At 43.2% G+C, this 122586-nt stretch overlaps 6 protein-coding genes across 8 annotated transcripts; 2 read left to right on the top strand and 4 right to left on the bottom strand.

Annotated features, from left to right (window-relative positions):
* Positions 1–5899: 5899 nt before the first annotated feature.
* On the bottom strand, positions 5900–23439 carry LOC310787188 (myosin heavy chain, skeletal muscle, adult-like; the record flags this gene model as incomplete). The annotated part of the gene is made up of 38 exons (XM_083648553.1): positions 5900–6050; positions 6148–6243; positions 6329–6433; positions 6515–6685; positions 6805–6930; positions 8540–8743; positions 9495–9803; positions 10763–10887; positions 10987–11152; positions 11237–11420; positions 11514–11710; positions 12163–12281; positions 12369–12495; positions 12601–12990; positions 13091–13181; positions 13390–13535; positions 13712–13888; positions 14317–14559; positions 15151–15406; positions 15824–15960; positions 16862–16985; positions 17078–17195; positions 17280–17367; positions 17723–17790; positions 18485–18791; positions 18961–19131; positions 19436–19585; positions 19674–19792; positions 20103–20241; positions 20518–20621; positions 20798–20896; positions 21000–21063; positions 21149–21241; positions 21902–22016; positions 22094–22121; positions 22244–22400; positions 22904–23047; positions 23239–23439. The coding sequence occupies 38 exons, from the start codon at positions 23437–23439 to the stop codon at positions 5907–5909; spliced, it is 5802 nt and encodes a 1933-aa protein (XP_083504679.1). The 3' UTR covers positions 5900–5906.
* Positions 23440–27346: 3907 nt separating this feature from the next.
* On the bottom strand, positions 27347–41052 carry sco1 (synthesis of cytochrome C oxidase 1). 2 transcript variants are annotated; one of them, XM_083649895.1, is made up of 7 exons: positions 41014–41052; positions 39437–39556; positions 34844–34934; positions 30185–30382; positions 29999–30091; positions 29087–29202; positions 27347–28521 (listed from the first exon to the last, which is right to left on the bottom strand). In XM_083649895.1, the coding sequence occupies exons 2-7, from the start codon at positions 39476–39478 to the stop codon at positions 28387–28389; spliced, it is 675 nt and encodes a 224-aa protein (XP_083506021.1). In that variant the 5' UTR covers positions 39479–39556; positions 41014–41052; the 3' UTR covers positions 27347–28386. The 2 variants fall into 2 exon arrangements, with proteins under 2 accessions (XP_083506021.1, XP_083506020.1); XM_083649894.1 differs by lacking the exon at positions 41014–41052 and adding an exon at positions 40716–40895.
* Positions 41053–52253: 11201 nt separating this feature from the next.
* On the bottom strand, positions 52254–59398 carry tmem220 (transmembrane protein 220). The gene is made up of 6 exons (XM_083648924.1): positions 59152–59398; positions 59038–59067; positions 58880–58940; positions 58445–58568; positions 53512–53571; positions 52254–52702 (listed from the first exon to the last, which is right to left on the bottom strand). Exons 1-6 carry the CDS (start codon positions 59257–59259, stop codon positions 52570–52572), a joined length of 516 nt encoding a protein of 171 aa, XP_083505050.1. The 5' UTR covers positions 59260–59398; the 3' UTR covers positions 52254–52569.
* Positions 59399–59930: 532 nt separating this feature from the next.
* Positions 59931–78467, top strand: map2k4a (mitogen-activated protein kinase kinase 4a). Of its 2 annotated transcripts, XM_083649090.1 has the most exons (13): positions 59931–60361; positions 61209–61244; positions 62485–62517; positions 64726–64828; positions 65021–65195; positions 66190–66309; positions 66418–66537; positions 66634–66685; positions 66809–66936; positions 76504–76581; positions 76958–77106; positions 77457–77502; positions 78192–78467. In XM_083649090.1, the coding sequence occupies exons 1-13, from the start codon at positions 60220–60222 to the stop codon at positions 78309–78311; spliced, it is 1302 nt and encodes a 433-aa protein (XP_083505216.1). In that variant the 5' UTR covers positions 59931–60219; the 3' UTR covers positions 78312–78467. The 2 variants fall into 2 exon arrangements, with proteins under 2 accessions (XP_083505216.1, XP_083505217.1); XM_083649091.1 differs by lacking the exon at positions 62485–62517.
* A 1024-nt stretch (positions 78468–79491) lies between these two features.
* Positions 79492–84381, bottom strand: LOC310787230 (uncharacterized protein). Its single transcript, XM_083648596.1, has 2 exons — positions 84137–84381; positions 79492–81337 (listed from the first exon to the last, which is right to left on the bottom strand). The coding sequence occupies exons 1-2, from the start codon at positions 84312–84314 to the stop codon at positions 80265–80267; spliced, it is 1251 nt and encodes a 416-aa protein (XP_083504722.1). The 5' UTR covers positions 84315–84381; the 3' UTR covers positions 79492–80264.
* Positions 84382–84705: 324 nt separating this feature from the next.
* elac2 (elaC ribonuclease Z 2) lies at positions 84706–104003 on the top strand. The gene is made up of 24 exons (XM_083650177.1): positions 84706–85130; positions 85344–85394; positions 85519–85589; positions 86447–86511; positions 86625–86682; positions 86789–86857; positions 86997–87149; positions 88063–88118; positions 88218–88276; positions 90428–90500; positions 90588–90700; positions 91604–91702; positions 93024–93162; positions 94341–94426; positions 95392–95513; positions 95721–95817; positions 96903–97041; positions 97230–97268; positions 97403–97512; positions 97986–98085; positions 99834–99954; positions 102113–102191; positions 102990–103134; positions 103565–104003. Exons 1-24 carry the CDS (start codon positions 84784–84786, stop codon positions 103799–103801), a joined length of 2628 nt encoding a protein of 875 aa, XP_083506303.1. The 5' UTR covers positions 84706–84783; the 3' UTR covers positions 103802–104003.
* Positions 104004–122586: the final 18583 nt, after the last annotated feature.

The following is a 122586-nucleotide window of genomic DNA, read 5'->3' as shown; positions in this document are numbered from 1 at the left end:
ATTCTGTGCAAATCTCAATCAAGTCGCATTATCAATTTTTTTCTCGGCACTGACATACTGTATGGCGCAGGATCTTCAAGTGGTAATAGGAATATGTCACTAAGCAGCAGGTGATGATCCCCAAGCACTATTTTTACATGCCTTCCCTCCTGTCAGGCTCTGTTGTTAATAGCGACATATACAATCAATGCATCTCAATAATAAGCAACACCACATTCTGAACTTGAGTTTCAGCAAATTATCCTTTATGTTTTTGCCTTTAGCACACCTGCATCTGATGTTTAACACAATTGCTTAATCATAGTTATTGGGTTGGCTGTTGTTTTAGAGGGAGAAACGGTCATTGTGTCTATGTATGGGTGTGAACTATTTGATACCACGGTCACCCTCGGTGTCTCCAAGATCCTTCTTGACCTCCATGTTCATCCTGGACTAGAGGACCACCTGCTCGTCCTCCAAGGCACCTTGCTTGAGATTTACTAGCATACATTATAGACAGACAGGCTGCCCGGGTGTCTGCTGCAATGTCAACAATATGTTTTTGTAATGTATGTGGAGAAACCAAACACTTTTGGCAGATGCACAAATCTGATTGGGGAATTCCAAATGAATTGGTTTTTATTTAGCAAAAGTATGTTTTTCAAACATTTTGAAATTTTGTTACTCGGATCAAGTAAAATGCAATTTGTACATCATATAATTGCATTGCCTGAGATAAATAACTAATTAAAAAGCTACAAAAGCAGTGAACTATAACAAAACACTAAAACTTAAAGCAATAAAAATATAATGTGGCCTAAACAATCGTGGCGTTATATAACCATGCTGCCAACTATTTCAACAACAGTGTACGCACACTCACTGTGCTCTTAACAGCTGTTGAAATAGTAGCTTCACGTGGAGTATGGGAAAGAGTATGGATTACTTACATGTATGGGGTTACAAGATTTTATATACGTGCAATATAGTTTTACATAACAAACTACAATGTAGCCTATACAGTATCAAATAGTGGAGTCATTATAAAGCAGTGTATGCAGAGATAACAACAATTAAGCGCCATAACAATAATTTAAAATGGCAGACTTTTATTCGCATCAAGTAATCCATCAGAAATCGCCTGGCTTCCGTTAAGAGGCGTCAGATGTGAGCGGCAGCAGGTTTCCTCTGCGGCCTGTCACTTAGCAGCAGTCAGCTTCCAGCCTCATACATCACTGTCACAGCTCTCTTGACACATTGTCTAACTCCTCAGCAGCGTTAACGCACTGACTTTTTGTCTGCAGGAGGACAGTGTGTCATTTATAGCTCCACCTACACCGGCCAAAGGTTCAATGTAAAGATAGATGTGGGAGCTTCTACAGATACAGTGGTTCAAAGATGGAAATATATTACTGCCTCTGCCAATGTTAATCAAACAAGATGAGATGAAACTTTCGGTACAAGACCTTTTTCAAGTATATGCTGACAGGAAGCATAGAAAACTTCTTATCATCAGTCATCATCATCATCAGTATATAAATGGGAGCTGGGGCTCTGTGTCTCCGTCTGTCCCACTGATGACATCATCAGTGATGTCATAAATTGTGACATCATCAGTGATGTCAGAGGCATTGTGACATCATCAGTGATGCACACATACACACAAGAGACACACATAGGATAATAACATTATTTACAAAACAATTCTTCACTTCATAACATTGAAGTCAGATCATCCACATTGGGTCAGGCACAGGCAATAGTTCAGGTTTAATGCCTTAAAGTGGAGAGATCATACACAGGGAAGATACATCATTCTTCTTCTGCATCTACTCCACCTACACATCTGCCACACAACCTCTCAGGTGTGCAGGAGACATTTGATGACCAATGTGTGCAGCATTTAAAGAAAATATCCATATGCAATATATTATATCCATTATGCAACATACAGCTATACTGTATTGCAATTATGAGACAGGGATATGAGAATTATGAAGATAAACAATGTGGAAATTACAGCAAATATAGAAGACCTCTGTCGCTTTGTCTTCCTCGATGTTGTTTTCTTTATTGAAACAAGTAATGTGATGTCAGCAGATTGTTGATGTAAATTAGGGATGGGGGGGGCACAGTATGGAGAACAAGATGGCAGGATCCAGTGTGATGTCAGCACACATACTGTATACACACACACATACTGTATGCACACACACATACTGTATGCACACACACATACTGTATACACACACACACACACACACACACACACTGTATACTAATGCCACACAGCTGCAACTCACTACAATGCAGCAGCACAGCTTTGAGCTCTAATTGGACAGCAGCACCATGCTGTTTCACTTTTGTGGAGAAATAAGTCCCAGTAGAATATGGGATAAAATGCAAGTACATCACTGCTGTATTTGTACGTTGTAGAATACAAATGATGCTTTGTGTTCATTATTCACTGTTCATTGTTGTTTTCCTCTGTGCAGTTTTCGTGATGTGTGATAGGCGGACGCTTCTGAAGATGTTGAGTCTGATTTGTTGGCAAGTTAACGCGCAGGGGTGTTCTATACTTAAGGCTGTCTGAACGTCACGAGTGGGCGGTGACATGTGACCTCCGCATCCCACATTTAGAATAAAGGATGGGAGAGTGCCTGAAACCGTATAGCTCTCACCACCAGGGGGAGGAGAGTGTGAACAGCAACATGCCATCCTCAAAACACATCACACACTAACACTTAACCCTTGCATTTACATGGCAGCAGTGTTATTTAGGGCCTGACCACGCAAAAAAGTGAAACCAGGTTCCAGAGTGAAATTCTGATTATGCCGCCCTTACCGTCGTTATGTCAAGTGCAATTCTTGTGAAAACTAGCTCATCAATATAGGACTCAACAAACTATCATGACATCAGAGTCTGATAACGAGTTGCTAAAAATACATAATCTGTGATAAGTGCCCGCACAGTCTGACTCACTGGAAGCAGGTCTAAGCTCTGCCATTGGCTCTGACCAGGGAGAGAAGGTAAATATCTTTCGGCTCCCTGCGTGCAGCTCTCAAATGCCTCCACTGCTGTGAAACAATGACAACTAGTAGCGTTGCTACACGCGGAAAATAGCACGTTTTGACGAAGATTTGGCTTGTGCAATATCTAAATTAGGCCTGCTTGGTACTTTCGGTGGATGGTTGTAAAGATAATGGAGCCTTGGATGAGGAAAAGAGACAAAGCAACACAAATAAAGCTTGAAATCCTGCAGTTATTTGTGAGGAATGTATGTAGACATAGTCCGTATAATAGACGTATTGTAGCTACCATAAGGTCACCGATTGGTTTGTGGACTCCCGTATTGAAGACTCAAGCATTTTCATCGTCGCCATCTTGGTTATTTGGAGCCAGAAGTGACAGAAATTTTGATGAGAAGAGCCGCAGTGACGCCTGCTATTGGTCCGTGATCGGCGAGCTACGCGATCACTGGACAGGCGACCTGTCATTCACCCCCCCCCCAAAGCATAGCCTGCTTTATCGTCTATTTTACTCTAAACGTGACCATACTTCCTGTATTAAAGAAGACTTGAAACTAGCGTTTGAGACCATAAACTCATTAGGAAAGTGTTTACTGAGGTCATAAATCAAGTGAGAAGTAGGGTTATTTCCCCAGACTTATTTTTTGCAGCCAGTGGTCGTAGAAAGAATGCAGGTTTAAGGCACTTCCGTATTGGCTTCACTTATCACAAACGGAGCTACTACCCCTTATATGTTCCTGAGGAAGTATTGACAACAATTGTAAGGTCAGACGCGCAGAATCTCTGTTCACAGTAGGGTTAGACCTATATTTACAGTCTATGGGTTAGACTCATAGTAGTTTGCCGATATCAGACCTTTATTAAATATCAGTAAGGCAGTGTGTCATCCATCTCTAATAAAACGTAGACCTATAGGATGAGGTTTGTTTGATTAGGCCACTGTTGATCATCATCATGTCAACAGGTCCACTCCCCCCTCCTCCTGCCTGTCCTTTCTTCTCAGTTGGAGGTTACCTAAACACTTGCTCCTGGCACCAGTGTGACCTCCTCCTATTGAAAGCCACACATGTGCAGCAGTAATTAACCTGACTTCACAGGGATTTGTACAAATGTCATGTAGGCTACATACCAGCTGCTGCTGATCACTGCAGGCCTGACATAACAAACCCCAAAGAAAAGTGGAATTGGATGAGACCCGTTTTAAATCACACACAGGCTTTCTGGTGTGTCGGCACTACTTTGATGTGATTGTGGCTGGCTTAACCCCCCCCCAGTTCTGGCTCTTGAGATATACAGATCTATAATGTGATTTTTATATTTGAAAATATGATATGAATGATATTTGATTTTATATATTCTCCTCACTAATATCAAAGTGTTTGCGAGCAATGATCATAAAGGCAGACGACTGCTTCCGTTTGTTTGTCAAAGATATCTCCGATAATATCAGTAATGTGTTAGTAGCATCTCTGCATGACCAGTCTCCTGTTCAATATATTATGTATATTCTTTTTTGTGTATTGTGGCTTGTCTGTCTGCACAAATCAGTACATTTGTTTGTCTCTAAATTGTTATGCATGTCTGACTCAGTTCTCACTTATAGCAAACAACTGTATTTTAATCAATCATATCACATTTCAGTTTTCCTAAATATTTGTAGCAAGAGTAATATTTGATATTTCAAACATCTCTGTTGTGCATCAGAGGGTTTCCCCTTTTGTAATCAGACAATACAAATGTTAAGCCATATTTTTGTTTTAAGAGATACTGATACATACAGTATGTAATTGTGGGCCAAGCATCATATTTTATGGTTTTAGGATGAAGTGTCTCCATCTTGTGGCTGTCAGTTATAACTGCAGCCAAAAGGGGGGCAGTGGGGAGGGCAAATTTCAAAATACAGGATGGCAGGGGCAGAGGGCTGAAATTTGGCATGGAGGTCAAGTGTGTGTGTTGTGTACTTGTGTATGTTTGTTTTCATGCCAATTGGCTACAAGGGGGCCGTGGGGGGCAAAGTTTGAAACAGGGTAGCAGAGGCATAGTAGGGTTGGCTGCCTCTGCCATCCTGGATTTAAGAGATTTGCATGTGGTCAGAGCTATTGCGAATTCACGCTTGGGGGGAAATCCATGATTTAAGCAACTTTATGACCGTGTAAAATTTGATGCTGTATAAGATGCTGTTGATTATATAATGTATTTGGTATATAGGGATCATCAATGAGAGATTAGTTATTGAACTTAAAACATTTATAGTTCAGCTTAAAGCTTAATGAAGCGCCTTGGTCAGAATAAGCAAAAATAGCATTACAGCAAAACAACCCATGACACAGCTTTATAGTTTTACTATATCTTTATTTTACTAGTTAAACTTACATTATAGGTGCTGCATTTATCGAGAACTCTAACACCTTGTGGGAAAGGGTTATGTAATAACTAAGAAATAAAGTAATAACCTTTAAAAATGTAATCAAATGTCTCTAACTGGGTTGAAAATGTAAAATAAACCGGTTCATGTTATAAAAAATTTATAATAGAATAGCGTCATATTATACTGTATTAACAGGTTATTATCGCTTTGTAAGGGTGTAACATTTTAACTGATGATGTATCACTTTAATAATAATGTCATTATGAAGAATCAGAAGAGAAACAACATACATATAAGAATATGTTACACCCCTTTTGAAGTAGGAATCACCAGTTAATGTAATGTAAATGTGAGCGATTTATTACATGAACATATCTTATTATATTTTCAAGCCATTTAGAGGGATGTTTTATTATTACATTATCCAACACTTACATTACCCATTTTTAGAATTATTACACACTTTATGACTACTCCACTGTCTGTCTAACCAGGTGGATTAGAACAGCACAGACCGCAATGCAGATTTCTACTCGACTTTTCCAGCAACATCACGACTCTTGGCCCGTAACTTATTCACTTGAGATTCTGCGATATCAGCTCGTTCCTCCGCCTCCTCCAGCTCGTGTTGCACCTTCCGAAATTTAGCCAAGTTGATGCTGGTTTGTTCCTCCTGTGTGACACGTAAAAGCAGTGAGTTCCGTTGTTTGATTGTTAAGGGAAGGAATTAAGGAAAGGAAGGTAGGAAGGAAGCAGTTGTCATCACTCACCGCCTCCTCACATTGCCGCTTATACACTTTCACTTTCAGCTGCAGTTTGTTGACCAGATCTTGGAGTCTCGCCACGTTCTTCTTCTCCTCCTCACCCTGAAAAACGTTCCACTCATTACTCTCGCGGCTCATATCGCCTAATAATTTATATTCAGAATCAAGCAGCCAAAGATCAACTCACCTGAAAAGTCAGCTCTTTAATTTTCCTCTCATATTTCCGCACACCTTTCATGGCCTCCCCACTTCGTTTCTGCTCCGACTCCAATTCATTTTCCAACTCGCGGACCTGAAGAATAGAGTTAGTTAAAAATGTTCTTTGCATTCAATTTTTGGGGGGGGAATTCATTCATTTCCTGCTGATTCATACCCTGACTTCCAGTTTCTGAAGCTCTTTCTTCCCGCCTTTCAGAGCGATCTGCTCAGCTTCATCCAGGCGTTGCTGCAGGTCCTTCACTGTGGCCTCCAGGTTCTTCTTCATCCTCTCCAGGTGAGCGCTGGTGTCCTGCTCCTTCTTCAGCTCCTCTGCCATCATGGCAGCCTAAGTACAAATGCAAATTTGTTGTGAAATGTTCTTTATGATACACGTCTGACATCAAACTCAGACTATTCTCCATGACAGTGACTCATTCCAATAGACTGGATTAAGGAGAGACTTACATCCATGATGGCTTTTTTGGCCTTCTCATCTGCATTCCTTGCTTCCTGGACAGTGTCCTCCATCTCTGATTGCAGGTGAGCGATGTCAGACTCCATCTTCTTTTTAGTCGATAGGAGGCTGGTGTTCTGGTCAGTAAGTTAGATATGTAGATATGGAGAAATAAGCTTGACACATTCATTAAACGTGTGTGGTTTGGATCAAACACCAAAAAAGCCAACTATTGAAGATATACGAATATAGAAATATTTGGTAATCTAGATTCATGCAATCCATAGCGGAACATTTAACATCTTTAACATCTCATTTATATCAACTGTAAGTAAACCTAATACATGTAAGTAATCCATACTCCCCCATACTGTCCCAGAGCACTCTTACAGTCTACTTAACACATTCACTGCCAGCCGTTTTTTCAATACTGTAGTTAGCTTCTGCCAAGGTTTTTTTTTGAGGATTCTGGCTCATCTTTCAAGAGCCGAGGATTATTTTCTGTTAGGATTTTGTGAACACAAAATATCTCAAAAGAACTAATAGAATGTGTGCTTTCTCTGTCTAAAATAGTTAGTTTGTAGAGTTAGTAGTTATGTAAGCATTAGCAGTTGAATACAGCATGGTTTCAGCGTCTGAAAATTTAAGCTGAGATAAACGGCTTTTTGTGAAATTCGATAGAACAGTCACTTTAACCATTCATTTTTGGCATCAGTAAGACGTCAGACATCTAAACAATAGTTTTGAACAGTAATTTCCTCCATAACAGCAGGAAACCCCCCTCTCCTTCAAACTCCTCCCTCCGTGTGTGTTCTTCTTGGCTGCAGCGGGCGTGTCACAAGCTCGTTTCTGCTGCTGCTGCTGCTGCTCCTGTCTGCTGGCGGCCGCTGGGCGAGTCTGGATGGGGCTCGCTCGTTTCTTGGGGTTTCGGTTGAGAGCTTTGATGAATCTTTTGCGATTCTGGGCTTTATGCTGCGTGTTTCAAAGTGTGTTCCACCCAGTCTATTTTTGGAACCCCCCACCGTTGTGCGCCACCAGTTGTGCTCCAGCGCGAAAGCGTTTTCGCCTACAGTATGAGAATGGCTTCCTCAAGCTTTTCCCTGCAGTTTTGGCTCGGATTTCAATAGTCTGGAGAGCACTGTCGCCACTTAGTGGGCCGGTGGAATGGGTTGTACACGTTCGGTGGCTCCAATATTTACATACTGCTGTATATGTTCTTTGTACACCAGGGCTCCCTTGTAAATGAGAGCTTGCTCTCAAGGGACTCTCCCCGTATAAATAAAGGTAAAATAAAATTTATATAGGAGATGTAAAAGGGTTAGATCCACGTCCCACCGTCAAATTTTTTTTTTTTTTTTTTAAGACGAGATATCTCGTCAACGGCAGTCAACCGTTGGATTTTTTAAGACGAGATATCTCGTCAACGGCAGTGAACGTGTTAACAAGTACTGAAATGGTCAGATTTATTTTTCAATCGTTTATTTCTTCTATCATTTATAGTCTATTTTTTAATACCCCCCATGCTTTATCATATTCGTTTTGCTGCTGCAGTGACCCAGTTTACACATAGGCAGTCAATAAAGTTTTATCTGATGCTATCTCATGATATCACATGGCTTGTTGAATACTCAATTCTGATTGGTCAATGAATTAATTTCTAATCAAATTAACTTGTGTTGGTTTGCTGTGCATTATGCTTGTCTGGCACTGTCTTGTCTTGTAGTCTAGTCTATTGTGGTTCCTAACCTGAGAATGCAGCAGCTGGATCCTCTCGCTGACGTCGACCAGTTCCTGCTCGGCCATCTTGCGGCACCTCTCAGACTGCTCCAGCGCTGCTCTCATCTCCTCGATCTCGGCCATCATCAGGTTGTTGCGGCGGTCTATGATGGCCAGTTGCTCCTTCAAGTCCTCCTGACTGTGGAGGGCTTCATCCAGATGGACCTGGGTGTCCTGAGGCAGAAAAGTCATAGAATTTCAAGCCTGAACACGATGAGTTTTTGAATGTCAATACAGATACTGATATTCTTTTAGATGGAAGATATTTTGTTCCGTTTGTTTCTAACCAGGGTCCCCACACCTTCTTAAACATCCCATTCAAAGATTTCCCTCAAATCCAAGGATCCGACATAGTTTGAGACACAGATCAAGGTTAATTAATGTTAGTTACTGAGAGAGGCTTGAATGTGTGAACACTTCTCAACTGTGCTGTGTTAACCTATTTACTAACATTAAGTAAAAAACAAGCGCATTTCTTTTAGACCACAACCACTTTTCCCTTGCCCCCCCATATCCCCCTAGCCACTATTCCTACCCACCCATTGAATCCCGACTCTCTACCAACTTCCTATCCCTACAGTAGCTATGGCCATTTAACCACTAAACGTCCATGACTGAGTGAGTGAGTGAGTGAGTGAGTGACTGTCCTGACTTTTCCATCTTACGACCCCGGCGGGGCCTCTGGCCCAGCATCGAGGTAGAAATATCAAAAGAACTTCAAATTCTATTCTTGCACAAAATAAATACATTCAAGCACTTTCAATGACCCATGTCTATTTATGTCTATTTTTATTTTAAAAGCTTTCAAGGCCTTAATTTTTCTCTTTCAAGGACCCGTGGGAACCCTGTCTAACCCTTCTGCAGACATTTATCTGACTAGGGGTGTTGAGATTTAGAAGAGGACGGGGAAATAGTTCACACAAACCTTGAGTTGACACTGCACGTTCCGGAGCTGCTTGGTGGCCTCGGCCGCCTGGCGGTTAGCGTGACCCAGCTGAATCTCCATCTCATTCAGATCGCCCTCCATCTTTTTCTTCGTGCGGACAGCGTCGTTCCTGCTGCGGCTCTCGGCATCCAGGGCGCCCTGCAGAGTGTCCACCGTCCTTTGGTGGTTCCTCTTGAGCTGGTCGAGCTCTTCGTCTTTCTCGGCCACCTTCCTGTCCACTTCCGCCTTGATCTGGTTCAGCTCCAGTTGTAGGTGCAGCATCTTGGCCTCTTCGTGTTCCAGGGAAGACTACAGGAGGAGACATTAAAGGCTCTAATGTGGAAGCTCTGGTCCAGTGCTGGCATCTAGATCCATTCACTCTGGCCTCTATAGAGCGAGAACATCATCATGGTGGGCAGCTTGGATTGTTTCAGTATCAATAACAATGAACCTTCTTTCATGTTTTACCCAGCGGGCTAACTCGGGGTTTTACAGAGGAAGCTGCGGAAGTAATCCTGAAAGCTGTAGTTCCTCGAATGGCCACTTGAGGCTGGACCCAAAAGAGAGTAGTTCCCGTTCACCCCCATGTTAAAATGCCCGACTTTGTAACAGTGATTAAGCATGTTTACAGAATGGACCAAAACACGCTTTTGGTCTATATAGCGAATTTCACCTTTCATAACAACTGTACGGGTTGGGATTTTTATATAACTCACCTGTTTAGAGTAAAATAGATAGAAAGAAATATGTTTTGGGGGTGATTGACAGGTCGCCTGTCCAGTGATCGCACAGCTTGCCGATCACGGACCAATAGCAGGCGGAGCTGCGGTCTTGCCGTCTTGTGTGAGGTGCGCAAGGACCCCAAGATGGCCACAGGCTACACTAGGCTTCCAAACGGAACACGGAAGTCCAAAAAACAATATTAGGCTTCGTCCATAATTATTTACTGTCGATGGTTTTACCGAATTATTTTTGTTTAATAGATGATTTAGGGTCCTAGGATATTTTTCTGATGTGTCTTTCCCCCCCAACAAGCAAGGCAAAAACAAATACCCAATTTTTGAATGGACTTTGGTGTGCTTGGACGGCCTTCAAACAATAACAAAAAAGATTGTTCACTTAGTTATTGTTAGGCTTCACTCACTATCATTCAGCAAACTCTGCTGATCTAGTAAAGCAGAAAATATGAGACATTTAACCTTTAACCCTGGAGGGTGTGCTAATTATTTTAATGGCACGGTGGTGCGGGGAATTGTCTCACTACAAACCTCAACTTCCTCTAGAGCTGCCTGGGTGTCCCGCTTGTCCTGCTCAGCTTGCTTCGCAGCTTTCTCCAGTTCATGGATAGTTTTAGCAGATTCTCCTAGTCGGTCAGTGATCTCTGTTATTTCCTCTGAAAATGGACAAAAAGAAAACGTTCTTTATACTGTACATAAAAAACACTTTTCAACAATGAGTCAACAATGAGTATTTTTTCCTGCAAAACCCTTACGTTGAAGATTCTTATTCTCTCGTTTCATGCTCTCCAGGTGATCCAGAGCTTCTTCATAGGAGTTTTTCAGCTTGAAGAGTTCTGTGCTCAGCGCCCTGGACTCCCTCTGAGACACTTCCAAGTCCGACTGACTCTCCTCGTACTTCTGTTTCCATTCAGCAAGAACCTAACATGAGGCGACAGCATGTGTAATCAATGCAAAAACAGAGATATTTGCTGAAAATCAAATATGCCCCAGTGAAAGAAATACCTTGTCAAAGTTCCTCTGTTTCTTGTCCAAGGTGGCGTTGGCGGCATTGGACCTTTCCAGCTCCACCATGAGGTCCTCCACCTCAGCCTGCAGCCTCTGCTTGGTTTTCTCCAGCGATGCACATTTGGCGTTTCCCGCCTCTGTCATCTCCTCAGAATCCTGCAGCCGCTGGGCTAGCTTCTTCCTTTGAATCAACAAAGATTGTTTTTGTGTCATTAGTATGAGAACCTACCAGAGCATAATTTCCCAAGATGGCAATATATGGTATAATTCTTACTTGGCCTCCTCCAGCTCCTCGGTGCGCTGGATGGCGTCCGTCTCGTACTTGGTTCTCCACTGAGCCACCTCGCTGTTGGCCTTGGACAGGCAGCGCTGCAGCTCAGCTTTGGCCTCCTGTTCCTCCTCATACTGCTCTCTCAACAGCTCACAGTCGTGGCGAGCTGATTGCAAACCATGGGCCAGGGCATTTTTTGCCTGAAAAAAGCAACAATACACACAGGTATGTAAAGGTGTACAGAATTACTCAAAGCTGTCTAGATAAAAAATATAGACATATTTTTATGTGCAAAATACACCCATCTTGTCAGCTTAAATAGCAAAGTGGGTTGCAGTAGAGAAGATAATCTGATCCCCACAAACTGAGACTCCATTATATTCTCCCAGATTTGCCCAAATGATTGTCTGGTGTTGAAACATATTATCTGTTCCTCTCTCATCTCTTTGGCTTCCTTGGTAAACATGAGCATGCTGTGTGTGGTTTATTAATGTCCCCTTACATGATTTCTGGGTTTTGAATTCAGTAAAATGTCAGTTACCTCTCACTGTGATTTGTGGCTGCCACTGTGCACACCTGTCTAGTGTGGGTTTACTGTAAATCATATAGCTGTGATGGCATATTAGAAATGTATTCCGTTTATTTTTCAGACCTTAATTTCCTCATCCAAAAGTCTCTTCAGCTCTTCGATTTGTTGACTCCCCGCAGATTTCACTCTGTTCAGCTGGGAAAGAGCAGACTCTCTCTCTTCCAGCTGTCTTGACAGTTCGCCTGTTCAGAAGACACACTGTCATTTTTCCCATCAATTGTTCATCTTAAGCTTTCTTCTGTTTCCTCTTCCCCCTATCAAAAACCTACCATTTTCTGTTTGTAGACGAGCATTGAGTGCAGTATAATCACTCAGAGACTTCTGGGCTTCATCTGCCCTGGTCTTGTATTCATTGCTTTGGTCTTCAAGGCTCCTGCACAGTTTCTCCATATTAGCCTGCAATATTGATTATGAGTTAGGATGAGTCAGATGAACTAATTAGAAAAGACTGTAGTGACGACTGTTGTGGAAAGAAGAAACTGTTCGACTTCGATCTTTTACCTTGCTTTTCAGAACACTCTCTACGTTGCTGGCCATGTCATCAATTTCCATCTTGAATTCACTCTTCTCTTTCTCAAGCTTCTGCTTGACTCTTTGCAGGTTGTCTATTTGCTCGCTCAGCTCGGCGACGCTGTCCGCCTGTTTCTTGCGTAGCGCGGCAGTGATGGACTCGTGCTGCAGGGTCGACTCTTCGAGGTCGCGGCGGAGCCTGTGGAACTCGGCTTCTCGCTTCTTGTTCATCTCGATCTGAGCGGCGGTGGCGCCTCCGGCCTCTTCCAGCCGCTCACTGATCTCCTCCAGCTCCCTGGAGAGATCGGACCTCTGCTTCTCGACTTTGGCCCGGGCAGTGCGCTCAGCTTCTATTTCCTCTTCTAGCTCCTCAATGCGAGCCTACAGCAAAATGTTACGTGTATTATTAAGATATTGGAAAAACAAAAATGTATCAAAATACTTCTGCCCTGTGGTTATATATGATATATATAATATATACCTGAAGCTCTTTTATTTTCTTTTGAAATTGAGTGCTGAGTGCTTGCTCATCATCAATTTTGCACTGCAGATTGCTGAGTTCAAAGTCTTTTCTGAAAAGAGAGATAAGTAAGTCAGAATACATAACTTTTTGTCCAGAGATTCACTAAGATTGTGTTGCAAAGGGTTTTGGTCTTATTGTCACATAGAAATGTATGCAAATCAAGTTGTGGAGCAAATCTCAATGCTGTCTAACTGTATGTAGACTTAAGATTTTACCCATAAGGGTTAGCAGCATTGAAGAAGAAATTCACCATTTACTTTTTTAATTTCTCTTCTGTTTGTTGTCTTTCGTTCTCCAAGTCCATGATGGTTTCTTGGGACAGCTTCAGATCCCCCTCAAGTTTTCTCCTGGATCTTTCGAAATCTGCACGCACCTTCTTCTCCTGCTCTAGTGAGCCCTCCAGCTGGAAGAGATCAATTTTTGTCAATATCAACTTGTAAAAATAGGACAATTGTGCAAAAGTTGCAGCTGTGTTTCACAAGACATGATGTCCCACACAAGAAGTTTGAGATCATATCATGATACCATCATCCGTGACCATCTAACTGTTAGACAATCAGCTTGACTTGAGATACTCACATCATCGACCTGTTGCTCCAACTTGATCTTAATCTTGGTTAGAGAGTTAACTTTGTCCTCTTCTGCCTGGAGGTCATCCAAAGTCTGCTGATGCACCTCTTGCAAAGCCTTTATCTCCTTTGAGGACTTCATTAGATTTTCCTCCAGAGTGGTTAACTCCTCTACCAAGTTCTTCACCTGAGGAAAGACAGGGTTTTGCATTTGTATTCTTCATCAGCAAGATATATTATTTAAAATATCTAATAAATAAAGACAACAAAGTTTTGATTATCATAGTCTACTTTGTTCATGTTCCTTTATGTGCTGTACTAGAACCGTGATTTTCAGATTGTTCTTCTATGGCAGTGAATGGAGAGAGAGAGAGAAGAAAAAAAAAAATTCTCCAGTTGTCTCTACCGGACCAACAGATAACAGAGGTTCAACACAAGGTTGAACATCACATCACAAACGAAGATCATAAACATCACTAGTATAATCCATAACTGTATGGTTCTCTTTGGATTTGTTAGGGTTGAAAGCTGCAGTAGAATTTCACTTGTGTTCCTTTGTATAAACTGATTCATAGATTGATACCTGAAGACATGAGATGACTTAAAACGGTTTACCTTGTTCTCTGTGGCATACTTCTCCTTCTCCACTTTGGCGATGGTGAGCTCCAGGTCGTCTATGTCCCTTTTGAGCTCTGAACATTCGTCCTCCAGCTTCCTCTTCTTAGCAGTGATTTCTGCGTTGATCTCCTCCTCTTCCTCAATCCTCTCAGAGAATTCTTTGACTTTGGCCTCCAGGTGAATCTTGCTCTTTATCAAGCCTTCGCACCTCTCCTCAGCATCACAGAGGTTCTCCCTCTCCTGTTGACGCAGAAAAGACACACACACACACACACACACACACACACACACACACACACACACAATGAATTATATAAATAGATTTATGTGGTGGATGGCAACTATATCCAGATATAGTAATTGTTACTATTCTCACTCTTTTTCCTCTTTGTTGTTATTAGGTTGCGTGGTCTTCTGTACATCCACTAATGTAAATACAGCACATATTCTGCTGTATAAAATGTAATCATATTCAAAGAATTAAAGGGTAATATTGCACATATTTCTAATTTATGTTGATTCTTGTTAGTTTTAATATTTTTTAAATACACTTCACTCATATATTTCTAATAAATATTCACATGTTGTAATTGTTGGTTGCGTTTCAATATCCTGCCCTGCTCTTGTTCATATCATGTGTCTGTATCTATTACTATTTTGCTGCTGCAACAACCCAATTCCCCACAGGCATAAATAAAGTTTGCTCTTACCTTATCTTATTATTGATTTTGAATGCAAAATAATTTGCCTCTTTTCCCCTGATCTCTTATCTGACAAAATGTAATCAATATATAAACCAACATTGCACCAGTCTGCTGAGTGTGGACGTACCGCTTGAATCTGAAGATAAAGGTCATTTTTCTCCTGAAGAAGCACCACCATCTTCTCCTCCAGCTCCTTCCTCCTGGCCTCAGACTTTGCAAACTCTTCTTTCAGTCGTGCAAACTCCTCTTTCATGTTCTGCATTTCCTTCTCGGCCTCGGCACTTCGTAGCAGCGGCTTTATCTTGAAGTAAAGTCTCATCCAAGGCCAGTTCTTCACATTCATGAAGGAACGGATGTTGTATTGGATGACAAAAATGGATTCCCTAAATAGTGGTGAAGTAAACCAATGGAGACTCATTAACAGGTTTCCCACTATGGCCCGGATGTAAAATTACATGATTTGTCCATAACCTCCCATAACTAAGTCAAAGCATTTCAATGTTATTCCTTCCTGGTTTGTTCATGTTGTTTTCCTAAAGGAGTGAACAGTCTGGCTTCCACTACAGTTGGGCTGAAATCAATGCATGAAGCAAGTTATTAAAATACATTTTTGTATATTCTGTGACCCCTTGTAAAATTCCCTGCTCCTCCCTGATGTCCCCATAAAATTTAGCAAATTCCCTGACTTTCCCTGTCTGGAATACATATCTCTATGATATTCATGAGATTCCTTGACGATTGAGATCCCTGAATTAAGCTTTGGTTACAAATATTCTGAAAGAAATAATGCTTTTTGAGACCTTTTCTTTGACATTTCCTTGAACCTCAGCCTGGTGACGTAACCTCTGGAAACAGCCTGGATTCGAGTCATTAGTACGGCCAGGCGCTCGTCCCTCATCTCCTCCAGAAGACCCAGGAGGCCAGCCTTGAAGAACACCTACATGTTGCAAAGAGTGAATTTCATTGGAACTGCATTTCATATTGTTTGGGTCACTTTGGAAACTATTATTACCCCAATCTGTATTCATTTAAAGATAGATTTGTACTAGGGACCAAAACGGGGCTTCTGAAGGAATGTTTTTTTCTTTTTCTTTTTACGGGAGTCACATTTAGTGCCAATATTCAATATCTTTAAATGTGATTGTCTTCTTTAAATGCATATATTTACATGCCAATCAATTACAAGGAATCATATGACATTAAACCCCAGACTAATTAAATTATTTTAGGTTAGCAGCTCTTTAAGGCAGGCTGACCCATGCATCTATTCAATGGTAGAGGAATCTCAGGGATACATTAGGCCTTTAAATTAAGAATGAATTTACCTTTTAATTTTCTTTTTACTGACCAGTTAAATGAAGTAGCAGTGGTCAGGGAGGAACCTCCATCAGCTGTATGCAATGTTTAAAGAGCATGGTGTATTTTTTTTTATAGTTGGGACTCAAGATTCTTATGAAAATACCCCCAAAAAACAAAAGAGAATCTTAATTGCTACATAAAAGTCCCACATATTAATGCAAAGTGGTCTCTAACCTGCACCATGCTCTTTAAAGTAGCTATACAGTATATGTGATTTTGGAGAAATATCTGATTTTCCCAGGTCGTCATATACTGGCGGTTTGAGTTAGTGGACTGTCTGGTGCACCAACCCAAAGTGTCAGTATTTGATGACCTGGGAAAATGAGAACCGTGTTGACTCAATCTTTCTCCAAAATCACATGTAGTACCTTTAATAAAAGGCCAATATCGTCCCAATATAGGGGTCTAACTCTAATTAGTGCAACTGCACACACGTGCGTCCACTACATAGTACTCATGTCATGTTTGTGACAAAATACCTTTGTGTATCCAAACTTGTACTGGGCATGGTCTACATCAATGGAGGAGAGCAGCTTCTCTGAAGCCTTTTTGCTGTCAATAAACTGCCCTTCAGGTATTGCACTGGCGTTCAGAATCCTGTATCTGTGAGGAAGAAAGTTCAGACGTCAGTGAGTTCCCATGTTTGCTTCTGTGTCAAATCTTCCCAGATAACAGAAAGCGAGTGTGGTTGTTACCTCTGCTTGAAATCGCCATAGAGAATCCTGCTGGGGAAGCCCTTTCTGCAAATCCTGATGCCCTCCAGCACGCCATTACAGCGCAGCTGGTGCAGCGTAAGATGGTGATCCATGGAACCTGTATGGACAATGAATATGATGCCAGGTAGCCTTCAAAGTGAAGGAGCTGAAGTAACCACGCCACACACCTCTCATGTCTTACCTGGTGTCTTGGTCTCATTTGGGATAATGCATCTTACAAAGTGTGGATGTGTGGACCTGAGGTTGGCCATGAGTTTGTTGAGGTTTTCCTGCAGGAGATGAACAGTCGTCTTGAAATTAAAGGAACACTCCGCCGATTTTCAATGGTGATTTATTTTCCACATAATCTCACACATATCCAAAAACTGTAAACAGTTTTGCATGCATTCATTACGTTTGACAGTTACTGAGAGTTGGTTTGAGTTAAGTTGTGGACCAGTGATGTAATTTGTGGATGAATGACATCACTGGTGCTCAACTTAACTCAAATCAACTCTCAATAATTGTCAAACTAAATAAATGCCTGCAACTGTGCAAAATAAATCAGCATTCTTTTTCGGTGGAGTGTCCCTTTAACTCAATAGCTTCAGGTACTGTATGTATGATCTTAGTATTGGTTTTTACCCTGAAAAGTGCTGAAACTGTCTGGAAAGAGGAACCCTTTTTCTTGGAACTTTTCCTCCCATCAGCAGCTACAGAAACAGAAGAGAAGCACTATAACCTTTTACACTGCAAGTACAGCACATATTTTGATAACACTTTAGATTAAAGTACACATATTCACCATTAACTAGTTGCTTATTAGCATGAATACTAGTAGCATATTGGCTGTTTATTAGTTATTATAAAGCACTTATTTATATAAATAAATTTGACTTGACTTGACTTGACTTATTAATGCTTTATTCTGCATGATGATATTCTACAACTACTAGGTCATTAACTAAGAATTTCCCCTCAATAACCTCATAATTACTGCTTATTGATAGTAAATAAGGAAGTTGTTGTACATGAATTACAATCTTAATACAGTATGCTTTGCTCAGTATGGGCCTTATGAGGTAGTAGTACCACTAAACTTTGTTGGTACATAATATGCTAAAGAATATTAAGATTGTTGATGTACAACAATCTTCCAACTTCCTTACATACTATCAATAAGCAGTAAGTATGAGGTTATTGAGGGGAAATGGCCTAGTAGTTGTAGTGTAGAATATTTACATGCAGAATAAAGCATTTAATAAACAGCCATGTGCTACTAATATGCATGCTAATAAGAAACTAGTTATTGGTCAATAAGTTACCCATATTTTGATTGTAATCTATCTGATTAAGCAGTGCTTTGTCAGTCGCTGTCTTTATTATTGTGTTGTGAAGTGAACTGACCATCAGCAGTGGCGTAGGTGGCAAACAGCTGACACAGCAGCTTCAGGCCAGCTTTTTGGTAGAGCTGCACCACCGTGTCGTTGAGCGGGTCTTTGTTCTTCTCCAGCCAGCCGCTGATGTTGTAATCCACGGTGCCGGCGTAGTGCACCAGGGAGAAGTGAGCCTCGGCCTTGCCTTTGGAGGGCTTGGGCTTCTGGAAGTTGTTGTTCTTCCCGAGGTGTTGGTCGTACAGCTTGTTCTTGAAGGAGCCGTCTGTCGCCTTTGGAAACATGCACTCCTCTTCAAGAATAGAGAAAATACCCATTGGCTGTAGAAATGAAAATGGATCATTGTTTTGTTCATTTCTGTGCCAAGTAATTCTGTGTGAAAATATTTACTTTTTTTTTTTATATTTGCATGTAAGCAGGCCCTTCTAATTTGGTTTCGACACCTCTTGTGTGTGTATCTACTGTTGGTATGAATACTTGGGGTATTACCTTCTCAATGAGCTCAATGCAGGCTGCCAAGTCCATGCCAAAGTCAATGAACTCCCACTCAATCCCTTCCTTCTTGTATTCTTCTTGCTCCAACACAAACATGTGGTGGTTGAAAAACTGTTGCAGTTTCTCGTTGGTGAAGTTGATGCAGAGCTGCTCCAGGCTGTTCATCTGCAAACGTTTCATTCATCAATAAAGTGCTTTTTCTTAATTAATTAATCGTTAGTTAATGCTTAATAAGCATAGTTAGTCTCTAACCCTATCTAACCCTAAACTATGAAATGATGTATACATGAATTCTTAGTTAACATGAACACCATTAGTCAATGATTACTAGACACATTATTGAATTGGTAATTAAGTGTTACTTTATGCTTATTAAGTATTAACTAACCCTTAATGTACCCTAATTGTAAAGTGTTTTATTTAGGTGTGATCCATATTTAGATTTTATTTAGGTGTGATCCATATTCACCTCAAATATCTCAAACCCTGCAATATCCAGGACACCAATGAAATGCTGTCTTGGCAGTTTGGTGTCCAGCTGCTGGTTGATCCTGGTGACCATCCACACGAAGAGCTTCTCGTACACGGCCTTAGACAGGGCACCCATGGAGTTATTCACCTGGAAATGAGACCGCAGATCATTTGCATACTGTGCTGCAAATGGAGTGTTGATGAAGTTTGTTTTCAGGTGCAGAAAGGCACTGTACCTGCTGGACAGTCTGCCCTTTAGTGACGTACTCATTCCCAACCTTCACTCTGGGGTAGCACAGCGCTTTCAGCAAGTCAGCTGAGTTTAGGCCCATGAGGTAGGCCACTTTGTCTGCCACTGTTGGATACATGCAATACATTGAGAGGTCTGATTGATCACCATTTATAACACATAATCAGTTTTTAACTGTCTTCATGACATTTCACTGATAGTCAACATGAGAGAGTTGAAAGATAACCCACTTCATTTGTTTAGGTCAGGAGAATGCTGCAACTAGCTGTGAAAATCCAGGACTGTTTTGTGGACTAAAAAGTTCACCCAATCTTCCATCAGCATGGGGGTGAGTAGATAATAACTGCATTTTCATTTTTGGGTGAACTGTCCCTTTAAAGAGGTTTCAGTTCAGACTAAAAGAGAGAGCGCTCACCCTCGGTGCCGTCAGGCTCCGCCTGCTCCTCCCGCTGCTTCTGTTTGAACCTCATGTTCCCGTTGTGCATCACAGCACCAGTCAGCTTGTAGATGCCAAACTTCTCCTCTGCGTTAAAACCCAGGATATCAATGGCACTCTTTGGAATGGAGACAGATGTTGAAGCACTGTGATTAGTTGTGTGATTGCTTAAAGGAACACTGCGCCGATTTTCAGCCAGCTTTGTATCATTACAAAATCAGTAGTATAATCAGTTATTGAGAGTTGATTTGAGCTAAGTTGCGGACCAGTGATTTAATTCATGCACAAATGACATCATTGTTGACATCAGTGACAATGACATCAGTGTTCCTTTAACTTTGTGTTTCTGCATGTTTAGCCCAAGTTTGTTAAAAGCCATAAGAGATGCGCTCACATCTGTGGCCATCAGCTCCTCTGTGTCATTGATGCTCAGCACAGTAATTTCACCCTGGCTGATGAACGGGTAATCATATGGATTGGAGGTTATCAGGAGCATGTCTGAAACATAAGACAAAACGTATTGATAAAGTTAGCTCGGTGCAGGTCAGCAGCGGGATGGGTCTGTAGCATTAAGTTCAACTTTTGGTTTTATGTTTATAGGTTTTATTTGATATCTATTCGACACATTCAGGACACAGTTCTTCAAATCTGAATTTTGTTACAAGCATATTTACCAATTAAATCAGGCTTCTTGTTTGACAAGATCTGATAGAAGATGTGATAGCTCCTCTCTGCAGGGAGCTGAAACGTCACCCTGGATTTTTCCAGAAGGTCTAAGCATAAACATGAGGTTAACTGGGATAAATACAGGTATTGCAATACTTATAGCAAACAATAGCAGTGAAATAGCAATAACGTTGATGTAAGCAAACTTACAAGTTTCAATATCAGCTGATGCCAGCTTTCCCTTTGTTCCAAAGTGGATGCGAATAAATTTCCCCTGGAGGAGTATTTTTTATGTTCATGATTTAAGTTAGATAGGAGTTATATTCTAACTGATACGTTCTGCTGCAATATTAACTTACAAATCGAGAGGAGTTGTCATTTCTCACAGTCTTGGCATTCCCAAAAGCCTCTAGCAGCGGGTTAGCTGAAATTATTTGATCTTCCAACGTCCCCTATGGAAAAGAAAAGTCAAAGAAAAGAGTTGAAGAATAGAATCTTCATGTGAGCTTATAAAAAAGATGTTGCAAAACACAGTGTTGGGGGTAACTCATTACAAAAGTAACATATTACATGTAATATACTACTTTTAGCAGTAACTAAGTAATATAACTTATTACCAATGGGATTTCAGTAATATTATACCAGTACTTTGTCAAGTAACAAGTTACAAATTGAGTTACTTTATTTATTTATTTATTATCAAAGCACATTTAAATAAAGATACAATCATTTCCTAATCAAATTGTGTATTTTTAAGCAAATAACCACTATAGATGACAGTAACAAAGGAAAAGGATAACATTTAGAATTGTGGGCGGTTTACACTGACTTCAAGACAGTTGAAATTATTTTTGGGGATGGTTCAGTGGCGGCGATGTCATTCTGCTACTGTTGTTATTTTGGTGAAAGTAATGCAAAAGTAGTGTAATAAGTAACAAGTTACTCTACACAGAAAGTAATATTGTAAAGTAACTTATTACTTTCAAATTAAAGTAACTAGTAATATGTAGTATATTCCATTTTGAAAGTAACTTGCCCAACACTGGCAAAACATGATTTATGCTTGTATCTGATCATCACATTGTTGTGAAATTATGATTAGTGGACTCAACCTTCATTTTGCCTCCATTTTGCTCTTTCTTGCTCGAGTCTCCATATGATGCAATTGTTGCAAAGTACTGGATAACACGCTTTGTGTTGACAGTCTTCCCGGCACCAGATTCTCCACTGCAAAAGATTATATGAAACATTATGAGGTTGACATTGACGGTACTCTACTAAACCGCATATAAAATCATACTTACGTGATCAGGATGGACTGGTTCTCACGATCTGTTAAAAATGAGCAGATCTATCATAAATGTATATTTCAATTTAATCAGAAGAGTTAATCACATAGAAAGAGACACTGATAATAGTTATCATTAACCTCATGCTGCCAGACGGGACAGTACCTGTGAGCATGTACTGGTAAGCGTTGTCAGAGATGGAGAAGATGTGGGGCGGGACTTCCTGCCGTTTCTTCCCCCGGTACGCGGCCACTACCTCTGGGTTGTAGACCGGAAGCCACTTGTAGGGGTTCACAGTCACACAGAAGAGACCAGAGTAGGTCTACGAATGAACGGGAGGAGAAAAGATCATAATGACAAAATTCAGGAAGAAACTGTAAATCAGATCTGAGTGTGGTGTCATTCATGAATTTACACGACCAGTCAAACGTTTGGACCCACCTGACTGAATGTGCTACAGTATGTTTTCCATTATCTTGAAGCCGTTTTGATCTAAGGGCTTATGATTAAATGCCTTTCCATCAAGGCAAAGGGCGGCTACTTTAAACAATCTCAAATAAAGTGTTTTGGTCAATGCACATTTAATAATATTATGTAGTTATTTCTTAATTTTTACATCTTTACTATTATTCTGAAATGTGAAAAATCGTCAAACAAAAACAATAACAAAAAACATCCAAACTTTTGACTGGTAGTGTATGAAGTCTAATAAATCGCGTCACAGCAAGTCACATGTATGGATTTGACAGATATGGGAGTATGGACGATGCACTGTGACAGAAATGGGAGTATGGTGGATGCACTGAGACGAGTGTCTGTGCTCACATAGATCATCCAGGCAGCGTATCGTTCCTTGAGGTTGAACAGCACAGCCGGTTCGTGGAGGTGGGTCAGCATGGCCATGTCCTCGATCTTGTCAAACTTGGGAGGGTTCATGGGCCGAATGTCATCCTGGTGCACTGTCACAACCTGAAACGTCAGATAAGAATGGACGAAAGATAAGAAAAAAGATAGTAGGTATGACATCAGCATTTAAAAAATATTTCAAGCTTTTTCAATGAGGAAAGAAATACCTCCCTACTGCTACACCATACCACCGTATGAGTTCAGAAGATGCTCTGTATTAAAACACAGATTCAAGCTTGCGTCCGTACACCCACCTTTCCATCCTCATGCTCCACAGTGACCTTGGAGCCATCTTGACTCTTGATCTTCCCTTTCACGTACTCCTGCTTGGGGTCGGCCACATAGACGGCTGTCTTGGCGTCGAAATGCTTGTTTTGGGCTGCGACCCTCTCCCGCTCCGGCTTGCGGAGGTACGGGGCCGCCACCCCAAATATCTCCATCTCAGCGTCGCCCATTTTCTCCAGCTGCACTCAACAGGACATTTTAGAAGCAGACTTTGGAACAAAAACAATCGGGAACAATTAGATACTATATTTGTAAAGGCATTATGCTTACCTGAGCGCTGCAGAACGAGAAGTAGAATCACAGAAGGATTGAATCCCACGAGTTTCAAGAGGGCGTCTCAGAGCCTGCGAACACGATCGCCCACTCCGTGTGGTTGCTAATTGTTTTGCGCCTCAACAGTAGGCCTACGCCACAAACATACCTCAACCTAACAAGACCTTTGACAGCTTTTATAAGAGATGGCCCGGGCTTTGTGTCACGGCCGCTCGGCGGCTTCTCCTATATTTGGAGAGAGATCGAATCTGGCTTACGTGCCACCTTGGAAAAGTCAAGTATGTCCATTTTGTATTTGGAACCGTCTATGTATAGCTGTATTGTGTCACTTTTAAATGGTTTCAATTGTAATCCTTCGGCCTCTCCATTAAAAACCAATGATTGCGAAGGATAACGGATTAGAGGGCTTAGGGTCCCGACACGGCAGGCCCTATTTTCTGGGATCAGGGAAGATTAGGTCCGTTAGGGCATCGCTGAAATTCTGGCATTGGCCGTCTGCACATCACTGTTTGGGTCTGTATTGAGAGCTGCGTTGGGGGGGGGGGGGGGTTGACTGGCAACATTTAGCACGTTCCAGACATCCCAGAGAAACGACACACTCACAACACGTCAGTCCAGCTGCTTCAGAAGAGCAGAAACATCCAAGCCTCTGCTTCAGCTCTTCAGAGAGTCCTCCACATAGCAGGGTTAACAATGAATCCCAAAAAGCCCAACGGATCCATTCAAAATCCTTTGAGTGGTTTTATATTAAAGAGTGTCTCCATTGCCCAAGTCAATATAGCACAAGTATGTGCTTCAAGTTTACTGTGCGTCACCCCAGTGATGCCTGACTTGATAGGGAGCTTTGTGTTAAGTTCAAGTCATTCACTTCATCTTCTCTCCAAGAATGTGATGGCTTTCTCCATTTGGAGTTGCAGTGCATCTATTCTTCATCCTGATAGGCCTTCCTCACGGCTGGCAGTTAACAGTTGGCCATCTTGATATTGATTTGTGATCTAAGCTTGAATAATCAGACGCACTGTAATCTGCCTGCAGTCGGGAACTGCCCGAGACTGGATTGTTCTCAGTTGCATATAATATGGATAGGGTTTATTGCAACAGCACAATTAGTGTTGGGTAAGTTGCCAAATAGAAAATTATTACTTAACATTTGACACGCCTAGCTGTTTTGCATTTTAGACCTGAAAAAGTGTTCAAATTGTTTCTCCTTATCTTATCCAACACCAAATTTCTGTAGAGTCTAGCTGTAGAGTTTACCTGTGATTTTCAAAAGCATGCATATAAATAGCATTCCTGAAGGCTGTACAGAATCAGATCGCTTGTTCCCCTTCTCCTGAACCCCCAAATTCACAGGCCTTTCTACTGACAACTGTTAAATACTATCCTCCTGTGACTGTCCTAACTTTCTGATACCCTCTGTATTATTGCCCCACGTGGAGCAGGCTCAAACAAATGCTTAGAGTTATGTGTGAGTACTATTTGCCCCATGCAGGCCTGATCTACAACTCTTCATATGTCCCAGAAGATGCAGGTGGTGAGTCGTGATGAGTCTGGATAGAGCAGCTAATAGTGCAGAGGTCAGTGAGACTGATGCAGTGACTACACACACATTAGAGGCCCAAGACATATTTGAGATTAATCTCGGAATTCTGAGAATAGTCAGAATTCCGAGTTTATAGTAATATATATATTAAAGTTAGACTGAGAAAAGTCAGAATTGTAAGAATAAAGTCAGAATCTCAGAATTCTGAGAATAAATTCATTATTCTGAATGAATGAGCTTTATTTGTCACTGTTACAAAACAAGTTATACAACGAAATTGAGTTTAAACTCAGAATCCTGACTTCCTCTTCTGTAAATATTGGATCGTATAATTTACTTTGTATGTTGTTTGTCTTTGTATTTGAATTGAGATTCCCCTGATGACGGCACCTATGCTGAAAGACGTACTGTACCCATATCAAAATAAAATCTTTTTAAACTTTGATTCCTAAAGAAGGGGGCTTTGGCTTCCTTTATTGAACTGATAACAGACACGTTGGAGTAGCAGTTTGAATCTAAATTCTTCATTTCATCTCAACGTTAAACTCAAATTGTTCTTCTTAAAGGAGCACGGCAGTCATTTCGTATTCTAGGGGGGGTAAAGCAGTGCAAATGTCACACACCCTAACCCCCCCTGGCAGTGCATCAGACGCCCTAATTGGTGTTGATTTAATAGCCCCTGGTGTCACTTGAAAGTCTGGCAAGTGGCAACAGCTGCGATTATAATTGCACGGTCCTGGTGGCGAGACCGGACTTCAGAGTACGCTGACCCCTCCGCCGCGCCTCGACATGGCGGCAAATGTGTGCGTGGAAGCGAGACTATGTCAAGGACATTAGGACGTCGCTTGTGTGAATCCAAAAGGTCACGGGACAAGAGAGGGAAGACGCGAGGAGAAAATCCCCATCAGCTGGTTGTGTCTGAGAGAGATGGACGCCTAACTCCCCGCAGAAAATAGATCTGGCGACGGGTGCATCTGCCCAGGATTAGGCGGGTCAACGGGAGAGAGGAGGGCCTCCCTCGGTATAAAGCTACTGCAGACCAGGCGCTGGCGGCTAAATGTACTGCTAACGTTTCAAAAGAGAAGGGAGACCAACTCAAAGTAATTCTAGCGGAATAACAAAACACTGGCAGGGTAAATATATTCCTGCTCAATCGTCCATCCAGCTGTCATCATCTCTTTGAGTCACGCAGCAGTGGGCATACTAAGCAGACGCAAGTGAAAGGAAACATCATTTACATTTTACATCTCAGGCCTTTTTGCCGACACTCGTAAGCAGAGCGAGGCACGAATGCTAAAGTAGGACACGCTTCAATTCCTGTATGACCAAATTCAGAAGCAACCCAGAAATAAGGAGTGCCAAGTTCAATATTCCCGGGAATTACACTGAAACACTGGGAAAAGAGTAGGATAAAGGCGGGAGAGAAGAGGGATTTCTTAAGAGAAGATGAGAAATCTGTCTCGATATCAACTGGACAGTTTTGACTGCTTCATGTGACGACGGTCTGAAATGAAAGGTCATGTTCAGCCTCTCAGGAGTGAGTGAGGGCCCGCCGAGAGCCGAACAGAGCGCTTTTCTAATCTGCTTTACAAAAACCGGGGGGACCCCCAGGGGTCCGTGGCACTTTGCAAGGGGGTCCGCAAAAGGTTTTCAGGAAATTAAAAATAAAACTTTTATTTTTTCCCCCCGCAAAAGCTTCACAGTTCCACGAAAATATTGTATGCTTTAAATCTAAAATGGTTCATGGATTACATTCTAATCTAACAAACCTATCAATTTAAATGTTAAGCACGTTACCGTGGAAACAATTAAGCTTAGCCCAAAATCACAAATCAGAATGAGGGGGTCCCTGGTATATTTTCTATCTTATAAGGGGTCCTTGACTGAAAAACATTTGAGAACCTCTGGCATAACTAACCTGATGCTGCCAGATGGTTTGTTATCACCTAAGCATCTGGGAATGCGCTCGGCAAACCTTTGAAAGGGGCGGGCACTTTTCCAAAAGCTACTTGGCAGGTGATTGGATGAACCATCTGTCTATCATGGGCTCGCTCCTCGCTGTTAGTCACACCTAAATCTCGCCTGCAGCTGATTTTTCAGACCGATAGATTGGAGCGTGGCAAGATGGATTTGTCGTGTGATCATGATTTCATGATCTCACGTGAATCCAGCTGCCTTGCAAGGTTAGAATATAACAGGTGCGCACTGTGCAGGCACAACAGATAAGAGTAATGAAGAATTCAAAACTGGCTTGCAGCAAGTTGAATAAATCAAGATTTTGTGGCTTTAATTTGTGGGCAACTTAAATCAATCAACTGACATGAACACAGTGTTAAGACTGCAGCGGTAATTAATCAAATGTTTGGTACAATAATATCTTCAGTTCCTGATAGTTGTACATCATTATAAAAAAAACACAATCTTCTCAATATTACATAACTGTCAATCCACGCATATGTTTTGCTTGTGAAGATGAATTTGTCATGGGTTGATAGACTGATGCACTATCATTTAAACTGATAAATACACGGGCAAAGCAGGAGAAAGAAAGCCTTTGTGATTGTCAGAAATGCTACAAGCTATGAAATACCTCTAACAAAAAGCTAGCGTGATGAGTGAAGATCTATGTATCCAGAGGTAAATCTGAAGGTTCCTGATGTGTTGACTAAAGTATCATTATTGTAATTGGTTAAGTGTCAGAAAGTTTTTTGCAGACTTAGGCTGCTCCTGATCAGCTTTTTCACAATCATCACACAAGCACTATAATGAACATCAGAGTTTGCTTTACAGCAAATCAAATACTGCAATGTCAACCAAAAAACAAAACGCTTTTTAAGAACAGTGTTCACAAATTGACTCGTCATTGTGTGATGAAAACTGTAAAATTGTGTGCACGCCAGAATTCAGAAAATCTGAGAAATCAGCATAACCCTGCATTCCCGAGTGAAATCTACCACTTGAAAGCTGATGTGAAGGGTATTTTCGAGTGGGAAGCTCGCATCTACAGCGTCTTTCCCATGTGATGTGAATATAGCAACGGTGTGCAATGCAATACGGTTCATAATGTAGGATGTGTGATCACGTTATGCAGCGGTTCTGCTTTCAGCACACCAACCGCCATCAAAACAGGGAATGTTTGACTGCAGACATATCAACTTCATACAGGGGTGTATCCCGGAATAAATACACAATGCCAAGAACAGTGATGGTTAGAGTTCACGGAGAGGTCTCTGATGACGACAACAAGGTCGCACGGAGACGCACGAGGACGAGCCTCTGTCAGTCCTTCATGGGCTGCCACTCACTTTGCCTTCTTGTACTTCCTCATATGTGCCGCTATTGAACCGGTGATCTCGACGTTTCTTTTGTTCTGTCCAAAATACTCCAGGAACTCTCCGTCAGGACCCACCAGGTACATGATGATCGTGTGATCGACCTGGAGACAAAACGCGAAGAGACTGAATTTAGACCCAGAGGCTTGTTTTAAAGGACAGGATAACTCATTGTACAGAGAGCCAAAGTGGAACGTCACTTCTTCAGCACTGTACCAGAGATTTTCATCCACCATTTATTTTCCCATAGACATTTCATAAAATGCTTATAAAAATAGTTTTACTTGTTCAAACCAAACGGTACAGATATATTGAGAAACAGGAGAGATCACATAACATTTCACTCAGACCAAAACGTTAAAAACAAAATGTGGGTTTAAAGAAAATCTTTTTTCGATGTTTCTTTTTAGTTTTGGTCTGAGTGAAATGTTCTCTGGTCTCTCCTGATTCTAAATATAGCTGAACCGTTTGGTTTGACCAAGTAAAACTATTTTTATAAGCATTTTACGAAATGTCTATGGGAAAATAAATTGCGGAAGAAAATCTCTGGTACAGTGCTGAAGCAGGAAGTGGCGTTCACTTTGCCTCTCTATTATTATGATCATCCTACAGCATCCCTCCAGTATCATGCATGCAGCATGGGTAACAATGGAGCAGGTGGCGACTCACGATGTAGTCGTTGTCTTCATCCTTTGGCCCCTGGCTGTAGTAAACTCTGTAGGCTCGGGAAACCTGCTCCACCTGAGGTGTGCTCCCTGTCAGGCCGATCAGCTTGGGGGAAAACTCTGGAAAATACATTGTGCGTCTATTAGACTCAAAGCTGGAGAGAATTAGCTACCTATTTATATAGAGTGCTTTAGGGTTCAGTATTCAGAAATATATAAAATACAAGAAATAAAACCAAGAAACAAATCATTTTGACCATCCACAAAAATCCACAAATACATCTGAGTCACAAATGCATATTTGATTCAGAAAAGCAGATTGCCCATTTCTATGACATTTTGGCACCGAAAAAGTATGTAAAAATATTAATATGAAAACGTGTTGGGACTGTTTTTGTGATTATGTATTTATTTGTGGACACTGGACAGTCAAAATTTGTGTGTTTGTTTGTTTTTTACCGTTATTTATACAGTGGGAGTCTCACTGAGAGCAATGCTTTTTTTCAGGAGCGCCCTGTTCACATTCACACACACATTCATACCTGGAAGCTGACCAGTACAACCACAGTCTGATCTGCTGGCCACTGATCAGCTTCACTGGAGCAGTTGGGGTTAAGGGCCTTGCTCAAGGGCACCTCAGTGGTGGTAATGAGGAAGGGGCAAGCGCTGCCTTTTCATTTTCCCCACCCAGATTTATCCTGCCAGTCCCGGGGATTGAACAGACGACCTTCCGGTCACAAGCTCGCTTCTCTAACCTTTAGGCCACCACTGCACATTTAATAAAGTTATTCTGATTCTGATTCATTTTTTTGTATTCATCCTATCTTCTATAAATCTGAGGTGAACCACTATTGAACCATACCTATTAACCTGAAAATACAGTTACATGCACATCTCGGTCGTCAGGTATTTGTACCTTTCACATATGCAGCCATGGCCTCTGGTGTGTCCCTGTCAGGATCGATGCTGATGAGGATGGGCGTCAGGTTTGGAAGAGGCTTTATTTTGTCTGTTGGAAGCCATAAAGGTATTTGGTTAAACGGTGGCCCTTTATATTTAAATGCATTTTAAAAGTCATAATCCTTGCTGGAAAACTGTTTACCTATTTCATCCACCACTTCAATCATTTTCTCTATTTCGTCCGGGCAGATGTCAGGACAGTGTGTAAATCCAAAGTAGATGAGGACCCACTGGCCTAAAAAGTCCTCACTCTTGCAGGGTTTGTTGTTGTGATCGATGAGGGAGAAGGGACCGCCAAGCAACGGCCGTCCTATCGACTTGTTCCTCTCTTTTTCAATCACTGGAAAACACAAAAAAAAAGGGCAAAGTAAAATAGGAGAATAGTTAGAGAATAAGGTAATTAGTCGAGTCACAAGTCACTTTCAAGTTTTGAGGTCTAAATATCAATTCACAAATTAAGTCATTAATGTCAAGCTTCAAGTCTAAATGTAGAACAGCAAGCCAAGTGAGAACAAATCAAGAGTCCAGTATCAATTTAATATACCGTAAATTCCGGACTATAAGCCGCGGCTTTTTCCCCGTTTTTTGGCCCTGCGGCTTATATAACGGTGCGGCTTATCTATGGATTTTTTCAGAAAAAAAATAAAAAATAAAAATAAAATCTCTCTTTTTTAGCACTCTTTCTAACTATAAATCCACTTCTGTTTTAATTTCCTCTCTTGCCCTCTTTTCACCACACCGCGGACACTGTGTGCACTGTAAAAATAAACAAAGGTGGTGTTGTGTTATGTTGTTTTGTTGAAATGTTACGGTAATACGGTAAATGGGAGCTTCCTCAAACAGCCATCTCTTTCCCGACAATCCCCTCTGTGCATGAACCCTTACATATGGTAATTACGGTAAGCAAACGGCCACTCGGTGACCTCCAAAATCGATGGATTTTACAGGTTACACAGCTTCATCAGCACATTTTATGTGCATTGCTTTGCTGCTTGTTTTTTCGATTATTTTTTTGTAAAGCACCTTGAATTGCCTTTGTGTATGAAAGGTGCTATATAAATAAAATTTGACTTGACTTGACATCATTTGGCGGAAATCAACCGGTTACTCCTACCGGTTCAAAGTTCATTTCAGTAGCAGACCGGAATCACAACAAGAGGAGCAGTAGAAGCAAAGGGTCGCGTACCGGTAACTCTCTCTCACTCACCATGGGGAAGATACGCAGAAATTCACACGACGCAGCTTTCAAGTTGAAAGCAGTCAATCTCGCATTAAAAGACGGAAATCGAGCAGCAGCGCGTAACCTTGGCATCAACGAGTCAATGGTGAGGCGTTGGAAGGTGCAGCAGGAGGAACTGTCTCAGTGCAAGAAGACCAAAAAGTCCTTCAGAGGTCATAAAAGCAGATGGCCCGAACTTGAAGATTCCCTTGAAGATTGGGTGTTGACCCAGAGAGCAGACGGCCGAGGCGTTTCCACGGTGCAGATCCGACTGAAGGCCAAAACAGTCGCCACCGAAATGAAAATTGAACATTTCAGAGGTGGCCCATCTTGGTGCTTCCGATTCATGAGACGAAAGGGACTGTCCGTCCGGGCGAGAACTACTGTGTGCCAACAACTCCCTCCCGACTACCAGGAGAAAATCACAAACTTCGGCGAATTCACACAAAGGAAGATCAAGGAATATTCCATCGAACCGGAGCAGATCATAAATATGGATGAAGTGCCTTTGACGTTCGACCTGCCACTCACTCGGACTGTTAACAAGAAAGGTGAATCGTCGATCACATTGAGAACCACTGGGCACGAGAGAACGAATTTCACTTGTGTTCTGGCCTGCTCTGCATCTGGAGTAAAGCTGCCGCCAATGGTGATTTTTAAGCGGATCACGATGCCGAAAGAAAAAATTCCCAGTGGGATATGCCTCAGAGTCAACAAGAAAGGATGGATGATGGAAAGTGTCATGAAGGAGTGGCTGGCTGAGTGCTACGTCAAGCGCCCTGGAGGATTCTTTCACCAAAAAAAAGCTTTGCTTGTTCTCGACAGCATGAGGGCTCATATAACAGATTCCGTGAAAGCAGCCATCAAGAGCACAAACTCCATTCCAGCTGTGATTCCTGGGGGCACAACGAAGCATCTGCAGCCACTTGACATCAGTGTCAATCGTGCGTTCAAAGTGGCACTACGCGTTCAGTGGGAGGCGTGGATGACGAGCGGCGATAAATCATTCACCAAAACTGGTCGCATGCGAAAAGCAACTTTCGCTCAAGTTTGCCAGTGGATCCTGACAGCGTGGAGGAGTGTGAAAACATCCACGATCACCAACGGGTTCCGAAAGGCTGGACTGCTGCGTGATGATGACGCCGCCACAGCTGAGCGCCTTCAGAGGCTGTTCGATTCCGACACCGACAGTGACGAAGAGGAGTTCGTTGGTTTTGAGAGTGACAACGAAGGAGAGAGGAGAGTGGTTGACGAAGCCACCCTGAACCTGTTCGTTTCCGACACTGAAGTTGAGGACTTTGGTGGTTTCAGTACGCAGGAAGAAGAGGAAGACGAGGATTAGTGACTTGACTTTGACTCTGTTTACAGCCGTTTGCTGCACCTTCACCTAAAAGATGAAGACAAGGATTACCTGGTTTGATTGTTGACAGCACCTTATCCTTTTGAGGATTGTTATATTATTGTTTTCCAGTTAATTTGTTTACTGCACCTTACCTTAACACATTGAGTGCCAGCCATTTTTTCAATCCTGTAGGTAAGTTGTGCCAGGTTTTTTTTTGAGGATTCTGGCTCATTTTACAAGAGCCGAGGATTATTTTCTGTTAAGAATTCGTGAACACCAATCATCTAAAAATAACTAATAGAATGTGTGCTTTCTCTGTCTAAAAGAGTTAGTTTGCAGAGTTAGTAGTTATGTAGATATTAGCCGTTGAGTACAGCATGGTTTCAGAGATTTTCAGAGAGTTTGGAGATAAATGGATTTTTAGAACCACCTCACGTGCCTGTGATTATGGGTGCCCTTGTCTCCCACTCTGTGCGCTCTCTCTCTCTCTCTCTCTCTCTCTCCTCTCTCTCTCTCCTCTCTCTCTCTCTCTCTCCTCTCTCTCTCTCTCTCTCTCCTCTCTCTCTCTCTCTCTCTCTCTCTCTCGAGAGAGAGAGAGAGAGAGAGAGAGAGAGAGAGAGAGAGAGAGGAGAGAGTTCTTCTTGGAGTTTTGGTTGAGAGAAGCTTTTGCGATTCTGGTCATATTTATGCTGCGTGTTTCAAAGTGTGTTCCACCTGTAATCTATTATGTAAATTTGCAATCCCGCATCGCCAGCAATCAGCGCGAAAACGAAAGCGTTTTCCCCCATCCATTTTCATGAGAATGGCTGGGGTGAGAATGGCGTGACAAGTTAAAAAAATGCTTGCCTTCCTCTAGTCAGGAGAGCACTGTCGCCACTTAGTGGTCGGTAAAATAGATTATACACATTCTCTTGCTCCAATAGTGATCTAGAACAGTGGTTCCCAACCAGGGGTACGTGTACCCCTAGGGGTACTTGAGCAGCTTGAAGGGGGTACGTGGAAAGATTGGGGATCACAATTTATTTCCAAAATGAAAAAAAAAAAAAAAAAAAGTATTCCAAGTCATTTCATAGGCCCATTTCTAAAATGCTATGTATGTACACATGCCCGGTCAGTGTTGGTAAAAAATGAAGACTTTTTCAACCCACCAGAATTATATTATAAAGGGGATTCATTCAAATTATTTTCATGTAATAATCAGTCGTGTAAGATACTAAAAGTTTGAATATGAGTTTAATAGAACCAATTTAGAGAATCATCAACACGCCTGAGTGAGGGGGTACTATTGGCATGGCGAAACAGCTCAAGGGGTACATAAGCCAGAAAAGGTTGGGAAACACTGATCTAGAAGACGTAAAAGTTGTTGATTGATGTCCCACCGTCAAAAAAAAAAAATGTTTATGTAAGACGAGATATCTCGGCTCTGGCACTCAAGCGTTGGATTATGTAAGACGAGATATCTCGGCTCTGGCACTCAACGTGTTAACCTTTTGAGGATTGTTTTATTATTGTTTTACAGTTATTTTGTTTACAGCACATTATACTTTTGAGGATTGTTTTATTATTATTATTATTGTTTTATTTTTTATATTTATTTTGTTGAAATGTTAATAAATGGGAGCTTCTTATATAATGCTGATTTTGTTGAAATGTTAATAAATGGGAGCTTCCCCAAACAGCCATCTCTTTCCCGACAATCCCCTTTGTGCACGAACCCTTACATATGGTAATTAAACATCAAAACACCCGCGGCTTATAGTCCGGTGCGGCTTATATATGTAAAAAACAGTCAATTTTGCTGCTGCGGCTTATACACCGGTGCGCCTTAATTTACGGTAGTAAAGAAAACTAAATGTCGAGGATTTTTCAATGCAATCTGGTTTAAATAGGATCAAATTCGATCATCATGAGTTTGATTTCTATAATCAGTTTCAACTTCAATTAATTCAATCACATTCAGAAATCAAAATTTGAATTCAGTTGTCTGCTGAAACAAATAGTCACTTTCAATCTACGGTAAGTCATTTACACAAACGCAAGATCTCGAGTCAAGACTTCAGAAACCTTTTCAAGTTGTCAAAGTACAGTCAGTCGAGTCCCAAGTGACAAGTGACCAGAACCCAAGTCAAGACTCACGCAATTAAAATTGAGACTTGAGTCTCCACCTCTGCTTTATTCATATTCATTAATTCTAATTAAGTTGATCCAACATGTACAGCACCTCAACATGGAATTCTTACATTCCTCTTTTTCTCTCTTGAAGTACTTCATCCCCGCCAGCAGAGTGCCTCCAAGAGCAAATGTGATGGCTAAAGACTTCCAAGTCACAGGCTGTGTAGGAGAGAGAATTAGGGGGGTGAAGGGTTATAGAAATATTTTGGGTTCAAGGCAGTTGCTGCTTTGTTCATAGAAAACCTAGAAAACCTCATGTTGTGTTGAGTGAGATCATCTTCTAGTTACTAGAGCTCGACTGGTTTAAATCAAGATTTTTTTTCTGTATCGTTATATATCACGATATGTCTCATGTAGCCTATGCAATAATATCTTGTTATATCCAGTTGAACTGAATGGTTAGATGTGTGATGTCAAACAAAATAGAAATAGTATTCCTTTAAAAATGTTTAATACTTCAGTTTGTCAAGTATAGTAAGTAAAATTGGCTTGTTATTATCATCAATTTAGACAGCAGAATTGTGTCACAATATCCTAAAATCACCTTATCATCACGATATGATTCTGTGATATGATGATAAACGATGATATCTATATAAAATTGAGTTTGTGGACTTTGTTTCAAGTTCTGTTCACAGCTATGAAATTTTACGTGCGATCGGGCTACTGTAGTCTCCAGGGTGTGTGAAGGGTGACCTGACCGAGCCTGATTTTTTTATTAGGCTAATTAGCTAATGATGTGATGTCATCAGTGATGTCACAAGGACGCACACAGACACACACACACGCGCGCGCACACACACAAGGAGGCATTGTGACAAGACTGATCAGTGATGTCACACATACATCACTGATCTCTCCCACGCGCATGACTGTATTCGGAGCACCTCCAGCATTCTTCCTCACCTGCTTCATACCCGGTCAGTATTGTGCCCATCCCCTGCACCAGCTCCCCCTATTGCCCACCCCCGGTACCACAGCCTACAGCTCATCTCTCCCTCCAATCTGTAGCCATTTCACAGCATACCTCAGATCCTTGTGTTCATGATCCCGACTTCCATGCTATCGTTGTCTTATCCCCCAGTGTTATGCGTCTTCCTCGACATGTTTCGAGACCAAGGGGCGTTACAGAGGATAATCTGAGACTCATCACGGCAAATCCTGCTCCTTGTGCCCCCAGGCCTGACATGTTACATGACTTGAATTCGCCACAGGAGTTTCGGGCTTCTTGTGGCTTGAAGCTCTTACATTTAAATATCAGGAGCCTTCTCCCCAAAATGGACTTTATTTCTGTTTTGGTTAATGACACCACCCCAGACATTCTTGTCATCTCAGAAACATGGTTGAGTAGCAAAGTTCTGGATTCTGATGTTGCCTTATCCGGTTTCAATCTCTTCAGAATTGATAGGAGGGCCAAAGGGGGCGGGGTCATTATTTACACTCGAGAACACTTAGTCACCTGCGCTCTCTCAGCCTCCTCCATCCCAAAATGTTTTGAGTGTATAGTACTGGATATCTGTGTAGGAGGCGATGCCCATATCGTTGTCACTGGCGTTTACCGCCCACCCTCTGCACCAAAATCAGCTCTAATCGACCTTGGGAATATGTTGTCCAACTTCGTCTCCTCTGAATTAGTAGTCTTGGGTGACTTGAATCTGGACTGGATCTCAGAGACCTCCACCAGTTTAAAACAGCTTTGCCTGGAACTAAACCTCTCTCAACTCATTCATCACCCCACACGACCAAACGTAAAAAACCCTTCGAAATCTACTTTGATTGATATCATATTAACCAACAGACCCCTCAAATACCCCCAGAGCGGCGTTTTCCCCCAGAGCATCAGTGATCACTGCCCCATAGCCTGTGTCAGGACATCAAAAATGTCCATACCCAAAGGCCATGTCACCAAAAAACGCAATTTCAAAGACTTCTCGGAACAGGGTTTTGTACATGATCTATTTCACTCAGACCTAAATCGATTATCCTTAATCCCCGACCCAGAATTAGCCTTGAAACATTTTTCTCATATTTTCACCACTATCACTGATAAACATGCCCCCTATAAAAACTTTAGAGTAAAAAATCGCACAAGCCCCTGGTTCACAGATGAAGTTTCATCTGCCTTGCGACTCCGAGATTCCGCCTGGTCCACTGCCAGATCCACCGGCACCCCGACAGATTGGTCACATTTTAGGAAGCTACGGAACAATTGCATCAGTACAATCAGGAAAGCCAAATCCAATTATTACTTAACCTCCCTCACTAACGCTCAAGGAAATACAGCCAGTTTTTGGAAAACCATTAAATCAATGAAAACCACGCCCACCTCCGCTCTCCCTCCTCAGATCAACGGTGAGAATGGAGTCATTTCGGACAAATCGCAGATATGTGATACATTTAATCAACATTTTGCATCTGCTAGTCATTTATTTGATAGGCATTCTGCCAGTTCTGCTCCCGTGACTCATACCCATGACCAAACGGGAAAGCACGCGATCACACCACCCCCCTTCACCCTCATTGATAGTTTCTCATTTAGACAATTAGATAACCATGAAGTCCTCAAAACCCTCTCACATCTGAACATTAAGAAATCTAAAGGCGAGGATGACATAGCCCCATCTCTCCTACGCCTTAGTGCTCAGTTGATCTCCGCTCCGCTTGCCCACATCTTCAACTTGACATTCACTTCCGGTGAAATTCCATCTATCTGGAAAACTGCTCAGGTCACACCCCTGCTTAAAGGAGGTGACCCCAGCGACCTGGATAACTATCGTCCCATTTCTAGACTGTGCTGCTTAGCCAAGGTTCTGGAAACCTTGGCGAACCAACAACTTCGGGACTACTTAGACACATATAATATCCTTCATCGCCATCAATCAGGGTTTAGACCCGGTCATAGCACCATTACCGCCACATCATTAGTTATAAACAATATTCTGAATTGCCTCGACAGCCGCCAGCATTGCGCTGCCCTATTCATTGACCTCTCCAAAGCCTTTGACACAGTGAACCATGGAATTTTATTAAATAAACTGTCCTCCATCGGCCTGGACGATCTCTCCATCAGGTGGTTCTCCAGCTACCTCTCTGGGAGAAAGCAGGCTGTTGTTGTCGGTAACAACAAATCCAGTCCTCTCTTAATTGACAATGGTGTCCCGCAAGGATCTATCTCTGGCCCAATCCTTTTTACCCTATACATAAATAGTATTTACTCCCCCTCCGGTCATAGTTTTGTCCATTATTACGCCGACGATACAATTCTATATTGCTTCGGGCCCACTCCTGCACAGGCCGCTGCAAGTCTACAGACTGCTTTTGACACCTTCCAACGGTCTCTGCTTGACCTCAAACTAGTCCTAAATTCAAAGAAAACAAAATGGATGTCATTCTCAAGATCCCCCATTCCCAGCAACAACATTTACATCCGTACACTTCAGGGCGAACAGATAGATCAAGTTAATTCCTATAAATACCTCGGCATCTGGCTGGACTCAAAACTCTCCTTTCACACTCACATAGAATACCTTACAAAAAAGCTAAGAATAAAAATAGGTTTTCTGTATAGGAACAAATCCTGTTTCTCACTTTCTACTAGGAAATCTTTAGTACAGTCACTAATAATGTCGGTTTTCGATTATGGAGACATCTTATATATGCACGCCTCCCCCTCCATTTTGAAGCCGCTAGACGCAGTATATCACAGTGCTCTGCGTTTCATCACAGGTGACGGCTTTCGTACTCATCACTGCACTTTATATAATAAGGTGGGCTGGCCCTCCCTGACGATTCGAAGAGAGCAACACTGCTTATTATTCATTTATAAAGCTCTAACCGGAAAGCTCCCCTTGTACCTGTCCTCACTCCTCACCCATATCAACATAAGTCATCAAACACGCTCACGTTCTCACATCAGACTGTTTACTCCGCGTGTGAGGTCGGAGCAAGGCAAGACTGCCTTTTCTTATTATGCCCCAGACAAATGGAACAGTCTTCAGAACACATTGAAATTGGACCATTTTGTCTCCTTTGAAGCCTTCAAAGCGCTCTCACAGAGCACTCTGCAGGAAGAATGCTCGTGTTTTTGAGTGTGAATATTGTAATCTTGTCTGTCTGTAACTTCTGTATATGTTCTTTTGTAACAGGGCGCTCTTGGAAATGAGAGCTCGCTCTCAAGTGCTTCCCTGTATAAATAAAGGCTAAATAAAAAAAAATAAAAAAATACAAGGAGGCATTGTAACAAGACTGATCAGTGATGTCATGTGGGGCACACACACACTGATGATGTAATCAGTGATATAATGGAGCACACACACACATACAAGGTGGCATTGTGACATCACTGATGCAATAACATTTAGTGAGCAACACACACACACACATCCGCACCAATAGGGCAGACGAGGCCACGCAGCAGCCAAGCTATGGGCAAGGCCGCACAGCGACTGAGCCTAGGCATCAAGCGCACTTAGCACGCAGGATGCCTAGTCTATAAAAGAAGCAATATTTCAGTATTTGAGGAAAGCATTGAAATTGATTATTAGTAAGCATGCCATAAAATTGAATAAACTATTAACTAAATGTAAAAAATATATATATACTATTAACTAAATGTGATTTATCATGTGGGGAAAAAGGTGGATCATTGTCCTTTAACTTACCCCTGCTTTTTTCGATTTATGCCCAGATGAGGGTGGCGGCATGGAGGAAAATGCTCTTGACCAGCGCAGAGGCAGCAGCCATTGTGTTGCTCTGCAGGATGAACACCAATTCACTCTCACCTGTTGATGGGTAGACACATGGTGAGAGCTGCTGCTAGCAGTAGATTACAGCAAGACCAACACCGGGTGACAGACACAACATTACTGACTTGGCTGGAAAACACTCATCTGAAAGTCAAGCCAAATTACATTCAAATATTCATTTGCTGCGTTCTTGCTTGTCTGCATGTGACTTGATCTTTCCTGAATCGTTAGTATAGGAGGCATTATTCATTTCAGCATACATCTGCACCACCAAACTTACATACATATTTAATTAAAATGTCAACTGATAATTGCTTTGGCTCTTCTTCTGACAATATTCTTCTACTAGAAGACTTCTAGTGAAATAATGCTACACGGTGGTGGGCGAAAGCAGTGTAGAGAGCTGCAATGATTATGGTAGTTGATAAATCAATTAGACAGAAAATTAATAGCCAACTATTTTTATAATAGATTATTAATGTTTAGCCTAATTTTTAAGAAGAGATACTAAAGTTATCTAATTCCAGCTTCTTAAATGTGTATGCGTTGTGGACTACTGGACTGGTCAGGACAAAAGATGACATTTGAGGACGTCATCTTGGGCTTTGGGGAAAAGCGAAGAAAACCACCTTTTTGTTACATTTTATAGACAAAACGACTAATCAATTAGTCAAGGAAATAATCGACAGATTAATCTATAATGAAAATAATCATTAGTTGCAGCAGCCCTAGAACACTGTGAACCTAGAACAGTGTGAAATTTCAAAGTTACAAATTTGTTGAACTGAGAGCTGCTGCAAATTCGAATACAGTATTAGTCCAATAAGTAATATTGGACATGTGTCCTTGCTTGTCGGGAAGAGTAAATAGTGCAACAACTTCAATGTGACTCGACAGCTTTTCTGAAATATTAAGACGGATGATTAACCCACTCTTCGCTTCAGCATACATCTAACCTAGACACCAAGAGGCAGAGCTTGTTTCATTAAAAAATCAACATATTTTTTTCATACCAGCTGGTTGGTGGGTTGGTGTGCCGAATTGTTAAGTTATCAACCTTCATTCGTAAAGGGTGGCAAGCCATGTTTCACGAAGTGTCTTTTTCTGCCAATAGGCAAGGCATTATTAACTTGGCATATTTCTGAATGGAGATTGGCCTCAAAACTGAGGGTGTTGGGTGCTAGCTTTGACCTACCAGACAGTGGACTCTCCGGGATGCGAGGTCTGTGTGTTTTGGCCCAGCTTCTCTGCGTAAAACACTGTGTGTCAACCTGACAATTGGGGCATTAGTGCATTTTTGCAAGACGTTACTGTTAAACAACCGACAGCCCAGTTTGTGATATAAAAGGCTCAGTGCCATGTTATTAGCTTGACAGCCCCGGGCCGTGCCTGACCAGGAAGCGGTATCAAGTTCACAAAACGTGAACCGAGTGCGGGGGGAATACGCTATGCAAACACCTGATCTAGAATCAGTTTTTTTTTTTTTACGCTACCTTGCTAATTCAGCGACTCGTCCAAAGCCCCCACAAGCTGTTCTGAGACCAGTGCCCAATGTGCCCAACAGGCGCCAGTGGCTGTAGGCGGATGCGACGTTGCTCCAAGTCTTCTTCTATCATGATCATCCTTTCAGTGCCACGTGCTCTCTCCTGCCATCTAGCGAATAGTATTTGGAAGTATCCCTTGTTTGAAAAAAGAAAAAAGAAGAAGATCTACAGTAGCCTCCTAACGAGTTTACCACATTTCTGTGGGAAAACTGTGCTCCTTTTGCCCCAGTCTGTCCCTGATGTCAACTGTCGATATTTTTATGCAAGCAATCATCTCCTACAACTATGTAACAAGATATGGATTGATTTTTAGGACATTTACAATCAGTAAAAGGTAAAAGTAAGTAAAAAAAACTATTTTGACAATAAAAAGTATCAAACAAAATGTTTTAAACCAATACAATCAATGATTGAAGGGAATGCAAAGTCCTGGAGAATCAGTAGGAGAGAAAGGGATGATGGATTGGACTCCAATCCAACAGTCATCATCCCTTCCTCTCCTACTGATTCCTCTGTCATTCCTATATGCAGGCCCATAGCCAGGGTTTGAGAAATACCGAGGTCGTTTTAGCGCTGCTTGGTGGGCCCAGGGGGGGCTGTGCCCCCCCGGATAGAAAATGTTGTCCATCTTAAAGTAAAATGCTTCAATCTGGTGCACTTTGAGAGCAAAATTAAGAGGCTAGATCTATAAAGAACTACATACATAATGTTAGATTAGTATCCTCTTTACTGTGCTGTTGCTTTAAAATGATACAAAAAATAAATGTCTCCCCATATAATATAATTTATATTCTGCATACAGGTCACATGGCAGAATACTGCTCAATTAAATACAATGGCCCATCTACACAAACATCACTTAGAACTGTCCCTAAAGTCTAGCCCCAATCTAGCCTCAATGCCAAATCTGAATGTTGTGACTTATCTTTCTTCCTTCTATAGCACACAGAAGCAAATTGTTGCATTTCTGATCAACTGTCACATTAAAACATCAATGACAGATGAATAGATCTGGGGGCCGGGGCTATTTTTCTAGGAAAATACCAAGGTCATGACCTCGGTGTCCTCAATGGTAGCTACCCACTCCTTCCCTAGTCTTGCTGGCAAGAGGAGGCTGGACAGCGAGACTACTCCTTCCCACTCGACCTCCCAGTAACAGCGGCCGACCAGTCACCATTTCTACACAGCAGGTGAGGATAGCGATCAGGGACTATCTCTGGGTGATTGCTCCCTTTCTCTTCTTCTCCTGAGATCATCCATTTGTTTTTGCTCCATGTGTTTCTTGTCATTCTGTCTGAAACAAGTCAACAGAACAGGGACCAGGAAGCATCTGAAACAGTGGTCAGTTTCCAGTCTGATGAGCAGCAGGAAGGAGAGGCTTGACACCAACTTTGATCTCCTCCTCTTGTCTCCTCACCTGTCCTTTCTTTTCCTCCCTTGTGCTCCTATCCAGCGATGAGAGCGTCTCTTCTCCTCTTGTCTCCTGAACCCTCTATACTTCTCATGTTCGCTTCCTACGCCTCTCTCATCCTTTCCTCTTTCTGCATAGCGGCTGCCGGCTGGTGTTTGTAGGAAACTGCTGACAGCCTGTTTGAAGTGCAGCACTCTTTTGATAAAGTTCATATAGGCCTACCTTTCAGAGTCTGCCTCATCAAATGTAAAAACATGCTGTGCAGCATTGAAACCAATGAGAATCAGATGGCAGAGATATTTTCTTTGGTGTTGTAGCCTATTTGATTTCACGATGGAGAATGAGGGGAAATGTTTTATCATGAATATTTTCTTTGTACTTGCTAAATTCCACATCCACAAGTTGAAATTTAATGGTTCTAAACCATTCTTCTTTCCGTGTTTAAAAATGATCTCAGTGAATATATGGACTCCATCAAATACTCAAAGAATGCCAAAGCAATTCAGACTGTGCTGCTATTATACAACTTATGTGACCTCAAGAAGTGCTATTTTTTTGTCTTATTTGCATGTACCCCTGAGCTATGTATGTTGTCTTTGTGTGTTTTGTTTTTTTGTATGATATCGTCTTTAATCAAATGTAAAAATAATAATAAAATAAAATGGCAGAGCTGAAGACACTGACTTCCTCCTCTGCAGAAAGGTTGGAACACACTCAGGACACATCATTTTCCTCCACCACTTTTCTCTTTATTCATTTTTTTTTTGGGGGGTGGGGGGGACAACATTTTCCTCCACCACTTTTCTCTTTATTTTTTATTTGGGGGGAGGGGGGGGACACAAGCAAAGAAAGAAACCGCATAAAATAGGGAAAATAACAAAATCCGGCTGTATAACAGCCAATAATAGGGAAAATAACAAAATCCGGCTGTATAACAGCCAATAATAGGGAAAATAACAAAATCCGGCTGTATAACAGCCAATAATAGGGAAAATAACAAAATCCAGCTGTATAACAGCCAATAATAGGGAAAATAACAAAATCCGGCTGTATAACAGCCAATAATAGGGAAAATAAGAAAAATCGGCTGTATAACAATTTAAAAAGCCAATTTGTGTTCCAGACCAGGGGCAGGGGGGTCTAACTCCCATGGGTCAACTAGTAATAAAGGATGAAACAGAGATACCCGTTTTTGCAAATTAACTCTTAATTTGTTCTTTCAAATCAACCCAAGATGTTCACAGAGCCATAAAGGTCTAGTTTGCAAAAAATCTCTATCATCTCTGAACTTGCAAGTTCCCCCTTCTTCATTACTGTGTCAATGACAAAACGAGCCCTATCGGCTCTTGGAGTTTGCATCTCGGCTGCTGCCTCCTTCTCAGCATCACTTATCACCCCTTTCTCATAAAGCTGGTCCAGCAGACTATCGAGCACAGGTTTTGATACTCTGTCGATGAATTGGCGCCGTATGCGGCGCAGCCTCTCATTTGAGGGGAGACTTGAACCATTCTGAACCAGGGGGTGACTTATGGCATCTGACGAAAGACAAACTTGCCCTTCCCATACAACCTCGGAATTGTTACTGTCTTTCAGAACAAGCCTGATATCTTTAACCCTTTTGTTAAAAGCCACCTGGAATGTTGGGGAGTAGTTATTGTTGGAGTAAATCTTAAATGTAGCCTCACATGTATGTATTGGTATTGAGTCATCTTCAGGAATAGGGGACACGGACAGTGTATACTTCTGGTTTAGGCGTAGTACACAGTTTGGTGGTACCTCTATGTACGTCTCATTACTGTTTCTATGTAGTTCCCTCCTTCTATTCGACACCTCCCTGAGATCAGTGTTCTCAGGAAGCAACAACACTTTGAGCTCAGATCTGAGACCAGGATCAACTGGGGGTTGGTAGAACACAAACACCAATGCCTGATGACACTGATAACACTCATAATAATAATAAACAAATAGAGGAATGAGAATAATATAAAGACAATAATTAAAATTCCAGACGCATGCATTTGAATCCAAGAATGAATAGATACAATTACTACTAGTAATACTTAAAGCCCCTTATCACAAGTATGTGAAAGGGGTTTACATATCATTAGTCATAATACATAGGGTAACTTCAGGTATTATAGGTTACACACATCATATACATGATACACTACACATAGATTATATACATCACAATACTACAAAAACACAGGGTATCTTTGGACTGTGGGAGGAAAGCAGAACACCCAGAGGAATGCAAATTCCACACAGAAAGGACCGGGGTGGAGATTTGAACCTCCAACCTTTCTTGCCTCTTGCTGCGAGATGACAATGCTAATCACTGAACCACCGGTCCAAGTATCCAGTCCTTCTGCCAATCAGCGTCTGAGCCAGGCAAATCCAAATCCACTCGGAAGAACAGTAAAATAACGTCTTTTCTGCCGAGAAACTCCGCTGTTGCAGGCCTGTTCTTGTTTAATTGTTGTTATTGAGTCTTTCTGCAATAACTTAGTTATGGCTGTTTAAACTTGACAAACGTTGACGTTACTTTCCTGATTTAGGTGTAGTTTACAGTGGGATGATATGTCTATGAACATCTTCATTTCATTCCCTCTTTACCTTCAACACGTCAGGGAGCACAGTGTTTCCACCTTGGATCTGAGACCAGGACAACTTATAGTGATAAGAACCGGAGGCTAATATGTTGTTTAATTGGATTACAGCCCCAACACTCCTCCATTCAATCCAATTTGACAATTGGTGGGCCCTCCCGGGCCCCTCTTGGTCCCAGGACAACTGACCCCTCGGTTGGCCTGTATCCCAGTCCTGTTCCTATAAGAGAGCAGAGAATGTTAAATTCAAGTAGCCTACCTGTACTGTAAATGCATTCTGCAAAATTGCATTCTGTTTAAAATTTAAATTATATATATTTTTTACCTCCATCTTTTCAAATGTAGGCTAAGTAATCAAGTCTTAATAGATAGGCTACCCCTGAGAAAGTGGACAACATGTGAAGTGGAAATCATCATTTTATGTGGGGTATCTTGAATAAAAAGAAGGGTGGCATTTTACCTCCACATAAAAGCTTGTATTTGTGCAATTTGCTGTTGATATGACTATTGATTGCAGCAACAGTGTTATTTTTTTATTAGCCTATTTTGCATTCCGATATTCTGTATATTTTTGTTCTGGTATCTGTCTTCAGAAGGGTCTGCTAGGCCTCCTCCTAATAGTAGTTTACGGTATATAACTAGGCCTGGCTTATCATAGAAGGTAAAAATGAAAATAGGCAAATTGAATGACTGAAAAAGTCTGAATCTCAAAGGTTCATGGTTAGATCTGTGAAAGAAATAGCCTACCAGTCTGATGAATGCCACGATTATATTCTATTAGAATATTTCACATTACACTTAAAGCAGCCATTTTGTGTCTAAAATGTAGGAAGCCTACCTACCCACACAGATAAAATATCCTGCTGGCTTTCACACTTGCCTGGACTCTGGAGCACATACAAGACAGGAGCCAACAGGATCTTTACTCCTGAGGGACACAAAATGGATACTTTGGGTGTAATGTGAAATAGGCATATTCTATTATATAGTAGCCTATTGTATTCAATTTTTATTTGATTTAATTCCTCTTCATTCTCAGAAAAGTGCTACAATGAACGTTTTGTTAACATAAAGGATGTTTAGACTACATCATGTCATGTGGATGAAATAAAATCCACTGAATAATGGAAACTAAATACAAACAGTGGTTAGGCCTTCTGTTAACGAGTGCAAGTGGGTCTCAAGTTCTTTATAGGCCTAGTCTCACGTGGTCAGACCCAGACTAGTGTAACCGGTGAACTTCTGCGTTGTGTTTAAAGGATCGGACCAACAACCGGGATATCTTCAAGTTGCTGTTTATATTCTGATATAAAAGAAAATAAATCATCCTCCAGTCTGCAATATGTCTGTCTACACCACAATCCTGCACAATAGGACGAATCAGCGTGACATCACTTGCCACCCAGTAATGCGGAACGGAACCCCACGGCAGTTAATAGTATGAGTTGTGCCAAACAAACGTTAAAATCTCAAAAACTATACATCGCTTATATTTTGACATTCTGAGTGAGAGCAGAAATAGCTCAAGAGTTGTATGTATAATATATGCATGTCATGTTAAAGTTGTGTGAACTGTTGCAGTTTTTAAAATGTAAACAGAGTTAGCCGGCTAGAGTCAGACACACAAGCCTCCCGCCACTTGGGGCCTGTACTACAAAGCAAGATTAGTGGTTTAGCGAGGTAACTTCAGGTTTAAACCTGGTTTGGCCGTACTACAAAGCAAGTTAACTTCTTACCGACATATATTTCCATAGCAACTTATGCTTCACACTTAACCTGGTCCGCAGCAGGTTAAGTTGCAAGGATAAGATTAAACCTTAAATACACTGCCCACGAACCAATCGAATCAGCAGTTTGGAAAAATGGCCAACCCCTTTCTGGACGAGTTTCCCATCTAGGAAGGAGCACGAATTGTAATGTTGAATGAGTAATGTTAATCAATGTTAATGTTAATCAAGGACTAAAGCCTTGCACTTGTTGGCTATTTTAATTAAGCCCTACTTACCACTTTGGAATATGTTTTTATATATTCATTTTTGTGCTCTCAAGTAGCCTAGATACGTTGTTTGATCCCGCTGATCGATTGCAGCTGAATAGTGAGTGGAGAAATATCACTAAACCGGCATAAAAAGGTTACATAAACGTCTCCAAAGCCCACGGTGCCGTGTGCGCAACGGAGCTGAGACTGACGTTGGGTTGGAATTGAAATGGTCATACAGCCTACTACATCTAAGCAATTTAATATGGGATCACCTGCACACAGGCGATCCCATATTAAGATGATTCATATCTAGGCTACTCCTGCATCTTGCAGCTGCAACTGTGTTGCTTTTGGCCTGTATGATGTGATTGAACTTCATATTTCCAGCATCATTATATGAAATATGGAGATATGCGACTCTGCTGACATTACAATAGCCATATGACCACAAAATAGGCTATTTTTTATCAATGAAATCTATGCCCGCACGTACCGTGTCGATTCAGTTCAGAAGCATTTTTTTATTGTATTATCATTCTTTTTTTATTGATTAGCCTATAGGAATTATTCAATCAGTCATTGAGCCTAAATGGTCTATACGGATTTTGGACTGAGATAGATTACACATTGCTTCCACAAAAGACTGTAGATAGAGAGCTGTAGATAGCCTACGAAACCGCTCTTCAAATAAATTACTTGTGTGGATAAAAGTGGTCACTTTAGACAGTCATTCGGGAACAGTAATAATATCCAACGCAGATTTTTATTTGCGGTTTCATAGAATGAGGAAATAGGCGTGTCTGGCGCTGTAGGAGTTGGAGCAGTCCATATTGCATTGTGATTGGCAGTTGTTAAAAACCACGCCTCTTTTGCGGGCACGAGCTCCAGTGCACGGGCATTTTCATGTGCATGCGCTGTCAGCTTGATTAGAAAAACCTGGTTCGAGTTAACGAGTGCCAATCGACGTTCGTAGTACAAGTTAACTACAATCGAGCTGATCTGGTTTAGACAAACCAGATCAAGGGACAGATCCTGGATCTTCTAATACAACATTCGTAGTACAGGCCTTTGGGCTCCATAGGGTTCCATTGCCGTTGCCACCCAGTGACACGGTTTGTTTACCAAAATGCTGCTGGCTGATCCCTCATATACATCAGATCGGCAATTAGGCCTCGCCCTCTTTTAGGGCGAAAACACAAGCCTTTCCCAGTTGACTTCGATATAAAATATCACTACCCCAGAAAATTATAGAAAAATAACAATCAATCTCGTATATTAATGACACCAAAACACCATGACATGACAATATATTACAACTCGCCTGGCCATAGAATGGGCAAGATACACTGGAAATATTACTTTGACATATCTAAAATCATGTGACTCGTGACATATTTACATTACAGCCCCAGCTGGTCGTCATAGCGACCGCACATCTGCCCTCCGCCCATATACCATAGCCCAAGTTCACCCTGCTAGCCGGGCGCTTCTCGCTCATACTGAGCATTAGCTCCCAAGTAGGCTATAACGTATAACGTTCAAATTAAATCCATACACGGAACTTTTAAACTGGTTAGGAAATCCTGTTGCCTCTATGACCTAACGTTAGATGGGCAATGAGACCATCGGCCTCTCCCCAGGCAAGACCGCGGCTTCACTAACCCCCCGCCTCCGGCCTAGCGGAGCCGACGTTACACACAACTACTAACTACGTGAAAGAGGCGGTGTGTGCATTTATTACAATACAAACGCTTTGATTTCCAACTTTACCGAACCCGGGAAGTGCGAATCTGTCAATATATTTCCAACTTTACCGAACTGACAGAGTTAACCATTCTCACTTTCTTTTTAATAAACTTTCCTACGTCGTGTGGATTACTGAAAATTCCGTCGCCCATTTTGTTACTGCTTTCATACCAACAAGAAAAAGACCAGACTTCACTTTCTTCACTTGCTGACTATTGTCACTCGATACACTAGACACTTTTTCGTTTATTCTCCAGCCCTCTCGAATCTTCACCAATTATATACACAAAAATGATGCGAAATTATAGCATAGAATGCGATATATTACAGAGCAAAAATAACACATACCTCTTCCACCACGGAACAGAGCAAAAAGAGGAAGAGGTGATTCTGGGTAAGCGGGAAAAGAGCATGGAAAAGAGGCGTGATTTCTATTCGCACATAGAGACGCTGCAAGAAATAGGCCACGCCCATCACGGGGGAAATCGGTCCGTTCACTCCCATTCAACAGCGTCATTTTCCTTGAATTAACATAGCTAAAAGCTGTTGTGTGGTGGGCTGCGCACACAACAAATGTAAAAAATCGCCAATTAAAGTTTTTTTGTACTCCCAAGCAAAACAAGGAAGCCATTGAGAATTGGCGAGAAGAAAATGTGGATTTAGCTGTCAAGGAAGTAAGTTGGAGTGTTCATCTTCTGTATATACGATATTTGTGTGCAACACACAACCAACCTCTCGGAAGACATTAATAGGAGAGATTATCAAGTAGCCTATGGGTAGGGTGACCAGACGTCCCCGATTTTCGGGGACAGTCCCCGATTTCGGTGCTCTGTCCCCGGCTGGAGCTGTCCCCGAAAATGTCCCCGATTTTGGCCACAAAGTCAAATAATAATACTGGCAAGAAACTTCGATAACAGAGCATTTGCGGCACCACAAAAGCCTGTCGTTGTGCACGTTGTGCACGTTGTGCAAAGTGCTGCCTGTGTGTGACAGAGTAGATCACAGAGTAGATGTTCTCCCTCTGCCCGTGCCGTGGTTTTCCCAGGACCCAGCCGCCCGCAACCGAAGCCCCAGAGGTGGCGAACGAGAGGCGGCGTCTGCTTGCTGCTTTTGCTACCGTCCTTGTTTACCGGACCCCATTCAGCGGGTTATCCATCCCAGTTGTTTTGAATAGTTAAAAGTACAGTAAAACTATCTGGTAAGTAAGTGCAGTAACTATCTCAAAACGTTTTTGCAGAGAAGTCAGTAACGTTTTTATGTACACCAAACTCCATTGAAAAAAATGACAATTTTTAACATGATTGGTGATGGATCATTGTTATCTAGTCATTAGCCTACTGTTCCCTAAATTGGCCTTCAGCCATCAAAACTTTGATAACCCCTGGTTTAAATTAACACAATAGGTCATATTTATCTCTAGATTACAATTTTAATCATTAAAATTGCCTTTTAGTATTAACATGATTTTTTTAATTATTTTGTCAGCATTTAATATTAAATTAGCAGTTAATATGGTCATGTGGCCATTGAATACTTGAAACTGGTGAGCGACACCCTAAACTCAAGGAAAGTGTTTACTGAGGTAATAAATCACTACTGTAATGTTTTTGTTTTGTGGAAATAAATTATCCACCAGTTGGTGAGGTCAAAGAGAGAAGTTGTCCCTCTCTATGTTCCTGCCACTCTACACAATACACCAGTAGCCTATTTCCCATGAATTACCTAGGCCATCTAATTTGTGGTCAAATGTGCCAGATAACTAGTAACCAATTGTAAACTGCTTCTTTTTCAATTGTTTCAAAATCACAAAGTTCTTCATAGATCTAGCCTCTTACTTTTGCTCTCAAAGTGCACCAGATTTATGCATTTTACTGTAAAATGTACACAATTTTCTAAAAGCCGGGGGGGCACAGCCCCCCCTGGGCCCCCCTAGCAGACCACAAAATGTCCCCGATTTTCATTTGGGAAATCTGGTCACCTTACCTATGGGTGCCCCATTAATATGCACAATGGATGATGTGGTTATGTGAAAAGTAGGCACTTCTGCTCATGGGATTGTGAAATGTCTGCCCATATCAATCAGGCAGACACACATTACAACAGAACCGTAAAATAAGCCCATTTTGAAATATTGTTTAAAAATTAAAATGTTGATGCGTTGGGGAACTCTCAGTGCAGTCATGTACACCAGTAGTCCCTCTATCATGCCTAACTAGTGGCTAACCCAAATAGGTGTAAAATTCACTCTTGTCGATATTTGAAAAAACACATTTTACAGCCTACACACAGAGTCCGACCAGTAAAATGACACTATTTTGAAATATTGTTCAAAAATTCAAATGTTGATGCCTTGGGGAAAATTCACTGAAGTCATGTACATCAGTAGTCTTTATATCATGCCTAACTAGTGGCTAACCCAAATAGGTGTCAAATTCACTCTTTGAAAAAAACACATTTTACAGCCTACTGGTCAGACTGTGGCCGTAGGCTGTAAAATGTGTTTTTTTCCCCAAATATCAACAAGAGTGAATTTTACACCTGGGTTAGCCACTAGTAGTTAGGCATGATAGAGGGACTACTGGTGTACATGACTGCACTGACAGTTCCCCAACGCATCAACGCATTTGAATTTTTGAACAATATTTCAAAAATGGGCTCATTTTACTGGTCAGACTGTGTGGCCGTAGGGCCTAGGCTGTAAAATGTGTTTTTTTAAATAAAAAGACGAGACAAACAAGAGTGCATTTTACATATATTTGATTTAGAGTGTAGTTTGCATGGGTATTTATTCAATTTGTGTGACATCACTTCAATTTGTGTATTTTATCGATTTTTAATGACAGCTTTTATTCTGAAAAATCCTGACTGGAAGTCAGAAATTCCTGCTCACGGCACACTGGCAACCAAAACAACACTACAAGACAGATATAAAAATTAAGTGCAGGCACGAAGTATCAGATGTAGGCTACATGACTGCAGTGAGTTTGCCTATTAAAATTTCGACGTTTTACGATATTTTGAAATGGGCTCTTTTGACTGTTCTGACTGTCACACAGTCAGGAGGCTGTAAAATGTGTTTTTCCAAATATCAACAATAGCGAATTTTACATATCCTAGACTCTAGATCAATAGTCCCTCTACTAGTGGCTAACCCAAATATAGCTAGAGTAGCAGACACCTTGAACGGCCGCTCCCAGCCAGCCAGCAGCCATACCAAAGACCTGAACTTTGTTAACGCTACACCATAAGTAGCTGGCCAGCCTCCGATGGTGGCTGCATCTGTAACACATTCAATGAATAAATCAGAGGACGCTCTCAAAAATGAATCTTAATGCATTTATTGCCAAAAGCAGCAACAGGAGAACAAGTGTTTCAGGCTGAATGCTTTCTGCAGTTTCTACAATATTCACTGAAACATAAGGAGCATCCTAAAACCAACTTCTCCTGTCCTTCTCTCCCTCCTACTCTTCTCCACTAAGTCCTTTGCTCCTTCCTTCCTCCTTTAAAGAAGGACTATACTTGATAATACTGGCACAGTTTGAAAGACATGAAGGCCTAAAGCAGCGATCTTAGTGTTTATTCCCATCTGATAATACTGCACAAGGTTGACTGACAAGAGTTATTTTGCCCATCAATCAAATGCCATAACAAGAGGAATGTTTACTGAGCCATTTCTCAAAATGGTTTATAAAGTGCTATAAAGTTGCTCCCTTAATTTACTCAACTAACTCACAAAACAGCCATTAAGGAACTGATATCTAAATGGCAGTTTTACAATGTGAAGGCCAGTTAGATCTCAGCTCCTTGTTGATGTAGTAGTAAAGCCAGGCGACAAAGGGGAAGACGGTGATGGCACCAGCTGTTGAAACTCTGAGCATCCCGACAGGACTCCTGTCAGAAAACAGCAGAGTGAAGCATTAGAAGAACACAGAAACCCTCCATATTTATTTGTTGAATTGTCCAATAATACGGTGGCCAAGAGAGCCCAACATACTGCAAATTCAAAAACAGATTGGTGCTGCACCAATGGTGTATGTGATTTCTCAAATGTGCAACACATTTTTGAATGTGTAACGTTTGGGTCTCTCTCAGCCACCGTACAATAATGTAGGCCTATCATAAATGGTCAAGACTGAGTATGAAATCATTTAGTTAGAATAGTTCTGGTGTAGAACATGTGTTTTGGTCACATCTTAAAAATAAATAAACAAATAAAACACATGTGGAATTTGTCCATATAACACACAGAGAGGTTGCCAGCACAACTTCATAGCAGTCTTCTCCAAAATAACTGAAGTCAATGGGGACCAGTTCTTTAGAGTAAACAAGAAAAGAAAAGAAAGGGGAAAAAGACAATCACAATAGAAAGACCTATACACCATGATTTGCTAATCAGCTGTAATTAAGAGTTGCACTAAATCATGATGTAAATAATAGGTCTTTTAAGGTCTTCATTGACTTCAGTTGTTTTGGAGAAGGCTGCTATGGAGTTGTGCTCGCAAACCTCCCTGTGAGTTAAATGGACAAACTTTGTGAGAGCAAAATTATTGATTGATTGCTTATTAATTGGTTGTTGATCATTATCGCCTCTGTTCCATAATGATCTATGTCTTAGTCATTATTTTACCATTACAACTTCACCTGTCTTTCAAATGGCAATTGAATTTTCATTTTTGGGTGAACTGTTCCTTTGACTTTACCTTCCAGAGTGACGACACAGCAGAAGCCAAACAACCGTTAACATGAGACCAGAAAACTCTCTAGGAAAAAACAACATGACAAACACATTTTAGGATTTCTGTCTTAACCTCTTCTGCTTACAAACACATTTGCTCATTATATTTAAACATTTTTTTAAATTTTGGTTTGTGGAATTTTACCGTAAAAATAGCTGTAGCATTTGCTGCAGCTAACTACAACCGACACTATTATTCAGAGCAACTTACAGTCATGCAACAGTAGAATAAGCTCTGGTCTTTTTGGTTACACTAGTAGCAACGAATGAGTGCAAAGGTCACGGCCATACTGCCGTGACAACAGATGTAGTGAAATATTCTTCTGGTGATCATGAGAACTGCTAGGAAAGGACCAGAGAGCTCAAGAGAAAGGCTGGAAGTACTTTTTCAAAATCTACACCCACATTTTCCATGCCATTTAGGTGCAATACAATTAAGACAATTGTCCCCCATTGTCTTATATTTTTTTCATCGGGGTCCACGAGGAACCCTATTTTAGTCCATGGGCCAGACCAGATTCCGGTACCACTCAAGGTGGCAAAACTTGCTTATAATTTTTGATAAGACACATGTCTGTAGATGATATTTTAGTATGATAGCCATTCCTTAGTGGTAGCTGTGACACAGTTACCAGCTTGTGAAGTGAACCACCCCTAAAATAAATTGCATTTTAGACGCTGCATATCCTGGGTGAGGCACATGGTCAGGGCATTTTTCAGTGTCTTATAATATTGTGTTTGGACCTATTTTAAAGGGAACCTTTAATTTTTTTTCTGACAAATATAGAGGTCACTTGAGCTCTTCAAACCATCAATGACACACATTTTTCCATAATTTTTGACTAAATTCTATACTTTCTTTTAGCCCTGTGGCATCAAGGAACATCAGAAACACAAAACACAGAAACTGGAATGCTCACAGGACTAAGGATTCTGGAAATGTATAATACTAGGTCTAGGCTCGCCCGCTGGGTGGGCTCGCTATCGCCTGCCCTGCAGCTCGCCGAACTGGCCCCCTCGCATACACCCGCTGCACGGCCTCGCCAGCAGCTCGGCTGCTGTGTGGCCTCGCCTGCCCTATTGCCGCACGCAATGTCTCCCTCTATCTCTCCCTCAGTACCTCTCTCTCTCCCTGTCTCTCCCCCGTCTCTCTCTCCCTTATCCTCAGTCTATCTCCCCTCCTCTCTCTCCCTCTCCCTCAGTGATGTCACAATGCCTATGTATGACATCAGTGATGACATCATCACCGATGACATCATTACTGAACTATAGCCTCAGCCTTAGGGCAATAAGCCTTAGGGCAATTCATCTGCCCTAATTAAAATAATCCGGCTCTGTCAGGTCACCCACACGGGTGCTCTTTACACTCCCGGAAAGTTTCCGCCCAATCGCACATAAAACGCCATAGCTGTGGACGGACACAATTCTTGAAACAGATAGACAGAGTCCACATTGTCAATGGCCTCGCTCACAGAGTAGCCTCAGCCAGGAAGGATGACATCACTGATGACATCAATCAATCAATCAATCAATCAATCAATCAACTGTTATTATCAGACACAAGGTCCATAGAAAAACCAGACATAACATTTAAAAGAACACACACAAAAACTCAGTATAACTATAAAAGGCACTTATACCAGAAATTCCACATCTGTGATTGGTATCTCACAGCACTGATACCAGGATTGGTCAGCAGCATGACAATGGAGTTTCGAGAAACATTCAGACGACAAATACATTTATACATCAAATTTCTTAAGAGTGCCTGAAAAGTGCTGACCTGCATTACAAAACATTTCACATCATCACTGATGACATCGTCACTGTAGACAGAAAGATGACATCACTGATGACATCACATCATTAAGTAATCAGGGCAATCACCCAATTAAAAAAATCCGGCTCCGTCAGGTCGCCCTGTGCTCTTTACACCCCCTGAAAGTTTGAGCCTGATCGCACGTAAAACGGCACACACACACACACACACACACACACACACAGACAAGGACACGTTTTCTCAGAAGCCCTCCTCCTCCCTGTCATTTCTCAGAAACGAGCCTAGAGAGCCACGTGTTCACACCACAAACAACAACTGCTGTTTGCTTCAAGAGGAAACCTGCCTATCTGCTGAGAAAAGGGCCTAAACACCTCCGCCCTTTTCACACCTAGAAAACCCCCACTTTGCACTCAACAAGAACAAGAACAGCTCAGAAGTTAACTGAAAATGCATTCTGACATAAGCATGATCACATCATTCTTAATAATCTATTCATATCCTAATTAATATTAGGTCAATAATAGATTAGTGTAATTGTGTTAATATTCCCATGAAATACTTAACCTATAGATTCAAATGTTATTTTCTAATGTTAGGGGGGTTCCGCCCCCCCCCCGTCCCCACCACCACCACCACCAGCAGCAGCAGCTACACGACTAATATAGCCAGTCCAGTAGTAAATATTTTTTAGAAAATGAAAAATGTAATATGTGTCAGGAGGCAGCAGGGTGTGTGTCTTGTTTGTCTCTCTCCCTCTGTGTTCCCCCTCCCCTGAGTGTTTCTGTACAGTGGGTGGAGTTTCTGCACCTGGCACCTGGGCTCTGCAGCACGGCTGGTACCCCGTAGTTATACTATAAGTACAGATCTTGTTACCCTCTAGTTACATGCTTATTTGCGGGCTGTATTCTAAAGCGTTACCCAATCTACTAATCATCAGACACCTGCTTAAATACCCCGGCTCTTCCACCACTCGTCGTCAGATTGTTCAGTCACCTACGCTACTACTACTACTACTACTATAGCTATTCCCTGCTCTGAGCTAATTTCTCTTTTGAATATCTCTCTCGAGTTTTTCCTTGTGTTTTTCCTGTGGACTGTTTTTGATGCCTGCCTCTCCTCCTGTGCTCAGGTCGTATGGTTCCTCTCCCTGCTGTCAGCTGTGAGCAGAGTCCTGGGTTCGTCTCCGTCTTCACCTGCTGTCACTCTCTGCCACTGCCTGCCTGCCTGCTGCTCACTCCAGCCAATCCATTTTTCAATAAACTCTGTTAAACTTGGAAGCTGTCTCTGCGTCTGCTCTTGGGTCCAAAATCCTTAAAGTGTAACAATATGTGCTGTTTGAAGTATCCAACCCCTTTCACTTTGGCAAACCTCAACTCAAATACACAATGGAGTCTACTGCAATGAATGTGCAAGGGCAAAACAAAAGCTGACCTGGCATTATAGCTGCACTCACTCAGCACTTTACTGGAACGCCAGACTAATACTGTGTTGTACAATATTGTGCTTTTGGCTCTAATTGAGTGAACCTGTGCTGTAAATCCTGTGCTATTAAGACAGCGTCCAAAATTAGCACCAGCCACCAGCCAAATGCTGGTAAAATATGCACATATAACAAATATAACAAACAAGTTCATTTTGGAGCCTGTATTTGAGATCCAGGTGAATGTATTTCCTGTTATTGTGTGGGCTTTTGAGTGTTCAGGTGGCTGTGCTGTCAATCCTGTTGAGAGTCAGGTGAATGTGTCTTACTTATTCTGGCCTTAATTCTGCATACCGGTATGTGCGCTGTGAGGGGGGGCTCTTTATGTGACCATGCCCAGGGGCCCATCATGTCATAATCCGCCTGGGCATAAGATGTTGGGAGAAGTACATTCCTCTATACCGTTGGAGAGGAGTGGAACAACATCCCTAACGGAATTAAAGCTGCAAATTATCTAAATGGTTTTAAAAACCTGAAAGAATTCTTGCTGAGTAAACTAGAGTAATGTGTGAGCCTTCCGTTGTCATGGTTATTGAACTTGTGTATTATTGTTGATTGTTCCATTTGGTTATATATGTGTTACCGTATAACCTGTTTTTATAAGACCAGGGACCATGTTGGAAATAAGTTTTCACACTTTTACATGTCTATCCCTTGGATTTTGTTATTCTATATCCATAAAATCAATCAATCAATCAATCAATCAATAAGATACTCTGGTACCATAGACCTATGAGCATCCTTATGCTTGACCATGGTGTTTGTTATGGTCAATCAATGTCTAAAGCACAGAAGTCCAATAACAGAACACTCAGGTTCAGATCAGGGAAGCCATCCCAATCACGCCCCTCCGAATGCTGTGAGCATTCCAGTTTTTGTGTTTCGTGTCTGTTCCTTGATGCCACAGGGCTAAAAGAAATTATCCAATTTAGGTGAAAATTTTGGAAAAATGTGTGTCATTGATGGTTTGAAGAGCTCATGTGACCTCTATATTTGTCAGATAAATTCACAACTGGCCTTAAATGAAAGCTAAGAAGGTCCCCTTTAAAAAGGGACGAAAGACAATAGTGCAAAAGTTTGAAAAATGTCCTGACCATGCACCTAAACCAGGATATGCACCAGCGTCTAAAATGCAATTTACTTTAGGGGTGGTTCACGTCACGAGCTGGTAACTGTGTACCACTCAGGAATGGCTATCATACCAAAATATCATCTACAGACATGTATCTTATCAAAAACCATAAGCAAGTTTTGCCACCTTGAGTGGTACCGACAAGTGAAATTTTGAGCTCTGGCCCATGGACTATATAGTCCCTCTATATATTGTCCTTTATAGAGGTGGGATGACAATAAAGTTGGTCTTATCTGATCTCTAATCAAATGATCTTCTGATCAATCTCCAATCCTGCTGGTCTCATACAGTATGGACCCCCCCTTCTAACTTTGATGCTGCTTAAGGGGAAATGTAAGTAGTTTTAGTTCAAGAGGTTAAGTGGTTATCCAAGGCAGAAACAATGCTGAGTCCACAACACTACTGTCTGGCTCTCAAACACCTGATGAAGGCCCAATTAAAGGGATTTTTGCTGCACTGCAGGGTTACATGCTCTATAACCCATTCAACAGTCAAATTAACTCTACCTGCCCTCCTCCTGTTGGAAGATATCTGTAATCCGGCCTTTATAAAGTGTCCATCCCAGCATGCAGATGACAGCACTGGAAATCATGACATGGAGATCAGCCAGCCTCCTCCAGGGCAAAGACTCTATGGAACCAGAGAGAGATCAAACCAGACCCGATCAAGCAGTGACACGTGTCTAGTCTAGTCTATACTGGATCAAACTGTGCTCCAATTCTGTTTGAATTTCCAATCTGCTGCTTTACTGAGCTGTACAGACATATTTCAGCCACATGATGGCGCTATTAGCACTGGAAATTTAAACTCAGCCAGCTTGTCAGGAAAAGCCCAAAAGACACAGGAACTCTGGGGAATGTATTGGGATCATGCCATTTTTAATAAGCCTTTTTTTTTGCTAATATTGATACGTCTAAACTTGTAAGAATGGATCTCTCTACCTGTCAAGTGAGGTTTCAGGCCAATAAGTAAACAGAGAGTTGCAGGAACACCATAACCAACCTGGAACAAAAATTGATATGAGCAACAAAATGATAATCAATAATAATATTAATAACACTACAATAATAATACAATTTAAATGCAACTGTGAAGTTACCATCCATAACCCTGCATCGGGATCATTGATCTAAAACAAAGTACAAACTTTGGTTAATGATTAAAATGTAAAGATAAGGAAGCCAAAAATAAAAACTAAGGAGAAAATACTCACCTGCACATACGTTGCAAGAGCGAAGAACAGAGACATGAACAGATTGCAGACTTGCCAAGCAACAAAAAGCCATGTTTTGGTGTTCTTCTCTGTACAAACTTCCCCCATTGCACTTTTGGCTTTTCACAACACAGTCACTTCCCCACGCGCCCTGCGTTGCGGGACCACGCAAAGACGTCAGAATGCAGGCGAGCTAGCCCTTCTTCCCCTTTGCTAAAAGAGAGAAGGTGCGCTCGATGCACTACGCCAACCCCCGAAATCGTGGAATTTATTTAATCTGGCTAAATCTTCGAGTCAATCAATCTATTCATCACTTTGCTATGGATCCTCTGGACAGACTGGACCTCTGTTTTAATCAACTCCACCCACTCCACCGGATTAAAGGGCGGACGCCACCTCCCCAGGCTGCCCCGTACAACAAAACGTGCGCAGTACAAGGTCCGCCCAAGTGTTAAGCTAGCCAGAATGAGAAAAGCTAAAAGTTCCGGCATCAAGCTTTAAAACGAAACAAGTATGGCATAGTGTTAGAAAATTGGATATCAGCCAGTCAATGTTGGATTTACAATATGATGGACAAATATTAAAGAAAATAAAACCAAAATATCTCTAGCAGCTCTCTACAAAAAAACAAAAAACAAAAACCCATGTCAGTCAAAATATTTTTCTTTTTAAGGCAAAATCCAACATCCGGCCTAGTCATGACCCTGTCGCCGCCTTGCCGTAGGTTGGGAAGCAATGGGTGTTGACATGCAAGTGTCACTTGGTCAGCTGATTGCGGGTCGTAAAGCTGCTTGGCTAGTACGCTAGTACTGCTCCAGCTAGCAGTTTATGCAGCTAGCCTAGCTGGATGTTTGTTTTCGTTAAGGTTATTACACAGTTAGCGATCAGCCCAGCCATCAACTTTTTTCATTGATATTAAACGTCGCCACCGTGCGATTTTAACTACTCTACACCCGCTATCGCGACTTGGTTTGGAGTGGGAAGTCGCCGTTAGCCTGGCTGTTATTCTGCTGCTGGCAGGGAGGGAAGGGTGAAGTTGCTCTCTCTGCATTGCAGCCTGTGCTGCTGATGGAATTCAAACACACAACAATGGCGACTCCCAGTCCTAACAACTCAACAACATCCAACAGCAGCAACAACGCAGGATCTGCAGCGCACCACCACAGCCAGCCCCAAGCTCAGCACATCACCACCATGAGCAGCATGCAGGGTAAGTGAAGCGCAGGGGATGGAAGTGAAGTACATTTTGCTTCGCCTGTCAGGAGCTCACAAATTGTTGTAGTGAAGGTTAACGTTAGCAGTGCTAGCCGTGGTGGGACTCCCCGGATCGAAAAAATATTCCCATGGGCAACGGATTGTGCCAACACACGGATCGTTTATTCCACGAGTTACTACATCTGAGAATAAATTAGCATCTTGTAGGCCACATATACGCATTTCAGCCATTGCTAACGTTACTAACGCTAGGTGTGATGTGATACATGATGGTACATCGGTTTCTCTCTTGCCTGGAGCGGAATCCGAGCCAAACTCCATTCAAACGTGTGTCAATTCAATGTTGCCAACATAAATATGTCAAATAGAGCACGATTTAATTCCAATCCAGTATTATCCACTCTACAATGCAGCATACATCCAGTCTACCAAGCAGCGCTTATTTTAACTAATTAAATGTTACCTTTTAGAATTAGTTCGCTTGATATTCCTACAAATATAAGAGTTTTGTGGTGTGGTGTGGTGTGGTGTGGTGTAGTGTAGTTATATAATAAACACACTAGTGCTTCAGAAGCGAATCATGTAAGAGAGGGTACTGTATACAGGTTTGCTGCAATGCAAGGCCACGATCTCCACGAGAGAAGGGCAGAAAGAAGCAATCAACTTCTAATGTTAAAAGTATTATTGCAACACCTCACCATCACTTGTATCCTATGGAATGAGATGAGTAAAAACCTCTTTTATTAACACCCGTATCCAAGCATCCTCTCATTCCCACCACCACTAAACCAATGCTTATTATAATGCTGTTTTTCTGTACAATGTCTCATTTTAACTTTCAGAATCCAACACCTGCTGGAGATGTCAGAGTGAAACAGGTAGCTACACACTTTATTGATTTTGTAGAGTAGGATACGCAGTTGTGAATCTTATCGGGTGTATTCTTTAGCATGGTATGACGGTATTTTCGAAAAGGGCTTTTGCTGCATTGTAAAAGACCATTCATGCCAAATGTAAAAATACCCCCCCCCCTCCTCAAAGTTAACAGAACCACAGACAAATTTTCAGACTAGACCATGGCCTCTCCCACCCGCCAAGTGCAACTTAGCTACTAATTTTTGAACACAATTATATGAATGATATTAAAGCTTACACACCTGCTTATGACACAGTTTGTACTCTCAGCACTGTGGCTGTTATTGTTTGTTTGGATTTAACTTAGTTGCATGTTGTTAAATTAATTTGATATCCTTGTTAACTTATTTTAGCCAAGGAATCTATGAGCAATGACATTCTATTATAGTGAAGTGATGCCTGATAATATTATGCCTAAACCTCTATATTTGAATTGATTAGACCGTACCAGCTGGTTGTTTGATATTTAGGTTGTTAGACATTTAGTTGTGTTGTGTAATCCTGTTTTCCTCTATATTTCCCTGACCGTTGTTTCACCCTTACCTTAATGCTAACTACCGTTGTTTCACCCTTACCTTAATGCTAACTAATGACCCCTAACTCCTGACTTGATGCTGAATGATGGTGAGCCGCCCCGAGAAAAACATGTATAAAACTGTAATGTATTTTTCCTTGCAAAATCATTTCATGATTGTAATTCATACTCATTTCCAGACCAGATCCCCCATTTTGTTTTTATTTGATTAAATCTGCAAGTTATTTTTCTCCTTTTCATTTGCTGTGTTGAAGCTGTCACACTGACTGACACACCGTGCTCTTAATTCATTGGTTCATAAATGTGTGCGCATGCAAATGCATTACTGTCCAGACAATGCATTTAACCCTGTTGATTGATCGCTGTGGTACGTCTTTGACAGCTCAGCGATGCAAGGCCAATTTCTGTGATTGGTCACCCAACGTGAAATTATTTGCCAACCAACACCCACAAAAAAAAATGCAGAATAGTTGTTAGTTTTGGGTTCATTATCATTATGAAATGGACAAGCATTTGAACAAGAATCACAATCAGGATACCCAAACAGGTGAACTGAGAACCAATGCCAAGGACCCTTTTGTACATAAAGTCCACTAATTAGTAGTTGAGGAAGCTGACAGACTTAAGGTGAAATATGAGGAAAATAAAAGCTGTCTTCTCACCTCTAGGGTTTCAGATAAACCTGTCTGGAGCTCCCCCAAGTAAGCCAACCCTCTTTTGCTACAGCACCAACAGTTCTCCTCCGTTTGTCTCCGTCTGACAGTCTGGTATGGGGGAGTCTGTCCTGTTGTTCTCAACTAATCCAAGTGAAGACTCCATGGGTTCCAGTAGGCTTGTGTGCCGGTCGTCGATCATGTTAACGGTCGATGTGATTTTGCTTAGCTCTACCTGTGTCTCTGTGTTTTTGAGCCAAGGCAATCGGACACCTGCACTGATAGGATCACATGGATTGATTTCACACAGGAGTTTCATAATAAGCCGCTGCCTTTTGTATCCCATAACTAACTGTAGGCTACTTCTGACTTTCTGTAGTCCCCCCCCCCCCCCCCCCCCAAGTCTGATTGTAGTGTGTTAGCAGCGATGTTGCTAGTGTTGTCAAAAGCATAAATATAACATAACCCATATAACATATATAATAGCAGTGTTTGTGTGTAGGGCTGGGCAATAATTAAATATTTTCGTCTTTCAGTAGAATAATATTGTGATGATGATATGTTCATTTTGGGGTATTGTGATAAACAATTCTGCTGTCTAAATGGATGATAAACAAGCAAATCTCCTTTAAAAACTCTGACAAAAGAGGTATGAAACATTTCAAAGAATATTGTTTGAAAAATGTAATGTGTTCAGTAGGATGAACATCAATTTGATCATCTAACATCATTTAACATTATGTATATATCGATTTTTTTTTGGGGGGGGGGGTGCTTATGATTATATTATTTATTTATTTTGATATTGATTCAAACCATATTGCCCAGTCCTATTTTTTATGTCACTTCTAATCGGCGCAAGCCTAAAGCTTACAGCTTTTTTCCGCAACTAGTGAAAGATAGCGTTGTTTTCGTTGATTTAGTTCCTATAAAATAGTGTAATAATGGAAGCTCTACCTCATTGGTTTTCAGTGTGCAACTAACAAGCAAAAGTCATGCCTGTAGTGTTGTTGTCACAAATACGTGTTTTTCAACCAGTTTGTATTTTTTCTTTTAGTGTGACACAGATTTTTTTTTTTTTTTCTCTTTTGGTTTTGGCATGGGGTGCACTGCAGCATAGCGCTTGCTTGTCGAGACAAGGACACACGCTTAACGTTTTCATTTCAAACAATGTTTTCCATTTACGCCTATTGGAATCTGAGCGCGCGCACACACACACACACACACACACACACACACACACACACACACACACACACACATTCTTGTGGTATTTTGGGTGGAGCAAGCGTAGGATGCTTCCCTCCATTCAAGGTGAAATCAAAGCAGTTGGCCTTGAGAAGCATGTCTCCATCCACATTCATTCCTTTTCTCCGTTTGTGTTTGTGTTTACCTTTGGGGTTTTCTGGCTCTGCATTGGGAATGTAGGCGTGTGGGATCTTAGTAGCATGCTCTGTTACTGCATTGGAAAAAGATGTAGTGCATGCCAGACACAAAGGTAGATAGTGGGGCACCTGGTGAGTATTTATAGCCTCAGTGCACTACAAAAACCCTTTAGAGCTGCACAGTGCTGGATAACTCCAAGTATTGGGCACCTATTCAAATGACAGTGGTATTAGGACAGGCCAGTGTCATCTACCGATGACAATGCATACATGCATAAGCTATTTAAGTGACTGACTGAAATAATGGGTCTTCACTTTTGTCCCAAGCGACTTTCAATAAGTACATTTTGAAAACCTTAGTCAAACCAATTACATTATATATCACGGTCTTCATCAGCCAAGCCTTCAACAGGAATAAGTACTTATCTAACCAGCACATTGTGTATCAGTGTAACTTTAAGATCTTAGGATAAACTAGCATCAGGGATTTTCCTGGTTTGGGCTTTAAAATGTGAAGGCTTACCCTGCACATGATGACTTTAACTTGGTTGAGGCCGTATGGATCGAAATTTGTCAGGAACACGATGGCAAATTTGGAATGTATTTACCGGTAGTAACATATGCATAATGCAATATCCTCGTCCTATGGAAAGCATGACGTCCATGAATTAGAGTAAATTTGAATACATTTACTTGTCCCCTCCTTGCTTTATTGGTTTCTCATTCTACGGTTTGTGTTTGTTGTTTGCACTCGGTGATGAGCACTCTGGTCCCTTTCAAGTGTGATGTGTTTGCTGTCAGTTTTTGTCCTTACAGTCGTTGCCTCGTTTGTATATCTAATGGTCGTTCTGCCTCCTCGTCCCCAAATCAGGCAAACGCAAAGCTCTGAAGTTGAACTTTGCCAATCCGCCGAACAAATCCACCACTCGATTCACGCTGAACACGGCCGGGCCGCCCTTCCAGAACCCGCACATGTAAGTAAACCTGAAACTCCTGGATTCCTGCACTCGCGTGTACTGTATGTAAACCTCTTGGGTTTTCATCTATGAGGGAGTCCGTCCCCAAAACAAACCATGGATCCCACACTTAGTGGGAACCAATCATGTTTTTCACATTTGTCTCTCTCTTACACACACACACACACACACACACACGTCTTTTGTCAGAGAGCGGATGAGGACGCACAGCATCGAGTCGTCGGGAAAGCTGAAGATCTCCCCGGAGCAGCACTGCGACTTCACGGCCGAGGATCTCAAAGACCTGGGCGAGATCGGGCGAGGGGCGTACGGCTCGGTCAGCAAGATGGTGCACAAGCCGAGTAACCAGATCATGGCAGTCAAGGTGACTTGGCGTCCTCATCCAACCTGTCTCCAGGCCATATCTTACACCCAGTGCAAGGGCAAGGGCAAGCATTATCTTTGCTAGTTTGTAACACTCAAAATCTGCCTTTCTTTTGTTTAATGACCACACGTCCTTTGATCTACTGACCCACTGATAATTAAAAGAAAAAAAGGGACATTTTGAGTGCTAGAAACTAGCAAAGATAACACTTGCACTTGCACTGGACGTAAGATATGGCCCTTCGTCTCCACTGCAGTAGAGCATGGCATCATTTCCCCCATCTATGCTTGCTCTAGTACTGAATCTAATGAGAATCCTGAACTAAACTGAGCTGACGGGTAGACTTACTAGATGAATCTGCTCTCCCTTAGAGGGGATTGATGCACCGCAGGTGGCATATCTGCAGACGTAATGTTGGATCTTTGTTGTTTGATCTCAAGCTGCAACTATTAATCAATTAGTTGTCAGCTATCTATAATATATGATCAGGCGAAGGGTGGCGCTGCGGGGCGCAGCCCACAATTGCTCAGTTGAGCGGGCGAGGCCGCGCAGCGTGCCAGGTGCGTCTGCGAGCATGTGCAGCGAGCGACGCCAGAAAGGAGCAGACGAAGCGTCCAATATTTCTAGTTAAATTAATCGCCAAATATTTATATATATGATTAATCGGTTTGAGTAATTTTTTAAGAAAAGAGAAAAAAAGTTTCCCAGATTCTTAAATGTGATTATTTTCTAGTTTCTTTACGCCTCTGACAATAAACTGAGTATCTTTGGGTTGTGGACAAAACAAGACATTTTGAGGATGTCATCTTGGGCTTTGGGAAACACTGATCGACATTTTTCGCAATTTTCTGACATTTTATAGACCAAACAACTAATCGATTAATCGAGAAAATAATCGACAGATTAATCGATAATGAAACTAATCGTTAGTTGCAGGCCTAGTTTGATTGTGTGTTTTTGATAATACTGTTATGTTGGTGTGTTTCTTCCACAGAGAATTAGATCAACAGTGGATGAAAAGGAACAGAAGCAGCTGCTCATGGACTTAGACGTGGTCATGAGAAGTAGCGACTGTCCCTACATTGTACAGTTTTATGGTGCTCTTTTCAGAGAGGTATATTGAAATTATTAGGAATATTTAATGTATGGAATATTAATCATTGAGTTTGAAATGAGTGTTATTTCTCACATGAACGCATTTATTTCTTTTGTTGTGTTTCAGGGCGACTGTTGGATATGTATGGAACTTATGTCTACCTCCTTCGACAAATTCTACAAATATGTATATTGCTCATTAGACGACGTGATTCCAGAAGAAATATTAGGCAAAATAACATTAGCTGTAAGTGTTTTGTGCACCGCATGTCTATCTGTTTTACCACAAAGTAGCCTAGCCATAGCCTTCTGACACTGAGGCTGTTTTCTGTGTTTGTTGCAGACTGTGAAAGCACTGAACCACTTAAAAGAAAACTTGAAAATAATACACAGAGGTAAGCCGATAGCCGATGCGTTCTTTCTTTGTCTTAATTTCCTTGTCGTCTTGTAAAATGAACACTAGCATAGCTCTGTTAGCACCTGCAGATGTGTTACTCTTTGCTCCGTCTCTCCCTCAGATATTAAGCCGTCTAACATCCTCCTGGACAGGAATGGGAACATAAAGCTGTGTGACTTTGGCATCAGCGGGCAGCTAGTGGACTCGATCGCCAAGACCCGAGATGCAGGGTGCAGACCATACATGGCAGTAAGTCACATGATGCAGGGTGCAGACCATACATGGCAGTAAGTCACATGATGCAGGGTGCAGACCATACATGGCAGTAAGTCACATGATGTAGGGTGTAGACCATACATGGCAGTAAGTCACATGATGCAGGGTGCTGCAGACCATACATGGCAGTAAGTCACATGATGCAGGGTGCTTCAGACCATACATGACATTAAGTCACATGATGCAGGGTGCAGACCATACATGGCAGTAAGTCACATGATGCAGGGTGCTGACCATACATGGCAGTAAGTCACATGATGCAGGGTGCAGACCATACATGGCAGTAAGTCACATGATGCAGGGTGCTGCAGACCATACATGGCAGTAAGTCACATGATGCAGGGTGCAGACCATACATGTCAGTAAGTCACATGATGCAGGGTGCAGACCATACATGGCAGTAAGTCACATGATGCAGGTGCAGACCATACATGGCAGTAAGTCACATTATGCAGGGTGCAGACCATACATGGCAGTAAGTCACATGATGCAGGGTGCAGACCATACATGGAGTAAGTCACATGATGCAGGGTGCAGACCATACATGGCAGTAAGTCACATGATGCAGGGTGCAGACCATACAGGGCAGTAAGTCACATGATGCAGGGTGCAGACCATACATGGCAGTAAGTCACATGATGCAGGGTGCAGACCATACATGGCAGTAAGTCACATGATGCAGGGTGCAGACCATACATGGCAGTAAGTCACATGATGCAGGGTGCAGACCATACAGGGCAGTAAGTCACATGATGCAGGGTGCAGACCATACATGGCAGTAAGTCACATGATGCAGGGTGCAGACCATACATGACAGTAAGTCACATGATGCAGGGTGCAGACCATACATGGCAGTAAGTCACATGATGCAGGGTGCTGCAGACCATACATGGCAGTAAGTCACATGATGCAGGGTGCAGACCATACATGGCAGTAAGTCACATGATGCAGGGTGCAGACCATACATGGCAGTAAGTCACATGATGCAGGGTGCTGCAGACCATATATGGCAGTAAGTCACATGATGCAGGGTGCAGACCATACATGGCAGTAAGTCACATGATGCAGGGTGCAGACCATACATGGCAGTAAGTCACATGATGCAGGGTGCAGACCATACATGGCAGTAAGTCACATGGGGTGTGTGTGTTTTGTGTGCTGTGGCCATCATTTGAATGGCTTTAAATTAAAGGAATACATTAATACACAAGGAATACATGAGTTTTTGAGATTGACCAATCGCTCAATTTACCCATTGAGTAGACACAAAATTCATCAATATGTCCCCTGTAGATCATTGACTCTGGTGATCCATGTTAACACTCAACCATACACTATGTTGAGTGAATATCATAAGCCAAAGTAAGAAGACTGATATTTTGGTAATAAAACATTTTTTTTTTTAATTATATGGCCGGTTGATTCATAAATCTTAAAGATGAAATAGCATTAACTCGATATAGAATAGATGATGTAGCCAGGTGTGTTTTTGGCACTATTTTCCCATCATCCACCACCTTCACTTCCTATGGAAACGGGTAAAGTAGTCCCTGGTACTCTTGCCAGTCTCCTACATAAAGCTGCCAAACTTGACCACATATCATTACTTACTACATATTTAGCTTTAGAGCTGCTACAAGTTCTCATTCAAGATCATTCGCCTACTGTCACTCAACATAGTATATGCACTGTATGCACAAGTGTTAGCATGGAGCGAATGGTATTGGTGTCCTCATGACTTGACTGGTAAGGTGACCAACAGGGGGCAGTCTCCAAAAATCTCTGCATATTCCTTTAAGAGGCTGGACTTGGGACAGCACGCTGCAGTCAAGAAGCAGGCAGAGGTACGACCAGCAGGTCAACAGTAGAGTTGAATCATCCGAAGTGAAAGACAATGTGCAGTGGTTCTGCCTGGAGTCTGGACGATACTGTGACTCTGACTAATGCTGACTCCCTCAGAGAGTCGTAAATGACAAAAGTACACAGTTCTGTCTTTGTCCAGCTTGTACTTCACTGAAACAGGATACAGATATGAGTAGAGGCAGGTGACTGACTCATCTGGTGACACACGAGAGCAGTAAGACGGTGTTGTCTGGATAGGATAATTTATGACGTATCGGTGCAGCTGGTGTGTGAACTGTGCTGAGAATAGCGAGAATTTAGTGACATAGTGCTGACTAAGGCCTGCAGGAGACAGAAGAGAAGAGAAACTTGTACCATTTCTAGAGAGCCATCAAGTCATCTATGGCCTTTAAATGTCCAGTAGATGATAGATTGACAGTCAGTAGGAAGGAATGGCCGTCTGTCATCTCACTTTTTGTGTGTGGCCTCTTTAGCCTTAGTAGCTGAAATGTCTCGGGACAGGGGTTGCTCATCCTCCAAGATGCAACTGGGAGTGTCTTGAAATTCCGAGTGTGAAAATTCAGAGCAACTGGGAGTGTCTTGAAATGCTGATAGGCAGGGAGTGTGTTTTGAAAGCCAGAAATCTTGAAGTTTTTTCAGATTCCCCCCCAAATCTCCCCAATTGGACTTGGCCGATTCCCCCTGCTGTCCTAGTCGTTGCTCCACCCACCCCCTCTGCCGATCTGGGGAGAGCCGTAGAGTAGCACATGCTTCCTCCGACACATGTGCAGTCGCCAGCTGCTTCTTTTCACCTGACAGCGAGGGATTTCACCGGCAGGACATAGCAGCGTGTGGCAGGAAATCTACCGCTACACTACCCGGAAGTGGTAATAAATAATTGTTGAGTCATTTATTGATCAACAACCTAATCAACTCCCAACAGATATATCGTAATCATTTTGTGCTCTGCGGCAGTACAAATCTTTCTCATTACCCCTTTCGTTCCTCCATTGGCCTGCATTGCATTGGCAAGGAAATTGTACAATGCTTACTGATATTGGTGACAATTTGCGGATTTCTCCAATCAGAGACATGATTGCACTTGACATGTGACATCTTAATTGCTTGCTCATGACATCATATCCTGGGTAAGCGCGGCCAGTGTGTGTGTGTGTGTGCATATGTGCTTAACTCATTCACTGCCAATATCTGACTGGCATTTTTGGCACAGGCCAAGTATTTCCATAATGTTTGGTCATCTTTCAAGACCCACAGTAAATTCTGTACTAGGACTACAGTGATGTCCAATACCTCGAAATGAAGATCTAAGTCTCTACTTTCACCCCCAAAAAGAAAGTTAGCTTTTAGCATGTTCTGTACTCTACTTATAACCCTTTTTATACACCCCATGTTCACCAAAAAAGCCTGTCTGGGAAGAGAAAAGGGCGAAAAAAGCATTTTTGTAAAAGGGCACAATCTCAGGCATAACTCACTCTCAATTCTTTTATTTTGAACTGTATTGACATCAGACATGTAAATATTATTCGTTAGGACACAAATGACAAAAAAAAAATATATATATATATATATATATACACATGAAGTGCTTTTTTTTTTACATTCAACAATACAGTTTACTCGGTGTGAGTGTGCAGACAGACAGACAGACAGACAGACAGACAGACAGACACACCGACAGACAGACAGACAGACACACACACACACACACACACACACACACACGATCCCCCTTTTAGATTTCTAACCCAACATAGGATAAGCAATAACCACGCCCTGTGGCGCTGGGATTGGCCAGGAGCAACACTGGAGGGCACGCAGCCCAGCGATTTCATGAACCAACTGAAGAGCTCTTGAGAAGGACAGCGGGCTGCTGTGAGTGCCTTCTGCCCGCTGCTGCCTAGCTGTTCCTGTGTTTATTTTTGATTTGTTCTGGTACACCCGTCCTCGTCCATGTCTCCCTGTCATATCAACTCTGCTATTTGATCGTTCCCGTTTTCCCCTCGGCTATTCAACACGTCCTCACCGCCCTCGCAAACTGATCGATCATTTCCTCATTCCTCCGATGATCAAACACATCTCTTGATTACTTTCTCCCGTTTTCTCCTGGCTGGCACAGAGGAAGGCGACTCCAGCTCGTGCAGCGCGCCGAGGGCGTTTCAATGGCGTTTCTCCTGTCTGCACAAGGAAGCGTTACCCGTTCTCTGCTTTTCCTCTTGCTCAATTTCAAAACAACAGCTGCGGTATGTGTTTGATCGCGTGCTGTCGGCTACCCTTTGAAGGCAGGGACCTGTGTCTGTGTCACAGGCTGGGCAAGTGTTTGCTGCAGGCGCTGCACCAATAAAAACAAAAACACGTCAAACACGTCCTTGGCGGGGAAGGCCATTGCTGATATTCAGTCAATTCAGTCTTTGGCGGTGAATGAGTTAACATGAAGAACACCAAACTGCTGGCAGTGATCTCCGCATGTCGTAAGTCAGTGGAGTTTATTTTTTGTGGCAGGTTTATGTTGATGTGGGTCGACAACCCCCCCCCCCCCCCCCCCCGGGCCGTCTGCCTCCACAGCAGTTTCCATTCTAAATTTGGTGAGGGGTTATCAGGACGCCACGGCACACACCCGCCACGCGCGCTCTGAAAGGCCAAGGAAGGACGGCTCCATTCATGTCTTGGTTTGACTGAAGCCACCTATAAGACAAGAGCGTCCCACACAGCTGTGAGCTCACGGCGCAGGAATCCAGTTTCCTGTGTCCAGTCGGCAGCCCCGCCCCCACCGCTTGTTCCTACAGGCTGTCTGCCCCGTCAGTCGCCTGAGAGACAGCCCCGTCCCCACCGCTTGTTCCTATAGGCTGTCTGCCTCGTCAGTCGCCTGAGAGACAGCCCCGCCCCCACCGCTTGTCCCTACAGGCTGTCTGCCTCGTCAGTCGCCTGAGAGACAGCCCCGCCCCCACCGCTTGTTCCTACAGGCTGTCTGCCCCGTCAGTCGCCTGAGAGACAGCCCCGCCCCCACAGCTTGTTCCTACAGGCTGTCTGCCTTGTCAGTCGCCTGAGAGACAGCCCCGCCCCCACCGCTTGTTCCTACAGGCTGTCTGCCTTATCAGTCGCCTGAGAGACAGGCTGCCATCCAAAAAGACCATCGTCCACAGTAATGCAGCCGAGTCGGGTTTAGAGTTGGTACCCACAGCTTTTGGCATTAATCTGGTGGTAACGGTTAAGTTGTTTTATCTGACCTGATGATCATATTTTGGCAGAAAAAAATGTCATGCAAAAAGTAAAGAGCCTTTATTATTTATTGCTAATGCATAGCATACACAGACACAGGTTTAAACATGTTTGTTGTAGAATAAATTAAAGTAAGAGTTCTTGAGTGAGAGATTCGGCTTACTTGAAGATGACATAACGGATAAGTTGATACAGAGGCACAGTACAGTAAGTTGTGGCACAGAGATGACATCATGTGGGATGAAACGTCAGATAGTGTGGAGACACAGTGGTATTGCTGATGAGGACAGGACATTATAGATTATAATTTCTATGAGGTCATGTGAGACTAAATGTGTGTGAATGTTGAGGAGAGATGTGTATGATTGAGATGTGCCTACACATTGTTGACTATTCTATTAGATCCTAACTATAATGGGCACATGTCAACAGAAGATGTTCTCCAACAATGTTTAAACAGCACAGACGCATTGGGGCACATACATAGTCTTCCTCAGAGTGCATAATATTTTGGACTGTTATATCTGGATCTGCAACGTTTAGTTGATTAATCGATCATGAGAAAATATTTTTTTATAATCAATTTATCGTTTAGACACATTTTTAAGAAAAAAATAAAATCAAAATCAAAGAAAAAAATTATCTCGTCCCAGGTTCTTAATGTGAACCCCCCCCATTTTTTTTTAGTGTTATGTGACTGTAAACTGATCATCTTTGGGTTGGGGACTGTTGGCCAGGACAAAAGAAGACATTTGAGGATGTCATCCTGGGCTTTGGTTAAAAACCAAAAAGCGTTTAGTGGATCTGGTTGTATTTGATCATGACTGTGTGAATGCAGACTTCTTGTCCAGTCTGGGCAGATGTGAGCCAGGCTTGATGCTGCAGGCTGCCGTCGTAGCATCAAACTAACACATCCGTGCTGCAGCACAGACTGTCCCGCGCTGCTGGGTGGGTGCTGCAGCACAGACTGTCCCGCGCTGCTGGGTGGGTGCTGCAGCACAGACTGTCCCGCGCTGCTGGGTGGGTGACATCAGCATCTCATTCAGGCAGAGAGGTGCTTCCTCCTCTCTTCAGAGAGGTGCTTCCTCCTCTCTGCAGAGCGGCTGGATGATCAATGCAGGATTCTGCCAGTGGCACTGGCAGAATCCTGAACCACTTCCTTGGCATCTGTTCTCTTTCCTCTGCTTTGTAACGGGCCTGGAGGGGAGGTTGTCTCCTCTCTTTCCTCTGCTTTGTAACGGGTGTGGAGGGGAGGTTGTCTCCTCTTTCCTCTGCTTTGTAACGGGTGTGGAGGGGAGGTTGTCTCCTCTCTTTCCTCTGCTTTGTAATGGGTGTGGAGGGGAGGTTGTCTCCTCTCTTTCCTCTGCTTTGTAACGGGTGTGGAGGGGAGGTTGTCTCCTCTCTTTCCTCTGCTTTGTAACGGGTCTGGAGGGGAGGTTGTCTCTTCTCTTTCCTCTGCTTTGTAACGGGTGTGGAGGGGAGGTTGTCTCCTCTCTTTCCTCTGCTTTGTAACGGGTGTGGAGGGGAGGTTGTCTCCTCTTTCCTCTGCTTTGTAACGGGTGTGGAGGGGAGGTTGTCTCCTCTCTTTCCTCTGCTTTGTAATGGGTGTGGAGGGGAGGTTGTCTCCTCTCTTTCCTCTGCTTTGTAATGGGTGTGGAGGGGAGGTTGTCTCTTCTCTTTCCTCTGCTTTGTAACGGGTGTGGAGGGGAGGTTGTCTCCTCTCTTTCCTCTGCTTTGTAACGGGTCTGGAGGGGAGGTTGTCTCTTCTCTTTCCTCTGCTTTGTAACGGGTGTGGAGGGGAGGTTGTCTCCTCTCTTTCCTCTGCTTTGTAACGGGTGTGGAGGGGAGGTTGTCTCCTCTCTTTCCTCTGCTTTGTAACGGGTCTGGAGGGGAGGTTGTCTCTTCTCTTTCCTCTGCTTTGTAACGGGTCTGGAGGGGAGGTTGTCTCCTCTCTTTCCTCTGCTTTGTAACGGGTGTGGAGGGGAGGTTGTCTCCTCTCTTTCCTCTGCTTTGTAACGGGTCTGGAGGGGAGGTTGTCTCTTCTCTTTCCTCTGCTTTGTAACGGGTGTGGAGGGGAGGTTGTCTCCTCTCTTTCCTCTGCTTTGTAACGGGTGTGGAGGGGAGGTTGTCTCCTCTTTCCTCTGCTTTGTAACGGGTGTGGAGGGGAGGTTGTCTCCTCTCTTTCCTCTGCTTTGTAATGGGTGTGGAGGGGAGGTTGTCTCCTCTCTTTCCTCTGCTTTGTAATGGGTGTGGAGGGGAGGTTGTCTCCTCTCTTTCCTCTGCTTTGTAACGGGTGTGGAGGGGAGGTTGTCTCCTCTTTCCTCTGCTTTGTAATGGGTGTGGAGGGGAGGTTGTCTCCTCTCTTTCCTCTGCTTTGTAATGGGTGTGGAGGGGAGGTTGTCTCCTCTCTTTCCTCTGCTTTGTAACGGGTGTGGAGGGGAGGTTGTCTCCTCTCTTTCCTCTGCTTTGTAATGGGTGTGGAGGGGAGGTTGTCTCCTCTCTTTCCTCTGCTTTGTAATGGGTGTGGAGGGGAGGTTGTCTCCTCTCTTTCCTCTGCTTTGTAACGGGTGTGGAGGGGAGGTTGTCTCCTCTTTCCTCTGCTTTGTAATGGGTGTGGAGGGGAGGTTGTCTCCTCTCTTTCCTCTGCTTTGTAATGGGTGTGGAGGGGAGGTTGTCTCCTCTCTTTCCTCTGCTTTGTAACGGGTGTGGAGGGGAGGTTGTCTCCTCTTTCCTCTGCTTTGTAATGGGTGTGGAGGGGAGGTTGTCTCTTCTCTTTCCTCTGCTTTGTAACGGGTGTGGAGGGGAGGTTGTCTCTTCTCTTTCCTCTGCTTTGTAACGGGTCTGGAGGGGAGGTTGTCTCCTCTCTTTCCTCTGCTTTGTAACGGTGTGGAGGGGAGGTTGTCTCCTCTCTTTCCTCTGCTTTGTAATGGGTGTGGAGGGGAGGTTGTCTCTTCTCTTTCCTCTGCTTTGTAATGGGTGTGGAGGTGAGGTTGTCTCCTCTCTTTCCTCTGCTTTGTAACGGGTGTGGAGGGGAGGTTGTCTCCTCTCTTTCCTCTGCTTTGTAACGGTGTGGAGGGGAGGTTGTCTCCTCTCTTTCCTCTGCTTTGTAACGGTGTGGAGGGGAGGTTGTCTCCTCTCTTTCCTCTGCTTTGTAATGGGTGTGGAGGGGAGGTTGTCTCTTCTCTTTCCTCTGCTTTGTAATGGGTGTGGAGGGGAGGTTGTCTCCTCTCTTTCCTCTGCTTTGTAATGGGTGTGGAGGGGAGGTTGTCTCCTCTCTTTCCTCTGCTTTGTAATGGGTCTGGAGGGGAGGTTGTCTCCTCTCTTTCCTCTGCTTTGTAACGGTGTGGAGGGGAGGTTGTCTCTTCTCTTTCCTCTGCTTTGTAATGGGTCTGGAGGGGAGGTTGTCCCCTCTCTTTCCTTTGCTTTGTAACGGGTGTGGAGGGGAGGTCGTCGGTGAGGGAGGTGGCAGAAGCGGTCGCCTGTAAGGCATGCAGAGCCACGCTCCGGTCTTGTGAGGAGGTTAGGAATGACAAAACTTCCAGAGCTGAATGCGTCTTGTCGCGGCGTGCTCTGCAGGTGAAAACATGCCCAGAGGTGATGAGGCCACTTGGTATTCCTTCAGGAAACACACATGCACCGGCTTATTTTGGAACACATAGAACGTGAGAAAGGAAATATTAAGATCACAATTGTGTTCTCATGGCTTAAAAAAAACCTCCCAAGTCCAGGCTCTCCCGTACCACAGTTCAGGTCATAAAGCCACTTGGGCTGTGTTCAAGTTATTGAGTTTGAGTAAGATGAAAGGTTTTCATCAACACCTTGTTTAGAAACCAATTTTGGACGTTCCTCTTAAGCAATTAATATCAGCCTCTGTGACTTGGAAATTGCAGTTCATATTGCGCCTTGATTACTAAATGTGTATGACACCTGATCTCTGAAAGACTTCCAGATTTACCAGACTGAATTTGCGGCAAGAAATATCTCACAATTTGAGTTTCAATTTGAACACTACCGTCTACTTCTGTTATTAGTGTCACGGGAACAAAGTACTGCGTCTAGCATTTTGCTGGTTCACATGCAGAATCACCAGTGCACAACTATGAAAGTTTGCACCACCATTAGACACCAATAGACCCTTTTCATTGGGGCCATTTTGTGTCGAAAAGGCAGGGTAAACACAGGTGCAAGCAAAATAGTTTCCAACTTCCAATCATGGAAGTTGGAAACCCTCATCATTTGCTTGCACCTGTGTTTACCCTGCCTTTTTTTATATGCCACAATAACACATTTGTTCATAATGTTTCCTTTGTTTTAGTTTCATGTACAATTGCGGTATCGGAGAGCACTTGTGGTTGTTTGAGACATCTCAGGCGCTCTCAAGTATCGTTCCTCTTTGAAATCCACAATGGATTTTGTTGTTGTTGTTTTTACATATGTCATTATTTTCTGTTTAATCCACAGCCAGAGAGAATAGACCCCAGTGCTTCCAGGCAAGGCTATGACGTGCGATCAGATGTATGGAGTTTGGGAATCACACTGGTGAGTCCATGGCATCGAATGCTGTCTTGACTCTGACAGTTAAAACAAACAAAAAACTATTTCAGACCCTATTTTTTCTACCATGTTATGAAAGTTTATTTTCAGTTAATTTTCATTATGAAATTAAATAAAGGTTAACACAATATGCCAAGCATGTTTTGTGTACATCATGTATGCTTTAATAAACACAGTTGGGCATTTCTTAGTGTTTTTCTTACACTTCATCTTACAGTGCTGCTGTTAATTAGCTATGTTCAATCGGACGTGGGCCATTTTTGCATTTTGTTTGTTTAGTTTGGCTGTTCCAGTTGTCATTGAAACGTCTTGTGCAGATGCCCTGACTCTGCCTCTGTGTTGGTCTCCATGTGTGTTTCAGTATGAGCTGGCCACAGGGCGATTCCCCTACCCCAAGTGGAACAGTGTGTTTGACCAGTTGACCCAGGTGGTGAAGGGAGACCCTCCACAACTCAGCAACTCAGAGGAGAGGCGCTTCTCTCCCAAATTCATCGCCTTTGTCAATCTGTGGTAAGAAAACAACCGCTGCCAATGCTTTTTGAACAGCTGGAACATGTTGCCGAGCAGAACAGCCGGCCACAGATATGAAGAAAAAATTGTCAATTTCCTCATTGTTCTGATGACATGAAACATAGCCTGTGTTAGAGGTTGACGACGTTTTCTGTTGTCATGGGCTGTTTGCTGCTCTTGAGCGAGCTACTGTAACTTGTCCCAATTTCCCCCCGGGGATCATTAAAGTCTTTCTGATTCTGATTCTGTCCCCCTGGTGGACAAAATGTGCCTTGCCCTCAATCTAAGAAATAAAGTGAACTTCTTTCTCTGCTGAATTGACATATTTCTAATTTTCTCCCTTTCTCAAGCCTTACAAAGGATGAGTCAAAAAGGCCAAAGTACAAAGAGCTGCTGGTGAGTTAAAGGCCTTAAAAAGTATTAAAATGTCTTAAATACAGCTGTTGGAGGTCTTATTATTTCCACCGTTGTGTAATGACAGGTTCTTTTCTTCTGCATGTCAACTCTTAAATTGGCACGGAATTTATAACTTCATCATCAGTTATGTTCATTTAGAAACAGGCTGGTTTTGCCAGATTTTTTTTAAAATATCTTTTGGTTTGAACTCAATCCCGGGTAGCAATAGAATCTTCTCTTATATGTGGCTTACTGAAATCTGCAGATACCTTGTTGCCAAAAGAGAGCAGCTATGAGGTTTTATACTTGTACGTAATGCAATTCGACCTTTTCACTTCCCACCCAATTCACCTATTTTGTGTCTAAAAGGCAGGAAGTAACAGGTGCAAGCAAAACATGACGGTTTCCAATTTCCAATCCATTAGGTGATCCAGTGCCGGGGCCCTTGTTACTGTTTTGGTTGCACCTGTTTTACTTCCTGCCTTTTAGACACAAAATGGGTGAATTGGATGTGAAATGAAAAAGGCTAATATTATATATATATATATATATTTATTTTTTATTTATTTTACTGATCCTGGCAGAACTTAACGGTTCAGAACTGCTTGATGGTTGATTCTGGTACTTTTGTGTATTTCCTGTGAGGAAATTCTTATTGATGTTTACCTTTCTGTGATTTCCCCCCACAGAAACACCCATTCATTCAGATGTACGAGGAGCGCGCCCCCTCTGTCGATGTTGCCAGCTACGTCTGCAGGATCCTGGATCAGATGCCGGCCTCCCCCAGCTCGCCCATGTATGTGGATTGATAGTCGGACGAGATGAAAAAAAGATGAAATGAAATAAAATAAACAGCAGCCTGAAACAATAATGACATCAACAACAAAAATGGCGAACAAAAAAAAAAGTAAAGAAAAGAAAAAAGTAAACAAAAACCTGGTGTAAATTTGCTTGGTCCCCTTATTGCAGTGTTAAAGAGAAGAATTGTAAAGTCTAAAAAAACACCATGTGCAATAAAAGTGGTGTACATTTCAGTCACATTTGTATAATATATCAATATTCACACACTTCTGTCTCTCATCCACAAACACACTTATGTAAGTATAGTAGCTGAATCAATCAACCATGGTCTTGACTCATCTTGATGTGAGGCCGCTTCTCTAAAGTCAATAGTGCAGTGATTTAAACACAGTATATTATAGTTATACAGTAGAACTAAAATCACATGTGGAATATTTGATTTGGAGATTCTTCACCATACTGGAATCATGCTCTTTGTGAATTTGCCCCCCCCCCACCTCTTCCGTGTCTGTGAGTTAAAGCATTGTGTTTGGTATCTTAATGGAACTTGGCTTCTTAGGGTATTAAGCAATTGAAAAGGTTAACGCGTCGGAGGGCAGAATCATGTTATACCTGCTGTCCATCCCAACGCTGTGAGCTTGCTTTCCTCACTGTGCAATGGACTCTGTGCTGATATATGAATAAAGAGAGAGGAGGAGAAAAAATGGTTGTGTTGACTTATTTATTTATTGTGGGAAATTAGGTCGCTGCAGAATCAAAAAGTAACAGGATCGTGCAGAGAAAAAAGAAGACTGCCAAGAGAGAAGAAAACTGAATATAAGCACACACGTAGAAAATAAAAATCGAAATACCAGAGTCTGGTATGGGACCTTTGTTGACCATCACCCCCCACTTGACTCATTTCCTGTCTCTCTCCACTGTACTGACCAACAGAAGCACTGACAAACAGAATTGTCATAAAAAAGAAAAGCGAGCACAGGGTGTCCTGGTGGCTCACCTGGCAGAGCGCGTACCACTAGCCTTAGTCCTTTATATGGCCAACCCGGGTTCGAATCCGACCCGTGGTCCTTTGCCACGTCATCCCCTCTCCCCACCCTTCCTGTTTATCTACTATCCTATCTAATAAAGGCAAAAATGCCCCCCCCCCCCAAAAAAAAAGAAGTGAGCACCAACCCACTAATCCTGCTTCATGAGACAAGCCCCAGGTCATAAAACACGACCACGGAGAAAGAAAAAAACACTTCCGATAAGAGACTTTTCAAGCACTGGTACTCTGTCAGGGTTTTTCCCTGCATAGAATTATAAGCCGGCCACCTCTGTCAAATTTCGTGCTGCCTCCAACTCTTGACAAAACACTCACAGGTGTCTTCATGGAAAACACTATTTTCTAACAAGCGTTGCACTCAGATTTTCTGTCATTTGTAATTGCGGCGTTACGCCGATGTGCTGGCAATGTATTAATTAGGGATGCACCGATAGCAAAATCCTGGGCCGATGCGATACAGATGTTTAAAATAACAATTTTGCTGATATTTCTATGCCTTTTTTGACAGGGAAACAAAGAAACCTTCATTATAAACAAATAACTGGCCTGTTTTAAAGTCTTTTGAGCCCTTCGTCACACTATCTTTGAATGAGCACAAATTCAATCATCCCGCTAATGTAATTATGAAACAAACAACAAATTATGTGACCCAACTGATGGGCTAAATATCGGTGAACGGTATCTTTTTTTGCAGATGGCCGATTGCAGTCAACAAGGCCAACAATATCAGCCGATACCGATATACGGCCGATATATCGGTGCATTCCTAATTTAATGTTAAATATCGTTAATCAAGTTATTTGTTTAAACAGCAGCCTTCTGAGTACCTTTGCATAGTCAAATCGGTGCATAATCAACATAGAAAATGTCTATTTTCATAAAAAAGAAAAAGAAAAACATTACTGTATATGTCCACCTATCGGTAAGTGGTGAATTTCCCCCCACTAAAATCAGTACTAGTCTCAAAAATCCCATATCGATCGGGCTCTAGTACCACCTCCGCCTCATTTTGAGCCAGGAAAAACCCTGTCTGTGCAACTCTAGCATGGACAGACATGTGCTTCCTCAGTTTTGAGCTGCTGGTGAAGCCTCCTCCACAGACGCTGCATCTGTATGGCCTCTCCCCTGTATGGCTCCTCATGTGTACTGTCAGCTCTGTTTTTTGAATGAATGCTTTCTCGCAAGTGTTGCACTTATACGGCTTTTCCCCTGTATGTGTCCTCACGTGATCTGTCAGCATAGTCTTTTTAGTGAACGCTCTTCCGCAAGTGTTGCACTTATAAGGCTTTTCCCCTGTATGTGTCCTTATGTGATCGGTCAGGTTTGATTTTTTAGCGAAAGCTTTCCCGCAAGTGTCGCATCTGAAAGGCTTTTCCCCTGTGTGGATTCTCACGTGGATTTTCAAGGTGTCTGTACGGCTAAAGGTTTTCCCGCAAGTGTCACATCTGAAAGGCTTCCCCCCCGTGTGGGATCTCATGTGAATTTTTAACTTAGTCAAGTAAGAAAACTCTTTACTGCAACTGTTGCACTTGTAGGTTTTCTTGATTGGTTTTGGCTCAGTACCCCTAGTTGATCCTGCGTAGCCACAGCCGGATGCTTTGTAACCTTGGCTCTCAGCTACATTCCAGTTGTAAGAGAGGAGGTGGCGCTCACTGTCTGGTTCCGATACTGCTGCAGAGGTGTCTCTGTCCGATTCAGATGAGATGTTGGCTACAGCCTCTTTCTCTGCTACATTCCGGGTTTGGTAAGGATCTGAATGCAGAGACTGATGTTCACTGGGGTCACTTGCATCACATGTAGGAGTCAACTTAAAGATATCGGCCTCCTCCCACAGTAAAGGCTGCTCTCCCTCCTGACTGGTGTAGAGTTCTTCATGTTCCTCTTTAATCTGTGGAGGCTCTGGGTCCTGACCCAGCCTGATGTTCCTCTGCTGGTTACAGTGCTGCTGGTCAAGGAGAACCTCCTCCTTAACAAGTGGCTCTTGGGGATCTGAAGGGGGGGAGGAAAAAGTAAATACTCTTATTATAGTGGTAGGAACAATAGGGACACTTGATTATAAATATTGTAACGTATCGGTGATACGCCAAGGAACGGAGAGTTGTAGTTGGTACAGGTTCTTTATTCACAGGCTTCTTTAGCTCCTAGCAGCTAGCTTCACACAGCTAGCTCTACACACAACAACCGGTCTCGCTCCCTCCATAGCTTGACTCACATCCGGCCTGCGGCCGCTGGTCATATATACCCCCTTTCCCTTAGGAACACACCCACACACATTAGTTCCTAGCTACAATCCAGACACTTATGTTGCACATCACATTACAGGTAATACCTGGATTACCTGAAACGCTACATACTCCTCACCCAACATTTGTTAACGCCCACGTTAACACCCACAACCCACACATATCCCCCTGTACCAAAACACACCACCCCACAACATTTTGTATTCCCCCAATTTGTCTCTTATTTTTCAGCACACTTTTCAATTTCCGTTCCACCACCACCATTTGCATTTCTTTTCATTTCTTCCTCTTTTCCCATTCCAATAGCCCTTTTCTTTTTTCACACATTTCAATTTAACTCAAACCCATCACATTGACATCATTTCTTTCCTCTTTCCCCATTCATTTAAATTCAACCCCCATATCATTTCAGTTCGACAATAACCCCAACATTTACATCATTCTTTTTCCATTACCTTCATTTAAACCTTTTTTCTTACTCACATTATCCCACTTCACTTCAACCACTATTTCCATCCCCCCTTTTAAAGCTTCTGTCCCACCCGAAGCACGCTAGTCCCGCTCAACCCCCAGTGGGGTTAGTCCTCTGCAGTGTAACTCTTTTCGGTCCCCCCTCTGTGACCCACAGACCTCACACTCCCTGCAGTATCTCCGCACGTCCTCCTTTTGTTTGCCCCAGTAGAAATGTCCACGGATGAGGCTGAGTGTCTCTTCGGGCCCACGATCACCGTATGGGCCCTCGTGCATCCACTTCAGTGCCAATTCTCGCAGGCAACCGGGTACAACCCACTGGGTCCCGCTTTTCCCGTGCCCCTTTCTCTCTAAAACCCCAGCTCCACCCAGTTGCAGGTCCGAAAACATGTTCCACAGTCCTTTCGTGGCACCGGAAAACATGTGAATCTCCTCCACAGGGGGCCGGCGTCCGGCCGCCACCCACGCATACACCGGACCGATATCCGCATCCTCCATCTGTCTGCGTCTCCGCTCATGCCCGTCGACCTCCCAGATGGCCCTGTCGTCGACGTCCAGCTCTTGCACTCGCTCGTCCTCCCGTCCCGCTCCCCCAGGGGGCGGCGTGTTGAGGACAGCAGGGCGAACACCATCGGCGTCGATCTTCACCTCGGCTTTCTGCAGAGCAGCCGTGGGGGCTGTGTAGCGGCTTGGTTGGGCCGTCTCCTCCGGCCTTGACCCCTCTCGCTCCCCCGGGGACACGAGTGCCGCTCCCCCGACTCCAACAGCTCTGCAGATGATGTCGCTCACTTCCCTCTGGCTGTTCAAAACGATCCCCGCTCTCCTGATGATGATGTCCCCCTCTACCGGCTGGTATGCAGAGCAGCTAGCCTGGGCCGGCTCAACAGTCACTCTCCTGCCCAGAACAATCGGCTCTGCACTGCTCCGCTGCTCCGCCACTTGTTGCTCAGGCTGCTCCACTGTCTGTGTGTCTCTTCCAGCGTTCACACTCTTAGTGCAGTCTCTAGCTAAATGTTCAGGCGACTGGCAAGTCCAACAAAGCCTCACTCGACACTCTCTAGCTATGTGTCCCGATCCACCGCATGCCCAGCAGGCTCCCTGCTGTCCCCAGTACCTTTGCTCCGCATGCCCGGTCCGTCTCCCGGAACCGTCTCGGCACCACCTCGCCTCGTGGCCCGGTTCTCCACAGCTCCAACACAGTCTTTGCGGCTCCTCCGTCCGCTTCTCTCCGTGCTGCGCGACCTCTCGTAGCAGCTCCATAAGCCCCTCTGCCCAGGCTGGTATCGTCTCCAACAGCCGTCTGACTTCTTTCAACACACGGGCTTCCATGGCCGCCAGCGCCGAGCTGATCTCTGTCGTCAGCTCTTCTTTTCTCCCGTTCGCCGACAGGCATTCTTCTAATCGCACCATCACACGTGGCGCTCGTAGCAGCTAGCTCACACAGCTAGCTCGCTACCGCTAGGTCGCTCGAGCCTTTGATCTCCAACTTTTCCTCCGCCGTTCCTCCTCACTCTCTCCCCTCTCGACCGAATCAGGCGTTACCGCTTCACTTCTGACACCAATGTAACGTATCGGTGATACGCCAAAGAACGGAGAGTTGTAGTTGGTACAGGTTCTTTATTCACAGGCTTCTTTAGCTCCTAGCAGCTAGCTTCACACAGCTAGCTCTACACACAACAACCGGTCTCGCTCCCTCCATAGCTTGACTCACATCCGGCCTGCGGCCGCTGGTCATATATACCCCCTTTCCCTTAGGAACACACCCACACACATTAGTTCCTAGCTACAATCCAGACACTTATGTTGCACATCACATTACAGGTAATACCTGGATTACCTGAAACGCTACAATATATTAGATATTAGGCTTTCATTTAATTTCAGGAGCATGTAGTCAGCCCCGCCAAGCAATGTATTAACTCGAGTAAATCAATCAGAGCCATTATCATCTAATTTCTACATTGTGCAGCAAAGCCAGTGTGAGATTGCTAGTTACTATATAATGGGTGACATACCTTTAAATTAATTGTCTCTCACTTAGAAGAATATTATTGTACAACATGGTTTTACAAACCTGTCCTGTGTGACGTTAGCTTGATCTCAGGCTTCAAAACTATATCCAGCAGGCTGCGCTGACGATGGATTTCCTCCTCGTAAGCTACTATCGTTTTTTCAAACACTCCTAATATTTCCTCAGCAGCCGCAGTTAGTCGCTCGTTGACGAACGTCCTCAAACACTGGACTGTAGACATTTCCACTGAACATGTGCTGAGCCTGAGACCAGTAGGCTATAGTACAAGCAACGCAGCTAAAGGTAAACCAACCACAACCAACTCCTTTAGCCAAGCTAACTAGCTTTCGCACAAGAAGACGTGTTGTGGTGGTCAAGCAAGGAGGTTCTTGGATAACAGCGTTCGTTTTGCTGATGAAACTCATGTTGACGATTCTCTCCCCGCCTCCTTATCTCAATGAACCACTGTGATTGGTTCACAGACTTGTCAAGTGACTCGCACCAATGAGCGATAAGCTCATCGTTACGTCATCATTAGATGCCGGAAGTAAATGTCACATGTGTCAACCTTTAAAGCAGTGGATGTGTATACTGTCATTAGGTAATTTTAATGCATTTTTTTAGAAGAGTGTGGTAATGTTTATCAAAAGAAATATTAGGTGCTTTTGCATGTGATTTGCCCGCGTTGCTTTATTTATTTATAACGCTGGATGTTTATTATGAATAGGGTTAATCTGAGGCTGAAATCCTTTACATTGCTGTTTGTGAAAGGCACACTCGCTGCTCGGCCTCCAGCAGTCGCATGCTGTGATTCTCGCTTTCACCGGACTGTTTTCCAGTTTTTCCGGACAATGGCGACCAGTACCACGCAGAGGGACCCGCTGCAGGAAAGAAAGAAAGCCAGGAAGCAGAATGAGCCGCTGCGGCGCGTCAAGGCCAAAGAGAACAGATACAAGCGCGGGGAGGTGCACGGCCCGTCCACCGTCTACCTGCAGGTGGTCGGTGCAGGGAGCAGGGACAATGCTGCATCACTCTATGTTTTCTCCGAGTTCAACAGGTACACACACACACCAATGACACACACACACTGCAGACGTATTTGATATCATTGCCCCATCCCAACCCTATTCATAATATATATAGGCATACATAATTGTGAACAGTACCAAATTGTTGTTTGAAATTGACAGAACATTGGCTGTATAGGTCTGTATAGTTGACTCATCTTTTTATTTTATTTCCCACTACAACACTGCTGGAAACAAATCAGGTACCTGTTCAACTGTGGCGAAGGAACACAGAGACTCATGCAGGAGCACAAGTAAGCTGCTTTGTCCACACACCACAGTAATACACACACACACACACACACACACACACACACACACACACACACAGATTATCATTCAGAACAGAGAGCTGATATGTGTGTTTTCTCCTGACAGGCTGAAAGCTGCTCGCCTGGACAACATCTTCCTGACCAGAGTGAGCTGGGAGAACGTCGGGGGGTTGTCAGGTCCGCCGCGTCCGTCTGTCTCAAATGGCCCGAGAGTTTTGTTGACAGGAATACACCAGGAGGAGGAGGTGGCCCAGTGGTCAGCTTATCAGTAAAGTGATGTGAATATTATAGACACCAAAATCCTCTGTGTGTGTATGTGTACAGTCCAGTGCTCTACACTTTAGCACTATGTTGACTGATAGGGGGCCACTAGCATCATCCAAAGTAAGAAGACTGACTTAGTGTGTAGTGATAAAAAAGTGGTTAGTTGTTTTCATTATAAGGTCTTAAGATTCATCAATTAAAAAATCAATCAATCATTATCTCAGTATAGATGATGTAGACAGGTAGGCACGTATTCATCTGCTGTGCAGTGATTTTCTAGCTGCACAGTCTCCCATCATCCACCACCTTCACTTTTGGAAACGGGCAAAGTAGTCCCTGGTATTTCGAAACGGTATGTTATTTTTGCATGCTACATTTTATCATAAACTAACTGCCTAACCTATCTGCATATTGTTTAAGATGACTTACCACGTAGCTTTAGAGTTCCTACAAGCTCTAATTTTCTCACTTTTGAGATAATGCTAGTGTTCTACTGTAACTCAACATAGTTTATATGCTAAAGTGTTAGCATGGAGCACTGGAGCCAACGATTTACCAGGGACATATGGATGATGTTGTTGCGTCTATGTTCTCATCATGTAATGGGTAAGTTGACCAATGGGCCAATCTGGCAATCTCTCAAAAAAGCTGGTGTATTCCTTTAACTACTGACTTGTTATGGGCACCTGGTTTATCTTTATTCCTTATTAGAGGTTCACGGTCAAAATGTTTCTACTGTAACTTATCCAGATCTGTGCTTTCTACTGCAGGGATGATTTTAACCCTGAAGGACACCGGCGTTCCTGAGTGTGTTCTCTCTGGACCGCCAAACCTGGTGAGGCGATGATGAACCACACATGTCTGAAATAGGTTCTCGATGTAATTTGCACCCTTTTTAAATCTTCTCTCTCTCTCTCTCTCTCCCCCTGTCTGCCTTTTTTGTTAAAGGAGAACTACTTAAATGCCATCAAGGTGTTTTCTGGACCACTAGAAGACATCAAGCTGTGTATGTTGAATTTGCAATTGCTGAACTGGCATAGATAAATTCATTGTTTTGTGTATTTGGTAGATCTTCCTATGTGATATTTACTGTGCCTATGATACACTCCTAGCGGTAAGACCATACACTGCAGAGAAGTACGCGGATGACACAATGGCGGTTTATCAAGTGCCAATATTTGGTGGGTTTAAACATGCATGCAACTTTTCTCTCATCTTTCCAGCCTTACTGTACATGTTCACTTATATCTGAATCATGATATCCTAGTAAAAGTATTTTGCTTGTTGCCTGACTCTTGTTTCTGTGTTGGTGCTCTGTAGCCCAGTTGGGGGGCGATGGCAGAAAGCTGTCCCCCCGGGCGGGGGGCAGCAGCCCGTCCAGAAGCCCCTCGTCTCACAGGAGAGACCTGTGGAGCCCCGAGGACCAAGAGGAGGGGCGCACTAACAACGGCAGAGAGCGGCCACGCAGTCCAGGTGAAAACTAGGGACACGACAGGAGTTTCAGGCTGATTGACACCAGATTATTTTATTTATTGTAATTATTATTGACACGATACATAAGCGGATTTAGGGCCACGTGATCGGGGCAAAGCAATTTGGTTAAACCCCATGGCACATGTCAGTGCCTAATAGTCTATGCAGGTGCCTGACAATGACAATAAATTGACACTCAAATGTATATGTTATGTTGACAGTTCCCAATGAAATATAGAGGGAACATACAACCATTCAAGACATGTGATAAACATGAAAAAGAAGAGTATACAGTATAAGTAGAAAAACAAAAAATTTCTCTATGGCGCAAACAGACCAAACAAGTAAGGTATGGGCTAGTTCAGAGCCCTCTCTACTAGTCATGTCAATTAGCACTCAACGACGCTAATAAGAGGCAGTGGTAGATGCTCTCATAGATAGAATGGGGTGTGCCGAGAGCCTGAGACATGCAAATACATAGAAGCAACACCCAATAGATAAAAATAATTGTCATAAATAGACTCTATAATAAATAGAAAATGGCAAAATAGGCTACTTCATGTAGGAAAAATAATAAATGTAAAAATCCCATAGTTACAAAAGGGGATTAGAGCATAACTTTTAACTGAAGTTCATCATTTAGGTGATCATTTGCAAAGTGATCAACCAAAAACCTCCTCTCCTTTATAATAGTAAGTCATGGTCCCAGCCTCTAGGTGGCAGAGTGACTTTTTCTATGCCACAGAAGGAAATATCAGGTTTGACGCCATTAAAATGGACTGAGGGCTCATCTGAGAAGAAATAAGCATGCACAAGATGATCTCTTAAATTCCTACTCTATTTATTCACACAAACAGTGGAGGGTCTTTGAAAGTGTGAGATAGTTCATGTCCTCTTTTAAAATATGTTGCAGGTGGAACACAAAAATCAGCAAGAGATGCCTCTTTGGTGGTTGCCTTCATATGCAAGGTAGGTCATCTTAATGTCATCCGCCTTTGTGTTTTACTCATGTTAGAAGAACTCTCACTGATGCTCGTCTTATCGTCTTCTTATCCAACTCTTTTGCAGCTTCACCCTAAGAAAGGAAACTTCCTAGTCGCTCAAGCCAAGGAGCGTGGATTGCCTGTGTAAGTGGATTATAGTGTTTTTCAGCTGATATTAGCCTTTTATTGAAAATCTGATGTGGTCCAGTCAGTGTTGTCCACCTTCAATATGATGGACATGATTCAAGATTCACGATTCACTAGCCACAGCAAGTAATCGGATTACAAATGAGGAATTTGACTTAGGGCAAGTATGCAGCGCAGCGGTCAAATCAATAGTCGAAGACAAAGGAATACAGAAAAAAAAAAAGAAACATTTACGTATTTCTGGTAGAATTGATGAATACAGTGCTACGCTTTTCCACCCTGTCCAGAATACAATTGTGTGGGAAATGATGAATTACGGTTTAACCTTCATTTTAAAATGTACCAATTGTTTTCGTCTTGTAAAACTTTTGCAGATATATATATTTTTTTTTAAAGGGACAGTGCATATTAATGAACAGTACAGACAGTACATGTAAATATGCCAGATTATAGCCCGAAGGCTAGTTTCCGTCTGCAGTCCCTTGGCAGGTTGATGCAACCCAGAAAACAAGCAAAGTGACAGAGAAAACACATACAATACATGGGAAATATACAATCCTAGCAATACAGTACAATTAGTAAAAAGAGAGAAGAGGAAAATTCAATTATTAATGGTGAAAGATAATACAAGTGTGAGCATCCTGCAAGGTCACACATGGTCGCAGGACTGGTTCAGTCTCAGCCACGCTTTTAGATGGCCCTTGAAGGTGACCAGACTGGAGCTTTCCCTTATGGAAGGGGGTAGGCTGTTCCATACCGTGCATCCTCTAAAGGACAGCACATTCTGACCAAACAAGGTTCTTCTAATCTAAGTGGAACCTCACAGTCTCCGTTCGTGACGGCTCTGGTGGATCAAGTCGAGTTGGTATCGAGTATATCAATTGGCTTAAGCAGGCCCGGCGTTAGGGGCGGGCCTGACCGGGCCGGGCCCCCCCATTCAACAAACTGGCCCCCCCATTCAAAACCCCCCCCCCCCTTTTTTTTTTTTTTTTTTTTTTTTGCTAAAAACGTTTTTCCGTTTTTCTGTTTTAAAGTTTAAAACGGAATCTGGCTGTCATTAGGCATTGATTAACTGAATGCTATTGCTAACTGTTACTTTGAACATCCATTTGCAATGATTCTGGCTGGATATTAACTATTGTAAATTTGTCACAATGAATGCAATTTGTGCACAATGTGTAAATACATTTAATATTAATTGTTTAGGCCTAATTATTTGTAAAGTCACAACACATTAGAGATGTGTGTAGTTCTTCATAGATTTAGCCTCTTCATTTTGCTCTCAAATGCACCAGGTTGACGAATTTTACTTTAAAATGTACACAATCCCTCCGGACCCCCCTTGGGTAGCTTGGCCCCCCAAGCTAGGGGCAGGCCCCCTCTGTAACTTGGGTCTGGAGCCGGGCCTGGGCTTAAGGATTGTTGGGCCTGTCATCGACCAGCTGGTCAAGCAGTAGCTCAGATGTGACCGTATCATAGAATGCAGGAACATCATGGCAGCACTATCCGATAAGGAACACCGTATTTGCCTAAAGTTATGTAAATGGAATTTTATTGTTTTCGACACCATTTTAACATGGCTCCTGAAGGAGAGTGTGGAGTCTAGCATAACACCTAAATATTTGAACTCCTTAACAACATTGAGTTCCTCGGTACCTAGGAATACGTTGGAATGTGTAAGAGTTGTAGCTTGCTTCGAGAAAAACATACAAACAGTTTTTTTTGCGTTCAGTAGGAGACAGGACCTGGTGAGCCAGGCCTGCACATGGGTCAAGGCAGTAGAGAGGACACATGCTGCCTCTTCAGGATTTTTGGCCGTGGCAAAGATGACCGTGTCATCGGCATAAAACTGTACATTAACATTGTGACAAAAATCAGGTAAATCATTAATATAAAGAGAGAATAAGATGGGCCCCAGAATTTATCCTTGGGGGACCCCTACTGGACAACCCAGGTATGAGGAGCTGACACCCTCAACCACAGTACACTGTTCACTGTGTGATAGATAAGATTGGAACCATTTGATGGCTTGATCAGAGAAGTTGAAATGGGACAATTTAGTTAACAAGACTTTGTGGTTGACTGTGTCGAACGCCCTTTTTAAATCTAAAAATAATAATAATTGTCAAACTGTTTTTCCCACCACAGTGGCACAGCAGCCATCGGTCCGCTCGTTGCAGCTCTGAAGGATGGGAGAAGTGTCATGTACGAAGGGAAAGAGGTAACCTAAATATGATGCAGCTTCAGAGTGTGTTAGTGTTTAAATTCTCCGTTGTCGTCTGACGTCGTTATTTCTGATGTCCTGCAGATCCGGCCTGAGGAGGTTTGTACTCCGAGTGACCCAGGACCCATCTTCATTGTCGTCGAATGTCCCTCTGAGGACTTCGTCCAAGCCTTATGCTCCAATCAGCAGCTAGGCAGGTAATGTCCCTCTGAGGACTCCGTCCAAGCCGTTTCTCCAATCAGCAGCTAGGCAGGTAATGTCCCTCTGAGGACTCCGTCCAAGCCGTTTCTCCAATCAGCAGCTAGTCAGGTAGGATCCCTCTGAGGACTTCATCCAAGCCGTTTGCTCCAATCAGCAGCTAGGCAGGTAGGATCCCTCTGAGGACTTCATCCAAGCCGTTTGCTCCAATCAGCAGCTAAGCAGGTAGCGTTCCGCTGAGCTCCATCAGACATGCTCCCACTTCTTATGAAGCCAGCAATGCTGTACTGCATTTAATCCGGTTTCTCTCCTGTAACTAAACTAAACTGAAACGTAGACTACTTGTAAAGTAAGCTTTGCGGACACCAACCTTTTGTAAATTAAGTTAGCCTTTTTTACTATTAAAGTACTATTTGTTCTTCGCTGTTAAGTTATCATTTATTTATCCCCATGTTATTGAGAACTAAGGGGGGGAAAATACTTTTGTAAATTCACTGATACTTTGGGAAATATTTATTCAACGCTCAAAGTTGATCTTAGTCTTTGGTGTGAAGAGAATGTATTTTTTTTTATGGCAGAGTCTCTGACAGTTTACATGAAGAAAGTGTGTACCCAGCAGTTCAGCTCCTTAGGAGGTTTCTTTGATACATGTATAGTTCAGTTGTTTCAGTGTTATCGTCACAAATATTTGCATTTGTGATTTTGTTTTCTCAAATTTAATCTTGTTAGTCTTTAATGGGGTTAAGTTATTGCAAACCAACAAAGAAAACGTGTTCATTTATTAAACATTTTCAATGTTAGGTGTCGTCAAACTTTTGATGGCCAGTGAATGTAAAAGTATTTGCTTGTTGAGCTGACTTGGACAGTTCAAGGGTGTTGATGGATGATTTCATCATCTTTAGGCATCAAACTGGAGGGGCGGAGGAGCCAGCTGCCTTAGTGGTCCACATGACTCCAGAGTCCGTCCTGAAAACGGATCAGTACCGACAGTGGATGGAGAGGTACACGCTCACTCATTTTTGAACCACAGACTCAAGATTCAAGATTTTTATTGTCACTCCGTAGTACAAGTAGCTATCACGTGTGAAATTCTTGTGCTGTAGACTCCGTTTACAACATAGTGCAAAATAACAGGGCATATAGGTGCAGGAAAACAAGAGAAACAACAAGCAATAAGGCAGTAAAGTGATAAGACAAGTCAAAGACAGTGACATGTTCACTGCACATAGGTGCAAATGGCATGTACATACTTTAAACATACTTAAACATAATTGACATTCTGTTTGCACAGGTGCAAATAGCATATACCTAATTAAACATACAATTAAACATTAGACATACGTAATGGTAGCAGCTACAGTACAGTACAGCTACTACACTATTTGTGTATGTTAAGGAGTCTCGTGGTCTGCAGGAAGAAACTGTCCCTCAAGCGATTTGTGCGTGCTTTTGGGACCCTGTATCTCCTCCCTGAGGGTAACAGGGAGAACAGGCTGTTGTGGGGATGGTTTGTGTCTTTGATGATCTTCAGGGACCTCCTGAGGCACCTCTGGTTATACAGTTCCTGCAGTTCTGGCAGCTCACATCCTGTTACGTGCTGGGCCGCGCGCCTCACTCTTCTTAGCGCCCTGCGGTCCTCCTCAAAGGTTCCTCATGTCATAGATCTATGGTTTCACTTCTTCATGGGTTTCAGTCACAGAACATTTTTGTTGTGGCTGCCATCTTGTGGAGCGAACACAGCACATCACTTCTTAGTACCTGCTGTAAGTCTATGGAAGGACTGTTCAAACCACGCCCAAGTTTGAACTCTTAACTACTCTTTCATACTTTGTACTACAAACTCAATTTCAAACTTTAAACAGGTTCTAACTTGTATTACTGTATTACTCCTATTCAGCAGTGATACCTTTTGTGCTTTTTGTAAGTTCTCTACTTTTTTCCACCTTTTATAATGGGATCCTATGGAGCCAGCCTCGAGTGTGTGATGTCACAATTCACTCTAGCAGACTTAACACGCTGCACTTTTGACTAAATTCACACATTTTAAAACTGTGACAGTTCACGCAACTTAAACACTACACACATAATTTATATTATACAACAAACCCTTCAGCTACTTCTGCTCTCACTCACATTGTCAGTATTTGATTAATAGTTTTTGAGATATTAACATTCGTTTGACACCAGTGTTCCACTATTCACAATTGCACAGGGCATGTTGTTTCAAATTGGCCCCCAAGATGGCGCCGCAACAGTTGTGTGATGTCAACTGAAATCTATGAATTAATGCCGAGTGTTTCTGTGTCTTGTGTGTTTCTGCAGGTTTCCATCCACAACAGAGCATCTGATCCTCAACGAACAGGTGTGTGCGGTCCACAACGTCAGGAGCCACAAGATTCAAGCTCAGCTCAACATGATTCACCCGGAGATCTTCCCAAAACTCAGGCCTTATAAAACAAAGGTAACAGCAGCTGTGAGACATCATCTGTCCAGCGCACACTAGTCTCGCTAGTTGCCAGACTCTCTCCCTGCAACGGGAGAGAGTCCGGCTGGTAATAGCTCCACTGTGGACTAGCGGGGAAAAAGGCTCAGTTTAATATCTTTACAGCCATCCACTGAAAGTACCATGCAGGCTGGCTTCATTGCACAATCCACATCAATCATTTTCAGCGTGTAGCAACGAGCTAGCGGCTAGCGCTGCTGTTGTTATTGTTTCAAAGGGGCGCAGCAGAGGCATTTGAGATCCACAGATTCAACACGGAGGGAGCGGAAAGGAAATCATATATGGTCGCAGCCGGTCAGTCAGAGCGGGTGGGAGCCAATTGCAGAGCTCGCAGGGAGCAGAATGGGATTTCCATCCGGCACCGACTGAAATGGTCGGCACCAGAGCCGTATAATAGAAGAGTTCCGACATCTCCATTCACTCCAATGGACCAGTTTTCTTCCAGGAAGTAGAAAGTGGAACTCTTAAGTAAAAAAAGCAGCACTGTCGAGTTGCAGCAAAATAGACAGTTTGTGTTGCACTTTGGAAGGGTTTTTCATCCCTTGAATCAAATTGTACATTATCAGCTTTATTTTAGCATGCAAAAGTAGCGCGAGACCCATTCCTGGCTGTTCATTGGCTAATGAGTCTCGCATTTTGGTCCTCCGCTGACGCCACTCTCTTACTAGAGGACACTAGTCGGCACCAATGGGAGAGCGAAGTCCACCAAGCTGCTTCAAGCCAATCAAACTAAGCGCACACTGATGGGGACGTGTCCTACCAAAAGGCTAACATAAGTTCACAGCCTAAGTTCACGTATTTGTATTCTTCATATTCATATCCTTCTCTTTTGTTATATATTGCATGACATTTTGACAATTTTACGCTTATTTCATACTGAATATATGTGACGTGTTTGGTACATTTCCATGTAATGCTCTATTATTCTTTCTATTTTTCATTACTATAGTATAAAGTTTATAGTATAAACGATTCATAATTTGCAGCAGATATTGGTGCATATTTATTTGACACAGAGTTGACTGGAGGGGAAAAAAAGTTTTTCTCACGAAAGGCACAAAATCAAGTGCAGTCCTTAAAGAAAACATACGATATCAAAAACGGACTCTCTTTTTTTTGTGTCTGTCATTCCTCAGGAGACTCCGGCTGTGCTGCATGTCCCCAACGTCAGAGGCGAGTGTCTGCTCAAGTTCCAGCTCAGACCTGTAATGGAGTGGCAAAGGTTAGTTTGTCCTTCAATCCCCCCCCAATTTACCCAACATTACTTTAGAGCTCCGAGGCCCGCCTTGTCACAGAAAACAATCTGCAATGGACCACTGCACTCGCCCACTTTCTCTCTCTTTTTTACCTCGTGGTAAAGTGTCAGGCTGTGTTTTTTCTCTCTCTCTCTTCTCCTTTCCTTCCCCCCCTGCTTCTCTCAAGTCCTGTAGCAGAGCACCAAGGTCACATGTGGAAAGAATCCACTCTTTCCTGCAGTAGTGTTTGTGCAGGCTGGCTACAGAGTTCACCCACAATAGAGCATCATTTCAGATCTAACTAGTATGCATATTGGCACCATGGACAATGGCATCGACCATCGTCGATGGGCCGAGTCCCATTGACCTCTGAGGCTTCTACCTCGCCTCGGACCATCGTGATGTCCATCTGTGGGCTGTCTGAGCGCAAGTGTGGCAAAACAAAAGCAAACGAAAACCTTTGTAGGTAGTAATTACGTATCCAACACAGGATAAATAGCCTCAGCTCTGCTCACAGTTTCAGTTTCAGCACCAGCCCCCTCTGCCTCCCTCTCTCGCCTCCCCCAACACCCCCCTCCCCCCAAAACCCCGCCCCCCGTCAACAACGATTGTGATGTTTCACTGTGGAACCATCGTGATGGCTGTTTGGTTCACATCACATCACATAACCCTAATGCATATGAATTCGCAAAGTAAAAATATGCGAATAATTTTGCACTGTGACCTTTTGGATCTTATATTTGACCTTACAACACTCTGCTCTGTTCTTTTGATCCATTTTATGTAAAGCACTTTGAATTGCTTCTGTGTAGGAAATCTGCTATACAAATAAACTTGCCTTGCTCTCTGTGTGTGTGTGTGTGTGTGTGTGTGTGTGTGTGTGTGTGTGTGTGTGTGTGTGTGTGTGTGTGTGTGTGTGTGTGTGTGTGTGTGTGTGTGTGTCATTCATCAGAGATGCCATCCCCTTCTGTGATGCCGAGGAGTTTGTGAGAGAAGCTTCTGAGGTCCCGAACTTTCTCCAAGAAGTGGACGAGTGCAAGCGGTTTCGCTCCACTGACGCTGAGGTGCTGTCTGGTGAGTTCTGCTCTGGAAGCTGCACCAAGTTTATTTTTATGTATATATTTCTTAGCCTAAAAAACTTTTTTCTTACTTTTTAAGTGGAGGATCCTTCAATGACTTTTTGAATATGAACAAAATGTAAATTCATTCAGGCTGCTTTTTTCTCTTTTTTTTGATTTGCATACTTTACAGATGATAGAATATTTTGTGTTTCTTATGCAGGCCAAGCAGAGAAATACCCAGAGGTGGTTTTCTTAGGAACTGGATCAGCACTTCCCATGAAGATCAGGAACGTCAGCGGCACTTTAGTCAATATCAGGTACAGGGCCTCAGGTGTGCTGATATTCAAGTCCCCATGAAATTAAATATAAGTTAAAACCTAATAAAACATCAGAGATTTTTGAGCAGTCCTGCCCCTCCGCATTACCCCTTCAAATAAAACTGCCTCTTCCTCCATGACTGTTATCCCATTGGTTTAGACTTTTGAATGATCCCTCACTGCGTTAAGCCCCACCCTAACATCCTGTATCATCAGGAAACGCATCAAATCAAGGAAGTAAATATTCTGTTTCATGCGGTCTTAATGTTGCACTAGACAGGATTTATCAGGCAAAGTCACAAAGTGGGATTGCAAGAGAGAACAAGAAGAGCATCCTGTCCCACCTAATTGAGACACTATACATTTGCCGTTTGCCCAAATTATATTATATTTATATTATAAATGATATTCCCTTTTGGGACGGACACTTATACGTCACCCACAAGAAGTGATGAATATAAACTTAAGAGTGAAATCCAAACTGTCTCCGAAACAGAGAAAACAGATATTTTCTTCTCTCATCTCTGGTTTAATTTGGTATAAAGCATCACAGACAATTTAATTATTATGTATGAGAATGCATTTCTCCTTTTGTTGAATGATACCATTATTTAATTTCTAATCAATTATTTGTTAATTAGCCTATTGCAGACAGCCAGCTTCACCTTTAGTTTCTGATTTCTGTGTGGTGCTGATGGACAGCTCATGTTATCATTAAAATGAAAAGTGGTCTGATAGCATCTTATTTGGCCTCCGTACTGTTTATGGTCAGATGTGGGCCGTGAATATTTTTTAGATTTTCAAGTAAGTAAGGCTTTATTTATATAAAACACACAGTTACATAGTGCTTCATGCACAAACAAAAGTAGACAAGCAAATAATACAATATAGTACAGTACAGTGCGAAGTAACCAGACTATAGTACAAGAGCAAAAATACACCGCACAAAAACAGTGGGCCATAAGTCAGAAAAGGTTGTGAGCCATGCTGTTGTACACACGATGTATTCACCTTCATCTGCGTGTTGGTGGATATTTCTACTCTCTAGCGTGTATTTAATAACTTGCTCTGTTCCTTATTTGCAGCCCGACTCAGTCCGTGATGCTGGACTGTGGCGAGGGGACGTTTGGTCAGCTGTGCAGACACTATGGGGACGGTGTGGACGAGGCTCTCTCCAAGCTCTCCACAATCTTCATCTCACACATGCATGCTGACCACCACACAGTAAGCATCTCACACATGCACGCTGACCACCACACAGTAAGCGGCTGGAAATACCAGTAGCTGCACATAAAACACGTTTTGGCCGTGGGCTTAATTGATTAGAAAAACAGCACAAGTCAATAGAAAGTTGAGTTGCTTCTAGCTTAAAACAACCACTTAAATCCTGATATTATTATTTTTTACCCAAGGGTTTGTTGAAGTTGCTGTACCAAAGGGAAAGAGCATTGGTAAGTTCAAAATAAAGTTTATTTTTCAAATACTACTAAGTTGTATCCTTTCTTGTGTGAGTCTGAACATCCCTTGTATCTGAACTCTGCTTTTAAGTGTGACTGACTGAATGTCTCCTGCTTGTGGATCTTAGACTTCTCTTGGGAAGGCGTTCACCCCCATCTACCTGGTGGCTCCAGCCCAGATCATGACCTGGCTCAACCAGTACCATGACCACTGCGAGGAGATCCTCAGCCATGTCAAGTACGTGGACCCAAAATACTTCTTAACACATCAACACAAACATTTCATTGTAATGTTTGTACTCAGGCTGTGGGTGAAACTGTATTAAAGTATTCAAGTGTATTCCATCTTAAAACTTGGTGAAGTATAATTTCCCTTGATGGCAAGGGCCTCAGGTAAAAAGAGATTTTGAGCTGAAAAGTCGGGTTATCGTTGCTATTTTTGCATTGGGGACAGTCCTATCTGCACAATATAACTAACAAGAATGATGAAAAAGGATTGCACTTAAGCATATTTTATCCCCATAGCTGCAGTAAGCTACTGAGCGTTGAGCATTGATCTTAATCTGGTGCTCAAAACATCCCCAGTATTTACAGGAAGAGTTGGAAAAAATGCTGGCTCAGCCTCATCTTCTTAGAGTACCTTTTTGTTGCGTACTCAGCTTTCAAATGACTCATTTTCCACTTAACGGAGTCTTTCATTTTGTTTTTCAGCTTTGTGCCCAACAAATTTCTGTGTGAGGGCGCTGAGGTGGCCAAGTACAAGACGAAGTCATTCATCCAAGCGTTGCTGAAGAAAAACGATCTGGAAAAGGTCTGTAGCTGTATGAACATCACATCAGGCACGGGCGATATGGCCAGAGATTACATTGATATCACTATATAGTTAGTAAGGACATTTTATTTGTATAGCACTTCTCACAGATAGCGCTTTCAGACAGACACGGTTCTGGTTCTGGCTCCGGCTCCGTTCTGGAGTCTCAGAACCTTGGTGCTTTCTGGCGAACCAGCCCGTGTTCACACCAGTTTAAGCGGAACCAAAGTGGGAGGACATTATTCGGTAGTCCTTCTTCAGTTTATTTTTTATTTTTTTAAGTTTATTAATTATTTGGTCTGGCGTTCGAGTGAACCCAGCCTTGGCCCTCTCTTCTGCAAGTTCGGCATATGACTTGCTCTTTCTTGTACTGCTTTCTAGCTTTTCTTGAGATTCGGTAGATGCCCAAATCGCCACTAAACATTTGGTTTCCTCAGGAGACCACTGCAAATTATTTTTCTCTGTGTTGTCACTGCCTTCTTCTCCTTCCTGCTCGTTTTCACAGCCTAGAATGAGACACGCCCACTGATGATGTCACGGTTCCCAAGGAAAACCAACTATTTTTTGGTTCAGCTGAGAACCAACTTTTCAGGTTCCGAACCAATTATTTTTTCGGTCTGAACGCGCAGGCCAGTTCAGATTAGGGTTCTGGAACCGGAACCGGCACGGAGCTTTGCCGGTGTGAAAGCCCTAAGAGAGGACTCATAAAGTGCTGCACAGGTTAAAATACAGAAGAGTCCGTCAATCAATGCAAGTAACGGTAAATTACAAAAGAAAGGACTACAGTCAGTTACAAAAATTCAGTCAACACAAAAGGCTAAACGGAAGCGTATTTAGCTGCTTTTTAAAAATGGCCACAGAATGAGATACAACAGACCTGAGCTTTGCAATGTTTCTAAGGTGGAAGAAAACACATGCGGGACAAGGACTTGATCTGATATAGTGTTGCATTTACCTCAATAACGATAAAAGAAACAATCATTTGTTTGTTTTTCTAACACCAGCGATTTATCGTCTTTTATTTTGAAGGCAAACAATACTTCTCTCTAACCTGATGCTGCCAGGTGGTTTGTTTTCACATAACCATCTGGGAACGAGTCGCTCGGGAAACTTTTTCAAAGGACGGGCACTTTCAAAAAATACCTGGCAGCCAGGTGATTGGATGAACCATCACATCTATCACGGCACGGGCTCACTCTCGCTGTCGTCACACCAAAGCCCGCCCATAGCTGCCTCACAGGACGCTGATTGGTCGTGGTTCGAATTCAAACCAATAGATTGGAGCGTGGCAAGATCGGTTTGTCGTGTGATCATGATCTCATGATCTTGCGCGAATCCAGCTGCCTCGCAACGTTAACTTATCTGTGACTGGCTTGACCCCGTGGATTCTACAACACATTTCTTACTTTGAAGTTTGACTGTTTAACTGAAGCAACATCAATGAAACTGTTTATGCAAAGTTGGCTCCTTGACAAGTATATCTAACGAACAGACCGACATGTAGGAAATTTGGTCGGTTTTGGTAATTTTTCGGCATATCGCCCCGCCCTGCATCACATCATTCAATATTAAAGGGTAAAAAATGTCATCCAGCCTGGTGTTCCTCTCTCTCTGCCTCTCAGTTCCAGACATGCTCAGTGTGTTCCTCTCTCTCTGCCTCTCAGTTCCAGACATGCTCAGTGTGTTCCTCTCTCTCTGCCTCTCAGTTCCAGACATGCTCAGTGTGTTCCTCTCTCTCTGCCTCTCAGTTCCAGACATGCTCAGTGCGTCACTGTAGGAATGCTTACGCCTGCAGCATCACCCACCGCTCTGGCTGGAAGTTGGCCTTCTCTGGTGACACCATGCCCTGCGATGCCTTCGCACACATGGGTTAGTACAGTCACTGTTTCACTCCAGTAGAGATAGATAACAGCAAATATATATATATATATATATATATATATATATATATATATATATATATATATATATATATATATATTCACAGGACAGAGTGAGTTGTTTATAGAACAATAAGCAAAACTGAATAACTGTGTTGACTTAGCCCGAGGTTAAATCCAACATACAGGCGACAAGACCGGCCAGACGGGCTGTGCGTAATGGATCCATGTCGCAGCTTAATTGAACTGCTGCGCTCCCGCAGACACGCAAACAGAAAACATGCTGTGTGTTGGATGATCAAAAGGTGCACCAAAAAACACGGCTAGAATCCATTTTCTCCAGAACAGATTAGAAACAGTGACATTATTAGGGATGTTCATTTTGAAAAATTTCCATAATCGAAAATCGGGAAAATTAACGATTGATTATCGATAGCGTAATAATAATAATAATAATATATATATATATATATATATATATATATATATATATATATATATATATTTTTTTTTTTTTTTTGGTCTGGTAATAACGTTGCGCGTTCTCGGCCAGCTATATTGGCGATGCCGCTGTGTCGTAAGAATATCAGACACTAGCGCTGTGGCCAGGTAAACAAACATGTTACATGTCAGGTTACATGATGTAAGGCAATCGGCGTCTTCCAGCTGAGCTGACAGCACAAGAGTCAAATCAACAGGCCTGAGCCTCACTGAGGTCCGCAGACCGCTGGGTGCGTTTGTTTGTGTCCCCAGGGCATGCCGGTGTGAATTCCCCATGTTTAAAACTGTTTTGTTGGCACAAAGGCCCGTGCCCAGCCAGAAAACTAGAGACTATATGAAGCTCCACCTCACGTTAGTCGGCTGTGCAATAGAGTGGGGCGAGGAGGAACGAATTCCACCCAAACCTAGTCCGCAAAAAAAAAAAAAAAATTATATATATATATATATATATATATATATATATATATATATATACTGTGTGTATATATATATATATATATATATATATATATATATATATATATATATATATATATAATAATCAATCAAAATTCCACATGATCGATTCAATTCCTTAACGATCAATTACATTCTATGCCCACTTACCAATTCATTTATATTTCTCATAACCACAGCATCCTGCTAGGGGGAAGAAGCTGGTATGGACGGAGGAGAAGTACAGTACGGTAGTTTAAACTCGTCACTCTGGAGTTATTCTGCGGTGTTCTTGCAAACAGAGTAGTGAAGATGTCGTCTAAATGAATGACTGTAAAACGGTTTACACAGTTTTCTGATATATAAATACTACTGATTTTGTAATGCTGGTTGAAAATCGGCGGAGTGTTCCTTTAAGAGCATCTGGACCAAAGCTGCACTATTTGTCTTTCCCTGCATAATTTATCAGATATTTCTTAATGCTTCTCAGATCACTATCATAGCTGGCAGGCTCTTGGGATGGTTCTTCTTATGGGATCCGCTTCATTGACTCTTTAAATTGCTTGACTGGATACTGTCCAAGCAAAGCCTCGCAGAGACAGCGAGTATATCCTGTTCATTATCGATGGCTCAGCTCACCAGACAAACAGGGCGGTGCCCATTCGTGATACCGTCCAATACCTTACCTGATTGCTTATACATGTAGCTTATTTATACATGTAAATAACTGTGCAATACCTGACCGAATTGTTTATACATGTAGCTTATTTATATTATTTTACACGTAAAGAACTGTATTAATAACTGCCTATAACAATAACTGCCTATAACTGTATATATATATCCATATATACTGTACATATATCCCTTTCATACACACACTTTCAAAATAGACGCTCTTTCATACACTTATTATTATTGCACTGTATATAGCAGGTAATGTTTAATTATCCTTTGTGATTCTTGTCAGTTTTAGCCTGAGCCTACTTTTTCTTTTGTGTGAGAGAGAGTACATTGAGAGTTAAGCGAACCGGAGCCAATTTCCTTGTATGTGTCCATACTGTACTTGGCCAATAAAGCTGATTCTGATTCGGTGATAACACAGACTACCCGATTGATTTCCTGTGGGGTGAGGAAGAGGCGTCACTCTGCGCTGCAGTTGTGCGGCTCAAGTTTTTAAATTGTTTTTTTTTTTCCTTCCATTTTTTAAGGAAAGAGTGCAACCTTACTGATCCACGAGGCGACGCTGGAAGACGGACTGGAGGAAGAGGCCGAGGAGAAAAGGCACAGGTGAGTGAATATCATGACATCACATATCCCCCTTTATGGAAATGACTCAAAATGACTACCGGTACTCCAAACAAGGAAAGATCAAGCTCCATCTACCGCTGACAAAGCAATGCAGTTTCTTTGTGCTTCTGAGATTGCAGGTGCTTTTGAGCACATTGTTGTTTTCTGCATTCTACACAGAAATTGCCATTGATTTTTGCAAAGAAAATGCATGGAAGCAGAGTGAGCATCTGCCCTTTCACCAACATCCTTCCTTTCTCTAGAAAAAAATATCCCTTTTGAAATGGAATCAAAAGTGCATTTCCCTCTGAGAAATGCATCTACAGGACTCCAAAAAAGTCACTTTGTTATTGCAAAGAAAAAAGAACAAATGTAAGGAGGCAGAGTGAGCGTCTGTCTTTTCACCAGCATCTTTTCTTTCTTCAGAAAAAATATCCTGGTTGAAATTGAATCAAAAGTACATTTCCCTCTTGAGAGATGCATCTACAGGACTCCTAAACGTAACTTTGTTGTTGCACTTCCTTGTGTTTCACCATGGGATGAAGTCTAGTGATGCAAGTGGTAGGCCTATAATTAGTCTCTCAAGACAGACGTGTCGGCTCACGTAAAAAACGCTCCCAGCTACCCGTCTGTACTTCGGAGGTCGAGAGACTAGCCTATAATAGAACTTGTTGGTCGAGAGACTAGCCTATAATAGAACTTGTTGGTCGAGAGACTAGCCTATAATAGAACTTGTTGGTCGAGAGACTAGCCTATAATAGAACTTGTTGACTCTGTGCTCGTTTTCCATCCTGATAGCACGACCTCCCAGGCCATCGGCATTGGCATGAAGATGAACGCTGAGTTCATCATGCTCAACCACTTCAGCCAGCGTTATGCCAAGATTCCTCTGTTCAGCCAAGACTTCAACGAGCGAGTGGGAATATCCTTTGACCACATGAGAGTAAGTGACACTCTTCAACTTCAAGTATCTCTATTCAGTGATGTTTGTTCGTTAGGTTGTGAGTCTTCTTCTTCTTCTTCTGTGGTGTTTAATGGCAGTTGGCACCCTTTATGTTGCATTACCGCCTCCTTCTGGATTTATCCATCCACTGGTTCCCTACATTCTGTCCCTAGGGCTTAGAGTTAGGATGAATGTATAGATCAACATACTTTATGCAACATCTCTGGAGTGGTTTAAAATGAGTTTTAATGACTTCAACCTAAGTGTATGTATTAACTTCCAACTTCAATGTCATACACTTCATTCTTTGAATTCCACACTGGTGTGACATTGCGTACAGACAGACGTTCAGCGGTATTCCCTTGCAGTGCTTCTGACTTTCCTGCCAGTCTTACCATTGACCCTTTTCTCCTCTTCCCTCTCCTCTCAGATCCGGTTCGGAGACTTCCGGGTCCTCCCCAGGCTGATCCCCGCGCTCAAAGCCCTGTTCGCCGAAGTGATCGGGGAGATGGAGGAGAGAAGAGAGAGGAGGGAGCTAAGACTTATGAAAGGAGGCGCCGGCGAAGTCAACAGCGACCCGAAGACGACCGGCCGAGGCGCCAAGCGAGACCAGGAGGACGACGCTGAGGCACCCGGCGTGGAAACCAAGAGACTGAAAGCCAGCTGAAGGTCCCAGGCTCCTATAGTGCTGGATGAAAACACAAACTCAAGAGAATCAGACTTCTACTACGTGCATCAGGAGTCCTTTCATTTAAATTAAGACCTACTTGAACAAAACAGGTGGCCTGTAAGAGATTTTTATTTGGCTTGTATTGCTGTGTACATAGAGCAAAGCTATGATTTTTTTTCCCCTCCCCCATTCAGCAGAATAAAGCAACCCCCCACAGTCTTTAGCTTGATAGCCATGTTCTTGTGAATTTGTTAAGGTCCCATTTCATGTAAAACATGATTTCCCTTGCGTCTTTGATTATAAGGGCGTGCTAATTTAAACATCATGGAAGCCTCAAAACACATGGTCCCCAGATAAATCCTCACCAGCCACGGAAGGAAAACATGCCTCCTAATGAGCCGGTTTCACTTCCGTAACTTTGTGACATCACAGAGTAACACTCGTTTCATTTCCCCGCTTACAGCGCCGTCCCCCCGCCAACTGGATGCAGAAGACCAAACCTCGTCCGTAGCATGGGAAAATGTCCAGAAAACAACTGCACCAAAGATGCATCTATCCTGTTAGATCATCTTTATCAGAAGTCCCACGCCCTGAAAACGGCGCCTAGTTAATGAGGAGAGAGACAGAGTCCCACAGAGGCAAGTCTTCCTCAGTTTTGAAGATAGACATCTTCTAACCTTATGAGCTGAAAGCCCTGCTGGGCCTTGCAGGCATCACACTGGGTGCAAAAATGCTGTGTTAATGATGGCTGCTGGAATCCTTCTCCCATCTCTGAACCCCATGGACCGCTAAGAGCATTTACTGTAAAAGCACAGTAAGTTACCGCAGCCGTGTTGAAATGTCTCACCAGTCCACATGGGGGCTGCAATGAGCCATCTGAGCTTCTATCAGCCAGTGAATGGGGCCACAGGCTAGAGGAAAAATCATCCAACATGGTAATGCTTTAAGATCTTTAGTTATTTTTGCCACTTGGAGGGAGTGGTAACCCTGAAAATCTCCTCTGCCCACAGCAACAATGAATTTAAAACGTTAGCAAGTTAGTCTAATAATAGTTAAAAATGACAATTGGGAATTAAGGGGGGGAAATTATGTGAATTAATACAAGGTCAATGACTATAGAAGCAAATAAAATAAAATAGATACACTTTTAGTCATTCAAGCAAGCAAACACTATTGTACACAAGGACAATAGGACATACACACAGAAACCAAGCGATGGCATCTCCCATAAAGCACACGTCTGACATATCCTCTCTACTTTAGAGACTCGTGCCGGCAGAATACCTGCAAAGGAGCAAAATGTAGGAGCAGCACTACCAGACCCTTAAACGGGGTTCGTACGCAGCGCAATTGAAGTGGTTTTTCTCAAGCTCCTCACTGGAGTCTTCCACTTTCTTGCAGAGGTCGTAGTAGTCAGTCTGTAGTCCTCGTGCCATCTTCCTCCAGGAGAGCCTTATTGTGCTGTCTGAGCCATCTGCTTCTCCTTCTGCCCCTTAGCAGATGAGCAAAGCCAGATACAGTAACTGAGAAGACAGTTGAACTCAGGTGCATCCTTATTCTGAATGTGGAGAGAATATACACAAACGAGTTACATTCACTTACCCAGTATTTCCAATAACCATTTTGAGCTCAAAGTCAGAAATGACCTTGGCAATGGCTTTATCGAGGTCTTTCTGACTGTATTTCATAGGGGTGGGAATCACCAGATGCCCACGATACGATACTAAAACGATACTTGAGTCACGATACGATAGTATTGCGATATATTGAATATTGCGATATTTTGATATATTGTCACAACTAACTCCTCTTTTCCTACCTTTTTTCTTTACCTCACCGGAAGTAAAACATGCAGTGTTTTTTTTTTGCTACATTATTAAGCTTCTCTGGACTCAATACGCTACTGCAGGCACGGACTGCACCATCGGGCGCTTCGGGCAGATGCCCGGTGGCATGGCCTGCACATTTTTTTTTTTTTTTTAATCGATACAATATCGTCAGGGAAAATATCACGATATTATGGTGTATCGATTTTTCCCCCCACCCCTAGTATTTCAGCACTTTGATAGCATCCTTGGTGTTTGCCAACCATACTTCAATAGCATCCTTGGTGTTTGCCAACCATACTTCAATAGCATCCTTTGTGTTTGCCAGCTGGGGGACAGGAGAGACCAGACACTGCAGCACTGGAGGATTCCGCATGAGAGGAGTTACAAGCTAAATAAGGCAAGTCAGAAATCCAGTTAGCATAACTCCAATATGTATCAGATGTCAGTCAATGTGTCAGCACAAGAGTGACTGGGGAATCGCACTGGTTGCATTTGCGTTGCGTTGTGGCTGTGCTCCGCCAACACTAACCGGCTGCGTGCAGAGCACGTCACGGCTCTGCTCCGGCAGACAGCTAGAGTGACTCCGCGGTGAAATTGCGCGAGACAATTTGTATGTGCGATAAATACAACGACAAACAGGCAGAACATCATTGTTCCCAACTGGAGAAGCAGAGGAGGGGTGGACTTGCTTGGTGTTGTCAAGGATGCGTCGTGTCATATATTATTTTGTGGTTTTCCACTTCAATGATGAACTTTTCCTCATACATCTTTGTCCTCTGGCTTGATATTGAATGCTGTAAACACCTCTGCCCTGTTGATTTCTTGCCTGGCTCCGCCCAACTTGCTGCAGCTTTGCTCCGTCATCCGTGAAAAATAGAAGCCTTGCGTATCTTTTTCGGAGAGCTCCGGATCATCTAGGCTGGGACGGAGTAGACACGCAACGCAGCGGAGTAGGTGGGAGTTGACACAATGATTAGAGTGGAAACGTATCGGCTCCGAAGCCGTACCGCAGCGCAGACGGACCGAACACGGACCTAGTGGAATGTGGCCGTGACTTACTGGTGCTGAAGCATGATCAGATGGAGCGTTGTGTGCCATCCGTCCACTGTCTCTCCTGCCATCTGAGGAGCTGCTGGCTGCTCTTCTGCCATCTGAGAAAAACACCCACATCACGTTAACGTGAATGATTGATTTGAGCAGAATTCAAAATCTAAATTGAACGAACCAACAGAATTAAAACACCGTTCTGTTAACATTTAAGCGAGCACAATTGAAATTGGCTAACCCGGCAAACATGATGTTAATCCGGCTTTTTTAAAACATTCCGTTGTCACAGAAAGTGTTGAAACCCGGTTTGGGAACATCGGCAAAGGTGCAACATTCAAGTCCCACACAGTCCAGTTAAGATATATTTAATGGTTTAAAAACAATAGGCAAGGTGTGTGTATGATACAGCTACTGTATGTGGTTATTTGTGGTTCTGAGATAAGAAAAGGGAAATGATACTACATAACTGGACAGTCACCTGATCAGGTTCAACACAGCTCAAACACTACTTATCAAAAGACACAGTGTTCAGTCTCTAGCATTCTACAAGAAACACCAACCACTGCATCCAACATGATCAGGTATCACGAATGTGCATGGATTTAGGTTTGACTATTATTATTATTAACATTCAACACAACCCAAAAGGTTAAGAAAGAAAGAAACTCAACAAGAAATTGCTCTGCATTGTGGGTGTTTCACAGTGGACTATATAGTGAATCAAATTAACAGTCGAGAATTCAGACACTAGTACAAACACACAACATTATATAATCCACTATTTCTGTAATAGGGACCGGTTTGGAACAGGGCTAATGGCACAAGTCACTGCACCACTATCAAGCAAATGACACTACAAAATCCTTGAAACAAGTTGATTTGCAGTGGAAACAACTGAAATTCTCAAACGCACTCAAAAGTTTTTTTTGCAGTGTGGCCAAACGCTCAGGAAACCGTTGGGTGCAGTTCAGCACGTACTGTTTGGCCTCATGATGTCTGTGCTTCTGCGTCTGTGCTTCAGTCCAGTGAGAGCTGACCTTTTGATTTCAGAGCCTTGACCTTTCAGTTGCAGAGAAGACTTTGCCCCGTTTCTTTCGCTTAACGGTCTCCAGCGCTGTTCTCAGACTGACACCAAGTTGACACAGCTGTTTCACACCACTGAACCCCCAGAGCAAAAATGATTTCTCTGGATGGACGCGTATCACATCACCAGTTGGACTTAAGGTCTTCTCAGGCCAAGATGCAAACAATTTGTGCGAATAAATCACACGTCAAAAAAAAACATATCTCTCTATGAGCCTATCCACAGATTCCACACTAAAACAGAAACTTGTGTATTTCGGATCTGCATCACAAACCCCCCCGCCCCCCTCTCTCTCCTGCTGGCCCCTCTCTCTGTTCCCTCACCCCGGGACACGGTGCTGAGGCAGCCACCCACGGCGCACCACAGCCGGCTCAGCAAGGCGAGTACGGAGGCCCTGTCCAGTGCGATACGGCTACCATTCCCCGACCTGCTGCCATCTGCCCGCTCCGGTCCACATCACTGCTGCTGCCGATCAGCCACTGCTGTCTTGTCACCTGTCATGTTGTAATCTGGATACAGGAGAGGACGCGTATTTGTCTCGCACAAACTTATTAATAAAACACATCGGACTCTACGCGTGCAATGTTTCTGTGCCCAACGATTCTTTTCAGATCACGGATTAAAAAAACGCATATGGGAAAGAAAAAAAAAAACAGGCTGTGTGTGCAAAGATCTTGATATTTGGCCACAGGATCCAAACCAATAGTGGTCAGCATGTCTCCTTCTACCACCTCCATGTAGGAAAACAATGTCTCCTCCTACCACCCTCCATGTAGGAAAACAATGCACTGCACTTTTCTTTGCTTTTAGCGAGACCGTTAATTCAAATAAGCGGGCCTGAAAGCTACTGGCAGGCCTGGGACGCTTCAGAGTTTCAGAGCAGAGAATACTGCTAATTTCTCCCCACACAATTTTGAAACTTAATTATGCCGACATTTTTAATCATTCAAAATTGGTTGGGTGGTTAATAACACATTCAAATTCAAAACACACATTTATTTTTTGCTTTACAGGGACTTTAAATGTTGAATGCATCAGCAATATCCAGAGGATTCCCCTCTCTGTATTTGAAATGCGTGGTTGAACTCTGAAGTAAATGTGAGCTTTCTAAGATTAGCGGGGTGGTGGTGGAGGAGACGGAGAATAACCTTCAACAGAACAAGTGTTGAGGCAAAATGGCCGCACAGCACCAGAGGCTTCCTCCTCCTGTGCACCGATTGCTGGCCTGCGTTCTCTTCCATCTGACTTGAGCGGCGGATTAACTGAAGTAGATTTTAGGGGTCAAGCACCCCGTGTCGATGAGTTTAACAGCAGGCTGTCCGCCCTCGGGTGGCGAGTCCCCGGTAAAAAAAAAAAAAACTTTCCATCCTTTTGCCTGGTGTTTCCTATTGTTTCTGCCTGCTTCTTCCATTGCAGGTATTTGTGGATATGGGTCAGGCCCTCCAGGGATTCTTTCTAAATTCAGGCTAATAAAAGTAAGAAGCCTCGCCACCACCCCTGCATTCACTATTCAGTGCCAAATATAGCCGCCAATGAAGAATATCATTAAAATCAAACATCGTCAAACAGGCAGGCACCTGTGTTGCTCCTGCTGTCATGATCTTGTGTGGAATGATGAGAGATGGATCTAAACAGATTAAGGTGGGAGTGTGTGTGTGTGTGTGTGTATACAGTATGGGAGTAAGTAAGTAGGCTAAGTAAAGTGTATTTATATAGCACCTTTCACAGAGCAAAATCATAAAGTGCTTCACATGAGAAGAAATGGTTAGTAATCAAATAGTAAGAAACAATAACACAAAACCAATACAAGACACAGTAGGTTAGACAAAGGCCAGTCTGAACAGATGAGTCTTTAGCTGCTTTAGTGTCAACAGAGACAGTCCAGTGGAAGGGCGTTCCACAGTTTAGGTGCCACAATGTCAAAGGCTCCATCGCCTTTTGTTTTGAGCCTAGAGTGAGGGACAACCAGCCTGGTCAGAAGACCTGGGTGACCTGCAGTGAGGGACAACCAGCCTGGTCAGAAGACCTGGGTGACCTGCTGGTAATGTAGGGATGCAGTCATTTGTATGTACACAGGTACCTGACCATGCAGGGCTCTACTGTATATGTGATTTAAATTGAATCCTAAACTTGATGGGAAGCCAATGTAAGGATTGTGAGCTAAGAGGGGTGTGATGTCAGACGTCTTGCTGGACCTGGTCAACAGCCTTGCAGCAGCGTTGTGCGTCATTTGTAGACGGTCCAGGCATGACTCGCTGAGGCATGTGAAGAGGGAATTACAGTAGTCCAGGCAGGATGATATCAAGACATGAAGAGCCATCTCCAACTCAGCTTGTGACAGTGACACAAGCCTACAGAGTGTGGTAATGTTCCGAAGATGTAAAAAAGAAGAGCAGCCTCCTCTGCCTGAATCCTTCGCCTCAGTCCAAAGTCAATTATGCAGCACGCTCACCTCTCTTCATGTTTGCTGCCTGGCTGCTGATTCAGAGAGCAGGACGCCTCTCCTCCTCTGGCAGGAAGCAAAGTGTGAGGTAATCTGAGCGGACTCGTGTGAAAAAGGGATGGCTGGGGAGAGGCACCGGGAGTCACAGTCCCGGCCGGCGCGCCACTGTCGCCCGGACAGGCCGGTAATTGTGGTCACCCCGATCCATCCCCGGCGACTTGACCAGGATCCCCCACGTCACTGTCAATCAGCCATCACCTCGCATCAGCATCTTCATCCCGTATGCCCCGCCCCCTTTATCCTCCTGTGTAACCTGCTCTTTCCTGCAGCCTCCAAGCCCAGAGGCTACAAACACCACAGCCTCTCCTGCAGCCTCCAAGCCCAGAGGCTACAAACACCACAGCCTCTCCTGCAGCCTCCAAGCCCAGAGGCTACAAACACCACAGCCTCTCCTGCAGCCTCCAAGCCCAGAGGCTACAAACACCACAGCCTCTCCTGCAGCCTCCAAGCCCAGAGGCTACAAACACCACAGCCTCTCCTGCAGCCTCCAAGCCCAGAGGCTACAAACACCACAGCCCCTCCTGCAGCCTCCAAGCCCAGAGGCTACAAACACCACAGCCTCTGCTGCAGCCTCCAGTCCCAGAGGCTACAAACACTGCAGCCTCTGCTGCAGCCTCCAGTCCCAGAGGCTACAAACACCACAGCCTCTGCTGCAGCCTCCAGTCCCAGAGGCTACAAACACCACAGCCTCTCCTGCAGCCTCCAGGCTCAGAGGCTACAAACACCACAGCCTCTCCTGCAGCCTCCAGGCCCAGAGGCTACAAACACCACAGCCTCTCCTGCAGCCTCCAAGCCCAGAGGCTACAAACACCACAGCCTCTCCTGCAGCCTCCAAGCCCAGAGGCTACAAACACCACAGCCTCTCCTGCAGCCTCCAGGCTCAGAGGCTACAAACACCACGGCCTCTGCTGCAGCCTCCAAGCCCAGAGGCTACAAACACCACAGCCTCTCCTGCAGCCTCCAAGCCCAGAGGCTACAAACACCACAGCCTCTCCTGCAGCCTCCAGGCTCAGAGGCTACAAACACCACGGCCTCTGCTGCAGCCTCCAAGCCCAGAGGCTACAAACACCACAGCCTCTCCTGCAGCCTCCAAGCCCAGAGGCTACAAACACCACAGCCTCTCCTGCAGCCTCCAGGCCCAGAGGCCACAAACACCACAGCCTCTCCTGCAGCCTCCAGGCCCAGAGGCCACAAACACCACAGCCTCTCCTGCAGCCTCCAGGCCCAGAGGCCACAAACGCCACAGCCTCTGCTGCAGCCTCCAAGCCCAGAGGCTACAAACACCACAGCCTCTGCTGCAGCCTCCAGGCCCAGAGGCTACAAACACCACAGCCTCTGCTGCAGCCTCCAGGCCCAGAGGCTACAAACACCACAGCCTCTGCTGCAGCCTCCAGGCCCAGAGGCTACAAACACCACAGCCTCTACTGCAGCCTCCAAGCCCAGAGGCTACAAACACCACAGCCTCTGCTGCAGCCTCCAAGCCCAGAGGCTACAAACACCACAGCCTCTGCTGCAGCCTCCAGGCCCAGAGGCTACAAACACCACAGCCTCTGCTGCAACCTCCAGGCCCAGAGGCTACAAACACCACAGCCTCTGCTGCAGCCTCCAAGCCCAGAGGCTACAAACACCACAGCCTCTGTTGCAGCCTCCAAGCCCAGAGGCTACAAACACCACAGCCTCTCCTGCAGCCTCCAGGCCCAGAGGCTACAAACACCACAGCCTCTCCTGCAGCCTCCAGGCCCAGAGGCTACAAACACCACAGCCTCTCCTGCAGCCTCCAGGCCCAGAGGCTACAAACACCACAGCCTCTCCTGCAGCCTCCAGGCCCAGAGGCTACAAACACCACAGCCTCTCCTGCAGCCTCCAAGCCCAGAGGCTACAAACACCACAGCCTCTCCTGCAGCCTCCAAGCCCAGAGGCTACAAACACCACAGCCTCTCCTGCAGCCTCCAGGCCCAGAGGCTACAAACACCACGGCCTCTGCTGCAGCCTCCAGGCCCAGAGGCTACAAACACCACAGCCTCTGCTGCAGCCTCCAAGCCCAGAGGCTACAAACACCACAGCCTCTCCTGCAGCCTCCAAGCCCAGAGGCTACAAACACCACAGCCTCTGCTGCAGCCTCCAAGCCCAGAGGCCACAAACACCACAGCCTCTCCCCATTGAGATCACCGTTCCACGCCAGACCACCTTTGATCACTTTTACAACAGTGTGGAAAATGGCTTCTCTCAGACGCGGTCCACCTTTGGGTGGGTGGAAACAGGAGAGAAGAGGCCGATGTAAAGGTTGTGCGTACGGCAGAGGGCATTAGTATTCCATATATAGTGCCGCCTAGGTCGGCGCCTCTTCCGCGGCATTACCAAACCGTCTGAGAGAGAAACCTCAGGAGGCTCGGAAAGCACTGGCACTCACCATGGCCCTGCATGTGAATAAAGTTAGATGCTCCCCAGCCAAACATAATTAGGTGTTCTTATACGAAAGACGAAAGGAAGATCCAGCCTTGAATATATCTATTTTTACATAGTTGTACTTTAATTGTGTGTGTGTGTGTGTGTGTGTGTGTGTGTGTGTGTGTGTGTGTGTGTGTGTGTGTGTCAGACTCCAGAGTCGTATAGAGGATTAAGAGACCAGTTGTAAAACAGAGGACATTTTCTAAAGGACATGCATTCACTAACGTCTTAAAGTTGCTGCTTTGAGCGCTTGGGTGCGTGTGGCTCGGCCACGTGTACACCCGTGTTTTATATCTTCTATCTCAATGAGAAATTCTCCTCAGAATATCACACACGTTAAGAGAATAATAGGTCAGCTATTTAGGTCAACCTTCTCATTCCTGTCATTTGGAGCTGTGTCCATGGCTGCCGCTCCACAATCTCCCAGTTGAGCGTTAATTTGGGCTCAGATCATTCTTTACCGTCTCCTATGAGAAAGAGCAGCAGGTCAAATGGTAGATCTCTCTAGAGAAAAGCAACTGAGCCTTACCGAGGGTTATTTAGTGAACAAGTGGATTACCCGTGCAGTGTATCGAGTGTACATGTTGCCTTTGCTCCACTGGCCGGTGGAGGCTGTGCAGCCATTGCGCAGCATCACAAGTTCGGCCATTAATTAATCTGCCCTAATTTAATTAGGGAATACTAGTGTCCTCTAGAGAGAGAGAGTGGCGTCAGCGGAGGACCAAAATGCGTGACTTATTAGCCAATGAACACCCAGGAAGGGGTCGTCTCGCGCTACTTTTGAATGCTAAAATAAAGCTGATAATGTACAATTTGATTCTTTAAAAAAAAACTTTCAAAGTACAACACAAACTGTCCATTTTGCTGCAGTTCGACAGTGCTGCTTAATCCAGGACCTTACTTCCTGGAACTCTTGAGAGTAAAAAAAAAACTGGTCCATTGGAGTGAATGGCGACTCTTCATATACACGGCTCTGGGGAATACTCACAGGTTGACAGGGCGCCTGTCCAGTTATCGCGCAGTTCGCCGATCACGGACCAATAGCAGCGGCTCTTCCGGTTCAAATTAACATCACTTCTGAGTCTTTGAGTTCTAAAAAAGTGATATAAAGGGTCCATTTCTGATGATGATGATAATGAGGATTATTATTATTATTATTATTATTATTATTAAATAACCAAGATGGCGACGGTGAAAATGGCAATCTCGAGGCTTCAAACCCAGAGTCCAAAAACCGATGGGCGGTCAACCCCCCTCTCAAAAAAGAACACACACACAATCCTTGGAATAGGCAAAGAATTGAGTGGTGGCCCAACGGTTAGAGAGGCGAGCTTGTGACCGGAAGGTCGTATTCCTTCAATCCACGGGACCAGCAGGATTAGTCTGGGTGGGGAAAGTGAAAAGGCAGTGTTTGCCCCTCCCTCATTACCACCACTGAGGTGCCCTTGAGCAAGGCCCTTAACCCCAACTGCTCCAGTGGAGCTGGTCAGTGGCCAGCAGATCAGACTGTGGTTGTACTGGTCAGCTCCCAGGTATGAATGTGTGTGAATGTGAACAGGGCACTCCTGAAAAAGAGAGCATTGCTCTCAGTGAGACTCCCCTCCTGAATAAATCAAGGTAAAAAAAAAAATATATATATAGTTAGACATGGAATATGCAAATCTACTTGAAAGCTGCCCACATCCTATCGCCTTTTAGCTGAATGGCAAAAGAGCAAGCTGACCATGGTTACAATGGTCAGCTTGCACTGGTTCCAGGAGCCCCCCCCCCAACAGAAAAACAGCCAGACAACACAGCACCTTATAATGACCCTATTGAAATATTTTTGAATTCTGTATGCAATGCAATTTATTATCTCCCTGAAGAGGGGGGGGGAAATCAATGACAAATTGTGGAAGATTCTGCAAATGCAAAAATGATGTGCCTTCTTTACAATTCTCAATGTTATGTCGGCCTACAGAGAGTGAAGTGGGGAAATTGTATTACTGCATTTGTATAAGCTGTGGACTCCCTATCGGGGAAAGAAGTAATTAGTATCAAACAAGCGGCTGCACAAAAAGTTTGAGCCCTATGTGTAAATATTTGCCACATTCTCATTTGAGAATCTGTTCTTAACAGAGTCTGTTCTTTTATTGTACATTTATTAACTCGACAAAGAGCTGAGTTACTTCCCCAATTAAGAAAAGCTTAAGTCTGATGTTTTTATTTTCTCTCTGGAAGCATTAATGAGTCATATGGGAGATATTTTTCCATTTCCTTTCCAGTGTGTTCAGTGTAATACTACGGGGGGGAAGGGGAGGGGGGGAGTCTTTTGAAAAGCTAATTTTATAGAGAGCCAAAGTCACCGCCTACTTCCTGCTTCAGCACTCGCACCAGCATCGAGAAAAAAGAGTGGTGGTGACCCAGACAATCATTTGTTTCATTACGTTTGAATTGTGCCGTGAAGTACACACGCGATTTTTGCTCAATTTAAAAGATAACTTTTTGCATCTCAAGAGAGCCGCAGTTTGTCGTAGAACTGAAATGTAACATTTAGTTTTGTATGAATCCGCTCAATCAACTACTACATCTCTCGTCCTGCACAATATACACCAATGGGAGAGACATCACTTATGAGACCGGTTGTGTGTAGTCTTTCTGATTTACTATTTATCAATTTACTTAACTTGTGCAACAGTTTTATGACAAACTGCAACTTTCTTGACCTGCAAAGTTATCTTTTAAATTGAGTGTACCTCATGGCACAATTCAAACGGGATTAAAAAAAAATCAAAATTGTCTCGCCATTCACCACTATTCATTTTTTCAGACACTGGTGCATTTATGCCCTGACAGGAAGTGGTGGAACTTTGGCTCTCTATTCTGTTTGTACACTCACCTGATGAGATGAAAAGAAACTGTTATCCTAAGAATGCAAAGTGTGTGAGTCAGCAGAAATTGTGTTTGGCCACGGCTATGCCATTTTTACGTGCGGGGACGTATTTTTAAATTAAGTGATTAGGGACGATTAATGGGCGAATTTCTGATGGCTGCGCAGATTAATTGCTGAAACTTGCAATGCTGCGCAATGGCTGTGCAGCCATTAGACCGGCCAGTACCACCAGTACCACCAGTAGCTACCAGTAGAGAAGATGCAACATTTACACTCGATACATGGGTTTTCCGTTAGTGATAGGAAGAACACAATGGAGACGGTGCAGTCAGCAGCATGAGACGACCATGAATGTGTTGTCAGAGGAGCTATTTGACTAAAGAGACATTTAATTTATGAGTACACAGGATCTGATGCAACCATCTCTTTTGTTGTTGAACCCGGGTGAGCGATGTGGATGGCTGGCTTGGATCGCTATCAGAGAGGCGGTAAGAGAGCGAGAGCAGAGGGCCGCTGGGGTGGATATCAAGCCGTTGGCTGCCGTCAACAGATGTTGCTTTGAAGCAGACCATCAACACGTCCACAAAGCTTCACAGTCAATTCTGGCATCCCATAATAACCTGCTCCCTCCCTGCATTCAGCACACAACAAATAGACCAGAGGTTTAGTTAGACAAACATTTCTCACCGGCAGAGCTGCTGTGAGGGGGGGGGGGGGGGGTTTGGACATGGTAGAAACAGGAAACCCTATTGGGCTTACTCTGGGTCTCTAAGACTTTTTTTTCTTTATAGTCTATTTCCATCTGAGTTAGGCTATATCCCCCCGACGTACAGTTGTCATGAAAGGTGAAACTAGCTATATAGACCAAAACCGTTTTTTGAAGCAGGCTGTAAATATGTATTTCTGCTGTAAAGTCGGGCATTTTAACATGGGGGTGAATGGGGAATGACTCCCTTTTGGAGCCGGCTTCAAGTGGCCATTCGAGGAACTGCAGTTTTTGCTGCTGTACTTCCGCATTGGCCTCAATGCGACTGACAGAACCCCCCAACCCCCCCTCCCTCCCTCGATGTATTATTACTCTGTGAAGAGGAGCCTTTTTCCGCTGGTGGCTATATAGCTAAAGCCCTATCAGGCTGCTGATCAAAACCATCTTCACCTCCATCTTTCCTTCAGCAGCACATTGCGAAGCAGCCCCAATTACCCCGGGTGGTCCAATTGGACCGCTCCCATCGCGTCAGATCTCGGCACTTTGAGCCCACTAGAGTTCAGCTTCCACGTTGTCCACCTCGCTAGCTTTGATTTCCCCGCGGGCCAGCAGCGTGTCGTCCCTGTTACATCCGAGCCTCGGCAGGCGCCAACAGCTTTGCTCTCTCTCCTTCCTGTCGCTTTGCACCTGTAATGAGGAGGAGGAATCTCATGCTTCATCAAAGAGTCAATAGAATACAGAAGAGCTACCGCCTTGTCCTAAGTTGGCGGAACATTCCCACCTTCCCGCAGGAAGGAGAGACTGTGATCATGAAATCTGCTGGTCTGATCAATCGGGACGAAGTGCCCTCCCGTCCTCCAGTAATGGGCTCTCCAGAAAAATGCAATGTGAAAATCCCCTCCCCTCCCCCAGACAAATCCAAATGCTAACAAGGTGAGCACGTTGAGCGCTGAGGTGCACACCTCAAAGTCTCACCTTATGTACAGACGGGCGAGAGAATGACAACTTTTCTGCAGCAGAGAGTAAAGAAGGCGATAATCAACAGACGCTGCGGTGGCATCTCTCTGGAGGAGATGCTGCGAAGAGATAAAGCTATACGCAGCCCCGCGGGGGGAAGGAAGGCGGACAAAGATGGATTTGCCTTATCTCCCTGAACAGAGACATACGTGAAAGGTTGATTTAAGAAGCTGGGTTAAGACCTCACAGCCCCATGATGTCGGGCCCCTTTTCGTCTAACGGGCCGATCTAAAGGACAAAAAAACCCAAATCGTAATCCTGCTTTCACACCTTAAATGTTGGGTCCGTCGCTCAGTCCTCGCTAGAGGCACACACACACTGCGCAGATTTGTGGTTCGTTGTTTTGGTAATGTTTGTAAATCTGATCTGACAGCGATTTGGTGCACTTTTCAGATACAGCAAAGAATACAAATGATTTAACAAATGCTTTCAGATGGCACATATGACTTAGAGAAAGATGAAAAAGTATAAAAACTTGGCAACACTTATGAAAGTGGTGCTTCTAAGGCAGGGATGAGCATCCAGCTTTTTTGTAATAAATAGAAGAACTGGGTATCCCCCCTCCTAATTGTAGCCATTTCTCCCCTGTCTAAGTGATCCTGGTCATTGCTCCACCACCTCTGCTGATCTGGGGAGGAGGATGTGGACTCTGTGTTTTTAAACAACTGGGTGGAGACTGGAGATGATGCGCCATCGCTGCAGTGATGGAAATTGCGGGCTCCCAAAATCGTGCCTGACAGACAGACAGACAGACACTGCCCATCCACCTAGGCGCCATTCTGCAACTGTGCGCCGACGACTCAAACTACATCACAGTTGCTCGAGTGACCTCGCTGATGAAATCACAACTGCCTGTGTGACATCACTGTCGAGCAATCGCAGTTGCTCGGGTGACATCACCGATGACATCACAAATCGTGACTGACACCGAGCCCACAGACACTGCCCACTTTTGCCAATTTTAACTAAAAGATGTCGATGTTTCATAGTAAGCTGTGACTTAGTCTGTTGCAACCAGCTATTGTTTCTGAGATGGCGAAAGTAAGTGTGGCAGTAATTACTGGGGTTTTGTCAATTTACGCGTCTGTTTGTTGACAGTGAATGCAATCACTAATCAGCGTGTCAGAGTGTGCGAGATTGGCCCTCATGCTGAAATAACTTTGTCGATCCGGAGAATGATTCAGCCGGCGCGCAGATTTCTATGCCCCCAAAACCAATTAAGGATGTCGGGGAGTATTTTACACATTTGTTATACTTGCATTATTATTGTGTAAGGAAAGGAAAGTCATTATTGAGCGAGACAAAGCTTTGCAAAGTCAGCCTGCCAGCGTTCAACTTTTCACTGTCTACCTGAATAGAGCGAGCCGAGCTCTTTGCCCTCAGCACAATATCAACAAAAACACATTAACAAGGGAGAGGAAGTTCTGATAACAGCATCCAGATATATATATATATATTTTTTTTTTTTTGCGAATACAAGCTAACTGTGTGTATCTGCTGAAAGAAAAATGGCAGCTTACAGTACAAATGAATTAACCCGGTCGAACGCTTCTGAAAAGACACACGATTCCGCGAGAGAAAGCCAATTGTTTCTGAGCCGGGGAACTTTTCATTTATCATGTGGAGGAATCAGAAATGAAGGAGTGGGGGGGAGGATGTTAGACTGTCTCTATTCAGGAGATATGAATGAGACTTTAGCTGAGGTAAGGCTTCCTGGCCCGTGGTGATGAATTGGTGGAGGCGTATTATCATTGTACAGTATGGTGATATGATCTCAGACCTTCCATAAATCCCCGGCTGCTATAGAACAGTGTCCTTGGTTTTGAAAATTTACCATTTAAGCTCAAAAACTTGAAATGGTGCAGAGGAGAGGGGATGTTTTCTCCGAGACGTCTTTCTTTCTTCTATAATGCGGCGGCACAGTTAAAGGGGGGGGGGAAAGGCAATATTATGAGCGTAAAGTCAGTACGAAAGAGTGCAATTAAAAATGGCAGGTCTGTGTGGTCTTTTGACAGGCCGGAGCACAGCTGCTTTATTGGCACAGCACTTGCCACTGTCACTCACACAGCATTAACGAAGCAGGCGAAGTCCAGAGAGAGAAGACAGGCAATTCTCCATCCTATCCCACATCATTAAGGCTGAGGGACTGATGTGAGGGACAATGGCAGAGAGCCGTTTGTGCGTTAATTCATCATAATTGCACATTCTCCTTCTTAAAATGCCAATTAAATTGAAATCAGCAGAAACGACGGGTGTATGTATTTCTCTATTCGAACTGAGGAAAAACCCACACAGCAGACGGAGAGTCGCCTTGTCTTTGCCGGGTTGTTCTATTGTCTGCCTGGTCTTTCTGTTGCTTTTTGAAGAATTTCACTTTCTTTGAGGGATTATTATACAGCAATTTTAAAGTTTCGCTTGTGCAGACTTTATGTGCACGTAGTGATGGATAAGCGCTGGCGGAGCGTCTCTGTGGGCGTTAACGCTGAGTCAGAGCTCGCCTCTTCCTGCTGCCGATGGTAGAATTGAATTTCAAAATTCGGATCGCAAAGGCGGTTTGACTTGCAGATATAATAACAGCACACATCCATATGGCCACGACTGCTTTATCTACATGCCAAAGTGCCTTCGTACAACTGAAAATAGTTTTGTTTGATGTTTTTTAGAATATTGTGTTTACATTAAGGGGAGGATGGGAACTTTTCTTGCGGGCCAAAGGCTGTTTTTCACAGTTTTAGTTGATTCCCTCCTTAGTTACTTAGTTATACTTAGCTACTCACTTAGCCTAGTGTATTTTAAATTGATTGTGAAATATTAATATTTATTAATATTGTGGAGGGCGTGGGAGTAATACTTTTTAGGGGCAATGGCTGTTTTCCCGACAGTTATAGTATGTTACTTACTTACTTAATAAGTACTTACTTCGTTCCTTAGGAGGGTTAAATCACTGTGAAAAGGTCAGTTCCCGGCTGTGGAAAGTTCATGTTCACAGTCATAATTGTGACACGACTGCTTTGTGTGAATGGCAGCTGGTAATCTGCCTGATCACAGTGGACAAACCTGCCAAGGGAGCTGCCACCAGGTCACCTCCTGAATATTCATGAGTGTAACATCAGCAGCAACCTCCACTCCGAGAAATATGTAAAGCTCAGAAATTGTGGCTATAAGAGAATTGCGGGGTTTTAAGGAATCTATACAAATGGGAGTCATACCGATTCAAATCATCGAATAGGAGGTGAGGCAAATGTCTTTTAAATCGTGTCACCTCCATGAAATCAATCACTCAACTGGCAATTTGAAGATTTAGGTTAATGCTATTAAATCATCAGTAATCGGTAGGGCTACCTGGGAGGCAAGTCAGATGTCACTCAGAAATAATTGACATTTTATGAACCCCCTTGGAAAATGTTCTCATGTTCTCCTTCAAAAACTCTTCAGAAGTATTATATTCAACTGTATCAGGTTTAGTGTTCAGATCCTGAAATGTGTGTGTGTGTGTGTGTGTGTGTGTGTGTGTGTGTGTGTATATATATATATATACTGTATATAACAGGGCTCAACGAAATTCAGTCCAACATGACTGATGAAGACACACTGTCGAAACGTTAGTCAAGAATAGAAAACCTGTATCCACTTGATCCGTGTGCCCCAGTATCTTTTGGATGTTCATCTGAAGCCTCTCCCCCCAGTCCAACATGCGTTTACATGTCATATCGTATTTGTGAATCTGTATAGTTTTGCTTGTACCTAAAAATATTTTGGAGATGTCCTCCGTGAATTCAGCAGAGGCTTTTAAAGGACATGTGATCAGATGGAGATTGGTGAGAAAATGGGATGGGGGGTGATATTCAGTTGCAGTTTTTCATTGATTTCCTCTCGTCATCTCAAAGGAATAAGCTTGATATTGCTTGATCTAAAAAATCTTGTCTGTTTATAATTGGGTATAAAAGCCCCAATATGCAACTTCTTTTTACCTTCATATAACCGTTTTTAAAATCATTTTGATGGTACAGTGAATTCTAATACGGAGAATGGCGCCTCTATCATTCCCACTCCACACCCCAGTCGCTTCGAGGCTCCATCCAGGAGCATGTCAAGTTGCCTGGATGTAACTCCACTTCATCCTGCAGTTCCTTCATAATAAGTTTTCCTCTAACAAACTAACTTTTATTTTTTAAGTACGTATAGGAAACATATTTATCGCTTGCTAGCTTGATTAGCGGCACGGTTAGTGACTTGTTTCGATAAAGCAAGTCGAGCCAACAACATTTGTGTTATGGACACTGCAGAAAGGTTAGCAAAGGAGAGAGTACTTCAGCAGAAACAATAAAATAAGGCCGATATCTGAACGTACAAACTGGGAAGTGTTGCATTTATTAGCATCTGCATTTACCAGTTGTGGCCGTTGTTGCTCCTGCTCAGCCACATATGATTTGTGCTTATTATTGCTTGATTTGTAAATTAACCCGTTTTAACATTGTCCTATGTAGTCCATGGGCCAAGGCTGAAATTTTGACATATCGGTACCACCTGAGGTGACCGCACGATTTTGTTATTTTTGTCTTCCTACATGTCTCTAGTTTATATTTTTGTATGATAACCCTTCCGATTTGGTAGCTTAAGGATAGTTATCACTCTGTAAACAAACTTACCCCCAAAAAATGACAAAACCCTGATTTCATCATATCTCCTGAACCACACATGATAACGCAGAAAATGTGATGTCTACCCCTATGTTTTCATGGTTAGGGATTACAATGACACCCTATACAACATCATAAACTGTTCACATGAATAGTTAATGGTGAATTAAGTGGTGTTTTGGTGAATTCAGTGGTGTTTTGAGAAGGATACAATGCAATTAGTCCATGGGCCAATGGTGAAATCGGTACCACCTAAGGGGACCGCGCAATTTTTGTATTTTTGTCTTCCTACATGTCTCTAGTTTATATTTTGGTATGATAACCCTGCCAATCTGGTAGCTTATTGAGAGTTATCACTCTGTAAAAAACCTTCTCCCATATAAATGACAAAACCCTGATTTCTGTGTATTAGTCCAGATATGTGAAAATCATGTTCACTTTTTCATAAAAGCATGAAACTTGGTACGCATATAGTTTGGGGCCCCGTAAATCTTCAGAAATTAAGCCATCACAAAAATGCCTTGTGGTGGCCTTTTTAATTCCGCCATAAGTGAATTATGTAGTTTGCATCATATCTCCTGAACCACACATGATGACACAGAAAAGGTGATGTCTATCCCAATGTTTTCATGGTCA

The sequence above is a fragment of the Poromitra crassiceps genome (assembly GCF_964638095.1).
Source record: "Poromitra crassiceps genome assembly, chromosome: 13".
NCBI lineage: Eukaryota > Metazoa > Chordata > Actinopteri > Beryciformes > Melamphaidae > Poromitra > Poromitra crassiceps.
This window is presented reverse-complemented; position numbering and strand designations above follow the sequence as displayed.

Bases quoted from the DNA above. Each gene is read 5' to 3' on its own strand.
- elac2 (XM_083650177.1), top strand. From the start codon at position 84,784: ATGTTTATTATGAATAGGGTTAATCTGAGGCTGAAATCCTTTACATTG. The intron at 87,150-88,062 runs GTGAAAACTAGG...AATATGTTGCAG, and splicing joins AGAGCGGCCACGCAGTCCAG to GTGGAACACAAAAATCAGCA. The intron at 95,818-96,902 runs GTACAGGGCCTC...CCTTATTTGCAG, and splicing joins GGCACTTTAGTCAATATCAG to CCCGACTCAGTCCGTGATGC.
- sco1 (XM_083649894.1), bottom strand. From the start codon at position 40,880: ATGGCACTGAGCCTTTTATATCACAAACTGGGCTGTCGGTTGTTTAAC. The intron at 34,935-39,436 runs GTAAGTTAAAGG...TCTCCTACACAG, and splicing joins ATAAATCGAAAAAAGCAGGG to CCTGTGACTTGGAAGTCTTT. The intron at 30,092-30,184 runs GTAAACAGTTTT...GGCTTCCAACAG, and splicing joins TGAAGTGGTGGATGAAATAG to ACAAAATAAAGCCTCTTCCA.
- tmem220 (XM_083648924.1), bottom strand. From the start codon at position 59,259: ATGGGGGAAGTTTGTACAGAGAAGAACACCAAAACATGGCTTTTTGTT. The intron at 58,941-59,037 runs GTAACTTCACAG...TTTTTGTTCCAG, and splicing joins CCGATGCAGGGTTATGGATG to GTTGGTTATGGTGTTCCTGC. The intron at 52,703-53,511 runs GTAAAGTCAAAG...GTTTTCTGACAG, and splicing joins CTGTGTCGTCACTCTGGAAG to GAGTCCTGTCGGGATGCTCA.
- map2k4a (XM_083649090.1), top strand. From the start codon at position 60,220: ATGGAATTCAAACACACAACAATGGCGACTCCCAGTCCTAACAACTCA. The intron at 60,362-61,208 runs GTAAGTGAAGCG...TTTAACTTTCAG, and splicing joins CACCATGAGCAGCATGCAGG to AATCCAACACCTGCTGGAGA. The intron at 66,538-66,633 runs GTAAGTGTTTTG...TGTTTGTTGCAG, and splicing joins TAGGCAAAATAACATTAGCT to ACTGTGAAAGCACTGAACCA.
- LOC310787230 (XM_083648596.1), bottom strand. From the start codon at position 84,314: ATGTCTACAGTCCAGTGTTTGAGGACGTTCGTCAACGAGCGACTAACT. The intron at 81,338-84,136 runs GTTTGTAAAACC...CCCCCCCTTCAG, and splicing joins GCTAACGTCACACAGGACAG to ATCCCCAAGAGCCACTTGTT.